We start from the raw sequence: 144179 nt of genomic DNA, 5'->3' as shown, positions 1-144179 counted from the left end.
ATGATGATTTTTCCTGTGGTTAAATCATAATGTCTGCTGCCTGAGGAAGAGGTATTGGCATTGTGGTCCCACAGTGATGCATGTGAATAGTCAATCAAAAATGAAATGTAAGGAAATGGGGCCTCTCTAGTCCTGGTTAATTTGACTAGTGCAGTGAACTAAGTGATTAAATGATTAGGTGCCAAAATCTTTAATGAATTAAGAATTAGTCACAAGTTACTAAATGTTGAAACACTGGATAGGCAGCCTGATTTGCATAAATGGCTTGTATCCTGATTAAAACCACTTTTGTGTATCTACTATCCTTAGTTCTGTAGGTAAGACTTCATGCAAAGTGCTAACGTGGGGTTAGCTGTGAACAAATTTTTGCTTGACCCTGACTTGCACAGTCACTCACCACTGGCTAAACCCTGCCCGTGTCCATTAGACGACCTGAGAGAGCGTGCGAGATGGGGCAGAAGGGATAACAAGCCTTCAGACAGCCATGGGGGACATACCAAGCACAGATTTGGAGGCTTGCATTGCTGTCATTTGCAGCTTTGGTAAAGGAGGTTCATGTTTGATGTGTCACCTGGGACCACCTGCTGCTTGAGGGGGGAAAGCATCCCACTGCCTCGAGCCTCTGGTCTGTGGCAGCAGGGCCCAGAGGCAGTGTGGGCAAGACAACTGGTGCTGTTTAAGCATCCTTGTTTTGGCAATCCTTGGAGCTTTTCAAGACCAGTTGGATTAAGTCCTCAGCAACCAGGTCTGACCTCAGAGCTGTGAGCAGGAGGTTGGGCTGAGACCTCCTGAGCTCCCTTCCAGCCTGAACGGTCCTGCGAGGCAGTGACCAAGTGCTGTGCTGCTCTGCAAGTACCTTCAGACCACCCAGATCACATAGTTTCTTTACCTTATCTTCCTTTTTCCTGTTGTTTCCATTTTCGTTTCTTGATCATCTTTTTAGCTGGGCTTTTTTATCCCTTTCTCTACCTCCCCCTATCTCCACCCAGATAAACAGCTTGCCCCTAACACTTTTCCCTCATTGCTCCCAGTTTTGCAGCATCCCACCTCATCACCTTTGTGATGCCTTCAGCCTTGGAGGGCATTACTGAAGCGGATCCCCAGGCCTTGTTGGTCTTGCAAGGTGCAATGCACCCAAAAGTCCCTGGCACAGCCTTCAGCTGTCACGTTTGGCCCTTGCTCACACACCTTCCCCTTAGCCCCCTGTGAAATCCAGCCATCTGCCCAGGCACTCCCCCTAACTTTTGCCAGTTTCTCCCACTGTCACCTGTAACCTCTAGCAATTTCTCATGTCACCTCCAGCAGTTTCTCCATGTCCTGCTGAGACAGATAGTGTCAGTGCGGGCCAGGGACCTGCTCTCTACCTGCAGCCACGGTACATCATCTTGTTTCTTCTTTCCAGTTTGTTCCTTCAGTGATCTGCCACTCCTTCAGTCCCCATCTCTCTCCCCACACATTATTCTCTTATTATTTAATGTGGTTTTATCCACAGAATACTGAGCATGTGCAAAAAGACAGGTTAACAAGTATTTAAAGAGCTTCCACTTATTTTATGTATTTTAAAAAGCCGCATTTTCTGCAAACTCAGTAAGGGGAAGTGGGAGAAGGAGGCACATTATGGTTGCCAGATACTGTGCCCATCCTGTGCACTGTGGTCGTTACAATTTGGAAAAAAACTCACCACCAATTTTAAATTTCAGTCTCAGTGGTCATGAGATATTTATGCAAACACATAACGCTCACAGCAAAAACATCTCCCAAAGCTGGAAGGGTGCAGAATCTGAAAAATAATCAGCATCACTTTAGGAAGACCTGAAAACCCTTAAATATTTAAACTAGTCTCTCTGAGGGTTTTAATTATATTTAAAGAGCAATTCTTCTTTTGCACATGACAAGAACGGTGTCTTCTGTGTCAGTAAATTTGCATCCAGACTGTATGTGAAGCCAATTATGCATATTTTAGAAATTAAAATAAATTATTTCTTTCTTTTAGAGTGGTTAGCGTCAAATACTGATGTAAAAAGACCCATCTGTAATTAGATATTTTTTGTCCCCTCTGGTGAGATCACATCTCCAAATGTTAATTTTGTATATACTACCATACAAAACTTAAGGGCACCTGATTTTTTTTCAGGAGCACATTAAGTGTGTATCTTCTGAGCTTTATTTGCAATAACAGGGGATTCTTGTGTAAAAACTTCCTAATGTAGGCAAGACCCATGAGCTAAGAGCTCACATCAAATTATTTTTCTCCTGCAGGTGCACTTGGGACCAGAATTAATGTTATTTACACTCAGGAAACCGGTCAAAAACTCTCAAGCCACTTCACAGTTTTCAGCGCAGTTTAAATAGCTTAACCAAGAGCAGGATACAATTGCTTCTGCTGGATGGAGCATGGAAACATTCTGTCCTGTGAGACCTTAACTAATGAAGATGAGGGAGGAAAAAAAAAAAGAAAAAAGCCCTAATCTGACAGCTGTCAGGCAGGCTTTGCAAGGCTATGTAAGAACAGTTTGACCTTGTTAACTCAGCAGATTCAGAATGCGTCTGAGAGACAGTGCAGGTACGCGGCCTCATTCCCACACTTGCTTAAAACCAGTCTGTTCAAAACAAACTTAGATCTTCAGGTATATATAAACCTTCATTGAAAAAAATGTATCAGAGGTTTTATTCGAGTAGATTTTGACCAAATTAATTTCATTTACTGAATTGTGTCCAAAATACTTACTGTGTGTTGGTACCTTTCTTTAACTGTGTCTATGTAATGCTGTATGATTTCAGTTTCTTTGAAGCAAGAATTATTCTCTTATAACGATTTTGACTTCAGGCATGCAGTCGCATTCCTTAAATCAGCAAAGTCAGACCAACTTCTAAGTGCATTACATTTTAGCAGTAAGATGCCAAAAGCAGCTTTGCTTGATGCATCGATAACTCCAGTGTCAGGGAACAAGAACAGATCACAAAAGCTTTAGATAAATACAAGGAAAAGAAAGCTGTTAAATGCGTTTCAGTGGATATTTACATGTGTCAGAGTACTATAAGGCAAAGTGTACAAAACTGTAAAAATAAGCAGCTCTCAGACATGAGTGGCATGTCCCTGCATATGTTTTGGAGAAGGGTGTAAAACACAACCGAGCTGAAATGTCCCAGAAGAATTAATCGTGATTTATTCAACTGAAGAATAGGATCCAAAATGGTCCTCATCTAAATTCATTCCTGATAAATAAGCTGAGAAACAGGACAGATTCCATTAGGCAAGCAGCTATCACTGTTGCCACTGCTGGCAAAAAAATGGGGCTATTAATTTTCTGCTAGTAACATACAAAGGAATAGTATGTTTCTATGCCCTGAACTATCAAATCAATCACGTATAAGAACAGGCCAGCAATTCTTTTTCCTTGGGATTTATTCTCCCGTTATTTGCAGGTAGCAGACTACCATCCTGGGCCCTGGGGGGAGCCAGGAGTGAACCAAAGCAGCCCGTCAGCTCCAAGGGACACAGCTGAGAAAAATGCTATCAAACTTTCTTTACAATATGGCAGTAGGTATGGCAGCAGTTCAGTCTCACAAGTGGCCCATCTATAAGCTGCTGATCAATATGAGTTAATGGCGATTTTGAGAAAGCATTTTCTCTCAAACCCGGAGGGAAAAAAGTCTGTACCTGCAGCTGAAAAATATATGAGGTAACAGCAATACAAATATATGGATTTTTCAGCCAGAATGATTTACCCTAAATTTTGGGACTTAATTTTCATAAATAAAAAGCTTTTTTTTTAAACATTTTTACTGCATCAGAAGTTGGCATCTTGCATGAAGTTAAGACAAGCAGAGTGAGCCTGCTGATGTTTGCACAAGGCAGATTCTGAGATGTCTGTTCCACACTGTGTATGTCCTAGAGAAGGTACCGAACAGCACAGTTGTTGTACAGTTCCCTGAGGGTTTCTGGGGGAATTCTCTCTTGTGGCCTTCAAAAGTGATTATTTTACAACATTGCTAGGGGCCTTTGTTATAGCAGTTGAGGATCTACTGATTAATTTTAAATTAGTAGCATTTTTAAGCTAGAAGTTCCCCTTTCCCTGTTCAACATGGCAGTTAACATTTTTCTGGAGGACCAAATTTAGTATAAAATCATGTAAAGCTTCTGTAGTATGAATGTTTATTCATTTCTAGAATTTTATCATTTGGAAAAAGAAATAATTATTTGATATGTTCCTTAAATACGTCATATTAGAGTTTGTATCTTGCTAGACCTGTGTTATTTTCTGTTAGGCAATTTTAATCTGGTCATGTTTCATTATGTCCTTTCTGTCATATTTGAAATCTAAAAGCTTAGACACCAGGTACCATTGGTCTATAGGCTCATTACTGTACATTTTTTAATTAAACAAAAGAAGGATGGAACAATCCAGGAAAGTGAAGGAGGAAGTTCTGGTGTTGTAGCTCCTTAGCAGTATAAACCCAGGGTTGGTACTAGGTGAGAGAGGGACTGACCACCCTCCAGTGCAGCACTGGGGCACCAGGTGAAGCTGCCTGGCACCACGCGCAAAGGACATGAATAAAGGCAGCTTTTGATGACCTAGCTGGTGAAGCATCACTGGAGATGAGATCCTGGCCTAGGTGGTTCCTCAGTTTGAATTAGTACAGCTTCTCCTGATCTTTTTCTCTTTCCCTTATTTGAAAGGGGAAGAAAATCCATTGTGGTACGAAGTGGATGAAGTGGATAAAACCCTACGCAACCTGGTCTGACCTCAGAGCTGGCCCTGCTGCGAGCAGGTTTGACTGAGGTGACTTGAGCTCCCATCCAGCTGGAATTATCCTGCGATCCCAAATGGCCTTTTTTTTTTTTTTTTTTAATGTGAAAATACTGTTCAGCCATTTATTCAAAGTTATGGTATGTGATGCAAAATTTTGTAAGGGCAATTTAGATGAAAGATAAATCACCAGTATTCAGTGGTTGTTTAAGCACTTTCTCACTGCTTATGAAAATTAATTTTTCTTTAAATTCTAATTAAATAACTTCTGGTGACCTTCTGCTGTATAAGGATCTTATAAGGATAAGCCTTTATCTGCCCTTGTTTGTTAGTTTCTTCAGGATCTAAGATGATCCTGGTTTACATACCTGGGAAGTCCCTAGCTGTTGTTGATAAACATGCTGCAGATATTTTGGTTACAACATACTTTCAATTTCATTTGCATTTAATTTATTTCCATTTGCCATGTGTTTGGATATTGGGAGTGCTGGCTGTGGATGTGGGATTGTTAGCTTCAGATTACTTTTACAAGAATAGTCTCTCTTCCATGACTTCTCAGACCCAAAAACACAGCTTACAATTTCAGGACACAGTTAAAGCTGAAACTGTGGGTGTGCACGCACTGGCTTTCTGCAACAAACGTTGTTGTGCAAGTACAGCAAAAGGTCTTTGGATTTTAAGTTCTTGGCAACTTGTGAAGGTAAATAGATGCTGAGAACAGCTGCTTGGAAGAGGCTGAGTAACTACCATGGCTGGTGCCTGCAAAGCAGAGGGGAAGCGTTAGTGAGGAGGCAGGGGCAAGGGCATCACTGTTACCTCCCTGTGGCACCAAGCAGTATAGGGTAACTTGATGTGTGCATGGGTAGGATGCATATGTTTCCAGATTTTGTTGTGGAGTGACGCATCCTGCTGAGTGCAAAGATGTGCTGGGTAGATCTGCATATATTGTTCTGAGACTGATTGCACTGACCTTGTGGTGTCCTATGGGTACTTTACCTACAATGGTGAGTTTAGCAAATAGAGGTCTAAGCATTAAGATCAAAAGCAGTAAGAACATCAGAGTCCAGCAGAAGCCTTCAATGAAACAGAGACAGGTTGTACCTGTGGGGGATCCAAATTGTGGACATGCAGGTTGTGTGGCCTGTGGCTTCAGAAAACACTGCTAGGTGTCCTCCCTGCCCCATACAAAAGTGACAGATCCCACCAGGGTCTGCATGGGCTTTGTGGCAAAGCTGCAGGGAAAGCTGTCGAGCATAGTTTCTGTGGGTACTGATGACTTCATTTTGATTTTACCTGAGCTTTTGTCTATACAGTACAAAGTGTTTGTGGGCTGAGAGAGTGTGATATCTGGTCTGAGCCACAGTATGTATCAACACTGGCATGGCATGTTGCTGACATGCTGCTTCAGCTGTCTCGGCTATTGCAGCTACCTCTCCAGTACTATGTTGTGCAGTGTAGACATACCCTTAGTTTGACATACTGCCACAATACTCCTGGAGGTATATGCCTATACATGCCCTGTGTTCTTTTTAACCCTATTTGGGTAAACAGAAGTGGGGCTGGCTGGTTTCGGTACTTGCTTGTTGCAACTTTCTGCATAAACGTGCTTCAGTGAAACACCGATTTAGATTTGCCAGACTGTACTGGGTCTAGCTGAGATGGGGTTAATTTTCCTCATAGCAGCCCTCACAGTGCTGTGCTTTGTACTGGTAGCTAGAAAGGTGGTGTTATCACAGCAATGTTTGGGCTACTGCTGAGCAGCGCTCCCATGGCATCAAGGCTGCCTCTCCAACCTGCCCCCCACCTCTCACCAGTAGGCTGGGGGTGGGCAGTATCTTGAGAGGGGACACAGCCTCCCAAGATAAAGTGACCAACTGGAAATTCCATACCATATGATGTCTTCTCAGATATAAAAGGTAAGAGCAAGGAGGAGGAAAGGGGGGCATTTGTTATTTACAACACTTGTCTTCCGGAGCAACTGCTAAGTGTACTGAATCCCTGCTTCTTGGGAAGTGGCTGAACATCACCTGCTGATGGGAAGTAGAGAATAATATCTTTTGTTTTCCTTTGATTCTGCATGCAGCCTTTGCTTTTGCTTTATTAAATTGCCTTTATCTTTACCCATGAGTATTTTTCATCTTATTTTCTCCTCTCCATCCTGCTGAGAAGGGGAATGATAGAGCAGCTTGGTAGGCACCCTGCATCCAGCCAAGGCCTAACCATCACAAAAACATTCCTCTCCCATGTTCTAGTATCAAAGCTAAGGAATTCTTGCAAGTATTTAATCATAAAGGGCTAGGGTATTCCCAGCTACTGCTTTTGGAAAATAGGCATAACACATCAGGTGCAATTGTAAATAATGCATTGAACCTTATGGTATAAAAGTAAAAAGATGCTTGTTCAGTAATTGGTAGCATAGAACTTTCATTTATTATGACAGCCAGGCAGGAGTTGGGGTGAAAATCTTAATGAGAGTGAGCCCCTTAGTAATGAACCCTCATTAAAAAACCACTTTTTCATATAAGGCTGCCATCTACTAACCTTCAATCTCTGTGTATTTATACAATGCCTATCCAAAGACTCAAGGGACAAGAGGAGTTTGAGTATTTTTCCTTTGTTCTTCTTTATGAAAGAGGGCAGAGCATGGAGCTGTACTCCCAGGTCTGGCCCACAGTGACCCCTGTGTCTGGGGCAGTGTGAACAGCAGCAGGAGACCCAGAGCTTCACCCGCCTGTGTGCAAACTCCCTCTTCTCTGAGCTGTGCAGATACACAGCGTCACAGATAATGGCAAGCGGCTGCTGCCAGTGTGGCTTCATTATGGAAAACAATAACACTAAAAGTTGCAGAATTGTGTGGTTGAAAATACTCTAGCTTTAATAAGGTATTTACTAGTTGAAGAAAATGGATAACTGCATTTAAGGAAATTTGAAGAGGACTGTAAAAGTGCTAAAAGCAACGGTGATTTCATTTCATAGTCAATTTTTTCTCTTTACTGACTAAGAATTGCATTAAGAAATATTGCATAGGTTGTATATTCAGTATACACTCAAACTAGTGTGCACTTTCTCTTAAACTTTGCCATGATATGCTAAAATATTTTACATCTACACTAGAAAAGAGGTACATGTTTTGAACTAATAGGCTACTTCTGCTTTGATAGAAGCACAATGGAGAAGGATTCAAAATTATTGTCTCTCAATATTTACTGGGGCTTCATGTGTATGTTCTTGATGGTTATTGTGTGATGCAACACATTTTGATTATGTTTGTAGTATGTAACATGTACTGCATAGCCAATGTAGCTATTTAAAATTCTTTCTTCCTGTGCTACTCAGGATCAGTGCCTGTAGGCTGACCTGCCAGGATGAATTCCAGGCAAGTCTGCAGTTAAATATCTGGGAAGATCCACCCAGTCAGAGGCAGTTCAGCTAAGTCAGTAGGAGTTATGCCATTGACTTACTGACTCTAAGGTGCTGCCCATCATCTCTGAAAGACATTTCTTTAGTTCTCAGAAATGGTTAGGCGTATTCAACTCAACAGCTCATTCCTTTGCCTGCTGTGGCCCCTTCGTAGCTATGCTAATCTCAGTTATAACAGGATTTGTGCTGAATGCGTTTCCTGTTCACACACAAAAACTTTCTTTAGACAGAGTTAATATTATCCTCTTAGGGGTTATGTGACTTTGGTATGAGTCATAGTTTGTTGACATACAGCACGGAAAGAAAAATGCTAAAGGTCTACCCAAGTCTGCTGGTCATCAGGAAAAGTTTGTAAAATTGTCAGCCTTGTTTGGAAGCTGTTTTCCTTTTTTATAGTATGTAACTGTAGCTATGTAAAAAGTGATGCATGATGTAGAAAAAGCACTGTGAAATCCTATACCTGTTTTTTGTAAAGATCAGCTGAACAAGTTAGGTTATGAACAGAGAAAAAATATTGGTCTTGTTCAGAAAAAAACAAACAAACTACACTTCCAGCTACCTTTCATCTGTTTTTTGTTCAGGCTAAAATGCCTGTCATTGCAACACTGCTATGTAGTGTGAAGCATCAGACAACCACAAAACAGTTTCGAGCAAAGGCACAATTCACAGGTCTGATTTTTATGTGGTGATGAATCCTCCAGAAAAATAGAGCATCAGCAGATCTGAGGCAGCAGACATCACCATGTAGAGTCAGTGGATGTGAACCCTCCTTCTGACAATAAACTTCAAGCCTTCTACATGTCATTAATTTTGAAGAAACCACCAAAGTAAAGAGATTTTTCCATTTCTAGAGAAGAAATTAACTTAGAAATTTTCTGTACTTCTGTAAGAATGGAGCAGCCTAGCTCTACTTCTTTAGGAATTGCCATGTGATTTTCATTGCTCTGTGCAGTCCCGAAGACACCCACGTTCCGTGGCCCACACATCTGATTAAGCATCTTATTGGAACCAAAACAATGAAGATTAGAAATTATACTTTCAGTTGTAAATAATCCTCATCTTGTACCAAGTGTTCTTACATCAAAAGGAAAGACTTAAAGTATTTGATCTACTTTTCCTACTTTATTCTCTTGTCTACTTGAATTTGATTAAAATTGGGTAATAAAAATTAACATTTTTTTCCTTTTGCTTGTAGACTTTTACTTGCAATGCTACTAGACTTGCAGTGCTACTCCTATTCTGAAGAGAGGTGCAGAAATCTTCTCTTTCTGGAGTTAAGTGATTTATCCAAGATATTCAGTTTACAAATTTGTAGGCTCCATGACTGTGATGAAAATTGGAGCATATTAAAATCTAATTCAAAGCCTAGGGAGATAAATAAGAAATAAGAATAGAAAATGTTTTTGAAGAGGTTTAATTCATGACTTGTGAATAGGCAGTGTTTGGTTGTGCCAAATCAAAACAATCACTTCATAAAAGCTAAGGTTGATAAAATTCCATTTTCTGAAAAACGTAGTTTTTTCAAAATCATGATCTCTGGGCTTGCAAAACCTATAAATGTCCATTAAAACATAACATTTGTTCCTTATGGAGAATCTTCTTTTTCAGACTTTCAGTGAAATGACTGAAAACAAGAAGAGTCTTTATGTGGATCATAAGGAACTTAAAGAGACATCAGGGCCCCAAATAAGATGGAATGACCTACAGAGACACACGGATTTTTGGAACAGATGAGGCTGGACCTGAGAATTCTACTGGTACTTTCAGAGTCTGAGGATAGCAGATAATGAGAGATCCTGAAACCATTTACTTTTTCAATCAGGCTGCTGAATTACTGGTCTTCCAGAGTAGGTAGACAGTAGTGAAGTTCAGAAGTGTTACGTCTCATATCTCTTCACTAAGCTCTGGAGTGCTAGAGATAACAACTGTAAAAATAACAATGTAATGATTAATAATTTTAATAACTGTTAGGAATATTATTTATAGAAGTCTGAAAATAAGTTGTCATAGGCCACAGGAGTTCAGGTATAGCAGGCAGGCAGACAGTTATACCGCTGAAATCATTAATGAGCACACATGTGGTTTCATCAGGTGCTGAATATTGCCATCGACTATGCAGGTGGGGAAATTGGGCTCCTTCCAGTTCTGCATCCAAGTGGTAACAGGGCAAGTTGGAGCAGAAGACAGAAAAGTAGGAAAACCAGTTTCTCAGGGTGTGTGGTAGCATATTTCGAATTTACAGAGAAAAATGTTCTCTGTTTTCAGCATTGGTGGGAGAAGGAATCAGTAATAGACACAGCATATAACTGCTGCTGCTCATGAGGGATAAATGCTGAGTATGGCTGGACCTGTTTCCAGTAAAGCAATTAACTGTAATTTTTGTTCATTGCTCAGTTGCAGACTTGGCACCAGGAGGACCAAAAAGACATAGAGCTTGACAGAATATGACACGTGGGATAAAAAATCTCCTTTACTCTTCAGTAACTCCTCTCTAATATCTGTACTTGTGCATCTCACTGCTGCTGGCTCCTCTCTGGTGGATGTAATTTCCTGATGCTTGCTTTAGAGCTGTTCAGCACTTTTATTGCTCTACCATCTGTTCTAAATAGTTAAAGACATTTCTATTCTCAATTTTTCTTCAGGGATGTAGAAGAGGCATCTGTCTCCAAAAGCTTAAAATCTCCAATATACATTCACAAATTATTTATGCAAAATAACTCAGACACATTTTCAGTAGGATTTACAGATGTCTGACAAAAATATAATTTCCTTACCCCTTTAAATAAAATGTTGAAATGTGGCATACATGCCACCATAAAAAATTGCTCATTTTGTGTAAGAAATTAATAAAGTTAATTAGTGAAATTAGTGGCGTTCTTCACCCAGATCCTTAGCTTTAAACATGCTCTTAAGTATTTTGCTGAATAAGGACCCTTAAATAACTTTATATTGCAATTTTTTGGATCTGTGGTCTGAACAGGGCTAAACCTGAAGAACATATTTTACCAAGGCTTTCCATCACAAAGCTTTGTGTAACCGATTAATCCCACATTGGGAAATCTGCAGTAGAAAAAGACACTTGTTAAAGTTTGAGCTGGGCTTAGAATTAAGGAGTTTCAGTCATTAGGCCACGGAAGTAAATCCTCTCCTGACCAAAGTATATCAAGGGAAGAGATGATGGAGCCCAGTGAGTCTTCACTGCTGTCTGGCAGCCTCCTCCCCAGCATACCCACGGAGCACAATTTGTACGGGTTAAACTGTTTATACAGGTGACCTAAGACAGTTTGGTCATTTTTTCAAATTTTTCAATTGCTAAGAGTGCATGGTTGTTTGCAAACATTTGATAACACCCGTTGCTAAATACCTTGGGAAAAACATCCTCTTCCATTGCTACAGACCTGTGCTCCAGCCTCTGTTTATTACCTTTCCTATGGCAATAGGAAAAACCTAAGGGTTTAGGGACATGACTGAGTGTGACTGAGACATTGTGGCTGAGGAAGCCACCTGTCCCCAGGGTGAGGTGGGATGTGTTAATTAAGCCAGATCTGCCAGTCCCTGCCCCTGCCAGGGATGTCTGCTGGCACTGCTACAATTATGGAGAATCAGTGGCTGATGCTTTAAATGTGTACAAGAGGATAAAAAAGAATAAAACCATGTCAGAAACTTTCTAAAATAAGTTTTTTTAGTTATTGATATTCTTCTCTATAGCAGAATCTCACAGCTCTGCTTTAATAAGAAGTCATCCCTTGGATGCCCAGGTAGAGGTCCCTGACAGCTGCATTGGGTCTGCCGAATGGATTGGGCAGCCGTACAGCTCTGATTCAGAGGCGAGCTGCTCTGCTGGCTTCACCTTCCTGAGCATGAAAGATGCAAGGATTTGTCAGCATACAGGAAAGTTTCAGTCAAGAATAAGTAAGATGTTACCTTTTAAAAATATGATGAAGTTTTTCAAGAAAGCTATTCCCTGCTGCTTGCCATAAATCCTGTAGGAAAGAGTGAGATCCTGGGAAAAGGTGGTTTGCGAGGCTTTGGGGAATTTCCTGCTGCCCAGTGGGATCTCTGCATGGATACGACCCAGCAGCCATGGCAAGGTGGGATATGGTCACACCGGGATGCCAGGGCCTGGGTGCCCCAAGGCATTTGATGGTGCCATGACCCAGGGAGAGCTGCCCGGTCCCGGTTACTGAGGGGTGACCACAGGCAGAGGGCATTGGCCTTGGTCTGTGGGAAGCAGGGAAGTGTAACTATCACTTTTTTGTGTGTTGGCAAAGCTTGCCTGGATTTTCATGGGAATAAAAGGCCTCATTTCTGCCCCAGAAGCTGTCTGCAGGCAAATCTGAAATCCCTGCTTCAAATTGGAAGCTATTGGATCTGCCAGAAGAGGGTCTTAGTATCTTGCATCAGGTAGAGGAGAAATGGAGACATGTTTTTTGTTCAGCCTTGGCCCCAGAAACAGGCAAACTTTTTTTGGCTGAAGCTTCTGGTAAAGTGTGAAGGAAAATTGACTGATACCAGATGCTCATTGAGTAAAATTTAATTCCAAGAACTGTAAGCAGGACTTTTCTAGCTTTTATAGTTGGTGCTTCACTTTGTATTCATCAAACAATAATTGCTAATACTGTGTGCCTTCTGTTCTCTCTGTATGCCCTTCGTTCTCTTCAAGTTTCTAACAACACAGCAATGCCATCAAATTTGAAGTGCAGCAGCAGCTGCAGACAAGGAGAGCATCCTTAACGGCACCATTTTCATGCAAATACCATGCTCCAGGAGATAATTGCGAAGTTGCTTACCTGAAAGATGGAAAACAGCTTGGCAAACAAAGGTCTTCACCAGGCCAGTACATTCAAAGTAGAAATATCTTACAACACGTTTACTTATTAGTCATTCATGAGGGAAGATGGATTACAGTGAGGAAAAGCATTAAATCAAAGTGGTTGAGTCTGTAACTCTGGCTTGTGGGCAGCCCACAGACTCTTCTCCAGGCCCCTCTTTCACAGGACCCAAAAGTCCCCCGGTGCTGCTTTCCCCTTGGTGTGGACAGCCAGGCCATGGCCTCTGCTGCTGTCAGCAGTGCCAGGGGTGATGGAAAGGAAGATGGAGAATCTCCACCAGCCTGGTACAGGAGCCCGCTCAGCAGGCTGCGCTTTCTGGGACCTTGGCTATTGATGGGCCAGAGATGTAAAGGGCTTGCTCTATCCAGTGTTAAAACACCTCTGAGATACCTGCTGGCTCATCTGCAGGGTAATGTTTTACAAAGGGAAGTCAGAGCCTGCCCAAATCCATTTAATGAACTGGGGATGTAAACATTATGACTGGAAAATGCCATGAAGCTTGAGTCCTACCCATGGCTTTCCTAACTGTCCCACACTGTAGCTGGTCTGGATCTGATACTGAGGAATATGAAATGGGCTTTAGAGGTAACGGTTGGTGTCTGAGAAGGGCTAGAGAGCCAAGAGAAGTACAGACACCTAAAAATAGTTTCCTTGCTAAGTAATCTGTTTAAACTGCACACATCTGTATGAAACCCAGTAATTTCTGCAAGTGTAAATGTCATATAGTGTTGAAGGAATTCTCTGATATAATACATTTTCTATGCAAACTCCAGGTGCAATTAAAGTTAAATTCAAATTTTAACAGAAGCATCAAAAATTTGTGCCATATGAGCATGCAGATTGGTTTATGCAGTTGCCTCTATTGAGTAGCAATGTCTATGGAAATATTTATATGCTCCATTCATTGGGACAAGAAAATAATAAATATCTGTTTAACATCGCACACTATCATGACATTGTTCAAACAGTAATGCATTTGGTGTTGCCTTCTCAGCAACACACTGCAAGTGCCATCCAAACTGTCCTGGTTTCAGCTGGGATTGAGTTAATTGTCTTCTTAGTGGCTGCTGCAGCGCTGTGTTTTGGATTTGGTGTGAGAACAAGGTTGATAGGACACGGATGATTTTAGTTGTTGCTGGGTGATGTTTATACTAAGCCAAGGACTTCTCAGTATACTTCTCATATACTTCTCAGTATCTCCAGCCCTGCTAGCAAGAGGGCTGGGGGGGGGGGGGGGGGGGGGGTGGCGGGAGGGAAGCGGAGCACAGGAAATTGTGAGGGGACACAACCAGGAGAGGTGACCCAAACTAGCCAAACGGATATTCCATACCATATGACATCATGCTGAGGATGTAAACTGGGGGAAGAAGAAGGAGGAGAGAGACATCTGGCATTATGGCATTTGTCTTCCCAAGTAACTGTTATGTGTGATGGAGCCCTGCTCTCCTGGAGATGGCTGAACACCTGAAGTGGTGGATGAATTCCATGTTTTGCTTTGCTCGCATGTGCAGCTTCTGCTTTGCCTATGAAACTGTCTTTATCTCAACCCACAAGTTTTCTCACTTTTACCCTTCTGATTCTCTCCCCCATCCTGCTGTGGGGGGGAGCAAGTGAGTGGCTGCGTGGGACTTAGTTGCCAGCTGGGGTTAAACCACGACACAAACAAACAAATTAAAGATGTGAATTGAAAAGGCTTTACACAGTATTATGTGGACATTCTTAGCCAGAATTACACTGTCCGTAATCCAATCTGCTTTATTACTCCTTGGAATAAATAAAAAAAAAAATTAAGCCACTTCACATTTTTTAATTCTGAATATCCACACAAAAGTGTAAAGAAATTAAACTAATCCACCTTAAAAGACTCATTCACATGCATTTTCTTGAGGCTGCCTTCAGAAACCATACCTGATTCACATGTGGAGTTCAGGGAGGATTTTAAAGGCTGACACCTACAGCTCTTCTCATTTATCATCTTCTCTCTGTGTTGTTGCCCAGAGTCAGCAGACATAAGCACGTGTCCATTCCTTAGCTCACTGCCATAACTAAAACCACTGCCAGGTTGCCACTGGGGATCTGATCTTGGAAAATTATGTGATAGAAGGGTGGAGACCTAGCAAGGGAAATGTGATAGTTGCCTAATACGCAATATCACTTTTTTTCTCTTCCCCCAAAGAGACAAAATGAGGGGTTGCTTTATAATCACAGCAAGATTACACTTGAGTAATTGTATAGGCAAAGAAATTAAGACACAAAATGACTGAGAGGTTTGCCCCACATTAAAAGTGTTTTCTAGGTGGAGAATAATTTTACAACCAGAGAGGGAAGCAAAGGTTTAAGTGGGGATGCAGCTTCAGCATCCAACATGGCAGTGAGTGGCTTAGCCACTGAGCTGTCCTGAAACACAGGCAGGACGGCCACAACTTGTCACTCATAATTTTGCGACCACCTCTTGGGGAGTACCTCCTGTGAGTCTCTGATACAGCGCTCTGATGGAAAGCACCAAGCCAAGCAAAAGTACACAGACCTCTTGATTTATTTTTTTTTTGAGCTATAAGTATGTGAGACTTTTGTAAAACAGGTCACGTCATGGTGGGTATATGCAGTTTCTGGGTCACAAGATAAGCAGCTCAGCCTAGAAGGAGGTTTTAAAGAGGGTGACTGTAAGATAATTTTGCGATTAAGCTTATTCTTGGTTAGGTGATCCTGGACATGCCCCATGCAAGTAAGGGCATGCTGGGGAACATGCAGAAGGGGAAAACTGAAGAATGCATGAAAAGAAAAAAAATATCTGTGTGCTTCACTTGAATTTTCTTTGAGGTATGGACTTGTCTTTGGTGCCAAGGCAGGTCAGCTACCCCTACATCTGTCACCTTTACTGCTTTTCTTATCATCTCCTTGGATTATGGAAGAAAGTATTTATATTGTGGACTATGAAGCTACCAGCTACCATTCCCAGTTCTTTTTTTTTTTCAAGGAATCATTGAAACTCTGCCCTTTATGGTTATTTATAATGAAGTGCAGAAAGCAGGTAGAAACTCGTTGCCTAGAATGTTAAGCAAATATACTATGTTCAGATCAGGCACCCACATGCTCCTTTTTAACACTAAAATCTCCTATATCCAGCATAAACTGCAGTTTACATTAGAAACTTCTGTTGTCATGGCTTGGAAACACAAGCGGCCCTGAAACCGTGACGGTGCAGGTCCACAGCTATCAATAATGCTGCCATAACTGAAGTGCTACAGGGAACACTACTCTGTGGGATAGTTTCTAAAAAAATGATGAGCTCTTAAAATTGCTGAGGATGGAGAACTCTGTCTCATTATTAAAAATGTCTAGTCATGAAAACAATGAGAAATACCACTCTTCTTTGCACTTTCTTTTTTGTATGAAGGCTTCAAGCCAAAAGATCTGGCAGTGAGAAGCTGCCATCCTTGGGTGTCTAGGAAGGTGGTGCTCAACTAGAAATTATAGCAAAAGCCGAGGGAGCATGCGCTCTACGCAGAGAAAGGACCTACTGATCGTAGTTATGTTTCCTGAAATCTGGAAAGACTGTAGAAGGAATGTTGCAGGGACTTGAAAAGGAAGGTGAATGTGCTTAGGGTAATATTATGTATCTTCTCCTAATAAAGTTCCTAGTTCAATGTTAGGAAAGCTCAGGCCTTTCTGCAGCATCTGTTACTTTTGTTGTGTGCAAAGAATCCAGACCTGCTTTCAGCTTTGTGGCTTTTAGTCAGGCAGCCCATTATATTGTGTGGCAACATGTGTGCTCCCACTCATGGTACGCAATGCTGTGGCTCCAGTTTGCACCAGAAAAAAGCTGCATCCAGCTCAGAGAAATGTATTTTATTCTTTATATGCATAAAGAGGTTCATACTGTCCTTGAGTGACAGGTTTCAGATATGTGTAAAACTCTTTGGTTTCCTGTTTTTTAATCTGAATTTAAAAGTGATCTTTTGCTTCTTGTCACAGTCTTTTTCAAATCTGAAGAGCTTTTCACTAGAACCAGAGATCAACTGCAGTGTAGGTATGTGGGATGTCCAGCAATACCAGGTTTAAGCTACTAGATACTTTGGCCCTTCATTATCAGTGCTAATATTATTAGTTTCCCATGAAACTTCCTGTATAATCATGGATTTCTTGAGGTATGGCCTAAGAAAAAAGTTGATAACGTGGGGTTTTTTTGAATGTCATGACTTATCATATAGTAATTTCTTTACTCATCACTTTAATACACAGAAGTGATGGCAGCTTCCTCCTGGAAAAATGCTTTTGAGTAACTCACTTGAAATGTGTTTAAGAAATGTGCTCTAGAGTTTCTGCAAACCCATCCCTCTGGGTTTCTCAAACTCGTTGCTGTGCTCTGAGGGCTCCTGCCTACCCGCCCAGGCTTTCTGCAGCTGCAGTTCCTTACCCGATTCTTGCAACCCCCATTTGGAACAGGTGATTGTTAACAGCAGAGAGAAAGACTGAAACACTCACTCCAGGCCCACAGAAGGGATAAGTGAGAGAGTCTGGTTTAGAATCAGTATTTCCTGAGTCCCAGCCCAGCACTCATTACTGGTTTATGTGATGCAGAAAATACCTGTATCGTTACTGACAAGTGCTTATTTCTGCTAAGTAAATTACTTTAGTGTGAAAGTGTGCTTCTCGTGTAACCCTGCATGTTGCAGCAGTGATGTATAGGCAGTTCCAAAAATATCCACATTATTTCTTGAGTTTAAAATCCCAGTGAGATCTGCACAGAGTCACTGCAGAAAGCATGGCCTGAGGAACGTGCATGGTACACAGCGGTCTGAAAGACCAGCTTGCAGCTGGCCTCCAGCAAACCACTTCTTATTCCCAGGGAAGAGACGAATGACCCTTGAATTAGAGAGAGGAACCTTCCCCGGGGCTCCAAGACTGAACAGCATCTAATTTTTAGAAAGCCATCAAATGTCTGCCATTTTAAAGGTGGAGACTCCCACAAGTATGACACCGGTGGGCACAGTAGCAAACCCCTTTATAAGTCATCACAGTGGCCTCAACATGGACGCCTATGTGCCAGTTGCTCCTGAAGTCTATTGCAAGGTACAGCAATGTAACCACATCAGACTGGGCCCACTGCAAAAGTATTTAATGCTCTCACACAGCAAGTTTGATTATAGCCTTGCCTGACAATATTCAGAGAGCTGTGTTAATTCTAAGAACACAGACTTCACTCCATGGAATAAATACTCTTTTTCCTGACATAATGACGGTTTCAAAGTTTTAGAGTGTTTTTCTTTGATCTTGAGTGTGTATGTGTTGATATTTATGTTGTGGTAGATAATTATTTTGGAGACATCATGTAGGAACTCTTTGCTTAGGAAGTGCAGGGCCATGAAAAGGAGTCACTATGTCACATCCCTCTTGTGGGTGGTATGGCACAATGGCCAGCCTGTGGGCAAATGATGATGACTGTGACATCAGCAGTTGGTTTAGAATTAATAGTTTCAAGATGAAAAGCACATGATTTTACAAAACCACAACACCCAGATCCATATACTTTCATTTTGGTATTCCTTCCCAAAGGCTGACAACCACCGGTGAATGCAGCACTGTTTTCCTGGCCTTTATCAGATGCAGGATGGAATGAAGGATTATCAAGGAGAAACTGCCATCATGTTTCACTCAGTGCAGGAGAGAAGATTAAAGTTGACTGGCTCTAATCTTAGCATAAGTCACATCCTCGTGCTTATCTGATTTCTTCTTTTTGATTCCCCTTTGCAGTATTTGCCACTAAGAGATGTCTGGAGCTTTTGTAGATGTCAACCATTGAAGGTTTGGATGAGTTGCTGGCCATTACTTAAAAAATTGAACAGATCAATCTGAGCCACCATCCAGAATTCACCACTTGTGAGTTCCATGTGGCTTACAGACATCACAGGGATCTCAGAAACATCACTGGAGACCTGCTCTCTCATATGACTTGGTCAGTAATGGTAGGTGTCTGGTTTTGAATGGTCTCAGAAGCTGCTTTACTTTTAGGTTACATGAAAAGCTTACCAAGGTGAGGTCAAGAACATATGTATACCTATATATATATATATATATATGTAGGTAGGTAGCTATTTCTATTATGTATACATAATATACATTATATAACATCTACACTCTACATTATATATTTATGTATGTTTTTATGCATATACATATATGCATATTTATGTAGAGGCATTTGCCATATCAAAGTACAAATAGTTGCAGAATGTGGCAGAGGGCTGGTTTGGATGACATTGTGCTTTGTGATTAAATGTTCTGCTGCGGGCATTCTGGGCGAGCGGGAGTCAGATTCAAATACTCATAGAGTTCAAGATCTGATTCGTTTATTGTACAAACCAAGTAACTTTTATAAGGCACTCTATAAGCGTGTGATAATATGATTGGCTATTTTACAGGCGTATAATAATATGATTGGTTAACAATTGTTTATTGGCAAGATTTCTGTTTCTACTTTTTCAGGCACGTAGGCTCTTTTCTGTTGTTTCCCAGCTCCTCTTATCGCGTCCTGCTGGCCCTGTTTTTGTGCAAGCACCTGCAGTTTGTTCCCCCCTCTTCATTCCACTGTTCTGATCGTGCCCTCGTCTTATTTCTTCAGTATTTTTCCACTTGCTTCAAAGTTCAGTATAATCATTCAATACAGCAAAAGGCCCCAACACCTCCCCCTTTCTTTTTAAATACAGCATTAATACTGCGTTCCATACAGCTTTGGAAACATTGTAAAAGACAAGGCACTAAAAGTAACAAAAGAATAACAAACAACAATATACTATGCAAAGCAGAAGCAAAAGCAATATTCATTAGGCCTATTCCTAAAAATAATGCCATCGTTCACATTTACAATGATGTTGTATTATATGATATTCAAAACTTTTTCTGATAATGCGAACCCAGAAGATGAGTTCGTTTCGATGTTCTGCTAAAAATATCTGTCCGAAGGCTTCATAAGATTGTAAGGCCTCATTTATACCTGAAAAGTAGGGGCATGTGTCCCAGTAAGAAGGGAAAAACCGCCGGAACTGAAACGTAGGAAAACCTTCCGCCTATATGCTCCAACCCTTTTACAATATCCACAATATAGAGTAACTGTTGAATTACAAGAAGTAGCACATATAGGACAAGAATTTTCTGTTTCTATCGGTCCTTGCCCAAAAAGATCCTGCAACGCACGCACGATACGGTCACAGTGTAACAAAGACAATTCACCGGAGGGTAATTGACATTGTATCTCCCGAGGTAACTGCTGCAAGATGGGCAGAATAATGTATGTTAACTTATCTACAAGCCGCTTTTCTTCATTTGGTCGTGGCGGTCGGAATAACCTTTCTCGATGCTGTGCCCACTGAGCCCACTGATCCCTCCTATTCATTTAGGAGTCAATCCTGTCGTAGTCACCCTGCTTTTTCTTTTCAGTGGGTTGGTTTTCAATCCATGGGCGAACCCATTTTGCCGGAATCCACTTGGTCACTGCCCCTGTGGAGATACATGCATAACCCCGACCCCACGTTAATAAATTATGAGGTCCTGACCAACAATTTGAGACAGGGTCAAATACCTGGACAGCTATGTCACGATTCGAAAAATCGTTGGGATTGTTAGAAAAGTGATAGAAAATCGGCTGTTCAGTACATTCCGTTCTGGGATTCAACCAGTTCAGTACATAGCATGCTTTTGCCACTATTACATGAGGACTCCTCTCCCCCTCTTTTCGAAAAACAGACAGGTAATGTTTCAATGATTGATGGGCACGTTCAATAATTGCCTGACCACCAGAATTATTCGGAATTCCGGTAACGTGCTTCACCTGCCATTGCAGCAAAAAGGTCTTTGTTCTGGCACTAAGATATGCAGGGGCATTATCTGTTTTTACCATATCTGGGCGGCCCAGCACAGCCATGGCTGACGTCCAATGCTGAATACAGGCAACAGCATTGGTAGATTTATGAGCAGTCGCCCAAATAGCTTTCGAGCAGGTATCAATTGTGACATGGACATATTTAAGTACTCCAAATGGGGTGAATTCTGTAACATCAGTTTGCCAGATTTGTCGAGGTTGTAAGCCTCTAGGATTTGTACCTTCCTGTTGAAGAGGTGTTAACCTGGCACAATCAGGACAGGCCGCTATGACAGTCCTAGCGTCTTGACGAGACAGACCAAACTGTTTTTGGAGAGACCGGGCAGATTGGTGAAAAAAGGCATGTGACTCTGTTGCTTGTTTTAGAGGAGAATTTTGTAATACTGGGGATGCCACCTGAGTGTCTATATAAGCATTACCTTCTGATAAGACACCAGGTAAATCCAGATGACTTCTGATATGCGTAATCCACCAAGGGAATTGTCTAAAATTTATTTCATTCCACATCTGAATAACTAGGGCCATAAGTCTGTCATTCGTAAAAGACCCTAAAAGGGAACGCGAAAGACGCGAAACTATTCCAACAACATATTTAGAATCACTTACAACATTAAGGGGGACATTGCGAAATTCCTGAAACACCATTAACACTGCTCTTAATTCCAAAACTTGAACTGAACCTTCCATTTGTTCTATATGAGAAATCCAATTGTTCCTGTCATCCCTATAGGCATAGCCACACTTTTGAGTTTTGCTACTAGCGTCGGTAAAAACCGTAAGTGCATTTTTTATAGGATTTTGTTGCTGTAAAGATTTTTCCTCCAATACTAAGGAAGTTAATGCCAATAAAGGAGCCAAATCCATATTGGTAATTCCACAGAAAGTTCTTAACCATTGAATGTCTCCGACTAGTTTCTGGACATCGTTGATGTTTTTTATATTTGGGACACTAATAATTTTTTGTGGCTGGATTCTTGTTTCTGAGATGCGCAGACCAAGATAATTCCAGGGCGCTAGTTTTTGTACCTTTTCTTTTGCTATAACCAATCCAAAGGTATGCAGACTCTGTATAAGTTCCTGTTCTTTTTCAGGGGCTAGTGTGTGAGGGCTGGCTATTAAGAGATCATCCATATAATGATAGGTAATAAGGTTAGGATTATTCTCTCTCCAAGATTGTAGAGCTAAATCCACAAACCACTGACATATTGTTGGGGAGTTTTTCATACCCTGAGGTAGTACAACCCACTCATACCTTTTTGCTGGAGCGGCACGGTTTATAGCTGGTACTGTAAATGCAAATTTTTCACAATCATCCTCATGCAGAGGAATAGTGAAAAAAAAATCTTTTAAATCAATAATTAATAGGTCCCAATTTTGTGGTAACATAGTGGGAGAAGGCAGTCCAGGCTGAAGGGCACCCATGTCAACCATTTTTTCATTTATTGCTCTTAAATCATGTAATAATCTCCATTTTCCTGATTTCTTTTGAATTGTAAAAATGGGTGTATTCCATGGGCTAACAGAAGGTCTGATGTGGCCTAAATCCAATTGTTCTTGGACTAATTCTTGAATGTGTTGCAGCTTCTCTTGAGGTAAGGGCCATTGATCAACCCATACGGGAGTTTCTGATTTCCATTTTAATTTTAAGGTTGGGCGAGAGCTGCTATCAATGGCCCCAATCAAAAAACTGTAGAGATTCTCATTCCCCATTGGGAAAGTACATCTCTACCTAACAAGGACAAGGATGTGTGTAGGACATAAGGTTTTACCCATGCTTGATGTCCTTCTTGATCCGTGAAAAGGATGAAGTTTTTACTGACCTGTGTCAGACGACTTCCCCAATGCCTGAAATGGTTGAACCCGCACTATCTAATTCCCACATGGTAGGCCAAACTGAAAAAGGAAGAACAGTAACATCAGCACCAGTATCAATCATCATTGAAACATTAGGAAGATTTACACCTTGTGGACCAGATATCTTAACATTACATTTTGGCCGCTCGGCACCAATAAGTTGACAAAAGGCAATGTTAGGCATACCCGTTGAGCCAAATGCACCTTGACCCCTGTCCTTTTCTCCTTTTTGAGGGACAGTAGCTTGGAATGGAATGAGCTGTGCAATAGTGCTTCCTGCTGGAATATAAACAGGTGGAGAAAAAACTTTTACCATAATTCCAATAGGTCCGGTATAATCGGCATCAATACAACCAGGAAGAACAAAAATCCCCTTTTTTGACGCAGAAGAGCGTCCTATAAGGAGTGCAGATAAACCATAACCCAAAGGACCACTAACTGTAGAAGGAAGTACATGTACCTTTTCATCAGTGATATTTACAGGTTCTGCCACGGCCAAATCGACTCCTGCGCTTCCTCTGGTGGCTGAATACAGCTCGCCGAGGCAGCCATGAATTTTGTTGGGTTCTGGGGATATTTCTTGGCCGCGTCCCTCAGAACGCGGCTGTTCCCGTTTCCCGGAACAAAGAGGGGTGTACCATCTTTTCTAAATTTTGAGCGACAATCGGCCGCTTTATGACCAAATTTTTGACAACGCAAACAATTTCCCTTCAACAGAGACTTTCCTCCTAGATTCTTTTTGCAGTCACGTTTAAAGTGACCTTCCTGTCCACATTGATAACATTTTGGCTTAGGACCCTGGTCCCCTCGGCCTTGTACCTTGTTGTTGTTTAGAGCTACTGCTAGAGCATTGGCATGTATTTTTGCCTTTTCCTCTTCCTCAGAAACAACATTAATTGCAGGAGAGTGTTATGAAACCCAAGGGCGATATTTCACAGGGCTTACTCCTTCCATTTCCCATTTTACAATTTTAATTACTTTTTCTCCGGTCGCCTTAGCCACCCAAGGTCGGAAACACGGATAGAGCTCCTTGCTCATATTGCACTCAAACACATGTCTCAAGCACTCTTGCACTCACACTCAGTCAAAATAATTAAGCTATACACTGAAAATCAAAATGCGCATCTCAATCACACCATTCACACTCTCCGGGCAGCCCTCAGTCACACAAGCAGTATGTTATACGGTACCGTGCACTTATGTACAACTTTTAGGAACACTGACAGTTCACAAAGCATGCATTTCAATGAACAATTGCCAAAAAACAAACAACAAACAAAAAAACCCACATTTTTCCTGGTCTTAAGCAGAGTGTTAAGTTTTCCGCTATTTGCTACGAATTACCAGAATATTATTATTTTTCAACATACATCTCATAACTCCAAGTTTTGAACATGTAACAAGACAACACATAGAACAAACAAGACACAGAGCGCTATTTCAGTTGTTACATTCTAGGAATTCCCCAATTCTTAAGACAACCTAAAGGAAGTTTTTAGCTTCCCCTTTTTTTTTTTTTTTTTTTTTTTTTTTTTTCTCTTGGGGACTGAGCTGCGCGCCGGACGTCTCCGTGCGTCTCACCAGCCGCCCCGTTACTAAACATACCATTTTATCCGCGGATCCAGGGGTTTCTCTTCTGCTCCCGGGTGAACAGCTGAGAAGAGGAGGCTCCTCCGAGAAAATCTCCCGGGGCGCGCCTAGGAGCGTCCGCTCCGCAGCTGGTCCCTCAGCCGAGCAGAAATCCTCCTGCCTGGCTTGTCAAAACTGACGTGCGGAATTTGACTCTATAACTCGAAAGTTATAAAGTAGGTATGTTTATTGCGCGCAGATGCACGGGGGATCGCTCCTCCACAAGCGTGCATACCCAAAGTGACGAACCATCCCACATTTATACAATGAAACAAATGAATATTCAATTAACGCCTATACATATTCGTTACCTAAACCCCGCTTCCTATGTTAATTAGCTTATCAGTCCGTTTCCTGGAATGTGGTGGTCTTGCAGGTTTGTACAACTTGATTTCAGCATTGCTCCTACCAGGTTTTGTCCAAAGTCACACAATCATCTTAAAGTAGCCAGAGGCCATGGTGCATTTTAACACTGGTCAGGAAGTCAGATCTCAACTTTCACCTTTGCAAAGACAAACATGCTTCAAAAAAAAATGCAGTCTGTTATTTAGGAGCTGGTGGAGCTGTGCCGTTCCCACCCCAGCAGTTTTACATCCAGTACTCGCAATTGCCGGTATTAATGTCTGTCTGCCGCTTGCCGTTTGTTCCTTATCAGGACACCAGGGTGGTAATTCATCATCTAATCCCCACGCTATTCGTTCAGCAGTAGTCATTACTGGATAAGCTTTAGATGTATAATCGGGGGGGGGGTTTGCACGGAGGCTGCCCCTCTGGCTCTTCCTCCGACTGAGCGGTAGGATCGCCGGGAGGCCGCACTGCAGCTTTAACAGCTGCAGCGACTTGCGCCTCGCCGTGTAACTGCGCGACCATACCCCGTACAGCCCGATACGTGCGAGCCAAATCTTTACCCCCTTAGTCCCGACTTGCACAGATTCCCACAAGTCCTCTCCCACTTTCTTCCATGTTTCATTATTATATACATCTTGCGTAGAAGCAAGGAAACCACGGCGGCGACTCCAACATAGCAGATCAATTACTGCCTGCCGTGAGACTGACGTTTCAGTTTTCTCTGCCAGTTTCATTAAACTGTCTACGATTTCTTTCTCCACCGCTGATGCAGTGATCCCCATCCTGCTTAAGTTTCCTGACTCACCGGTCAGCCGTGCACGTTCCGCCTTTCTTCGGGCGCCCAGCTCTCTCTCCGCTGGCAGCAGGATCCTCGCCGGCTCCGCAGCTTGTAACACGATCCTTAACGAATCCTCCTGACTTTTCTGACCGATCCACACGTCGGGGTCACCAGATGCTGCGGGCATTCTGGGCGAGCGGGAGTCAGATTCAAATACTCATAGAGTTCAAGATCTGATTCGTTTATTGTACAAACCAAGTAACTTTTATAAGGCACTCTATAAGCGTGTGATAATATGATTGGCTATTTTACAGGCGTATAATAATATGATTGGTTAACAATTGTTTATTGGCAAGATTTCTGTTTCTACTTTTTCAGGCACGTAGGCTCTTTTCTGTTGTTTCCCAGCTCCTCTTATCGCGTCCTGCTGGCCCTGTTTTTGTGCAAGCACCTGCAGTTTGTTCCCCCCTCTTCATTCCACTGTTCTGATCGTGCCCTCGTCTTATTTCTTCAGTATTTTTCCACTTGCTTCAAAGTTCAGTATAATCATTCAATACAGCAAAAGGCCCCAACAATGTTCAGTTTTCAATGGGGCAGGGATGAATTCTTTGACTTTTATTTTGGATATAAACCATAGTGTATCATATGGTATATTGATATAATCCAGATTTTCATAGGCAATACATTGAATGTTATAGCGACACTGTTTCATGTAGAAATCAGACACACAGTAAGATTAAAATGATTTCTCTGAAATCATTTCACTTTATTTACTTTAACATATGCTGAAATATTTGGTAGCTATAAGATTACTTAGCATTCAGATGATGCTGAATTACAAGCTGTAGACATTGACTTCATACCACCTTTTAAGTGAGTCAGCATGATGGAGAAATTGGAAAAAGCCACAGGAGAAAAGCTACCAGCTGTAGAAACTTGGGAGACTGAAGGTGTAATATTGCTTTCTCAGCTTTCATTCTGCTGAATTAAATATAAGTAAAAAGAAATACAGACACGGAAGTTAAGAATAATATTTTGAAGGAAAAGAGAAATATATGTAGAGGCTGGCAGGACTCCCCAAAAAGTGTTAAAAATTGAAAATCAGGGAAAAGAAGTGGGAAGAACACAAAAAATTAGTAAAGTAGAACATCTTTCACATGTTTTCAGGGAAAAATAGTTGTGGCTTCTTATGAGGCTTTTATGTTCAAGATAGTTGATAGAAAGCTACTTGCTCTTTTAAATCTTGGGATTTCTCAGCTGTTTTTCTCCACCACTTTTATACTTACCAGTGTCATATACTTGAATATGGTGGCTTTGTGGCCACATGGAGGAGGAGGGGGCACTTGGACCTTGCCAGGTATAACACCAAAACCCAACTGGTGGCATTCTGCAAATCTGCACTCTGCCATTGGGATTTGGCTTCATGTTATTAAACACAGGGTAATGCACGGCCCCAGACAGAATGCAAAAAAGCAATTCACTTCCAGCTCCTCTATGGATGTTGTAGCGCTAATGAAGCAAATCATACATCAGGGAATATAGCCATGTATTTAGTCTGTGTATAAAACAGCTGTAATAAGATATTGTTATGGCTGAGATTGTTATGCTTTTAGTGGAAAAAAAGAATTAGGATTGAAATTGCAAAACAACCCCATTCCTATAAAAAGTGAAAACGTGCTTGGATAAATGAAGGTTAATAGAGTTAATTGCGGGAGTAATACAAGGTGGCAACTTATGCTAGAGAACATAATTGTGATTCAGATAAAGGGGAATTATAATTAAATGGAGGCTGGATAAACATGGTTATCCTGGAAAGATTTCCCAGCACAGTACCAGGAAGTTTTAAGATGGGGAGGGAGATGTGTGCATGTGATCTGGAAGCCGAGATGCCACTGCCATCAGCCCCACTGGGTGCTCCACCACTGCGGCAGATTGCCCATGCTGCCACACTGTGTGGCAACAATGGCAATAACAGGGAATAAATCGAGTTAATTTTGAAGTCTGTTTTGCCTGTGACTGTAATTGGCAAGGGATCTCCCTGTCTTCATCCCAAGCCCCAAGATCTCTCGATTTTGCTGTTTCCCAGTCTCACCCCCATCCTGCTGTGGGAGGAGCAGCCAGGTGGGAGTCTGGGCTGGCCAAGGCTAACCTGCTGCAGGATGGGGCTGGGATGGAGAAGGCAAGGGCACCACATCCCCAGCCAGAGGGACAGGGGTGCATCTGCTCTCCCCATGCCACCACCTCAGGCAAAAAGCCTGTACCAAAGCAAACTTTTACACAGGCAAGTGAATATTTGTACTTGCCATATATGACAACTAAAATGGGCATTTTCTGTTAGTTTAAAATTCCTGATACTTTCTTTTAGATATACTGTGTCATCTCCTTTATGTAGATAACTATAAGTTTACTTGCAACATTTTTTCCGTAACTGGTATTATTTTTTATGTAGACATTTTAAACAAAATGCAATAGTTAGATACTCAACACTGAAAAGCAGACAGAGGCTTTCCAGACTGAACTGCTTTACCGAAACAGGTACTTGTACTTATTTCTTTTATTTGTGAAGTTACAAATATTCCTGATGACCTATACGAGATGAAGGGAATCGCACGTATTCCACCTAAGACTACCACAAGACTTCCAAACAAGCTTGGTTTTAAATTTTTTTTCTTTTTCTTTCCTTTTATTTGCAAAATATTACTGTGACATTTTCAACTTTTAAATATACTGAATTTGAATACGGGATGGTATTAATTCACATTCTTCTATAATTTCTATAGATTATTTTACATAAGACATACAGAATAAAGAAACCCTGACAACTTCCTAAGAAAAACTATCAAATACTTCTGCTGTTCAGTAATTTACAGTGCGGTTTGGAATCATTGTTTCATAATTCTCGGTATATTATAATGATATACATTCCCAGCTGCCTAAAGAGAATTTGCACTATTATTCTTTATTCTGAGCAAGTGATCATCTCCCTAGGGACTAAGCCTTTTTTTTTCCCAAAAAAAAGAGGTGGGGGCAGATCTTTTCGCTTTCAAATTTCTCTGTATTTCCAGTGCCACACGTATTCTAGCCCTTCAAGAAGACTTCATAACCCCATATACAGAGGCTAGTTATGAGCCCTTACTGTCATCTTTAAGCTTGCTCCTTGAAAATGTTTATCCTTTATTATTTTTTCTACTTTTAAAAAATCCTTGTGCTTTCCTTATGTATTTCCATCAGCTTACAGGCTGCAATGAATCCTTAAAGTGGGCTTTGACTCAAAATGTGCCCCTAATGTTTTTTGGACCTAATCTTTAACAGATTAGGTTGCTGATAATTTACACATTGGAATAATCCCATGAGTATTAGGATGGATGGCATCCCTTGTGATAGTGAGATGAGGCTGAGAATAAAAAGTTAATTTAAATTAATTGTGAAAACCCCTAGCACATCTTCTTTACCTTTTTATTTCTGCAGTTGGCATGTGATACAATAATTGTCTTATTCACATTCCTGTCTTCTCTGCTTTTTCAGTGACTTTGTATCAGACATGCATTTATTTGCAGCCATTCCTAAGATCATAACTCCATTGCCTAAATCGGTTGTTCAAACTTGATTTCCATGCTGGAATTATTTATGTATCAAGGTCATTTTTATACTCAATCAGTCATGCACAACATTTTTCCTTCCCAGTTTAAAATTCCATTTTCTTTGCAAGACCTTCTGTTTACTGAAGCTTAGTAAAAAAGTGATATTTTTTTTGCTATTTTAAAGCTTTCATAAAATTAATTTCCTGAAGATGTATTTCTTTTTGTCATGATACAGCAAGTATACACAGGACCTAGATTCAAATAGAGGTCACACAGATGACAGAGTAACATTATTATTCCTGCAAACCAGCTCTAAGGATATTGGCTGCCTATACTGTATACACAACTTTTGGCATACACAAAAATGAAGGCAGAGATGGGAAAGTAAAGACCAAGTTGCTCACCTACCTCAAATACATTTTGAGTTGTCTGCCACACAAGGTTTCTGGAAAAACAGCACTTCACTGGTGACTGATGTATTTTCATTTCCTGAAGGAGAAGGGGGTTTTGTATTTTCATTAATTCTGCAACAATCAAAACTTATCTCTGGAAAATGTGTTTAGTTTCCATGAAAATGTCATTGTTTTGGCTCTGACTGCCTGGAAGTGATTTTTTCATACAGCTTTTCTAATAACATGACAGTTTTACATTAGAAAGTAACTGGCATGTGCTGTATTTTTGTGCTTTCCCAAAGAAAAAGAGGAAAGAGCTTTAAAAAAGGAAACACTGAAATGTTTACTGATTGTGTTTACCAAAAAGCGAAGCTGACCCTTCCAGCTACTTTGCTTTCTCCCCAGTCAAGCATCATCCAGTGAGAGGATGGAGCACTCTGAGCAGCTTGCCATGCAGAAGGAGCTCTGCATGGCTTACTGGTAGCACAACAATCCAGTGAAGCAGGGACAGCTTTTTAAGGAACAACCTAGGCTAACAATCTTCAAAATTACCACAGGGGTGTTCTAAAACATTATGTTTAAACTCAGTGAATGCTGCTGTTCTCCTCCAGTGCAAAACTACCACCAGGTAAAGTGATACTACAGGAGATGTGCTTTATACCATATGTCTTGCTGGACTAATCTTGCTCACCAAATGAAGGTGTCCCCATATATTTGCTTATATTAAACAGGATTTGAAAAAATAATTTTTTTAAACATGGATCCCAGCTTGGTCCATAGGGACCAACAAAACATCAGCCTTGCAAGGAATACGGGAAGAAGTATTATACGTTAGAAAGAGTCTAAGTTATTTTTCTGCAGCCAAACTACATACATATAAAACTAGTACCCTTGAAATCTCATATGGTTTAAATAATCTCACTGGTGATAGGTATCTAACCAGGAGGAGGATGACGAATCAAGCTGTGAAGTTCCTTTTTTCCCCTTCACTGAAGAGATTTTACTAGAAAAAGGATTCACAAAAGCTTTCCTCCAGAGATTTGAAAGCATGTGACCCTTGCATTTGTCATTTGTCCAGATTAGGAACGCTAATGTACCTAAGCCCACGTAAAGGTTGATTTCTTCTGCTACATTTTATTTTGCCTTCATTTTTTCAAGTATATTGTCAGCTTTTTCATAAAGCAGGCAAAGTGATTTGCTTTACAGTTGTGTCTCCCTGTTCGAGAAATATGAAGAAAAATATCCTTGTATAACTGTTTAGCTAGCAAGGTGATGTAGGCTGTAAAAAAAATCATGAGGACCACTTTAGGGACTAAGGGCACATCCTGATAAACACTGCTTCTAGACATTGTGTTTGTCAGAACATTTTGAAGGCAATGATACTTAAGGCTAGATAGTTTTCTTAAAGAGACATCAGTGAAGAGATCACTACCATTTAGCACATAAACATTTTGTATGTGTATGCCCATCTCTCTTACTGTTGCATTCAGCTAGGATTTTGGTATTGGGGCTTGAAAACAAAGTATACTGATGGAGTACACTACTTCCTGGGCATTTTAGTTATTCCACAGAAAAGTCAGCTTTAAAGGAAATACCTAATGTTCTCGTGAAATTACAGAACTTTTCTAGAATTAACCCCCCCCTCCATTTATGTGGCCTTTTGCCAATGGACAGTATCTAGCACTGCATGGTAAAGAGACCACACACTTCAGCCAAGGGCACAGCCCATGTCACCGATACAAATACGTGAATGTCAGAAGCTAATTACAGATACTGAGCTCTTCCTTCCTTTTCCCCGTGGGGGTGATGTGGTTGAGGGAGGTGGCCAAGAGGAAAGGAGATTGTCAGATATAGGGCTGCAAGTATTATAGCCATGATATATAGATAGATAGATAGATAGATAGATAGATAGATAGATAGATAGATATATAGATAACCATGATAGGATGTGCAATGCAACTTCAGCAGAGGGTTGACTGCAGGCACCCTGAAAGGGCTCTGTACCCCCTCCCACCAGGCGGAAGACTGACTCACTTGCTATGTTCCTTGGACTCTAACAAAGGAAAAGTGGGTGAAACTTTAGTTAGAAAAGCGCAGTTTGCAGTTCCTGGAGAGAACTATTTTTCATTTATAATGGCAATTTTATTTTCCCAATTTTTAGAAGCAAAATATTATCCTGTGCCTCTAGTATTCTGCTATTTAAAAAGCAGGATGCTATACAAAGATTATTTACATATGATACACTCCACTGCAGCTTCTTCCCAGCCTGTGAGATGGGCTGTTAAAAGCATATGGAGGATGCCAGGATGGCTGCTACCCTGCTGCTTTGAGCAAGTGCGCTCACCCACCTGCTTTCTTACAACTCCCCAGGAGAAAGATGAGTTTTGAAAATGACTAACAGTGCATCCCATGTAAGTACAGAATGAGAAACATTTTATTTATAACCCTGTCATATTTGGGGCTACCCTGACAAAATACAAGCTTGAAAGTAACTCCCTGAGTTGTTTCTCTGGATTCTCTGGTTTCTTGAAATGCAATGCATAAACCAGAGGTTTGTACTTTGCTTTTAGACAGTCATGGCATCATGGAGAAATTGTGAAGGCCAGTTGCATTGTGGACAACCACATCCATCTGTGCTTTTCAAATTGTACTCGTGTCTCTTCCTTATTGCCAGTTTTGGTCTGTCTCCATTTTTCTCATATGGGTCTGGACTGGTTGCCAAAGGGCCAGACAGACTCATTATGTTGACTTTGCTAAGACTTCTTCTGACACCTGTAATTGTACCATTTATTTCCAGCTAGGGGGCACGACAGTGATGCTTGACAAAAATGCCAAAGTTTGACATGGGCACTTAGTGCAAGAACTTGCAGTACTGACAGCTTTACAAACAGTGTTCTACTCTGGTGTCTCAAAGGGACTGACCAACCAGGAATCCAGCTTCCAAAGAGGCAGTTCTTCCACACAACCCTTGAAATACATAATATTTCTGTGTATGTTAGGGAAGTCCTTGCTACTGAAAAAAATCTGTGAATAAATTTGGTTGCAAGTAATCAAATTCTTTGCCTTCTTAAACTGGAGCCAAACATACACATAAACCCCAATGGCCAATTCTTGCTGTTTTACCACAAGCCTGACGTAGAATTTCATGTACCTGCACTGCTGGAAAAACATCATTGTGAGGTCATCTTCTCCTTCCCATAAAGTTTCTAGTCCTGACAGTTTCTTCCTTCAGTGCAAACAAGACAAAAGTAGATCTAACAGCTGGCCTACATAATTTACTGCTGTGTCTATAATACCATTTACTACTGTACCTATACCATTTAAATAAACATATGTTTTTTACATCTTGCTTTAGGAAGTAGTCCTTTCTCCAGCAGTGAAGCCCACTGAAAACAAGGCACAGCTGGATTAAGAAAGCAGATGGGATGCAGAGTTACAGGAAAAAACCTAGCCTGTCAGTTCTGTTGTTGACATGGAGGTTTACAATGGTTTTCAGGCAGCTTGATATGGTAGAAATTCCTAAAGGAAGGGCAAAACCAGTATTACTATTTTCTAGTTTAAACTGTGTATTTTTATATATTCTTGCTTTATAAAAGGTGAAGAATGATTACATTTGTTATCAAGGTATAGTGTGGGCTCAAGGCTGGTAATGTTAGTATTATAAACTTACAGAGCTTGCCGTGTTTATGATGTGCTCTGACAAACATGATCCCTCCTGCACTCATGACAGAACTCTTGCAGGGGTGGTTTTCAGTAACCACTACGGTATGGCACATACTAGTGGTGGACTTGGCGGTGCTAGGTGAATGGTTGGACTTTATCGTCTTGAAGGTCTTTTCCAAACTAAATGACTCTATGATCCTATTCTTACAGCAACTGGACATAAGCGGTGGCAGGTAAATGTGGTATGTAATGCTACCAGTCAGTACTGCAGCAGGTTGCAATGAAACAATGAGGGCCTCAGATACTTTCTTCTTTTATTTTACTGAGGTAAAAATCCATTAGGTTGGTTTGAAAAGTTATTCTGAAACAAAAGTTTTGGCAAGTGTAACACTAGGAATTGGGAAAAGTCATAAGCATTAAGTCAAAAGGTGTTATTTCCTACTGCTTTCAAGAAAACAATATGAACAATGGGAGTCAATTGCTTTCATTATTTAAAGACACCTTTTCAGATGGACATTGATGATGTCAGTAACTGTAGGTAAAAGTTGATCAGTTACTTAATGGTACTATCACGTATTACAACAATTTCTCATACTTACAATAGGGAGCCACTAACACAGACCTCCACTGCTTCTGACTACGTGTAAAACTGTGGCCTTGTTAGTCTTAACAAGCCTCCATTCAGGGATGAAAGCGAGCAGACAAATTTATATCACTGCTGAAATTAATGGATATAATACCACTTTGGTCAATCACAACTGATGTTCGAAGTTTGTAAAAATCCCTTTGGCCTACGCAGTAGAAGTTGGGTTTATTGTAATGCTTTGCAGTTTGACACAGATTGTCATTGGTGGGTCCTCTGCTCACAGAACTGGGATGTTATGTGGGATTCCTCTTCATTAAATACTTTCAAACAATGGAAGAATCTGACTGAAGTCAAGGTTGTAGTGGTTAACACAGAGCAAAGTTATCCAGGCCTAACAAAACACTATGTGTAGTTGTTACGATTATGCAAATGAGATTACTGGTATACAGAAAAGGATGGCGGAAGTCCAGTAAGATGTTACTAAAGGTCTTACATATGGCATTTGTGGTATTTTATGAGGGAATATTGTATGAGTTTTAGAACAGTCCAAATGTACCTTTAAATGAACTCATAATTAAGGCTTGATAACTGAACATCAGTGTATGCTTAAAGTAGGGATAATTCACTAGTAAACTAATATAAAAAGCTCATAATATATGATAGGTAACTACAGAAAAATGCATTAGTTGGTTTTTAAGAAAATGGTTAAGTGTAAGAAGCTAAAGCTTGAGATTTTTTGACTGGTGCTGCTCGACAGATCAGCATGGCTGAGCCTGATTATTATTAATACACAGGCTTATGCTTGCTATCTGCCCTGTTGCACTAAGGAAGAAACCCAGGTGAGAAATCTGGTCAGGAGTTGAGCTTTTGAGTTTGGGTAAATCTACATGAATGTGATTCCCAGAAGATTTACATTAGTTAATGGAAATTCTGTGGGCAGTGCCAAGCAGCTACACCACTGCAGAGCAGCATTGCTCGCAGGAGTAGACAGTATTGCTGTTAATTTATTTAAAGAAAACAATAATGAAGTCCTTCTCTTCAGCCATCTGTCATGGATGTGTGTCTCCCCAATTCCTATCCTTACATGCCTTTGGGCTAGATCTCCTCTGCATCACTACCATACATTCTTATTTTACCTTCTTATCTACAAAGGCATCCAGAATAAAAACAGTGAGTTTGGCTACACTTAAAATACCATTTTCTTTATTGCAGGGCTAGTGGGAAATCCAAAGGAAGACAAAAAAATTCCCACCCAAACATAACATCTTGGAAGACTGAGTTTTTAGGTGTGCAGAAGTACCATCCAGCATTAAACTGTTTTTAATGAGCCATTATTTTCCTGTGTCGAAAGTATTTGCCCAAAGTGATGGCTCTAATACATTTCATTTGCTTAACTTCAGATCCTGTATCTGTAATTATGAAAGACCTTATCAGAGGCCCTGAGAGGCTACTTCCTGCAACACAACCCCAAAGTTGCAAGATACAGTTGAGAACACCAAACAATTCATGTGTAGACTGGCTACACCAGTATCATCCAATACTCAATGAGATCAGGCAGCAACTTTGATCACTGGCTATCTGTTGTCTTCTATGACAATGGTTCTTCTAGGATAGGTGTCAACATCCACAAATATGTAGCGGACCTCAAATTTTCCTCTCTCAGGATTCTGTAAGGAAAACAATTTCAAGCTGTTTTTTTCTTTTCGGTAGTTTAAATTCAAGACTAATCTTGTCAGCTATATCAAGCAATTGTAAATACCTCTTTGACTTCCACATGGACTGTTCCCTGCTTCCCTGATTCAGAGCCCTCAATATAGAACTTCAAACGCATGTGTTTCAGTCCATCCTTTACGTATTCAATGTGACTAAAAACAGCAAAACGAAATAAAAACACAATTCACCCAGACAGGATACATATTACATGCTAGTTAAACTTCAAATTCAAACTTCTTATTTAGAGGAGCTGCTTAACTATTTTTGTGAGAAAGTGTGTTCTAGTGCAGCCCTTATGTGTTCCTTCTTCTACTGCTGTTCCCAAGCTTTACTGTGACTGTAGAAGGACTAGTGGAGTTAAACTAATTAGCAGTTGAGGATTAATAGATGAAGTGCTTAAACATCCTCATCCCAGTTCTCCCCTCAAAACTCAATAACCATCCCATGGCTGAGGATTCTGGAATTTCCTTGTATTTATTCTAAAGAACTGCCAGATTCAGAACCTGACATCTAGAAAGGAATGCCCGCATCACCAAGAATGCCAGGGGTTTTTTTTAAGGCACTTAAAGTAAGTTACCAAGCCAAAACACACGAAGAATGTTTTGTCGACTTAATTGTCAGGTTGATTAAATCATATGAAAGCAAACAGTCTACTATATACTTTATCTGTTTTGGCAGTAATTTTGTTTCTACTGAAGTTGTGTAACTTTGGCACTGATGGCAGATCTCCAACCTAAATGCTGATATTTAGACTGCAGTTAGGTTATGCTCAAGGATTAAATAAATAGAAAGGTCATGTCACTTTCAAGGTGACCAGTTCCAGAAACTAGTGGTCAAGCTAGAGTTCTGGTGCCAGTTCATGTTTCTGACTGAAATTACTAAATGCTGCATACTACCAAGCTCTTATTTCCATCAGTTATGCCCAGATACAAACTATGAATTAAACTTCCAATACAATTTAAGGTGACATGATGGGTTACAGAAAACAAAGATAAATGAAGAGCCTTACTGCAGTAAATTCACATTCAAGGTGTTCATACACACACACACAGAGGAAAATGTACATTTTTGAGACATTTAAGGTCATCCTTATACTGCAGACACAAACTCTACAATCTTACAAAGTCCTCAGCTCAAAAATTTATTTAAAATACTAGACTTTCAAAATTATGGAAATTAAATACTAGGAAAGCTGATAGTACATTTACTTATTCAGATAGTTTGTTTTACAGACAGATGCTTAAAATATTTTTGCAGAACCTCTTCTTTTGGCAGCTCCACTTTAAATACTTTTTCAGAGTCTGGTGAAAAGATAAACTACTACCAGTAAATATCAACTTCCTCCAGAAAAAAAAAATAATTCTCAGATTTCATGGTTCAAGTTGTGCATCTGGGCTTGTGCCCCATTCTGTATGAAACCTCCTTGAATAAATTCATGTCCAAGAACCCAGTAAAGACAAAGCCCCTATTAGGTTATAGTGCAGGGAAGATTGTATTTTGTGGGAATTAGTTCTGTTGCTTCTCTCAAGAGAAGAATAATAAGTAGACACACTCACGAAAGGTTTAGGTGAACAGATGTTCTGTTAACGCAGTGAAGATGTGGCCTCAAGTACCCAAAAGGCAATATAAGAAATGGACAGTCAATACTGCCTACCAGCTCAGGGCAAAATTGTCACTGCAGTACATGCAACCTGTACAGTCAGACCCAGCCAAGCTTTAAATAGAGCAAGCTGTATTCTTGAAAGCCTGAAAGTTAGTACCTGCTGCTCTTTCTGACCTGATAAAAAAAATCCTCAATCAGAGAAAAAACTCCCAAAGAACTATTTTTCAAAGAACAATTTTACTCTATTTGAGAGTTTCAGACTGTAAACTTCAGTCAGATGCCTGCTCCCCAGAGGCATGCCCAGGCCTCTGCACTACTCTCTTCACACTCATTCTATTTTTTAGAGACCACTTTTATGTTTACTGTGCCAACCACTGCTTGTTTTGAGGCACTGAGAATTGGCATTTTATATTGTATGTTCACTGTATTTAGTGGTATGTGCCACACAAGAGGTACTGCAAAAACCTGCCTTCATTTTCACTCAGAAGTGACAGGCTACGTCACATACAGTTCATTAATCTAGATCTAACTTCCTATGATGTGACCGAAAATGTCTTTTGCTGTGCAATAATTAGCGTCTGTATGGGGCAAACACCAAAGGGCACCTGACAAGCTGTCGTCTTCCTCTTCTTGTTGCCTCCCCATAGCCTTTAATAGATTCACCAAAAACACCAATTATCTAAAAGAGAAAGAGTTTTGAGTTGTTAGAAGGTATCACATTCAGATATTCCAGTATCAGCTCATGACCCTGCTGTGAATGCATTTTCTTTCAACAAAATGCCTCTTTTGAGTCTGATGTGTCAAGACTAGAAAAGCTTATGAAAGAAAAGCGTAAGGAAGATTCCTCTGTATTTCAGTGCTTTTCTTTACATCACATAATAAATGTCTAAAATAAATCCTACTAATATCTTCCATTTGGATTGTCTTCTGAGATTATGACATTTTAATCCCTCTTCTTACTATTTTATACTTTACTGACATTTTGTGTAAAAAGGAAAAAAAACAGCATAAAGGATTTGCTCATGTCTCCTCCAAGAGAGTATGCTTCAAAGCTTAAAATGCAAATGCACTCCCCTTCACATTATCTAACAAACACTACTGTTTAAGAAATTGAATTTTTCTTTTTTTCCAGATCTATAAAGCCAAACCAAATTAACCTAGTTTTAAACTTAAAAGGTGGTTACAAAGGAAAGGTGATTTTCATTGTGTAAGTACTGGATATGAGTTTTAATTCTACAAACGTGTTCCAAAGCAGTCTTCATTTTTTTTTCTAGTGACAACTTGTTACTTCATTGTTAGTTTATATTCAGTGGCACCTGTGGCAACCTTGTTTGAAAGCTGTTCCATGTACTTTTTGTTTTGCCTGAAGCAGTGGTTTTCAGAATCTAGTTTTAGATTGATTTTTGTTTGTATCTAGCTATCTTATGTGACTGTGTGATCATATGACTGTTCTTTGTCTCTTTTCCTGTTAGCCACAGGAATGCCAACTGGGTTTCAAATGGAGAGTTTAAATTCCTGGATACATACGCAGTGCTTTACAGAATGACAGAACCCTAGTGAACTGTCACAACAGAAACTGTGGTGAGGAAAGGCAGCTGGCTAGATCTACAAAACTTAAGTGGGACAACTTGCGTCCCTGACCCACAGAACTGCTTAAGTACTACATTTAGTAGATACTCAGGTACAAGACTTTCTGTATGGGGACACAAGCACATGCTCTGAAGGGCAGATACTGTATGTGCATGAGTTGTTGTGCTGTGGTACATTCACTAAACTTGGCTTTTAGCAGGCTAATTCACTCAGGCTCAGTGCTTGAATTAACTTCTTCCTAATGTAGGCTCCAATTTGGAGCTGACCTATCTCTGGCCAGCTAAGAGCACAGACAGATCTGCTGGTGTTCACGTCGTAAGCACCACATGGGTCTTCCTGTAGCTTAGTTTGTAAGATTCCTTGTGGAAACTTTTGACTCCAAGAGAGACAGTAACTACTGAGAAACGTAAACTTATGACTAAGTTTCACAACCAACCTCAGGGTGAGATCTGCATTTCTCCAAGGCATCTCCGTAGATCTTACTTGGACTAGAAGAAGAGAAGAGCTCTTTAAAAATCACATAGAACAAACCACCTGTAATAGAAACAGCAGCAAAAGGAATTAAAACTAATCAAACCAGATGGAATTAATGAAAAGCATATTCTGATAAAGAATATGATTTTTAAAAATAACCTGTAACACCAATTCCAACAAGAACCACAATGAAATAGGTAAAGTCTCTTCCGGCTTCTTTCACTAAAATAGAAAACAACACAGGAGTTACAATCTTGGACAGCAAGACTTGCATAGCTTTCTTATAATAGATGCTCTTCTATTAAGTCTGCAGCTCAAATAACATTTTGGCAGAAGAAAAAAATCCAATAACAGGTTCCATAATGCCTCATCACTAAAAGGGACAGAACATGGAATGTATCTTATGCTGTACGGGGCATGTTTGTATCTCTGTATTAAGCCTTATTATTTTCTGTTTTCCTACTAGATGTTTTCAAGACTCAGATTAGAACTTACTGCTACTTTTTGTGTACGAGACTTAGTTTTTTTAAGAACTAATGAGGTATTTAGTACTGCAGTAATTCAAGCTACCATGTAAACCCACAATCACTGCGGTCCTTACACAGAGAAAGGGACAAGTAAAAATAAAAAGCATAAGCTTATAAATTGCACACAGACTGAAAATAACTGATTTTATGAATTTTCAATCAAGTGAACAATAAAAATGAGGGTTATTAGACCAAAATAGGTGTTTTATTTATTGAGATTGGTAACTGCAGCTTATCTGATTAGTTTTTATCTGTTTTGAACAAAAGCGCTAGTAAAAGTGTCAGTATACACTCCCAAAAAAATATACTCGAAAGATTGTCTGTTACAACATATTTTTTGATAAGCTGGAGAGACTACTGATCTGTTTAAGCGATAAGGTGTGCCTTTCGGTGAAGTAAACTTTAATAACCATTTTTCCTGCAATCTTTTAATCCGTTGAAGGTGTTTTTCAGAAACCTTTTCAAAAGCACTTAGCATTTCTGAGGCTAATGATGTAGTAGCCACTTTTAACCGATGTGAATGAGACCAACCAAAGTGACTAGCGTCCTATGAAGAAACTAGTACTACATGTTAAGCTTTGACAGTTTTGCTGGAGATAGCCTTGTTTTGACAGGATTAAGGCAGGTCGCATGTGACAGGTTTTTCTTTTGAAACATGAGGGGCTACTACATCTTATCCCTGATGTGCCTTAAACACTAAACAAGCTGTTAGGAAGGAGCCGCCTAATTTCTGTTCAGCTTGTGCAATACATACACGAAACGTTATCAACCGCTGCAAACGGTACGATGCGCAAGGGAAAGGGCTTGCTGGTTTTTCAGTTCCTGAGTTTCGGGACTCTAAAATCTCCGCTGCAGCGGTAGCTTTCTCCGCGGCGGCCTCTCTGGGCAGCCCGGCGCTCCCGCTGCGGGGCCCCTGCGGCCCGCCTTACCTCTCTGCGCGGCGGACAGCAGCGGTTCCTCCCTCCGAGCCCTCTGCACGGACACCTGTTTGGCGCTACCGCCGGGTTTCTCAGCTCTGAGCCCCCCCGCCTGCGCCCCGATGCTCCGCCGGGCGGCCCGCAGCAGCAGGGCGGGCTCGCTGCGGGGGGCCTGGTGCCGCCACCTCAGGCAGGGGCAGGGCCCCGGCCCCAGCGGCGCCCAGCCGGGGGGAGCCCGCAGCCACCCGCCCAGGCAGCCCCGCAGCCCCGCCCGCACCAGGGAGGCGGGCAGCATGCCGCCGCACAGCGCCCGCGCTCCCTCGCAGAGACGCGGCGGAGGCAGCCGAGCTAAACGGAAAGTTCGTCCCGCTCTCCACCGCTCTCCCGGGGGACCCCTCGGGAAAGACTCAGGGCCGCCGCCCGCCCTCAGCGCGGCTCTGCGGCCGGCGCTCCAGGACAGCGGCCCCCGCTACCCTTTACCCGCCGACCGCCATTGCCCCGGCGGAAACGTTGGCGGCGGAGGGAAGGAGAGCGGCAGCCGGCCCTGGGAGCGGTAGTTTGGGCGGGCTCCCTCTTGCGCCCGCCGCTAGCAGCGGCTCCCCGAAAGGCCACTACAGCGCCCGCCATGCCGAGCGCCGCCGCAGCCCGCCCTCAGGGGGCAGGACCCGCCGGCCGTTGAGCGGGGCGGGGCGGGCGGCCCCCGTCACCCTTTTTAAAGCTGTTTTTTGATCTGGCACATACAGGTGCGCAAGAGCGAGGCAGGTGACGCTTCCGGGAGTGGAGGCCAGAACACCTGAGAAGACCCTGCCCCGGCTTCCCGGGGACGGCGCACCAGCGCGGAGCTCGCCGTGGGGCGAGGAGGGGCGGAAGCTGACGGGGCTCCTGGCGGGAGCCGCTGCGGTGCCCCCGTGTAGTAACGCTTTCCGTGTGCCCCGCACCGGGGCTGCTGCGGAGCGCAACGCCGCGGCGGCGGGCAGGGCCGGGGCGGTGCTCGCCCCCTGAGGGCTGCCCTGCCCCGCCCCGCGCCCGCCCCGCTGGCAGCTCTCAGGGGAGGCGCTGTCCTTTCACCTACAAATAAACTTCCCCGGGGCGAACGCAGAGCCCGGCAGGTTGCTCTTCCGTCGGGCGGCGACGCAGCTACGAGGAAGGGGGTGGGGGTGGGGGCGGCGGCTCCCCCGCGCCGCCCTTCCCGGGCCGGGTACCCCCCGCGCGGCACGAAGCCGCCGTCCCGCGGTAGGGCCGGCCATGGCGGCGGGCGGCGGCGGGGCTTTCCCTGGCGCCGCCGAGGTCGGGCCGTGGCGGCGTTTTGCCCCTGCTGCTGTCGCCGCCGCCCCTCGGCCCGGCCGTGCTGCCGAGCCCAGGTAATGGTCTCCCTGCCTGGCTTGAGGAGAGGCCGACGGCGGGCATCGAGCGCGTAGCTGGGCTCTGCCCCCCGCAGCTGCCTGCCTGGCCTTTCTCGCCCTGTCCGTGGTGGGTGGTTTATTGTTTGTCCTTCTCCCGAGGTTCCTTTGGGAGACCTCTTCCACCCGCCCCGACGGCTCCGTTTTCCAGCTGTAACCTTGCCGCAGCTGTGGCCCAGGCCCTCCTGGCCCTGGCCCTGTGGCGGGGGGATGCCTGTAGCGGTGACAGGCCTGGTGACGGGGACCGCGGGCCTTTCCTGCTGTGGGGAAGGTTAAATGCCCTGTTTCCTGTCTGGGTAGTGGGGCTTAAACTTGGGTAGGTGCTTGAGCTTAGAGGAGCTAGTGTAATAAGCAGTAGCCTGTCTACAAATCACTAGCTAGCTTAGTGGCTAATGTATATGTATGTTCAGGGTAGTTAGGCCTTTGTAATGAATGGGAGGATTTCATTGTGGAAGGTGTGATTAGCTTAGTTCCTAGAGTACAGGTTCAGTTTCCAAAAATGTGAAGCACCAGTCTTGGAAGCAAAATTGAGGAAGTATTTTTTTTTTTTCTTCCTGCTAACCCATTTGTACAACCTTGAGTTTCATAGCTGTTTCATTCCCCCTGTTTTTTTAGCTTGTAAATGGAATGGATAATACCCACCTTTTAAAAAGACTTTGGAATTGTTAGCAGAGGGAAAGAAAAACAGACTTCAAAATGTTACTGTCATTTCTGTTTATCTCCCAGCTGTGCTTTCACTTTTGGAGGAGTAGACATGTTTTGTTACTACTTAAAACTTTCTCTATATTCTTTGAAATTGATTTGTTCCCTGACCAGCAAAAAAACAGTAGTCACGTTGTGAGTGCTACAGGGTATGAAGGTGAAAATACTGGTACAAAACTCAGTCCAGCAAGTTGAAAGCTAATGAAATAGCAATTGAGGTTGCGTTTCTAAGCAAGAGCATCTCAGTTCTTACTAGAAGCCTAAAAAGGGGAGTAAATGCCATCATTGATTTTTAACTCAGCCAGGCAAGGTTTGTCAAGGTGGTGTAAAAGCATATTGTCAATACTAATTTCAAGTCTTAGTACACACAATACCTGAAAAATAGTTTATGCAATGGGTTTGCTGCTTGAGAATATTTCTGTTTTGGAAGATGCAAAAACTTAGTACTTTTTTTGAATTGAAGCTTATATAGGTTACAATAGATACTAAGTCAAAGTTTTCAAGGGGTGTGTAGGCAACATGTCACTTCAGAAATTCCTTCCCGGGATGAAGAGGGCAAGGAGCAGTTAAAAAACAGAGCAAGGAATGAATACAGGCAATGCAAGTTATGCTTGGACCAGGTGAAGTGTGTTGTAAAACTCCAGGATCCAGCTCCTGATCTGAATTATTCCTGTACCTGGAATCTGTGTAGTCATGACACTATAGGGTATGGCCAAACTAGGTATCTTTTGTGCTTTCAGCATAGGTACAGAACAGAATAGCCTGGGACGTGCTGCCCAGAAAGATACAGAAGGGGTAGTTCTGCTGCTGTTGAACATGATTTGTGCCTCTAAATCCCTTTAATAGCTTCTAGAAAATGCAGTTTGTTACAGCCTCATCTAATCATCTAAGTGTGCTTCTTAATAAGAGTAAAACATTTGCTTGACCTCCAGGACGTATTTGATATACAGTTACTTTTTTTGTGATTGTTAATTTTATTAGTCTTTCAGTGACTGGTACCCAAGCTGAAACGTGCATGTCTTTTTGTGTTATGTTTATAACAATTCCCAGTAAAACTTTAGGGATTTTTTTTTTTTTTTTTTACATAGCACAGTTGATAATGTATGGCAGAGTTGTTATTTTCTTCTGATTTTTATTTTTGAGTATAAATCAATGTTAAATCAAGAGCAGTGTGTGTTAAATGTGCATGGTACCGGTGTACTTAAATATCAGATTATTATTATTTTTTCCCTCAGCAGGGTTGGTTCGTTGATTAGAAACCCAGAGTTGGATTGGCCAGGTGTTGGAAAGTCAGCTGGCAATACAAACTCTCACTAATAGAGTATATGGGGAGCTCTGCCTGTTTGGTGGTATCAGTGGATGTGAAGTATAAGGATTTGATTAAGACTGAAACTCCATGTGAATATTTCTATGTGGTTTAATGATAGTATTTGTAATTACATCTTACAAAGTTCTTACTATCAGAAAACTTGGAAAAAATGTGTGGCCAGTTGGATTGCAAGATTTTGTGTTAGAAATATGCAAAGTTGCTTTCTTTAGTAAAAGTAATTTTGGTCCAAATTGTTATGTGTTAATGAGCAATAAAAACATTGATGCCCATCTTGCCTGTTGAACTAACACTTGTGGATTTATGAGTAAATTTAGCAGGGGAAAATCTGAAATGATACTATACATTTGTTTCAAATATGATGCTGTTGTGTAGTTAAGGGAATTCTTTTTGAGCCTTGTCAGTTTTGAGGAAGTTTCAAGGTATTGTTTTATTTGATATCTTTTAATAGCTTAGCAAAGTTGGATGGATCAAAAATGTCTCTGGAGTGATGCTGCAAAACAGGAGATTAATCAGTGAGTTTGACTTACTGCAGGGGCCTATCTGGAGCTTGATTATGGTGGCTGCAGTGGTGCAGCTGTCTAATGTTGATAGATCTCTGTTGGATTCAAGCTGATGTGGTGATGCAACACTATTCCCCTGTGACTACTGCAAGAGATTAATTATAGGAGAGACACCTGTGAGTTTAAATCTGATAACTTCCTGATGTCAGGTATTTTAACTTGGAGATAATTGTTCAAATTTGTGAACTGATAATAGTAAGTTACCATATGATGTGTTCCTTGAATCTTGGCTCAGTTGAGACATGGCGTCTCGGTGTGCCGAATATGCATATTTATTCATTTTGTGATGATATGACTCCTAACAGCTTTTTATTTTTAGAAGTAGGTCAAGGAGCTTTTCTGCCAGACCTGGGGAATGTTCTGGAACAGTAAATTCTGGAATTAAAAGTCTGTATTTGACACCTTCCATAAAACCAAGACCTAATACGTGTATTGAGAGGTGAGTATGTCTTTAGTTTAGGAATAAGAGTGGAAGACCCGTTGAAGACTATAAGCCATCTTTTGGCTGCTTACAATTACTGTGTTCGTACCTTGGAGGTTTCAATTTCAGATGTTCTGTGTTGAAAAATTTGCTTTCCTGGCCTACTTGGTGACTCTGTGTTGACCTAATGTTTTCTGGCATGGTTCTCCCTTGCCTCCTTTCCTAAGTTCACATGAAGTATGTAGGTTTTACAAGTCATATGAAGCCTTCAACAATTGCTTTGCAAATCATGAGCTGGGTTGAGAATAACAATTTTTATTCTATTACTTCAATAAAAATCAGTTTGGAATTAAGCTTTGGATGTTTCTCTTCATGCTTGTTGCTTTGTATAGAGAGGCTTAGGATGGTGGAGTGGAATGAGGGGGTTGGAATAAAGTGGCTGCTGCATATTTGCTGTGAGGTAAATGTTTCCATTTGGTAGTGAAAGGGTACTTTTGATATAATCATGAGTTGGTTTTTTGTTGAAAATTAGTTAATGCTTCTACAAGAAAATCTAAGAATACGTTACATGAAAGATTAACTTATTTTGTTTTCAACATTTTGTGGCTTCCTGTGTAATCGTTTCTCTGTTCTCCATTGGAAGGCCAGTTCAATACCTAATACTGTTAGTTTATTGTGAAAGACAAGAGAAAAAAGAAAAAACAACTCCTTTCAGCTTCATTCAAGGAAAATTAATATGGTCTGTTGAGAATTCTGAATCAAGCATATAATTTTAGCTAATATGCAGATTATAAAGGGATCATTTCCAAATTCTTGCTGGAATAAATGTACTAACTGCTTCGGGCTTACTGTGTTTCAGTTATTTTACATAATAACCATACAAGTTTTTGCATGGTTGCTTCTATGTTAGTGCAACTAAATTTCTGCATTTTAATACAAACCTGGGAGTGTTGGCATTGTTACAATTCTATGCTTGAAAGCTATATGCTTCTGGAATAAAGTATTGTAAATCAGCAAGTGTTGTAAATGACACAGTAGTAAATGGACAAGAGGCACAGTTGAGGTATTGACTTTCACAGCACCATATATTTTCAGTGGTGATTTTGATGTTACCATACTCTCATGCTCCAAAATGTTAGTGCATAAAAAGCATGTTTCTTAATTTCTGTGCACTTACCAGATCCTACTTGAAGGGTATGAGGTTTCTGTCTGTTAATACAAAAATCACGGTGGCCTATCTCCAGGTTATGTTGTGCTTGTTGTACTTAGGCTAGCACCTGTATTTCAGGCAGCCTTACAGATGCACAGAAACATTAATGTTCTCAAGATGCCACTTAGCCCTTATTTTGAAATTCACTACATCTTTCTGTTGTAAATGAAAACCATATGACACCCCTAAACACACATAGTTTGAAGATTTTGATGAGGTAGGGTGTGATCTCAATGTTTTACCAGGACATTTCTGTCCTGGTGCATCCTGAGACCTGACACTACACTCAGGAGAGTGACTATACATGGTTTTGGCGAATGCTGGTGGTTATGAACTAAAAGTTAAAGTCATGGTACAAGCAGTGAGAAACTGAAGTTGAATGAGGTAGTTTCATGTCAAACTGGGTTAAAGTTAACAAAGTTTAATGAAAATGCAAATCTGTAACTTTTCATGTAATTGTGCTGTGCCACTTGAATAGCTTGGTTTGAATTGCTTTAATTAATGTCTTCTATCGGAGACACAAATCAGAAACCAAACTGCGTATTTACAAGCTGAGAGAAGTTTTGTTTTGCTCTGGTTTGGAATAAAAATTCTTTGCCATTGTCATTTCTGGAGTTTTCAGGCAAGTCTAACAGTATTTCTTTCTCTTGTTTTCCAGCATGCCATCAGAAATGCTGACGAAGATATTTTCCTATTTGGATGCTGTGTCCCTGTTGTCTGTTGGTTGTGTGAATAAGCACTTCTATCATCTAGCCAATGACAAGTAAGGAAGAGGGAAGCACGGGTACTAGTCTTAATCATGCAGCAGTTCAGTGTACCTGAGTTATGAGTCTTTCTAATTTAGTTTCACTGATGCCAGAGCAGTGATGCATGCACCTACTGGCAGTTACTGTGTTGGAAGCATACTGCGTAGCTCCCAGTGCAACGTGTTGTATGAATTCTAACTGTGCAAGCCCTGTTAAGTTTAATGGGGGTTACAAGGTGAAAACTCAATAGTGTGTTTTGAAATGTTGCTATTAACATTTATTTTGTTGTAAAATTTGCATATATTCGTTTGTATTCACATGCACCTGCACAAGCTTTTTTGATTTGGGCAATCCTTAGTGGTGTGTAGCTGATAGCTTTGTAGAATTGTTGTAGCTTTCATAATTTTGAAGTCCTGCTTGCTTAGCTCTTTCATCAGGTTTTTGCAGTGGGCTTGATTTAGTCAAGGAGTTTAATAATGGGTTTTATTTGCTGCTCTTTCTGTTGGATTTTGGTGGCTTCTAAATGGAAACAAAAGGGGCAAAGATAAATACTGACGTGGTTTTTTATAAGTGATTGCTTATACAGAGTTCACAAATTGCTCCTACCAGTATCATGACAATTTTGTGGAAGGATCAAGAGGAGAGACCTTGGTTGGTATGCAATAACTAGGATGTCTGTGTACCCTTTTATCCTAGGATTCTACTGCATTAGTGTTTTTTAAATGAGAAAATGTCTTCCTATGTAGGAAGTAGCTGCATCTGGTATTCATCCATTTCTTATTTATTTGACAGAGCTTGTACACTGAATCAATTAACACTGGCATTGACACCTTTAGAACTGATGAATTTAAAGGGAAGGCCACAATGAAAATTTTATTTTTTGAGGCTGTCAGCAAGTGCATGTAAATAAAAACTGTGTAGTTGACACAAATTATGTATCTTAATATGTGTTTTCCACTTAAGGATAGTAATGTAGGATAAAATTGTGGCTGTTCAAGGGAAGCTGATTTGTCTGTCCCAGTCTCAACAATGTCTGTTTTTATTTTCTAATCTCAACAGAGATTACTGTATGTGCACAAATGGGATTTGAAGAAGAGATACTATCCCTTATCTAGGAGATTGACTGGTTCAGTGGGACCAGGTCAGTGCTCCCTGCTGGATTTCCATGGACCTTTTCGAGACTCTGAATCTTGCAGTGAATTAATAGAAGTTTTTAAGTGAAGTCCCTGCGTATCTCTGACAAATCTGATCTTTGTTTGTTAGGCGGAGTGTCTTTTTGGGGATATTTCTGTTGTTCTGGATTTACAGGATGCTATCCTTGATGCAACAGGGCTATCAGCCTTTCATTGTGATATATCTGTGCTGTCTAATGCAGTGCTTTGTTTTTGGACTCTTCACAGAATGTCTGCACTTTAGCAATTCCTTGGCACTGATGTCTTCAATGTAACTGTTGAAGGCAGGGAAATTTTTCTGACCCACCTTTTTGCACCCTCCTTGCCCCAGTGTGTATTACTCCAGCCTTCCTGTCATGCAGTAGGGGAAGCTCGCATAGGTGGTCTGTCTGAAAGCATGAGTATTTTGATCACCAGCAGAAAATGCCTGTATAGGAGGAAATGAGAAGCCAGAACACAGGGGAAGATCTTTTTGCCTGGCCCAGATGTTTTTGCTGTTGTGGTGAAGTGATGATTGACAGTGGTGCTTGTGTGATTCTGGCATTTGAGTTAGCAGTAAAAGCTTGGGTTGGCTTCTTGTAACAACATCTAATAGGCCTTGAGATTAACATTATACTTAACGCTTTGAAGCATGAATGGTGCATATTCTATGGAAGGGGCAAATGGTTCCCTGTTGGATGCCTTTTTGATTTGTCTGCCCTGAATTTTTTGAAAGTTTAGGGTGAAGGGGCAGTGATACCTCCCTAAATATTTGTTATTCCAAGTCACCCTAGTTTTTCTCGTCTGTCTCCCTGCCCTGACTGAATTTTTGAGCTTCTGGAACTGATTTCTCATCTGGTTGCCTAATGTTGTTTTGGGAGAGGAAGAAGCAATATGTAACAGAATGAGGAAAAGGGTGGTGGATATTGGTGGCAAGTCTGTCTTCATTCAGCTTACATTGCCTGAGACTGTACCTTCAACACGCAGGAAATGCCTACTACTAACCCCTGTCTTTTCAGCGTCTTGCAGCCAGACACTGAGTACCTGCCCTTGAAAGAAAGGATGTCTGTCTTGGGAAGGGATTTCTAGTTAACAGGAGAGGGTTATAGGAGGACATCTTACTGGACTTTTTAGGCTGAATAGGACCAGTTGGATGATGTGCAACTCAGTTTCCCCTAAAGATGGTGTATCAAGGACATCTCTGCTTTTATCATCCTGCAATTCTTAGCTGCTTTGGAGTTAAATGAGAAATTCTTCCCTCCATCAGAAATGTTCTATACTATCTGATAACTGGGTTGTCTTTTCTGGTCTCAAAATTCAAGTGTCGTAAGTCTTTGTTTTACTTGTGGGATTGTTCTTCATGTTTCCCCCACCTCAGTTTTGGTGGAAGGAAAGTCAGGAGCTCATGTTGACTATGAATCCCCCTTTACTAGTCATAGAGGCATATGGGTCTGTGTGTTTTTAAACAGCTTTGACTCGGAAAATATCAGTGGGAGATTGTATATATATCTGCAGAGCAGCGGGCTAGAAGGTTTTTGCAGAATTCCTGAGTATGTTTCTATCGGTAACAAAGAGCTTGGCTCTCAGTATGTGGGGATTTATTCTCAGCAGCTGATGAAGTAAGAGTATTTTTCATGGCTAGGAGGCAGTGTGGGATGGATTCAGTCCTTGAATGCTTTAATGCTTTAAGGGGGAGAAAAATGCATTACAAAGCATGTTAGCGTAAGTTTGCCTGGAGATGAGTGAGGACTGGTAAAGGTAGTCTTGCTGATAAATGGTAGAGAATTTCTTTTGAGAATTTGTTTCTGTTGCTATTAATTTTCTTCAGCACAGTTACGTAGACTGTGGTTAGCACTTTAAAATTGGTAAACGTACTGGAAACCTTTATTTACAGATTGTTGTTTGAATTCTTGTAACCTCTTGTACTCAGTATTCCGTGAACTGTCCTAGAGGTACTGGAGTGTGGGAGGCAGAAAGGTGACCTCATATTTTTCCTAACAGGAAAGAGTTGAACCTATCATTCCTGTTGTGTGTTTCTTTGATGTCTTCAAAAAGACATGTCGTCTTCAAGCTCTTCAAAAGAGAGTGCAGAAGAGATTGATATGGCAGTGGTACTACCACTAAACGTAGGTAGTTGTCCTCCACCCTGCTTTGAGCTGCATCTGTGTGAGAAACTTGGAGTCCAGTTTGTCTCTGTTGAGTAAGAGGTATTAAAGAACTTTCCACTAGCTGATTTAGTGTGAGGAGAATGCATCATTGTTTTGGGGTGGAATTTTCAAAACTCACTGCTTAGCCTTAAGCAGTTTTCACTTAAGTCACTGAGTATGGCTGTGCTGGCTCAGAGCTTCAACCTGGATCCTGTATTTTCAGGAAGACAGGCAAGAACCTTTTCTTTGTTTCCTCACAATAGCTTTCTCTCAGATATCTACTGTTTTGTTTTGTTGTGTTTTAATCTGCTTCAGTGAGTGTCTGTGAAGGAAGTAATACCATATGGGGAAGGAGAGCTTTTTGAAAAGTGCATACTCTAGGCTGCTGTTGAGAGGTGTAAAACGGCGGGAAGTTCCCGATATCTGATGATCTTACCTTTTGGAGCACTAGTCGAACATCTTGTGTATATGTAATTGAGATGCTTATCAACCTTACTAGCATATTGTAAAAACTGACTGAATAACTTTTTCCCCCTCCTGTAGTAAAGCAGGAAGTCATTAAGTGGATCTTATTTGGTATGTATAATCCAGAACAAGAAATGTGTTCAGAGATTCCATATTCTTTGAGATAACCTAGTAAGCCCATGAGAAATGCTGGCATCTAGCATCTGTTGGTTCCTGAGCCTTCATGTTTGCACCAGGGAAACTGACCTCATACGACTTGTTGGAAGGTCAAAATGGGGAAAGTGTACAACTGCACCTTAGCATTTTTTGGACTAGTACCTAGGTGGCTATAATTTCTGGTCTTCTATAAACTTAGATTTAGATCGAGCCCAGTTTGCAGATAATCTAGGACTTTTTATTTTTCTGCTAACATGCTCAGGTAGCTGAGACATGCATATAATTAATATTTATTTATAATAAATATTTATATTTAATATAATTAATATTAACATGCATATAGTTAAGTAACTATTCTTGCAATTTATATGATTTTCCTCTTTAAATTTATTTTCAGTGGAATCTGGCTGAAAATCTATTCAAGTTGTTTTCAACCAAAAAGGACAATTCGGGAAATGAAGTCTGAACAGACAGAAACTGTTTCCTTGGGCTGTACTGTTCTACATGATAGAAAACCTGGGTACTGGAAGAAAGAATACATCTTCAAACAAGTAGCTGCTGTCAAAACTAGAGTAATGCAACTTGTTAAACCTGTAGATTCTTATACAGGTGTTCCATGTAAAGCCAAAGAAGCTATAAAGTAAGAAATACCTTGTCACAGATTATGTTTACTTGAGAACAATGTACAGAGTATGAACAGCTTTGGAAATGCTGGGAGGGATATGGAAATGTGTATCATAATGAGAAGAAACAATGATAGTTTATAATAACCTAGCCTGAGAAACATAAATAGCAGGTAATAGAAATTTAAAAATTCTGTTGGAAGCATGTAAGTTTTGTCACTTGGAGAATTTTTTTTTTAAACATTTCTCTCCCCTCTCAATTTCTAAATAACAGAGCTTCTGGCTTGAGTTGGATAATTGTTCTAAAGGACAAAAATGGAAAGGAACATGTAATGGAGAAGGCAGACCTATCATTTAAAGACACATCTGTTGCTATACTTTGGTATGGTACAAATTGGCCATGCTTAGACATCCTGTCAACCCTAAAACTATTCGGACTTATGCCATTGCTTCCTGACCAAAGCAGAGCTCCCAGGAAGAATGGGTGAGTTTTTTACAGAGGATTTTTGAGGGTTTTTTGGTGTAACTGGTTGATTATGTGGCTGTAGGAGCTATCTAACCTTGGTTTGACTTAACAAGTTTCTCCATTCTTAGAAAGCCTCTCTGTAGTGTTTCTTCCAAAGTATATGTCCTTCTCTTCATTGGTAGAATTTTTAAGCAAGAAATAGTTATAATCCAGCAAGCTATGATGTTAATTCATAAGTTAATGTCACTTCTAGCATGCAAGACACAGACTGATAGGTCCTGCTTTGGAAAGTTGAATCTGAGGCATAGATACAAATAAACAAAACAAACATGTAAATCTAGCAGAATTTAATGTGAGACATTTAGATTGGAACAGTTAATCAATGTTTAGATGGCTGCAATTGGGTAATCTATGTTACTAATGTTTATTTTTTCCTGTCTGATAGGTGTGTATGTGAATTTAGGGAACTTGGTGTTTGTGTGAACAATAGAAGTATGTGCATATAAAAAAAAAAAAATTAGTCCACAGCACAATGTGTGATAGCTGTTGTTCTGTAAATTAAGTACATACAATATTTTTCTGGCATTATATTCTGAGAAAAGATGTTTAATTTAGAAGTGTGTATTTGAGGTGTGTATGTATTTTGTTGCTGTCAAGGGATTTTCCATATGCCTGTGTCCTATGAGTCATTTTAGTATATGCAGTATCACCTACATGCTTCTTACACAAAACCCCTTGCAGCAGAGCTCTGAAAAGAGAGAATTGTTTTTCACTTACAAAATGGTGGTTCCTCAAGCAGAAGTGAATTATTTGCCTAAAAAACCCCCAACAAACCAAAACCGAAATCAAGAGAAGCCTTTTGTGTAAAGTCAGCTGAACAAGTCTTGCAGTTAAATTATGTGGGAAATGTAGTTGTTTTACCAAGATAATGATTCATATATAGAAAATAGTAAAAGAAAACTTGCAGGCAGTTAGTGTATTTGTTTCACAGAATTGTTAGTTGTTAGAGCTTGTGAATACACATGAATGTAATGATTTCACTAATACCAGAATGTTAAGACTATAAGGAGCTAGTGGAGGGACTTTGGGAAAGTCCCTTGGTTTGTACCAGCTTGATTTACTTAAAGATGGAAAGGGTTGATGTCCCATCCCTGCCCCAAATCTTACAGTTCAAGGTAATGCATCAGTTGCTGTCTTACTAGTAGTGTATAATGGTAGGTGATACTACTGTGATACTATTGGGGTATCTAGGAACAGTTTTGAATACAGTAAGAGCTTAAAGTCTGCAAAGGGTTTTAGAAAGCATTATTTCTCCATTCTGAAAAGGTAACGCAGACACTGCTTTCTGCTCTTCTTTATGCATCATTAGCCAGTAAGAACACCTGTGAACTATGCACTTCTTGTTAAAGGGTATTATGTAGCTAAATTGTTTTAATTACAGGCAAAATCTAGAAATAATTTTCTAAAAGCTTCTGTTGGAGGAAGCTTTCTGGTTTTAATTTATTATATGTACAGTTTGACCCTTTCCTTGGAATTTTGCTTCTGTGGAGGAAGAATTTACCTTCTTAATAGCTTGCTTCATACTGAAAACTGTTCAGTGATCCAATCTAGTACCAACATAGTATTAAAAGAAAAAATGAAATGCTTGCCCAATATTTCCAAAATAGCCACAGAATTGCTTTATAATTTGCTTTTAAGTGGTATATCAAGCCACCCTGTGGTGGCTTTTGTTTCTTTTCTTGTTAGGTGTTGAGATCCTGCTAGTATGCCGTATTTGGAAGTAAAGTTTACGACTGTGTGTGCTGTGCTGAATGCTTTCAAAGCAGTTTTCATCATGTGTTGTTGGTCAGACTAAAGAGTTAAAGATGAAATTAGGCTGAACTTTCACAAAAATAAGGAGACATAGTCTTGTTGCTGTATTTCGTATGTTCTTTTCAAAGACCTCGTCGACGTTCCTTCATTGCTGAGTACCATCTTGCTAACCTGACTGAAAGTAGTGTAGCAATTGGTGCTGATAAACTTGTCCAGCTCTTCAGCCTGAATCCAGGACTCCTAGTAGGAGTTTGGAAGGTAAGATAACATTTTCTTTCAGTACTTTAGTATGACTTGAAGAATCAGATTCTTTTGCCTTGTAGTTTGGAGTTTTTGGAGTGTTTGGGGCTTTGGGGATTTTTTTTTCATCTTAATTTAGTCTTTGGATTTTGAAAGAACTTGTTCACATTAACAACAGAAAAATCCAGGTGGGGACAGCTAGTTGATGAATGATTATATTCTCAAGAGCTGTGGCAGGAGTGTCTGTAATTTTCAAAAAATCCACTTAAAAGAACAGTTATGTGACAGATACCGTACTGATCTTTTTTGTTTGTTCTGTTGTATTTATTTTACAGTCTTCACATGCCAAAGTTTGATATCCTAAAGACGTTTTAAATAGAACAGTTTGAGGAGAGGTGTGCTTCTTCCCCCAACTCATGCCTTGCCCGGTTGCCATTGCTCGAAGTGATGAATTCCCACAAGGCAGCTTTGCTAGTAGTTTCCTTTAATTTACACCACTAGATAGTCATATCCTGCTGCAGCTGTAGGAATGCTGTAAATGGGGCCCTTTCAGGGATATTCAGTTCTTGGTATTAAGTGTCTAAGTGAAGTGGCTAGCTTCTGTATGCTGTGTGTAGCGATGAATGTCTTTCAAGAGCAGTGTGGAACACTGGAAGTAGGCTTCCAGAGCACCTAACCATATGCAACTTCAGACAGACACCAAGGTCGCAGTGTGTATTGAAGTACAAGGATCTAGATTCCTTTAGAGCAGAAGTCTACTTCAGATGTTCTGCTTTTGGGCTGAATTCAGAGGTGGCAGCCCTTTCTTCCTCCCCCAGCTATGTTAATGACATAGACCTACATTGGCACTGGCAAGGGACTTCCCTCAGGGACTCTGGGAACAGTTGCTCTAAGCTGCATCTCATTTTCAGCTGGAAACTTTGGCTACCCCAGTGTGCACAATCACCAGAATTGTTTAAACGACAGAAGGGATATATGTTTCACCCTTTAGTTAAAAGGGTCCATTTTCTAGAAATCTTGAGACTGGCAGACCTACATGAGCCTATTGGTTGTCTCAATCTATGAAAAGCTCCAATAAGTGAGTAGCCATTTCATTTTTATCTTCAGAAGTTCAGTAGATTGGTGTTCCAGTGTTGTTGTATCTGGTCTTGCTAGCACATTACCCCTTACCATGCTTGGAAGGAAAACTCTTTCAGCACCTGGAAATGGTTCAATTGTAACTACGTTTCACAGAGTTTTGAAGCATAGTGTGCCTCAGTCTACTGTATTTTTCCTGCTTAATTTTTTCTGAACAGCTGTTCTTATTGTCTCTGTGGGCAGAGTAATGTTAGGCAGTTATCCGTAGATGGGTGTAATATTGCAGATGCTACACACCTTGTTTTTTCACACATAGCTCAGCTGTGTAACAGAAATTGTTGATGCTAGTAGTTTTGACAACCAAGGACAGATTATGTGGGCCTTCTGGTATTTGAATAGAGAAAGACTGTATGTGATTCGTAAATTTTTGTCATTGTATTTTTTATAGCTGTAATTTTGCACTACAAAAGTACAGGCATAGCTAAAAGAAAAATATTAAATATCAAGTAGAAGTTACAACTTTGTTTGGTAACCCAGAGAGATGAAAACAATAGTTGCCTGCTTTTAAGGACAGTAATAAACTGCTGGCAGTGAGTAATGTTGCTATTGACTTCCATGTTTGCAAATGTAGGACTTAAATGCATTTTTCTTGGGGAGGTGAGGAGCTCAAATCCTAGCAGTTTGTCTTCTTGAAGTAAATAGATACCGTTACCTCTGTCTAATTCTCACACTGAGCTCTGAAATTTTCTTTGAGCTATATAGGCCTATAGAAAGAGTGGCTTATCAGTACGTGATCTGGTGAAGACATATGGCGTTTTACTTTGAAATTCAGTGTTTCTTTTGAATAGCTCTGTATTCCTCACTGATGTTAGTCCTCTTTGCTGGTAGTTCCTTAAATATGAGCGTAAGCTTGCTGTTTAGGTGTTTAGTTGCTGGGAGTAAGCTGACCCTTTGTAGATGTCCATTTTAAAGTGGTAGGTAGAAGCTAGAGAAGCATGGATTGCGGCGGATAACTTTTGCCCTGGCATAGCTATTTTCCTTTCCCTTTCCCCATAATATAGAGATGCTGTGATCTTTTACAAACGTTCTGTACTCTTGTGAAAAGACAGTGGCAGTTATAGGAGTCTTAAGTGTTAAAGTAAACCATTATTAACATTATTACGGTAACTGCCAGAGTAATAAGCACCAGCATTTGTCTATCAGTTTTAATGCTCAGGAAGACCTTGTGGGGAAAAAATATTCTAGATGAAAACACATCTACTTTAATTAAATTTTCAGGACAAAAATGAAATTGCTTTTGTTCTGGTGAGTCTTCATTATCATCAACTTCTTGAGAGAAGCACTTTGGGTTCTGCTACTGTGTAAGTGTTGGTTTCTCCTTTGTGGTTAATAAAGGTAACCTTTTGAATAAAGTCTGTGAGTTTTATAGTTAAAATTGGCTTCTGGTTAGAAGTTTATATTTAGGCAGTAATTATTTTTGTTTAATATAAACAATAGTAACTTTATACAAAGTTGTAGAAGTTTTTTCATACTAAAATGTTGCCATTGTTATGATATTAAGGAGACAATTTAGTCACAAGTGTACTAGTGCTTGATGTATTGAGCAAGTTCAAAGTGTAGTGCCCATATGTTCTTCCTTTTCACAAGTACTTTTTAATTCCTTCTTCCTATCTGAAAGACCTAGAAAAGAGGGAGACATTTGAGGCAGTAGGAAAATAATCTTCAGCTGTGTAAGAGGGGAGAGAAAAATTCTAGTCAACTGGTAAGGTGCCTGCATTTATCTTTCAGTCCTATTGAAAAACTAGGTGAATTTCCTGTGAAGTGTCTGTGTATATTGCAGTGTATAATATAATATCTGTTTATACACTGTAAATTGTTTTAATTTTAGCTTTAGAGGATGATTCTGGGGATTTATTTTCCCTCCAGCTTACCTCCTCAGCTTTCTGCTCAGATACTGTTGTATCTACTGCTAGTCTTATGTGCCTTCTATAACTCGGTATAGCTCTTTTCACACAGAAGGTGAAGCTTAACACTGTCTCTCTTGCTACCAAATAGGATGCTACGTAGAAGCTGCTCAGTTGCCTCAGGGGTTTGGGCTCTTATGCTCATTTGTGTGTGGTAGTTTATCTTCTACGTTAAACACAGACACAATTATTCATTAACTGCTATTCCAGATAAGTCCGTAGCTAGTTGGCTTTTAGATTTATTTTTTTGTATGTATATGTGTGTATGTGTAAACAAGTCCTTATTTTTGAGTTTAACAGATGTACCTTTTAAAGTTGACTGCCATATTCTCTGCGTTTGGCTAGGCTGGCTAGCTGATTAGAGGTATTAGACAGCTGAAAAGAAATATGATGAACTAGAGATGTTTGATTTTCAAAAACATTAGTAAACAAGAGAAGTTGTGTCTTCTAATAATTTTTTTCCCCTTCTTACAACCTCTCCTAAGATGATAGTCTCAGTGTAAGGCTATTGAGCATATCTCTTTCTATTAAGTAATTCCCACTTGCTTAATTCTGTTGTTGTTTTTTTTTAAGTCAATATGACCCTCCACCTAGTGAACCTGTATTGGATGATGTGGATCCAGAATATGGACTGCATGGCTACAATATGCATCTAGATATCCATGGTGGAAGCTGCACCTACCTGTGTGAAACATTCAGGAGCCTCTTCTGCAGAAGAGGTAGAATTGACAGAACAGTAACGTCTGTTTTTAAAATGATCCCTGCTGTTATGTTTTCTCTATTATATCCAATATCTCTGTTTTAAAAATCCATTTCAATTTCTCTCCTTAAGAGTAAGCTATCTTTTTGTTCGTTGTGTGGTTTTTTAATATCTGCATGGTGTGTTGTACGGTGTCATAAGCTTGCTCTATATGAAAGTCTATCTGCTGTTACATTGACACAGTGTCAGGCCTGAGATAGTAAATTCTGCAGATTGTCAGGATATTTTTGTTTAGCTCAGTGCTGAGTTAGTAATGCAGTGGCACAGTTCTTGGTGCAGGTTGATACTCATTCCACTTGTATACTATAAGAGAGAGTGATTTTGTCCTCATAAAGTTTGGAGATCTTTTCCAGTAAAATTCTTCTCAAATATACTTTAGGTGCATTGGCATATTAATTATTTAAATATACTTGTAAAAGATACTGTGAAGTTTAAGATTTATAGCTTATGTTTAGGCTAACTTAAGGTTGCCTATTCTGACATTCTTTCATTGTGTAATAAAAAAATTTGGTGACTGTTTTTAACTGCTAGTTTTTTTCAGTTCTTAGCATTTCTTTTAATGAGACATGATTGACTGTCCTTGCTGTTCATGTACAGCCCGATTTCATAATTGTAGTAGAGTTTTGCAAAATATATGGGCAATCTCTCTTGACTTAACTTCACGCAACCTGGCCTACAGCTACACAGCTGTCTTTCTGTCAGCAGAGACAGATTTAAAACATTAAACTTCAAATTAAACAATTAAAATCAAACACTGCAGTATTTTTCTGGTAACAGTACTGATGAGCTTTCTGTTGATTTCAGAAAATACTGTTTTTGAAGACAGTAGAGGGCACTGTTATCAGGCTTCAGTGCTTTTACAGTGTTAGAACAAATTCCCCTAGGACAATTTTTTTTCTTTTAATTTGTCTTTGATGACTTCAGGAACTGTCATTTGGACTGTAGCCTTGTGCACAGTGTAGAGTGTTTTAGTCCTCTGAATTAGGAACATGCATGTTTCCAGATTCCCAAAAAGCTCCAAGTTTAAAATAGAGTAATAGGGTAAAACTTCCGTGAAATTCTATCCGTGTAGAAACTCTCCTGAGGTATTTGTTCAATACAGAAGTCCTCTTTATATCATCTTTTTTTTTTTCCCGCTGCAAATTGGCCAGAGGGTTGGGGTTTTGGGTGTTTCGTTTTTTGAATTTTTTTTTTTCAGTTGGATGTCCTGCTTTGTGTTCTAAAATGGTAATTGTATGCTCCTAGCAATACACTTGTACAAGAGAAAGCAGTATGTGGCACACTTTCTTTGTTGATACCCCTTTTTTGCCACTTAGAAGCTACTTCTGTTAAAGATTAAGCTGATGTTTATGCAAATTGTAGCAAACGTCCAGGAGCTACAGTCACGATGCCATCTCCCTTTGCTAGTTAGAGAATCTGTTTTATGGTCACGAGTGTTTTCTGAAATGTTTTGTTTTTATGTCCTTTAGCAGTATGACAGCAGCTAGATTCTGCTCTCACAGGACATCAGCCAGCTGAAGCCATGGTTGTGCAGGCAATAAGCTCATTTGTCATCTAGTCTCTTCCATGTACTTGAACAATAATTCCTTCCTGAAAATGCTTGATTTCTTCTATAATTGGTGTTCAAAAATGATGTAGTGAGACAGCTTATGGCTGTCTGCTGTCACACATCTTTGCGGTAATTTGTTGTTCACTCTGCTTTTGCTGCTAAACATGATGTTTCTGAATGTGGCCAAAAGTGTAGTTTTATCCAAGCTGGTTGTATTTAATGGTTTGCACTTTGGTTTTAGGCTCTGTTCTAATGATACTGTTTGTCCCATTTTTCTGGGAGGGCTCTGAAGCATCAGACATAGTAAGAAGTCTTGCTATTTGTTAAAATTCTCTACTGATCCAAATTTATTTTAAATTATGGATGTGACATGACAATGACGCTTTTCACGACCTGAGACACAGATCAGTTGTCTGCTGTTATCCTGGGGTTTTATATATTTGTTTCTATTAGGAAGCTGTAGACACTGCTAGGTTAACAATGCCCATTTGTTAATCTGCAGAATAACCAAATTATTTGTTCACATTTATTTTTATTTTTGTCTCCTTTTATTAGTGTTTATTAATGTTGTCTTTCATTTTGCTGCTTTATTTTTAATTCTTTCTGCAAAATTCTTAACATTAGATTACAGATGTTACATTGCAGTTCATTGAACCAAGTGGATGGACTATATATGGCTTCAGATCTTTTTTTTTTTCCCTGTTAATACTTGCACTGCAGTAACTAACTGTTTTGCCACTCTGTTTTGGTTGCTTTTTAGCATTTTATTTTATACTTCCTTCCATTTAAACAGAATTGGTAATATGGTCTTGTTGACAGATACTGTAGGGTGAATACGCTAAATACTTTCAAATTTAATTTGAAAGTATTAGAAAACTTTTCTTGTTTTCAGGAAGTTGTGACAGGCTTTTCATATGACTCATAGAAGCCATGAATAGTACATCTAGCTTTTTAATAAACATTCTTGAAATATGTTTACCTAAGTTATCAATTTTTTAAAGCATAGCTTTGTAGCCATGTGGTGGTCTAAGCTTTGACTTCTCAGCGTTACTCCTTGCTGATGTGTTGGCCTGGCAAAATATTAAGGGTCATTTTTGTGTGTTTAGAACTTTTTCAAGATTTGTTTGTAAACATGGCATCATGTATTTGACATGGTTTTGCTTGACCTTGATGATGAATTTGTGAGTTTAAATGACTGTTTCGGCATGGTAAGGGTAGTTGTTGCCACCAGAATTAGTGTTAAGCACAGTCTTCCCTGTCAAAATAACAATCAAATTACAACTTGCAACAAAGGCTTGGTTAGCAAGGCAGACTTGCTTGGCTTTTAGCTAAAACAAGTGCCTTTGAACTATTAAGCTATTTGTTTGTTTCCTCTGAGATCTGTCTAAATGATATATGTTCTCTATGTTGGTACTCCCTTTATTTGGAAATACTTGTTCCCTGTAACCTATACTGATTAAAAGGCTGCTTTGCTGCTATACGTGTTGTGCATAAACTCTGGGCTAGATACTATAAGGGAATAATGAAAAAATTCTAGATGAGACTGTAGAAAGCCCTGTCCAGTTTGCTCCCTCTGTGGTTCCCTTGGTATGTTTAACATAGCTTGCTCTGCCCTTTAATTTTCTTTTGTCATGTGATTGGGATGAGGAAGATGAGATTTCAGTACTTAGCACTTTGTGCTTCTTGGTAATTTCTAGGCATACTTCTTTCTTCTGGATATGAGGACTGCAACAGAGCTTTTATATTTAAAAAAAAAATATAAAGACTGGATTAACTAACCCATGAATAATAAACTTTGAGATTACTGATCTGTGTCACTTATTTCCATTCTGGTTTAAAGTTAAGAAATAACTGCAATAGGGGATTTATAACTTCTACCTTAGCTAGGTGACCCATCTGGTAGTGCACCAGTTCATGTTATTAATGCCATGCAATACCAGTGGTGTCCTGGGCTTCAGTAATTTATTACCAGTATGCTTTTTTCAGTCTGTTTTTATTCCATTTCTTTTGAATGAGTGAAAGGAATAACTCCTTCCATTCAAATCTGAATTGCAGGTAACTGAGTGGTCCTTTGGAAAAAATACTTGTTGACTGATGTTGTTTAAAGTAAAGCTTGACTGTTTATCTGAAATACTTCTGTTTTGAATGAAATCTTGTAATTGGCTTTGATTTACTGAGGTTTGTAACTGAACTGTTCGGGTAGGTATCAACTTAATAGCCTTTTTTTGCAGTTTGAGCTGGATCCTGAAATTGAATTCTGCTTACATTTTCCTCTGTGAGTTCTCTGGGACTTCACTGGAAGGACAGTGGGTGTCACTGTCTGGAGTGATGCATTTTCTTTCAACCATATAAAGTATTTCCTGGGCATAGTTGTGTTGGTTTCTCTGTATTCGCACTTCTGTTCCAGATTGTGTCTGTACTGAAAAAACCTGCTGCTTCTGTCCTCTGTCATGTGTTGGGCTGCTTCCTCCACACAGTAAGCGTTCTTTCACTCCCTGCTTGTGAGTGATGTCTTTCCAGCATTGATTTATGGCCAGGCATCTCTTGAGAGTTGCTTGGCCCCATGGTACCAATTTGGAGGTTTCTGGCTTCTCTGGTAGACTGTGGGCTCTCTTTCTGTCACTTTGCCTCCAGCTGTCTGCTTTCAGCAGCCACCAGGCAAAGGCTTTTGCTTCTCCTGCACACAAGCTTTAGCTTTTTAACCTAAAGCTAGCCTTTCTCATGTTGCTTTTTCTGTCTGCAGTCTCATGCTGCTGCTACTTGGGATTGATTGAAGAACCACAGGCAAAACACTTCTCTTCTTTCACTTTTGCCATTTGCATCTTAAACCTTTACAAGCCCCTTCAGTTATCAGCTTACCACCCAGGCCCTGCTACTGGATTGGGACAGTATTTTCCAGGGAATTCTTTCTCTCCCTTCCGGTCTGTCTCTTCAAAGTGCTAGGTACTTAATTCTGTTCTGGGTGTTTTTGTTTGTTTGCCGTTTTTGTTTTGGTTTCTTTTCTTCTTTTGAGGTCTCTAGCGCTTCTGTTTGGTTATTTTTTCTTTTTTAAGAGAGTATCCCTTGTTCAAGGGTATTTGTTTAAGGGAAGTCCTAGTAAGAAATCTGCTTGTGTCACAATGTGGTGCACTTCTTTACTTCTTTTTTTTTTGTGTGTGTGTAGTCAGAGATCCTGTTTGTTATAATATCCCCCAATTATAATTAGACTTCTGGGCTCCCTGGTTAACTTTAGCCTTCTGATAGTAAGGGAAAAAGGAACAACTAAAGGGAACAATTAAAATATGTTTATCTTTTCTGGGGGGAGAGGAAGACATACCAAAGATATAGGGTTGTGTGTAATAATAAGATAACACCCACTCCCCCACCCCCCAACAAACAAACAACCCCAAACCTCCCCCACACCCCCCCCCCCCCCCCCCCCCCCCCCAAACCCCAAACCAAAACACCCCACCCCCCCACTCCCCACCTTAATAATTCTGTCAAAAAAATGAAAGTGAGCTTTGGTAAACTAGTTATAAAATTAACAAATCCATAACGTAAAAACTTGATTCAAATCAAGGAATAATGCTTGTCAGTTTAAATGCTGCGATATCCTTTTCGGGGAGGACTGACAGTTATCCCTGTACCCTGTTGTGTAAGATTGAGTTACCTCAATGTGGGTGTGTGTGTGGGTATCTCATAATTTATTTCATGTGTTATGTGCTGAGCTTGACTTTTGGGGAGTGGGCAGTGATGGAGGCACTGGTGGCATGAAACAAATATTGAACGTGAAATTTAGTCCTGCATCCTTGCTTAAGTCTTTTAGGTGCAATTCAGATTTTTATACTCAAATATACCAAATTTTTTTTAGCTGCTGCTTCTACTGTGGATCACAGAATCAAAGTCCTGCACTACAACTTAAATTCTCTATAATGTGCTTGATACCTAGCTTTTGTCAAGGTTCCTTATTGGAGAGTGGAAGGAAACTAAAGACATGGAGAGAAGCAGGGAGCATCTTTACAGTGTACTTGGGCTTAGTTTCATTTGTAGTAATGTTATATATTATTAATATCTTCAGGTGACGTTGCAAATGGATATTTGAGGCTCACAGTCATAAGTTTCAAGGATAATACGAAGCACTTGCCTCTTATTGGGATACTTGGCTTATCCTGGGAAACAGATGTATTTAAAGGCAATGTAAAGGTCAGTCAAAATATTGTTTCCAGAAATGCTTATCTCAAAATAGGATTATATTTATACATCCTAAATATACTAATTTAAATGTTTTTGTTGCAAATATGATGTGAATTATGAGAAAAAAAAGTTTTGTCCTTTCTGTCTTAGAGTCTAGATTGCATGATAGAGCCATTATGCATGTGTGATGACTCTAGTGCTTTCTACTTAGCAAAGATGCTGTGACAAACCAGCAGTGTTTGGAAATGCTGGGCAAAAAATTTGGTGCAGATGTGCTGTTTGTGGGGGCTTTTGATTTTGTATTTTCTACAGACAATAAGTCTTGAACTCCTGGGGAAATACTGTGCAGTTTTGTTGTAGCATATGTGTGCAATGAAAGTTAGAAACTCTTGGAGAATATTAAAATGTCAATGGGCACAGGCAGTAATTACAGTCTGCATTCATGCAATCAGCACCTAGCTCGAGTCATGTACATGGGTCAGCTGGATTAACTGTGTTTTAGAGGAATTCTCACTTGTTCTCTTACGTAAAACTCCTAAAATAATTATTTTAAAGTTTGAGAGTGGTTCTGTAGATTTTGCAATAGGGTGAAGGCACATATTTTTAAATGTACATCAGCTACATGAATATTTGAGAGGTACCAAAAATTCTGATAAATGTAACTTAAGCACTACTGAAAAATGATCTGGTTCAACACTTGATTTCAATTTTGGCACTTACTTTGGAAAAAATAAATAATGAAACTAGTTTTTTCTGCTAATCCTGCATAAGTGTGGAGTGGAATACAGAGTGGTAACATACTGTTTTGCTCATAGACATTCATGTACTTGTTGTATAGTTTGCACTGTCAGTCAGCTTTCCTATGCAATGAGAAATATAAAATATATCTTAAAACTTAGTAATCTACTAGTTTCTTTTGGGAACATCAACTACGCTTGAGCTTGGATTATAGTTTCCTTTCATAGCAATTTTTTTTCTTCAAATTCCTTGTTTGCATAGTGACAAGTTTGCTCATTGCCTTTTTTTTCTGTACGAAGCTTTTTTGAGTTGGGTGTTTGTTTTCAAAAGAACAACAAATCCTTCCCTTATGTCTTTTATTAAAAGTATTATATGTTGGGTAATAAGGAATACAAGCTAACAAGAAAATGTTATTGAGGCAGTTGTTTGGTGTCTTTATTAATTGCCATGAATGTTCATTGAGAACCACAATGACTAATAGTTGCTTTTTTGAGGCTTCTGAAAAGTTTTAGACTTATATTGTGTATCCCATTAATTTTGTTAGAACTGTTTGCATGCTTAAAGTTAGTGGGATCTTAGCACATCATTACAGAATATGCTTCATTTGTGTGAAAAGCATACAATAGGAGGTAGGAAATCTTGCTGTTGAGTTAGGCAGCTATCAGAAAATTAAGACTCCAGGGAGACCTTATTGCAGCCTTTCCATATATAAAGGGGGTTTATAAGAAAGACTGAGGGATACTTTTTACCAAGGCCTGTAGTGACAAGACAAGGCACAACAGTTTCAAACTGAAAGAGGGTACATTTAAATTGGACATGAGGAAGAATTTTGGTTTTTTACCATGAGGGTGGTGAGGCACTGGAACATGTTGCCCAGAGAAGTTGTGGATGCCCCACCACTGGAAATGTTCAAGGTCAGGTTGGATGAAGCTGTGAGCAACCTAATCTAGTGGAAGGTAGGGATGGACTAGATGATCTTTAAAGGTCCCTTCCAGTCCAAACCAATCCATGATTCTATATGATTTATGGCTGCTTGGCAGGATTTTTCTTCCATGAAAATAATCATGAGTAACAAATAAAAAATCCGGGAAATTAACTGTCAGAGGGAAGAGAGCTATGGCTGTAGTCTTTAGTTTAGCTCTGTCCTATGTGCTTACAGCATAAGTTATAGTGAATATTTGTTTCTAGGAAAAAATAAATAATGTCAATTATTTATTTATTTATTTTAAACCCTTGTTTTGTGGTGAGAGATTGCACGTGTCAACACATAGCTCTGGGTAGAATTCAATTTGGCTTTTAACATAAATCTCTCAAACTCTTAAAGCAAGTGAAGGCCAAATAAAATCAGCCACAGCAGCAGAACATGCCACTGCCTTGATTTTATTTGAATTTTGTCCAATACTCTAAGGAAAAAAAAAACCAAAACAACCCAAAACTTTTTTTGGCACTTCTGGGTATTTTTTTTTTAAAAATTAATTGCTGAAGTACAGATAGTTAGAAGTACATGGGAACTGCACCCCAACGCTCTAGGCCACCCTGCTTTACTTTTCATAATTGGCCTTTGATATGCAAAACGTCAAACCAGAAAATGGCAATTCTTTCTTGTTTCAAGTAAATTTATAGCTCATATGTTACTAAATGATAATCAGATTTGGTTTGAATTTTGTGTTTTCATCACAGACTACAGTAACAAACTTAGGAAAACTCTATGTATCACATTACCTCATGTTTGTGCCATCTGTTCTGCATTGTTTGGCAGAAGTACAGTAATAGTGAAAGAAATGTTAAAACAACAGAAGTACAACTATGTAGTGCAGTGAAATAAAGCATTTCAAATTATTTTTTTGGCATGAAATATGTGATGTTGGTTTGTTTATGCTTTTGGAGCATAGTGTACTCCTGGAAGTAATGCACATATACAGCATAATTAAGATAATATGATTCATTTAGTGATTCAGAACTCATGAGCATAGGTAACAGCTGATATTAATGACAGCAAACAGCCCATATGCTTTTAAGGCTTGTATGAAACCACCAGTTTGCAAGTGCCCAAGAATTGGCATCCTGACTTTAGCATTATAAAATGATGTAATTGTGTAGTGTTCTAAAGAAATATTTTCAAGAATTTTTAAAAGGAAGACTTATTTGGAAGGTAGAAAGATCTATTAATATTACCTTTTTGGAAACTGAAGCTCGCAGCCATTCAAAAAGTGCTGTACAACTTTCATTCACAGCTGGCATATAAGGGTAACTGTTGTGTGTGCACACTGCCTTGAGGGTGGTCTTTTTGAATATCTTTGCAAACATTGCTGCTTTCATACAAGTTTAGCACTGGAGTTTAAACTTAACTTTCTCTCATATTGAAAGGACTATCATAATTTGAATGGTAAGGTCAGTAATAATAGAGAAACACAGCTGTTAAAGGCTTAAAAAACTGAAGAAACAATGCCTGATTTAGATTGGTAGTGCTATGTTCTGTAGAACAGTTTTTGATGTCTGTAGGAAACCAGCTGTATTTGTTGTAGTAAGTATTTGTTGCTTTGTAGTAATCAGTGGAGCACTACCAATTGAATTTTGAGTTTTTAACCTTCATACCAAAAATGGCTCTCTGAACCCTTGATATTTCTCCTAAAATTAGGGACAGATCTATTTACTGTGCCATAGCATACAGAAGGAATCTGTTCTGCTTGTGTTTGTAGGACTGCTGTGTGATGGATGTTACTCTCTTGGATGAAATTGGAAGGCCCTTCTGGTGTTTCAGTGCCGCAGTCTGCATGGAACTGTCTTCCAAGGCATCCAGCCTTTTTGACTACATGGGTCATATCTATACCATAGACTATGCAGATTCAGAGGGTAAAGTCTGTGTTGAATTGGTGTGGTTGGAAGAAACCAAGGAGTATTTTATAGTCAATTTGGTGCTTTATATAAGCACCAAAAAGGTAAATAACTGGTATGGAACAAATTACTGACTGACTTGGGTCGCTGATTTCCTTGCTCTAAAAAAACCCCACCAACCAACACCTAAACCCCACACTAAACTTTTTGTGCTTAAATTTGATGCCAATGGGCAAGACTGTTTCTGCAAGTTTTTCAGTAACAAGTGCAATTGTATAATTATTTGGCATTGGAGAGATTGAAGAGATGTTTTGATATAAATGAGAGTTTTTTTCTTCTGTTGAACATCACATGGTTAGTCTGTTTCTGGTACTGGTATATTAAAATTATTTTTAGGAATCTCTTTCTTTATAGATACTACTTTACTGTGGTTAACAAATAGCCTCTTGTGGGAGCCATACTGTGAAGACACCTTACCTTATGCAAGCTACGTTGTTTTTGAGAACATTGACTTTTATGCCTAGTATTAAAACAGCATGTGTGCCGTTTCCTTCTGATTTGTTAATGTTATTGGTAAATAAAAGGTTTTGACAGGTTTTGTTAAATGCATAAATACTTCACTTAAATATATGCTAGTAGAGGATTTAAAAGGTAGATGGGGAAGTCGCAGACCTGAACAATATGGTAATTAAGGCATTTGCTGGAAAATATCATCATTTCTATTATGAAATTTCTTTAAACTCCTGTTTGTTCTGTTTTCCCATGTTCTAACCTTCTGTCTGATAGACCTATGAATAAGTGTCCCAATTACCAGCACAGCTGAGCTGGTGTCTTTCTGTTGTTTTGGAAACAATACATATCTGAGACTGTATATTTAACAATAAGCGTTCATATAAAAATTGAGTGTATGTCTCTGGTCTTCCAGGTTCCTTGAAGTAACTTTAGGACCAAATCTTTTACTCTCTCTATAAAAAAATATAATAAAATGACATGATGTTGGGACACCGGTGTCATCACATAGCAATGTTACAAACTACAGCAAATTTGTGTAGTTTCACATTACTCTTAAGAAAAAAGCACAACTATATTGTTGACCTCTGTGACTTTATTATGATAGTGATTTCCTTAAAAATAACTGCTCTCTGTTCTTTAAGTACATTAATTGATTAATGCAAGCAATGTTTATATGTAAGCACTTGCGGTATAGTAAATACAGTAGGAGATCTGTACTACAGCGATAGGGTTGTTTCTTAATGTAACTTTCAAAGATAATAAAGTCAAGGCTGATTCAGTTCTAGTTTAACTTGTATAACCTTACCTAATGAAGGAATGGAAACATTTCTGGGTTTGGTGGTTAGCCACTGTAACAAGCATGATCGGCTGCATTTTGTCTCCTTTTATATTCACTGCTGATGGTGACTGGGATCCCTTGAAGTAATATAAATGTTTTATCAAGTGGACTGGGTGTGATGAGTGCCAGAACAACAAGCGCTGACATTCTTGCCGCACAGAAAAGCGGCCAGGCAAGATTATATTTTGCTTGAAGTTAGACGTAAGTGGTGGCTCAGTCCCAAAGTTCTCTTAGTTGCCCTCACTGCTAAGCCTGTAAATGAAGATGTAGAATTATTCTGGCTGCCTTGATCCTTTGAGATGTGCAAGTATGTTCTTTGATCTGCTTTGAATCTGCCAGTCAGTGGGCACTCAGCAGCCATAAAATTGTAGAAGTTCTGTCCCTGCTCATTCTAGCTGAATTTTTGCTGCATTTCCAATGTTGGTTGGTTGTACTTCCTTTTCTTTAAAAAGAAATTTCAATTTCTAAAGCATTTGACTGTTTTATACAATTGAATGTTTTATAGAAAGTTCTGGTGTCGCCATTAGAAATGAAACAAGAGAACATGCTGTCCCTACCCCCAGTACACAAATCTAGTAGCCTGGAAGTTTACTAACTCAGTGAGGGAGAAGGTAAGTCTTTAGCAGCACTGTCAACCTAAGAAGTGATACAGTTTCCTCAGGTTGTTGCTAACTTATTTCTGCTGTTCATGAAACAAGAATGTGTAAATGCAGCAGACTCAAACACACAGCGGTTCTGAGATCTTCAGAAGGGTCATAACTGTTGTAGAGCTGTTCTCGCACATCTTTGCTGAAGTAACAGGACCATAGTCTTGTCCTTTCAGAAGATACAAAGACTAAGGATTCATTTTTACCTCTTTAGATAGGCCTAAACCTGCTGTAGTATTATGCCATGTGTATACTGCTTTAATTTCAGTTTACAGTTGCTTTTGACTTGCACAGCAGAAGCAAATTCAGTAGTTACCACTTCTGTGATCAAACCTGGAAAGTTCTATGTGGCTTCACTCGGAACTTCCATTTCTTCAACTCCCATCTTCTTTTCTTTGTGGAGTTTCAGTGTATATCCTCACTTATACAAAGAAAAAGGCTGACAATAGGTACCTGCACTGGCCCTTTTCATGAAAGAAAATGTCATCTGTTCCAAAAAACTATGTGCTTTGATAGAATCTTCAGCTAATCCCTTTTCATATACCTGGTGCAAAAGGTGGTAGGATGAGTTGCATGTCCCAATCTGTGATAAAAAATTCTTGCTCTATAGAAGACAATTGTGAAAACAAACAGGAAAAATGGAGTCACCAGCTGAAATCTGATAACCAAAATACACAACTAGTTGTGACACTAAGCCTTACATCACATTTTTCTTTTAGTGCCTCAGGATTTCTTACAGCTGCTTTTAATGATTTTGTTAGTGTTCCGTACTGAAGACAGGTCAATGTCTTTGTTGTAATTGCATCATTTATCCAAGCAGTAGGAAAATTTATCTGAGAGAGAGTATTAGCATTTATAAGTGGAAAAAAATACAGAAGTTAAACATTGTACTTTTATTTGTGTGTGCTTCAGGGACCGACTTATACATTTAGAAGTTAAGAGTTGGTTACTCTCTTTACTTGGATAAGTACTCTGTAACAGATAGAACTCCAATATTTTTGAAAGGGTGATTAACCTGGTAGGCAAGCATAAAAACACTATTTATGTTTATCTTATTGCAAATAAGAGTGCTCATTTAACATAATGAGTTTAAATTGCATTAAAAAGGAATCAGCATGAAAGTGATTTAATGAAAGGGTTTTTATAAGATTATTGCAACAGTGGAGGAATCATCTTTTTAATGGAACTTCATCTAAATTTAATCTTGTCATTTGTCATCATTTTAACAGATGTTTGCTGTGTTCCTGAATGCTTCCCTAGTCTGTTACTGATTTTTTTTTTTTTTGAAAGAGGTACTTGTAAATGGAAAATGTCTTCAATGAACAACTCATTAAGTGCCCAAGAATATTAATGTAATCTTCCATTGATACAAGCTTCTGTGTTTTATCATCTGAACAATTGTCTTTAACACGGCTACTCTGGAATCATTCCTCTTTACTGCGGTTGGCTTACTTCAGTGGGAAACTAATAGCAGCTATGTATTTCTGAAGTCTTTGTGGTGTAAGCTAGTAATCACAGTTGGTTGCTTTTTTTCAAACTGGCCTTTTAGTTGTTTTGGCTTTTCTTCCCATTTTCTTGTAATTGCTATTAAAGAACCAGTTCTGCTTTCCTAAAGCACTTCTGTTCCATTGTGCTTTTGACACGTGACTGAATACAGAATGCAGTTGTGTGATGGATAGCCTCATCAAAATTTTATTTTATTTTTCCCCTGCCTGGTGCCTCTCTCCCTGTTTAGCGGTCATGTTTTGATTTGCATTCATCCATTAGATATTTAGGTATGGTCTTGATTTCATTGAAACTGTTCTCATTGTCATATACTTGCTTCTTGAGAATAGGACGGCTCCCCCCCCCCCCCCCCCCCCCCCCCAGCTATATGTCTAACTGATGCTTGTGATTGAGTACTTGAGAACAATATATGTATAGTAATAAGGATACCGTGAGCTGAAATGGATTAATACTGTTTCAGATTAAGAATCTAGACAAGTGATCAAGTTGTATATCTTAGTGAGTGACTGTCTAGCAACAAAAAATGTTTGTTTTTATTTAAACAAAATAACTTTTGTTTAAATAAAACAAAAACTTGTATTTACGAGGTGTTCCAACACATTCAAACAGTTGGAAGGAAGTTTAGGTAAAAGCATTTGTTCTTCTGCCTATCTGGCATACTACTACATGCACTTACTCACTAAGGTGTGATAACCGAATCTCAGTGTAAATGTAAGTGCATTAGAACTGTACAGATGAAACAGTGTTTTGAGAAATTAAAATAAGAAGTAGTTGATGGGTTTCAATTTCTGTTTGTAGTGGCTTGGAAGGACATTAATGTAAAAAGTTAAATCCTGTCACTGTTTCCTGTCTCATGCTTCCACTATAAATCAGAATGGGAAGCAGTGGCAACAAGGGTAACTAGTTAGTTGTGTGTGGTGAGGAAAGATTTAGTGTACTTAATGTCAAAACTTTGCTTATTCTGTTCTTAGTTCGAATTTTAAACCATTTAGGAGTCTTTCTCATGCTGTGCCTCTTTTGAAGTATTTGTGAAAAAGGAGTAATACTACTTTGTATTAATGCTATTACATTGTAAAAATATAATAAAGTTGAATACTGTAAGGCTTTTAAACACACTGAAGAAGAGTAAAATGGGAGTTATTCTTTCTAGGTTTAAGCTGTTTATCTCCTTTTGAAGGGAAATTAACCTTTTGAAGGAAAACGTACTTACAAGTCAGATACTGATCATGTATTAGTAGGTAGAATTACTTTTGTTCTGCATACAGGCAACTTGTAATGCACGTTACATTTTTTTTTTAATCTCCTGAATCAGACGTGCACAAAGTTAAAATCAGCTGTCTTGATGAAATCTTATCCAAAAAATGCAAGGTAGGGAAAAATGTGTAATAGCTAGGTAATGTCCTGTTTATTCACTGAAAAACCGTAGATCAGTTTATTCTGCAGGGATTGGAAAGTATTTTAACTATTAAACACAAAACCACCACCACTAAACCCCTCAAGCTAAGGTAAATGCTTTAGCTTATCAGAGTTCAGTATCATCCATACTTCTTCTGCGCCAAAGATAAACCCCACATTTTTACAAATATGCTGGAATAGACCTCTTGATGTTCAGAAAAATCTGGAAATGAGTAAAGATAAATACATATTTTGAAATATACTGAAAACTCAATGTTTGGAAAAATCTGAAAATAATGAATAAAGTCAGTATTCTTATTTGTGATTATTAGCAGTTCTTTTTCATTATTATCTCATTTGTTTTATAACTTTGATTTATAACTTCCCTTTATATATTTTTCTGTTATAATGTGCAAAGAGAGGTGTCTGTGTATATGTAGGGAAAACATTTAACAAAAACCTTGAGAGAGGTAAGGTACTCTGAAACTAAATAATTCTATTCCGAATTTGCTACCTGTATGATATGGTAAGTAAAAGGATGTTTTTGAAGGAAAAAAGCCCCCATCATAGTAATTATACTACATGTTCACCATGTTTTGCTCTAATTTTTACACACATATAAGGATCTTAAAATTTCAGTTTTCATTCTGTTGTAGATATGCAAGACTGAAATATTTGTGCATGAGGAAAGACAGAACTTTGTAATGTTAATGTTACTCTATTGTAACTGTCTGAAAAGACATTTAATGAATAAGTAATGGCATATTACAATTAGTTCTTTATTTCAAGTTTTGCATCTGCTTTTACATATTGTAGGACTTACGGTAAATGCTGAATTCGAAATACACTTTTTAGGAAGTAGTAGAAATAACTGACATCCTGCTTCTTTTTTTAATCTCAGCATTTCAGTTTTACAGCTTATATACATTCTTAAAAATCCTGTCACAAATGTACTTGTGTGGACAAGCCATCAAGTTACTGAACATGATCTGTGTTTTGCTCTGGGACCACCAGAGTTATGTTTGAATCCTACCTCCTGTTGTGTCTTAAACAGGTGATATTCTAGTGTTAACAATCCATTTTCTGCTTCACTTCTCCCTCCATGGTATCTTGAAGAAATAAATTATATACATATTTTTAAAGTCCCAAGCCAAATTAAAGATTTGCAACACTTTGCAGATTCATCTGATATGAAATGATTGGTTCAGCTAATTGGAAATTAGGCATGCGAGCAGTCTGAGACTGCTGGAAGTGAAGCTTGAGTTTGGAATAGTGTAACAAATCTCGCAAGGTTGTGGGACTCGGGGGGTGGGGATGGGGGGGAGTGACAAAGTCATAGTTTCTGACAAATAAATTTATGTAAACAGACTTTCATATGTACAGAGCATGAGGAGAAGGCAGTTATTTTGGCCTTCAATTTTCACTAGGTTTTGTATCTATGTAGGAATTTGTGGAGCACAAGTATTCATGCCCAGTTTCCTCAGTATTCTGGAAGGATCAAAGCTCAAATACTGGATTCCAGGTTTATGCAGCTGGAAACCTCTACATGTTGGTTGCTTTAGGATACTCTTCAGAACTGAAGTGCTAGTTAACCTGTCTGTTGTTGAACTGTATATGAAAAGCTTTGGGTTGCTTCATGCAGCTCTGTTCCATTAAAAACCAGCCTACAACAGAAGGTTCTTTCTCAAAAACAAGAATTGAGAAATTTATCCATTACTCGTGAGTGCCTTCATACGTTACCTCATTCTCAATAGCCAGCAAACAAAACTGGAAAACCCTCAGTGCCACAAAGTTTATTGCGTTTGAGAGAGGCTTTTTTTCCTTGCAGCTCCCCACAATGACTGCAAGTACAGCATGATCTTTACTGTACTAGGGGCCTTCCATTTAAGTTGTGAAATACACTTACATGTGGAATTTTAATGTGCTGTCACTGAGCACTTTGAGATGCTTCTGCAGTGCCTTGTTCCCTCATTCTGCACCTGCAGTGATTTTGTGGAAATTGTGTATAGTAATGTTTCAGTGCAAAGAGAAAGATTCTGCAAATGTTGAAGTCCAGAGAGAGGCCCATCTGCAAGTCAGACCGCACATCCATATTTGTGTTCCATGGGGCATTTATTCCAGGATTTATTAAAATTGGAGTTTCAGTCAGTGCTTTAGCTCAGTTCTTTGTTTATTCCTAGTAATTCAGTAAGGATTTCCAGTGTATATGTCCTTTATAAAGTCATATCTCTCTGAGAGCTGAAATACATTATTTAGCAGTGAAACTGGGCAGAATTACATTCACTAAGAGGAAGAAGACTTAAGTTTTCTGATTTGTGTTGACAGTTTTGCCTATTAAAAGTCTGATTTAAGCAAATGACCTTTTTCCAACTAATACTTGGGTCTTAGCACAAAACCAGTCTTGATTGTTGCCGTTTTGTTTTGTTTTGTTTTGCCAGAATTTATGTAGAAACTAATTCTGGGACATTAGCAGACTGCCCCAAACATATGACTGCCTGATCCAACTGAAAATAATGCACACGATTTGACTATTGTAGTAGCTGCTTGTTTCTCTGAGATTCTTCTCTGAAAAAATAATTTCTTCCCTTTCAGAGATAAGAATAATGCAAGTTGATTTACCCTTTTAGTCCTTCGTTAATAATTTTCCCAAGCTCTCATGAAATTATGTTCTCATAGTGTAGACATACTTACATAGGTAGAGAGTACATGCATGTCTGTGTGTGAAAACTTACTTACTCCAAATAATCATAATACACTTTCTAGCTGTGAATAATTTGTTGCCTCCTCTAAGTCAGCAATTTAAATAATTTTTCAAGGACTGAGGTTTTGGAAAGTTGTATTTCAAGACCCAGAGATGATTTTAAGACACTGGATGTTTCCGTCTCTCTTCAATCTCCCCATCTTCCTTTAATCTCTCCTCCCAGTTCTCTCTGGCACTCTCATTCTTGTGTTCTCTCTGTCTCTCACTCCCTCTGTATCCCCTGTGTGTGCTCTCCTGGTCTCCCCTGTGCACCTGCATGCTCTCTTGTGCTGCCTCTTGAGTGCATTTGCTCTCTTGGTTGGTCGTGTTTGTGTCTGTCTCTCGGCATATGCAACTTGTATCTTGAGCACTCTCGCGGGCTTTTCTCCCTTGCGTGCTTGTCTCCCTCATGCTCTTTTCCTGTGATTTCTGTCTTGTGCACTTCTGTGCTCTTGCTTGTTTGCAAATTTCAGACAGGGCACTTTCTCATTTTACTCCACTTACTGATATTTTTTTTTCCTAGCCCTATAGAAGCACTCACCACCTTTTACTAACCTTGCTGTGCATTTGGTATTCCAGGCAGCTTCTGTGTGGAGCAATCTCATTTCTTTTCCTCACTCCAAAGTGATATTTCTGAAGTAACACACACTAACTTGTGCACAGTCTTGTTCATAGAGAATGGCCTATGACAATTCACTTGGATTTTCACAACGGCAGCAGCTGATATCTGTGCAAGATCACCTGTTTGCATTCATTTTTTTTCCTACTTTTAGGGCTCTGCTTCTCAAAGCACCAAAATAGTTGGTAGTCTGACTGTCTTTGTTACCTGTTCTCATTGAATGATTCTGTGTTGCATATGCTTACCTGCTGTCTCCTTTCCTCTACTGCTCTATGTATTTCTTGTAAAGACGTTCATATGAGGAAGCAAAGAACTTCTTTACTACTAAGGGGTATAGAGGCGGCAACAACAACTGATAACTTACAGGCACTGGTCACTACTGCTGTTTGCCATGTAGCAGCTTAAGACTTGAACTGGAAAGCAGCACAGAATTCTGCTGTATTAAAGAAAAATGAATGCTCCCCTCTCTTGGTTTCCCCAATGTATGTCTGCCTTTCCCATGAAGGTAACCTAAGACTGTAGTAACAGGATTTCAACCCTATGTAACTTGCCAAGTTGCATAGAGGCAGGTGAGATAAATCTAAGCCCCTCGAGTCCATGAAATTTCTTGCAACAAGGCAGAACAAAGAGCTTGTCAAAGAGCCTCTCATGAGACAAGTCCCAAAAGAGAAGCAGAGTTTGGGTGGAAGCAGAAAGTCTATGTGGGTGGCCCATGGAACCCATTGGTTTGTTGTGGTCCTTATGGAGAGGTGAATTTCTTTTATTTGCAAGATGTTTCTCAGAATGCAAAATGTACCCATGAGCAATTTACTGAGCAGCAATTTACTGAGTTTTGGACTAGACCTGTGATTTAATTGTTACTGATGATACCAGTCTCCTGTGCTGTGGACCACTGTTGAGGGCTCAGGAGATGCAACGTAAGGCTGATACAACTGTAGCCAACAAATAGTGATCTTTGCTGTTTGTCCTTGGAAACTGCAGCAGGAGACTGCAAGAAAAGGTCACTGTATATGATGGCACATGCAAGGGTTGCAGCTGAAGGTTGAAAAAGGTTCTGTACTTTAGGCTTCAGACCTCTACCTCTTTTTTCTTATTTTTTGTCCTGTTGCTTTTGTGTGTTACCTGTTTCTTCTCACACTACTTTACAACAGATAACTATCTCTGTCTTATCTTAATCCAAGTGATATCCAGAGGGGATCAGGGGAATGTCCTTTGTTCATTTATCTGCTGATGGTGTGCTCATGTGGTGACAACAATAAATCTTGATCTCTTCTTGCAGGTATGGAACAGAGTATCTTACAAAAGTGTGAGGCAATTCCTTATGTCCTTGATGAAAACAACAGTAGCTGTCAAGTGGTGTAAAGCAACCGAGAGACAGAAGATTTCAGTATAATATAACTTTGTAAAACAGCAAAGTTTATACAGAATATGTCACACTGCTAGCATCTGATAACTGCTGACAGAATTGGACAGGTTATAGAACAGGTTTCAGGCATTTGTAAGGAAAATGTGAACCGAAGCATGAATTTATGCTTGGTATGGTAGCTGCAATCTGGCAACAGGGACTTGCTGAACTTTCTAGCCACCTATTCTGTAAAGGACATAAATCATAAACCAGCACTTTTCCCTGCCACTTTCACTAATGCTTATTTTTGCATTACACTCCCATAACTTTGTGATAGGCAATGAGAAAAGTCACACAGGCATGTGAGATTTGTCTCTGCTAGTAGAATTTTCACGGTGTAAAACAGGGAGTGAGGGAAAAGAGAGGGTCCTTTTGTGAAAACATTTAGCTTAAATTCTGTGGCGGCTTACTGATTCAGTAGAAGAAATCACATACTAATTGTTTAACCTTGAGGACGTTAGCATGTAAGGGCGTTTAATGAGTTAGTTTCAACTGAAAGGAATTCTGTAATTTGCACTGAAATTGGTTAATCTTGTTCATTAGGTTTTAAAAAAAACTCCTGTTGATATTACAGGCAATGCTTTTCCTAGTTTGCATTTAAAGTGAATTTGAGGCTGTAGAAAGTGCTTCCTTTAGGCAGAGGTATTCTAAGTAGATCAAGAATGGTGTAGCGTGGATGGCGCCTAAGGTTTATCAGCAACTTCACCCTAGGAATGTCACCTCTGGACATACACAAGTAGCTCAGCAGTCATGTCCTTTCAGCTTTGCTGCCTCTAGAGATATTACAGATGATGTAGCAAGTTAAGCATCATCATTATACAGAAATTACATCTTGCAGTAGCATAAGCCTGCAGTTTCACTGCAATCTTCAGTTAACTGTGGGAAGAAATAGGTTTTGACATGCAAGCAGTTTGTATCTGTTACCCTTTTCAGTTAGTTATGTGGCCGATCTTATCCTGCTACTTAGAAATAACTATAAGGGAGCATATCTTACCTGAGGATGAAAGAAGGCTATGTTGAATTTCTTTGGTCAAATTTTAACCAGTGACTTGAAAATTACTTTCTACTATAAACTCTCACTTTGAGTATCTATGTGTACATCTAGTTTGGTGCTTTGGGAATAAAATCACCACCTGTTTCTCCCATAGTCCCAGATTTTTTTCAGTGAGAATATTGGTAGAAGCAGATCTGCGGGAAAGGGTTTGATCTCAGCAGGATTTATGTGATAAGCATAGTTTTAAACATGTGAGCATACATTTCAAAAGTCTAAAGTTCTCTTAATGTATAATTTGCCTTTTGTATTCACATTTCCCTCATTGCCTTTATGAGAATGTGTATTCCTGTGCTCATCTGAAATTTTGTCTTTCCAGCATTACAGAAGCACTGTTCTTGTGTCGAAGCACCTGCAGTCATGTAATGTAATGGTAAAACACTTCTCCTTGTAGTGGTTCCTAATCAGGTTACTGCGAGAAAGATACTTTTATAAGGTCTCTCTCAAAATCCCCAACTTCTTTCTGAGAAGTGAAGGTTGATGATTGGAAATAGGTGCTGAAAAGAACTCTAAAAGTTGCTGAACTGCTGGGCCAGTTTTTTTGGGTTATCTGAGCAAAGTGAAGTTCATGTCCTTTCCCTTTTCCCTCTTCCAGCCAATGTGTCTTGAAACTGCAGCAGTAGATCGGGGGGTAGTCATGCAATTATCCTTTCGAAGTAACTGCTCTCCCTATGTGGTTATACTGATTAGCAATCTTTAGTTTGTAAGTCAGGGTTCATTTGATTATATGTGCTTCTTTATCACTGCCCTAGAGTCACTCATTTAAGAAGTAGTTACAGAGTGTGCAGTTCTAGTTCATACTCATTGTTGACCTTTGGGCTTCTGCACATTTTGTCTTGGATAATGTTTTTCCAGTAGCAGTCTAGCTGCCATCTAGCAGTTCCTGTCTCCTTGGTGAATTCTGTTGCAGGCCTCTTGTTTTCATTGTGCCTGGATCAATCTCAGTGTTTCTATAGCCTGCTGCATTCATTTCTGTAGTATATATAAAGTCACTTTGGGTGGAAGAGTCAGTGTGGTTTCAGCGTGAAATGTGCAAGTGGGGTCAGCATTGGACTTTGCTGCTAAGGCTTGCGTAGAAAATGGGTTATATTTCACTTCCTCTTAGTTAATTTGTGTGGTTAAAACAAGAGATTGCTTTGAAATGTGTCTTACGCCAGCAGACCTTTGATCAATGAACCAAGAATCAACAGCTTGTATAAATTTTAAAGCTGTTTACTGTCCATGCTCTGGCAAAGGACTTATGTATTTGTCTTTGCTATGATAACAACATTTTTGTCTAGTGCTCCCTTAGAGCTGCTCAGTTTTCCGCACATAGATTCAGAAAATGTTCGCTTCACCTAAAAACCTCAAAAAGCAAAGTTTTTAGGGAGTAACCCGAAGTATTATTTTTATTATAGCATTTGGAGGATCTGGTAGTTGGTATTATGCCTTTGGCAGTGCAGCCTTTGATAATGTGGTTCCTTAGTGTAGATTTGTACATCTGCATGCAGGTTCAAAGAATAGTATAGCTATGGCAACACAGGGTTAATGTGTTCATATAGGACTGTGTGGATACATTTCTGGAACTGGAAAGCATAGTGTTAGCTTGGATATCCTTCTGAGTTCTTCTGCATAACACACAAGAAAATGGTAAATGATATGATCTTTTTTTTTTTAAAAAAAAAAGCAGCCCTAAGGCTGAAAAACTGTTAAGCATTCTGAGTTATTAGAAAGTCCTCCTCTTGATTATAAAAAAATAAACAATCTACAGACTACACTGCTGCTGGAATTGATGTGCACATGTGAAGGTAGCCAAGAGCCAGTCTATGTGATGAGGTTAAATGAGACACAACTGTAATGTGACACAACTGTACAGTATTTCTTATACCTGATGGACAAGGGTAGTTCAGCTTGTGTTGAAGCCCAGTAATATGGCTGTTGTGGATGTTGTTTGCAGTAAGTAGATTCACTATAAGTAGTATGCAATGCCAGATTGCAATGTCACTGTGACAGCTGTCAATGTCACAGTGACAGCTGAAAGAGAATTCTAGCAGGTAACAAGGAATAAATACTTTTCTGAGAGGGGAAACAAGATAGGTAATTGTAAACAGCAAACTTCTAATAAGACGGAAACCGAGGATAATTATGGTGCTATGGAAAATGCTGTGGTTGCTGCACAGCTTATAAACTTTGTTGTTGTTGTTATTCTAATAATAAAACTATGGTAACTGTTTGGCTGCAGTGCTTCCAAAAAAAGGGCATATTCGATGTTCTAGTGTTAGGGACTTGTTGCATGCTGTATATTACACTTAGTGTCGGAGGTTTTAATTGGGTGTTTGCATGACATGATTTGTTTCAAAAGTTTTCTGTCCTGTGTGTGAGAGTAATTTGTTTTAGCAGCTGCAAAGTGCACTTGAGTCTGCGGTGTACATTGATATGTAATTTTCTGTTTTCTTGCATGCTGATGGCATTTAAAGGCTTTGAATTTTTCAGAGCAATAGATGTTCCTTCTAGGGAAGATAATACAACGTTCTTCTTGTAGACTCAGTTGGATCTCTTTCGTGCACCCTACTGGTTTTGGTATTATTTGAATAAATGGATAGATAGAAGCAATGCAGACTTCTGCAAACTCATAATTATCTGTACTACCTGAGACATTGTAAACAATATTGTCTCAGAACCCACTGTCAGACACATGGGAATAAAGATAAACAAAGCCAACTGCCTTTGACCCACACGGAAAAGATGTATTTTCAGAGAACAAAAAATTGCATCAGAGATAGGGGGATGACTTGGTGGAAATACAATCATCTGTCCATCAAAATGACTGCTATAAAGGGGGTAATCTAATAATGTAATTCTCTTATGCAGTCTTTGTATTTCTTTAGTATGTGAATGCATAGTGTGTCTTCCCCAGTGTCCTTTTCTCCACCTGGCAAAAACTAGGGAGAGGAAGAGGAACAGCCTTCTTATTTTAGACTAGTAATATATACCATTTCCACTTTTTGGAAGGCTTGATGTCTGTAAGTAGCCATGTTTAGTAATGTTTACTTCCAAGAGAATAGTGGACGTGCTGTTATCTCACACATTTGATACAGGTAATACTTCATTTTGCCCCTTGCCTGTGAACTATCTCTGTTCTGGGACCCATGGGAGGAAAGTATTGCCTGGAGAGGAATGATGAAACCAGAGGTGAACGGAAGCTGATCTGCAGTAAATTCTTAAGAAGGCAGTAATGCGTGGTTATGGAAAGCAGGTGGTTCAAGGTGCTGATAGCTGCAGTGTTTAAATCTGATCACTGTATCAAGTGGCCAGGCTCTGTTGTAGGCAAACTCTTCCTGAGTTACAGTGCTTCTGATACTGATGCCTTCAAGATATTCTGGTGTCCTCACATAAAAGACTGAGTTACTGTAAAACTTTAAAATAGGTAGCTTTGTGAAGAGTAGTTGGTGGTAGTGGTTGCCACTTTTCAAAATTTACCGTTTCCTGAAATGTCAAGACAGAAGTTTATTTTTCAGAATTCATTTTAATGTATTTCAACGCTTCCTTTTTGTTTTTGCAAAGTGTTTTACAATAAAATGACTAAAACAATTGCTCCCTCACCCATCCAAAAAAAGAAAGCTTTTGTCAAGCGGGTACTTTTGAATACTTTCTGGCCATCCATATTTGATGGCTTTATATGCTACAGAATAGAAAAATACTTTGATATAAGTAGATCAGCTTAATTAAAGTTTTCAGATATTTCAGCTATTAAAAACTGCCCCAGTAAAATGAATTGGTTCTAAGGAGTCTGACTTGGAGGGGAAAAAAATAATCTGTGATATAATCCATGTCTAGTACAACGTACATGACATCAACACGATCAATCTTTTCTTACAGTTTGTATTTGTTACCTTCTATTTGCATTGCCAATATTTCTCTCCAATTAAAATGAGTATTTTAGCAGAGTCAGGGAGTGAAGTCTTTAAATTGAGATAGATTCTCTTAGTGATGAATACCTTTTGGGGTATAATTGCAAGAGTGGTACACTGATAGAGGCCAGCAGCAGATGTATTCTGTTTGTTATTCTCATGTCATAATAGTTGAGATGAAAGAGTGAACTTGTGGAAATGCTCACGGATAGGAGTTTTATGTTTCAGTCCAGTTTTTTGTGTGAAGCCTTTTAGAATGCAAATGTATTAAAGTAACCGCAAGGATTAAAGTTTGTACAAATTCTCTTCCTCTTTATGGCAATTACCTTTTCAGAATGACTTTCATTACTTTCACCTCAGCATTAATACTTTAGCTGAGGGATGTTTTATACTACATTTCCCAGAACACTTATGTAGCTGACATCTGAATATTCTCAAAATAAATCACAATCTGTCATTTTGATGCCAGATTGATGGCTTGTGGCTTTCTCATGTAGCAGGATTGATTATGACAATACAAAGTACCTTATTGTACAAAACTGCATAATAAGGTATAAAACTGTGTATTATTTATTATTTCCATCTTGAGGCCTTATTTCATTAACTCTCTGACCTTTTCTGTCAGATGTTATTGTTTCAGTAGAATCTTTCTGTAGAATTGGAAGTTTGTTCTCAATATTAAATGTGTCCCTGGATTTTCTTATTATATGCAAATGGAGTAGTCTTCAGTATTTTCAGTAAGGATTGGGGTTTTTTTTTTGCAGTTCTTTCAATTTCTGGTGACATTACTCTGCTCGCTTATCCCACCAAGACCTACAGAAACTTGGGTGTTTTAACAAAACTCCTTGCTAAGAATCAGCAAGAAGTGAAGGTCTGCTTGAAGTTACCCCTTTAAAAGGGCAAACAAATTAAAATGAAATTATTATAGTTTAGGAATCAATTCCTTCTAGTGCAAAACACAGTTTTAGTGTTAAAAACTGCTGTTCTAATTGTAGAAGTTATGCTTTCTGTAGCAGGTTCATTATTTATGCGACATGACTTTTCCCATCAATAATTCTTAGATTATGCTAATCAACAATATATAATTTACATGCAAAAGATGTAAGGTGGCACTGATAGATCATTACTTAGGGCGACGTAGATTATACTGATGAAGAGTACAAAAGAGTTTTCTGTCTCAGTGCATCAGGAAAATAAAATGCTAATCACTCTATTCTTGAGTTCATATACTGCACAAAGGTATTGATGTTACATGTGCTAAATTATCCTTCTGATTTAAATTATAGCAATGATCTGCTCCATTCATTGAATGAGTGCTTCAAATAGCTGCTTGTCTATGTTGTATTCTTCTCTTTGCAGCCACTTCTGGATGTGTTTGAAAGCCTTAAGCTGGACTTGAAGTTCATGGTTTGTGAAAAGTGACACGTGTTTATTGTGAACCTACAGAATGAAGAAAAATGCTATGTGGTCCTTGTGTTGTGCTGCTCTTCTCCCTGCTTGATTTCCCTCTCTTTTTTCATCCTTCTGTATGTCTCCCTCCTGATAGTACTGTTTCCCAGTCTCATATCTCTTGGTATAACAGCTTGTCCCATCTTTCTTGGTTACTTTCTTGGATGCTAACAGGGATTTGCATCAGGACTGTTACAATTTCAGTTAAGAAATGTGAGAGCTAAAGGAAGGCTTTATTGTGTTTTTTGTTCCTTTTAGTTTAGTGTCAAATTTTCTGTCCCTTGTTTGGTGATTCTCCCATTGTTCTTCCCAATTCCCTTCTCTGTTGTTATTCCAGCCCTGAAAGGGTGTTGATTTCCCATGACTTCATGAGGACTGTTTTTTTTTTTTCTGGTTTCAGACCTTTCACAGCCACTGGTTTTGCTGAACATTTGGAGTTAGTTTTTTCCTCATCTGTGTCCTCCCTCCACAATGTCCTCTCTTCCTCAAATTTTTCCGTGCTCTTGCTGCTTCAAAATTCAAATGTTTATAAATAACTGGACAAAATTTGACAAAACTGGAACATATCCCAGTCACGTATAGCTGTTCTGGGTTTTTTTTGGGTTAAGAAGTCGTGCATTTTACTCCTTTCCAGCCCTGCGTGTTTTAGAGCCACTTCGCTTTTTTTTTTCTGTTTAAAGGCCTATCTGTGCTTGTGAATAGTCAGCTCTAAGGTCTTACCTGAGAAACATCTGATACATCTATTTGTAAGTGAAACAGTGTTGCAGGTGAGACCAGAGTTTCATCCGTCCTTTTTTCTGCCTGAGACTGTTATAGCAGATGCCTAGGTAAGATTTTTAAATCTAAGGCCAAATACATGAGGATACTTCTTGCCAGGCAGTCTTCTAAGAGGTCTTCTACTAAGAAGTGCCAGGTCCTGCCCTTGGGTCACAATAACCCCACACAGCACTACAGGCTTGGGGCAGAGTGGCTGGAAAGCTGCCTGGGGGGAAAGGACCTGGGGGGGGGTGGGTGGACAGCCAGATGAACATGAGCCAGCAGTGTGCCCAGGTGGCCAAGAAGGCCAACAGCATCCTGGCTTGTATCCCCCACAGTGTGGCCAGCAGGACAAGGGCAGTGATTGTCCTCCTGTGCTGGGCACTGGTGAGGCCCCACCTCGAATCCTGTGTTCAGTTCTGGACCCCTCACTGCAAGAGGGACACTGAGGTGCCGGAGCGTGTCCAGAGAAGGGCAGCGAAGCTGGTGAAGGGTCTGGAGCACAAGTCTTGTGAGGAGCAGCTGAGGGAACTGGGGTTGTTCAGTCTGAAGAGGAAGTGACTCAGGGTGGGGACCATATTGCTCTCTACAGCTACCTGAATGGAGGTTGTGGAGGGGTGGGGGTGAGTCTCTTCTCCCAGATAACAAGTGACAGCACAAGAGGAAAGGGCCTCAAGTTACACCACGGGAGGTTTAGACTGGATATTAGGAAAGATTTCACTGGAATGGTGGTGAAGCATTGGAGCAAGCTGCCCAAGGAGGTGGTGGAATCGCCGTCCCTGGACGTGTTTAAAAAACATGTATATTTGGAGCTTAGGGACATGAGGATGGACTCGGGAGTCCTGGGTTAACAGCTGGACTTGGTGATGTCAAAGGTCTTTTCCAACCTAAGTGATTCTATTATGTTGTTTTCTGTATCAGGTGAGGACATGTTTTAGAAGAGATTATTTGAAACTTCTAAAGCTTAGAAATATTCTACATGCTCAGCAATATGCTGGCTGCTTAGACATGCATGTGTTTTTCTTCTGTGAACTTGACCAGTTGAGTTTCTCTTGGCTTTGCTTGGTTTGGTTTTTTTTTTTCCCCAGAGTAAAATAAATTACAAGTGAAAGTGTTCTGAGTGACAATTAACTTGGGCTTGCCAGGATGCTGGAGATGTAGAGGTGATGGAAATGTACTATTTATATCCTTTGTTTATTCCAAAGTCTCAAAATGCAAATTTGTCACGAGCTCTCATGAGAGGTCAGTCGTGGAATCTCTTAGGGAGATATTTTCGAAATTATCAAAGCTGAATTTAAAGAATGAAAGTCAAAATAATAGCCTGCAGGATATGTGTGTGTGGGTTGGTAAAAAACCTTTTTGTCTATATTGATCTACTAAGGTTTTAATCATAGGAATGTAGTATAACACTTCTTATAAGTTAAAAGAACTTAGAAAAAATCCTGGCCTTCTGAAATGAACCTCTACTGAACTGCAAAGAGCAGACTGGACTTAGACTTACAAAAAAGGGTGAAGTTTTTTCATAGCACAAAGTATTTGTCTTGCAAATCTATTTAAGTATTAGGAAATAGGAGAGCAGGCATTAAGTTGGAATGGAAAGAATGTATATAGGATGGTTTGTGTGCTGTAGCTGTACTAGTGAGTTTGTAATTCCTGTCAAATTCTCACAGTTGGAAGTAGTTTGTGAAAGAAGAAACAATTTTCTGCAGGATGTTTTTTTTCTTTTAAAACACTATTAAAAAAAAGGCATGGCTGTTTTGGAAGTACAGGAGCATTCAGTTAAGAAAGTGTTTGCTTGGAAAGTGCCATGGCTCAGCATGTAGCTACGATTGCCTACTGGAGCTAAATGTAAAATAATCAATTAATGGTCTTGTGTATCCTGAATAATTACTTCCTGTAGCCCTTGTACTCACTGTGATGGCAGCATTTCTGCTGCGTTTAGGGTCCTCAAGCACTGTTCCAATGCAAGAGAACCACCAGAGTGAAAGGGATATGTAGGCGGACAGACAGATAGCTCTGAAGGTTGTTTGACGGTGTGGTAGGACTTCCTTCAGAAGTTGAAAAGGACTGCAGAAATGCCTTTATAAAGTTGTAGGTGAGACTGTCAGTGGCTTTCACCAATAAAATCTGGCTTTGGAAGTGCAGATCTTGGCTGCAAAACCTTACTTGGGGCTGCATTTTAGTCTGCATCTGACCTGATCTTAGAGTCTATAAATAATTATTTTCTGCTGGTTTCTCAGACCTGCATAAACTGCATTGCTGCTTCTTGATTTTATTCCATTCCTGTTCAGTTTGGTTTTTTTCCATCAACTTGTGTAAACTTGAACTAAAGAGTCATGTGTGAGATTTGTGTTTTTTAAATAGTTTAAGGCAAAAATCCTTTATCCAGTATCTAGAATTTCTGATCTTGCAATTGTGATGCATGAACAAGATGTGAATGTTGTATTTTGTAGTACCTGTGTACCCTGTGCTAGGGTAACTTGTTTATTCAGCTTTTCTGTGACACCTGTTAAATTGCAGTAGCAAACTCTTTGAGGTAACTTAGCATTCTCTCTTTCAATAAACTTGTGCCATGATATTTAAGGCCTGAGTCTAATGTCTTAGAAGGTGGCAGCAAAAGGCAGAATTTTTATTCCTGCACAGTATTTATTACAGAAAAAGACATAATTTCTGATACTAAGAAAATGAAAATAATTAATGTGACATTTAAAGATATTAGGGTGGTGGTCGTGGGGGGAATTGTTTGAGTACAGTCCAAGTCTTTTTCAGCAGGCTGTCTTTAAGAAGTCTTTTTCTTTTCTCTTCCCTGCCCAACAGTGGCTGAAAGAGTGAGCTCTGGGGAGAGCAAAAGGCTAGAGCAACCCTGTAATGATTATTTGACAGAATATTCTCCCACTTGCTAACCATTTTCACTGTAGTACTTATGCAGCTGAATTTGGTTTCTATTCATTTAATAGATCATCTTGTTGTCAGAGAAGTGTCTGTGAAGCAGAAGACTGCTGTAACCGTGCCTTCTGTTGCAGATTTCTTTGAGTCTTTTGCTGCAGCACAACCTGAGAGTAATTGCTCAAGCAGTGCTTCCCACCACCTCTGGTTTCAGGGTGTCCCTGAGGAAAAAGGCACTGAACTGATTTCCTCTGGTATTTAAAGCCTCTCTTGTAAGTCCTCTGATATCAGTACATACACCAATGAATGGATGAAAAGAAAGAGATAACAATAAACATGCTCAAAAACATCTTTCCGGTGAATGAACAGTGAAACAATAAATTATGCAGTGTGTGCAGCACGGTAGAGTATTCTTGCTCGTGTTCTGTTGTTTTTTATTGTAGTAGTTAATTGTCTGCATGTGCAAGTACAGCAAGGTTGAAATAACTGGTATACCTTATTGCGTGCATTTGCAAGGAGAATCCTGTGTTGAGTTACTGAACTTATGTCTGTTTCTGGAGGAAAAAGAATGACAAAAATGCTTTAATTTAGGAAGATGAACAGGTACATGAATTTCTTTGGTCCTGAAGTCTACCATTTTTTCTAAGTAATAAGTGCCACAAATATGTTCACTGATGCAGTGGGTTGGGTTGTTTGTTTTTTTTTTTTTTTTCTTTCCCTTGTGAGGATGCTTATAAACTTTTAAATGATAGTAGTAAACTAGTGATCTGATTTTTTCAACATGTGCATACCCATGTCTAAGCACACAGGTTGCCTGTTAAAGTTAAGGGTGCTACTCATTTTCTTCAGTTACATGGGTGCTCTTTGCTGGATGTTTGGATGGTAGCCTATATCCTTCTGCTCAGTGGAACGAGGGAGGTGTTGTGGTGGGGTGAGAGGGACAGCCACAGTCTGGCTTTGCGTAGCACCATAGGCAGGCCTTATCATTAGGGTTAAACAACAAAATGGAAATCTTTCTTGTAAAAAGCTTAAAGTAGAAAAAGAGATAACTTAAAAAGTACTTAGCATCTTTTGAAAGCAGTTGTAGATAACCTCACTTGGAAGTTAGCAATAATTTACAATTTTCCTGTCTTCTCTGAGCACCGGATTTTCCGAGCCTTAAGAATCAAGCTGTGAGAGAGAGAGGAAAGAAGCATGAGAAATATCGGTACATTGTTTTAAAGACAGTGTTGTATTTTTAAATTTAGTTAAACTCAGAATTTCATGTTGCTGTTCTGCTAGAAACAATGTAAGAACAACTAATATGTGTACCAGGTTAATGGGATTTCCTTTAAAAACTATTTTGTGTGAGCTCAAGGCAACCGTGGGTTTTGCCGGTCAAGAAATAAATGAACTGTCTTTCACTCGAATTCATTATCCTTCAGATCACTGCAATTGGTAGGGAAGATACAAGGCACCAATGCACTTTCTAACTGACCAAAAAAACCTCTGAATCAATTTTTTTAGACTAGGCTTTGGTGAATTTCTCTTTATCAGTGGCATGCTAGGATGCTGTGTTTATTTAAGTTAACACACAAATGTTACTTAAAGTAGTTTGAGTTCAAATAGCTCAAAGAACAACATCCATTGTAGTGAACTCTAGCTAGTCTTTGTTCAGGCCCTTCCATAAAGAAAACAGCATGCACCCCTGTGTGCTGACACGTTTTATTTGAGAGGAATTAATGGTTACTAGATCTTCTTTGTTTGAAAAAAGTAAAACCCCTTTCCCAAAGGCTACACAGCTGCTTACTTGCTTACTGATTTGGGGGAAGAAATGTCAATGGAATGGGTATTAAAATATTTATTAAAACTCTTGTTGTTGTTTACCGAAGTATTTTTGGACTATTTTTTCTCTTTAGAACACAGTTGGTTTAAATGTTTCAAACAAGTGTTTTAGTTCAGAAAGATCTGATATTGGCCTCAACTGTTTCTTTCCTTGATTGCCACTAAGAGGATCACACAGCTGTTTTCTTTGCAAATTAACTGTTGAGTAAATATAAATAAATAGGATTGCTACTTTGCTGTTTGTGTGGTGTTTTTTTTTTTTTTTTTTTTTTTTAACCTGGATATGCTTTTTATCAGAACTTAGATTGCTAACTTGCACCTACTATTTTTCTTGCCTTCTAAAGAAAAAGTATTTGGTAGTCCTAGAAGCTGAATTAACCAATTAATCCTGGAAACTAATTAACAAAGCACAAACATTCGTGGCAGTGGCAGTTGTATATTTCTCCACAACAGCCCACCTCTGCCTTTAGCCTTACCACTGTTTGGAGGAGAAGGTAGTTGTCCCTTTGGCCTTCTCATTTGTGGCTTCTTTAGCAAATTTATCAGCTGATTTGTCAATTATTTCCAAGTTTGATGATGATACTTGGTGATGATTCTTTTGATGTTGGCACTTGTACATGAGGATTAATTGTAGCGATTTCAGAAATCCTGTTAGAAATAGCAGGAGAGCTTGAAAACCTGACCCGTACAGATGCTTGGGAACCTGTGGCATGGGCTCAGTTTAAACTATCCATTTATATATCCCCCACGGGTTGAAAGAAAGCAACAAGGGTACCTCTCAAAGGAATCAAACATGGAACCAGCAGACTGCGTATGGTTGCACTGCTGTTTCGAGAATAGCTAGGCACTGCAAACAGCCTTTTCCACTGAGCACGGTGTTGGCTGAAACACAGGTTAGGGAACTGAACAGGCAATTTGCAATAAATGGAAAAAAAGTAGGATACTAAGCTTCAGTGAGCACTGGGTGATTATGGATCAATTGTGCAGAGAAAATTTGAGGAAACTTAAAACTGCTTTTAGTACGTGGACTGTTTACACAGAGTTTAATGCAGTGGATAAGCTGTTGATGACTTTTGCAGATTGCATTAGGCCTTGTATCCATCCAAATCTTCTTTGCATTACTGGAAGGATCAACAGAGATGTTTGTGTCTTCTGTAGCACTAATCTTAAAACTGGCAGGGTGTGTGTAATGAAGGGAGTGGGTGGGCTGCTGCCCTCATACAGGATGGGGCAAGCCTTAGCTGGCAGGTCTGTTGCAAATGGGTGTGGCCAGAGCAGTGCTGTGAATACATACCCTTTGCGCTACCCAGTAGATGCTGGTTCTTTGAGAGATGGGGAGGGAAGGTAAGTGCTACTACTGTTGTAATTGGGTTTGTTTTTTTTCTTCAGCCTTTGATTTAAGACGTCAGTGACCTGAGCCTTGTATTAGAAATATCTGATCTATTGCAGTAAGGCTTAATTTACACCTTATAATTTTATTAGCGTGTGACTATAAACTCACTTAAATCAGGAGTTTATTTCTTCACAAAATGTATGAGAAACCACAACCCCTTCCTGGAACCTTATGGAGGATTAATTTCCTAAATTGCATAATCTTACTAATGCTTTTCAGTGAAGACCCTCTACTACCAACAGCAACATAGTGTTTCTTCTGAAAATATGCATGATGTTACAGACTGGAAGGGGTGTTGGTTGGTTGGTTGGTTGGTTTTTAGCTGCTGTTGTGTTACTGTTCATTGCTTTTCTCAGTGTTCTTGTGCTGTGACAGCTTTGTTTGGATAAGTCACAATTGTGGGGTTGTGTGGGATTTTTTTGTGTGAAGTAGCAGGATTTTTTTTGGTCAAAATGCTAACGTGCCAGAATACATCCATACTTCTGCTTGCAGGGCTTTTGGCCTATCATGAACCCTCAACTCTGTGTTATTGGGAATGACAGTGCACATAACTGGCAGTTAAAACCTTCTGAAAAAGGAGAGACAAAACATCCCCCAAACACTCTTTGTATTAAACATCATTCTCATAGGAAACACATTATTTTTTGTTGCCTTTTTAATATGCGTAGACTTAGTCTAGAATTTGGACTTTTTCTGCTGAGCTGGACTATAAAGGTTTACTTTTGTATGATCAGTAACAGCATATAGCTTCGTGTTGGTGATCACAGTGATGATGGTCAGGGAGGTTTTTTTTGAAGAGACATTTTGTCCTGCTGTGGATTTAGTAGCCTATGCGACACAAATGGCTAATATGTTCACCTGCTCTTCTTCCTGGCAGAGTGTCCCCACAGCCCAGCCAGTTTTTCCTACCATTGAAAAGTTCCTGCCTGCATTTGATTTCTGTTACAATTATGTTGTAAAACAACATCAGCGAGCCTAGAGAACAGTGAAATATATTAATTGTGGGGAAACTCTTACTCAGTACCCCAGGATTTAAACTGTGAAATCAGTTTAAACTTTCAATATTATTTTTTACTGTCGAATTCTGATTGTCTTCTTACTGGCACTGAAGAGTGATGGTCACTGTTCATTTGAGGCTGTTAAATTTCCAAATGTACTTCAGGCTTGTTTTTAATATTGTTTGTAACATCTAAGAGTGAGGATCTAAATAACCCCTTCTGCCTGGATTACAATAGCTAGCAATGTGGACAAAATACATTTGTACATATATACAGATACACACACACATATTTAAGTAGTTGCACACATATATATAAGTAGTTGATGATTTCCAGTGAATCTTATGTGCCTGGATTATATTGTGAAGTTTTTTTTAGTTCATGGAAGTTTATGAATAGTACTGTTCTTCATGTGAGCAAATATCCCATGGATTCACTCTGTTTTAAGACATAGTACTTGCTTCTCGACTGCCTTGCACTTTACATTTTTTTATACTTGCATAGGATGGGTGTCAAATGGTATCAGTGCAAAACAGTATAAGCAATGGCAGAAGAATGGACAAAAGCAATATTCAAGACGAGCATGTCCCTAATTGTTTCTTGCAATATTATCATGGTCATAAATAAATGTAATAAATCTATGCCATCTGCTAAACGAGCAGAGGGATTCATTTATTTCTTGGGATGTAGATGTGATGGAACACATCTTGAGGCTTCTGATGCTGCAACAAGCTAGTGATTTATAGTTTATAATCTATAATTAAGAGTTGCAAGTTAGAGGTGTTTATTGCTCTCACATAGCACCATGGCAGGTAAAGGAATACCTGTACAAAGTGGTTGCGCAAATATATGACTGAGATTCCAAGTTAGCACAAATGAATTGAAAATCTAGCTGATAACTCTTGACATTTTTATTGCCATCAGATTGAGCTTGTTTTCTTTGACTGTAGCATGCAAAGATCAAGTTAGTGCCCTTATCTTGCTTGGTTCTAAAAGTATTGACACAAACCCACTTTTCTTGTTTGTATTTTGTTGTTTTTTTTTTTTTTTTAATATTGATTGTATTGGAAAACCTTCTAGTAAATTGTGGAAATGCTTTAGAAATTCAGGTTTCTGTAAGATCGAGTTTTCATAACTCTAAAGGTACAGACTAAAGATATGTCTGTGATTTTCTTACTTGACTGCCTTTCCACAAGTACCTAGGTGAACTAGGTAAAGTTGATTTGTATTGGTACACTGCTCTCTGCAGCTACAAATCCAACTTAAGCGAATGAATTTAAAAATCAGAGTATTTTATTGTTTTTATTTGTTTGGCATTTTTTTATAAATACCTTAAATCTTGCAATGTTTTTTTTTTTAATCAAGTATCAGCCTTCTTAAATCCTATGTGACTAATTATAATAATAATGTAAAAAGATAGTTAGCAGCTAGAAAATTACATCCTTGTCTGTTGATCCTTCAATTAAAAGCCTTCAGGTACCTCACTAAACAGTTTGTAGGTTTTCATGGCGTTCTTGATTTTCTTTTTTTTTGGTCTTGTATTCTTTTGTTTCTTAAGATCACACAAAAAAGAATTTGACTTAAAGTAGGAAAATACTGGGGTCAGGAAGGAAAAAGGTATGAGGAAAATGCTAAGTAATGGAAGTGTTTTAAATGAGTGATGGTGTTGTTTGGGAGTGAAACTAATTTCCAGATTAGTAAAATAGCATACTGTTACTCTGATTTAATTATGTCTTCACAGCTTGCTACTATTCTTTATTCAGAGTAAATATTTTAAACTCCACTGTTTCAAAATGTTCACATTTGCCCTTGCATTCAGCATAAAATTAAATAAATGCTTTTCATGCCTAACAAAATGGATTGATCTTTTCCTTTGATTGTATAAGTATTTGTCAGTGGAATTAAGTATAAATATGAATTTATGACTAAGGAAAGATCTAATGTGATTTCTGGAAATACTAAATTTTCACTTTCTAGGAAGAATCAATTATTAATCTCTCATTAATAATTGCTCATCAGTGGTAAATGGATTTGTTTGGACTGTATGTGGCATTCACCCATGATTGTTCAGATTGGTTTCCACTCCTAGCTTGTTTTCTGCTCTTAGAGAGCAGACAGAATTGAGGATTTAAGAACAGAATTAAGTAATACTTTTAAGGGAGAATTCCTACATTATTCCTACTACATGTTTACATTTTTTGAAATACTATTGTCATACAAAATACCCAAGACTTCACCCTGAGACTTTGTAAAAGATTTCTTATTTTTCCTGTGCCATCAGTAACTAATATTATTGTGCAGCACAGGAGAGATCACTTACGCCGTCTTGCTGGAGAGGTAAAAGCCAATGTTTTTTTCTCTTTTTAAAGTGGGGTGGTAGGGTGGGAGTGTAGAGCTTATGCAGACCATGAGATTAAAAAAGCTTAGTTTTGCTTCTGTTGTTTTAAGTAATGCAATGTTGTAGACAAAATGGCAAAATTAGCTTGCAAACACTGACTCTGCTCTTCATTTATATATAGTGCAAAGTGGGTATGTTTTTTGTTGGGTTTTTTTGTGTATGAGTGTGTGTGTGTTCTCCTTTCACCCCCTAGACTCCTCTTCATTGTACCTACTGGACTAGAATTGTAAATGTTAACATCATACAAGTGCAGAATGACAGAATGGTAGAGGCTAGAAAGCACTCTGGAGATGCTCTGGAGGTCATCTGGCCCAGGTCTCTCCTGTGCAAGCAGGGCCACCTAGAGCCAGTTGCCTAGAACCGTGTCCAGACAGCTTTTGAATGTCTTCAAGGGTGGAGACTCCACAATTTCTCTGGGTGACCTCTGCCAGTGCTTGGTCACCCTCACAGCAAAGTAGTGCTTCCTCATCTTCAGATGGAGCCACCTGTGCTTCAGTTTATGCCCATTGCCTTTTGTCCTGTCACTGGGCACCACTGAGAAGAGCTTGGCTCCATCCTCCTTGTACTCGCCCTTCAGGTATTTTTGCACATGAGGTTCCCTCAGAGCCTGCTCTTGTCTAGGCTGAACAGTCCGAGCTCCCTCAGCCTTTCCTCATAGGAGAGATGCTTCTGTTCCTGCATCTCCGTGGCCCTTTGCTGGACTCTCTCCAGTATGTCCACATCTCTCTTTTACTGGGGAGCCCAGAACTGGACCCAACACTCTAGGTGTGGCCTTGCCAGTGCTGAGAGGAAGGATTGCCTCCCTTGACCTGCTGGCAGGACTTTTCCAATGCCTTTTAATAATCTGCTCCCTTACCTGCAGAAGGCCCCTGTCTCGTCTTAAGCCACATAAAGCAAAGTTCTCTGATTCACAAATAATTTTGATTAATTCAATCTAGCCTTGAAGACCCCTCTAGGTTCTGATTTCACATCAAAGCCATATAAACTACCTTGGCATTCTCAAGCAGGAAAACTCAAGGAGGAATTCAAGCGTGCAGGTCCCTGTGATGACACTTACTGGACCCCAGCCTGACTTTCCAGCTTCCCAGGAATACAGAGGGCACCTCTCAGAGAGAGCTTCTACTTTGCATCATGGAGAGACTCCTCAACAAGTTTTATCAACCAAAGGATTTACCTGGCAAATAAACTCCTTCGGAGTATGGCCGGAGCTTGGTTCCGTTTGCATTGACAACTCCAAAATGCAAACAGTTTTTATTTTACGCCCAGTGCTGTTATTTTGAATGGTCTTTGGTAGGGCTTGTGGAAGGTGCAGGAGCAAGAATAGCCAAAATGTCTACAAGTGAGCTGAGCAAAGTCAGGGAGCAGAGAACATCAGGATTGTTGTGAGAGAAATTGAAGTCAGAGTGCTTTTAATGTCTCAGAACACTTTTCTGTGGAGAAGTGCTTATTCAAGTTCAGCTTGAAATATTTTGGTAGCTAACAGTCATTGCATTAGCATTGATATATAATAACAGTTTGTGTCTAAAATACATATACCAGAAAGTGACTGTTGGATTCAATATATTAAAAAGGCCTTTCACTAGGATTTGGGACAGAACCAAGTGTCAGCATTTTGCAGTGATTAAAAGTGCATTTATATATTTGCTGTCTCTTGGGGGCTGTTACAACTCTCAGCACTGACTGTTACCACATAAACTGAAATTTTTCACTCCCAAAGAAGTCTATTTTTTGCTTGGTACTCTTGAATAATTTTATGTACTAGTTACTCTCAGTGGCTAAGACAAATGCAGCTGTTGTATGCCTCTGCCCTGTTCATATGTCTCTGCTCATTGTGCTGTTCTGAGACTCCTGCAAGTTTTTTGGGCTTCCATTTTTATTAGTTATTATTAGACTGAAAAGCTATAAAATGATAGAGGCCTGTGTTATGGCCAGGTGCAGAATACAAACTGGATAGTGACAGTTTCTTGAAAAGGCAACATTATAAAGGGTCAGGACCATCCTAATTTATTTACTAGCCTTTCTATAACCAAAATGACACTTGAGGATTGCTGTGTTGGATCAGGATGGACCCTGGCTATTCCAGGGGCTGTTTCTATGAGGAGACAGGTATTGGTCGTTTTTGGAGGAAAACTCTGCGTTAAGGAAACTGTGTAAATTTTTAAGCAGTTAGAGACTGGCCAAACTGCTGAAGATGGTGCAGGTCTGCTCAGTGGCTGCCACTGTGTGGTGCTGCCCTGCAGGGCAGGGTCTCTGTCCCAGCAGCTCCCCTGAGAGAGTGTGAGCCTTCAGCAGAGCCCTGGAACTTGGGGTGGGGCTGGGGAAATCCGTGTAGCACTAGGAAAGGTGGAAAATAGATTGATGTGTCTGTGTAGACACCCAGCTAGAGCTGGTGTTGTAGACAGAAAGCTGGCTTTTACAGCTGCAGGACCTTCTTTGAAGATCAAGGATTGCCAGAGAGAGGAGGGTCTACCTGACTAAATGGGGTGAGAGCATCTTTGCTAACAGGCTGGCCAGCCTGATGAGGAGAGCTTAAATAAGGTACAACATGGAAAGTAAGGATACTGTAGGTGAGGATGCAGTGACAGGTAAAAGAGAAACATCAGGAATGATAAAACGGGAAAAGACACCTGTAAAAAATGTATATACATGAATGCATGCAGCTTGAGGGAAAAAGAAACAATAGGGAGAGACAGCTGTGCTTGTGGTCACAAGACCTACAGTTAAGCTGCATTAACTACGGAACAAGGGGAGTTATCCCCTTTACTTGTCGCTTAGGCCATATCTAGACTAGTACCTGCAGCTTTGGACAGCCCCCCTCTCCAATGCAAGAAAGACATTCAGCAGAGCCCCCCCAGGATGGCAGGGCGGGAGCCATTGTCCTGTGGGAAGCTGCTGAGGGACCAGGGCTGGTTCAGCCTGGAGCAGGGACAGCTTGGGGGGCACCTAGGAGCAGCCCTGCATGCTTGCAGGGGTATTACCAAGGCGAAGGACCAGCCATGTGTGATCAGGAGGCAAAAGTTGTGATCAACTTGCAAAAGTTGAAATGAGAGGTTCAGACTGCATGTGAAGAACAAATTTTTCCCCATGAGGGCAGCCCAGCAGTGGGACAGGCTGCTCTGGCTTTGGTATATTTGACTGCAAAAATTGGAGTAGCAGCGATTTATCACAGTTCTACCTTGGTAATCTAAAGGAGAGCAAGGAAAGACTGCAGTGTACCTAGCCGCTCCTATCTTCATGTGCAGTGTCTTCTTATAGGCTTTGAGGGATAATGTCACAAATGCTTTATGCTTGCTGTTTACTTTCTTATTCATGTGCAGAATTTCCATGGAACATGATGCTGGTCTTTCTGAGGCCACGTCATTTCCATTCACAAATCCAGTGGATGTGCTGGCCTCTGTTAATTCTTTAGAAGTATTCCAGTTTTCTGTTTTAGAAGGAGGACTATAAGTGTCCATAGGCTAGTAGAAGTCCATGGAAGCTGGTTCAGCATAGGGCTCCCTGCAATTAAAATTTGGTTACTAAAGCTGGTCTTTCTTATTTGTTAACTGTAACAAACCATAGAATCTAGAAATTCATTTGGCTCAAATAATAGCTGAAATAAAGCATATGCAGAGACTTTACCTTTCAAAATAAAATATTTTGATTTTTCAGTAAGTGACACCTATATTCCTGTTCTGGAAACAGTACCTTGATCACGTACTTCACACATTTAGCATGTTGTAAATTATTTAAATAATTCCATTTTAATATTAGAGATGTGACAGTTCTAACCAGAACAAAACTTCAATACAGACAGACCCTGTCAGCCTCTCTTGAGGCCTCTGCCTAAAGCTGCAGTTTAAGAGCTTATGATGTTTCAGCCCAATTTATAGAAGCTATGTAAGGCATTCAAAATAAGAGATTATAGAATGGTAATTGCAGGCTGCTCCAACCATATCCAGTGTTTCCACAGTACTTTTTGCTTTTCTCAAGTAGAAATCCAAATTAATTTTCTCCTTTCAGAGAAATAGACTTCAGAAACAGATTCTACCTAGCTTATAAATAACAAATAAAATTTACTGCTGCTGTGCACGTGCTGATGAATCCACCTGAGATGTTTTGAGTTACACCAGCCAGTGAGCCAGGGGTTGCAATCAAGGTTCATCTGTTTCTTTGTAGGAAAGTTAGTGTAACAAAATGCTGATTCAATTCATCTCCAAAAGATGGTATGTTGTTTTGCTGTTGAATAATTTTCTACATAGTCTAATGTATTTCCCTGCAGCACAACATCAGTTGTTGCAGTGTCACAGATGGAGTGATGCACTTCACTCATAGGAGAGAAGTGGCAATATGTTTAGTGATATAAAACAGCAATTTAACAAAGTTTGATAGTAAATGCGACAGTGGTTTAACAAGACTCGATGGCAAGGTACACTTGATTATTTACTACATAGAGCATAGGGTCAGACAAAACTGTCAGGGAGACCCTCCTGTGCGAGTCATGAGGTTCAGAAAGGACCCCCTTGAGTTCTCAACTCCTTCTCAGAGGAGAGTTTAGAGGTGGCTGGGTCCAGACATAGTCTCAGACTCGGTCAGTGTTTTATAGCTAAAGGATTATATGTGCCCAATCAATCCTTTGTATTACTTCACTAAGGTTTCAGCATGTTATTAATCACTTACCAAGAATCTGTTGCAGCAAGGGATCCCTCAGCGGTGAGCAGTAACCTTGAAAGGCATCCCTACTGGAGGGGAGATCCTGGCATGCAGCCTGCTGCTGTGCAGGAGAGCTCAGTGGGCCCTGGGCTGTCCAGTATTTATGGAGTAAGACAATTCATAGTCATATTTGTGTACTGAATACTTAAGTTATTCTTCCAAACATGGCTTGAGTCAGACAGACCTTGACCACCTCTGTGTTTAGATGGATGTGTTGCTTAAATTAGCCCTTGGCTATCGTGTTGTGTGTTTACTTGCCTCCCCCAAATCCACTTTGAGTTGGATGCAGCCATCATGAGCAGACACCTATGCCTTGAAGTCCTTGCTAGTCTGAATTGGCCTTGGGATGTTTTCTTGGCCTGTGTTACTTTTCCTTGATCACTTCTTCCAGAGATTTACTTGCTAATTGCCTGCTTGACAATAGAGTTAAGTATTTTATACTGCAAAAAAATCTGAGGCAGACTTACAGAATACTTCAGCCCTCTTATTATATAGCTTGCACTTGACTGTATGCTTTTCCCCATTTGTTGGAAGAATTTGTTCTGCGTTTTTTTTTCATCCCCTGTGGTTGTCTTTAAGTCACATCTTATATATGGTAACTGTTGCTGTACTCTGTCTAGAGTTGCATATAGGTGAGTACTGTTTTAATTTAAAGGATTCACACAGTGGTTCACACACCATTTCTTTTATAAATCCATTTGGGGTTTAGACTGGGTTTGTATTTTTCATTTTGGTATGAAAGCTGCCTGTCCATGCATAGGCAGTTTATTTACATATATGCTTTACTTAGTTTAGCAAAAAGGGCCCTGGTTACCAGCTTATGATAGTCAGCTTTCTACTGTACTGGAACGTAGGAAATGTCACACGCAGTAAGGTCACTGATTTACCTGTGAGATGGTCTCTCCATTAACCTGCGACACATGGCTAAGGAATTAAAAACTGGAGCACAGAGAGGCTTAAGAGCTGAAGCTCCAGTGAACATGCTGGGCAAAATGCTGAAGAGCTGTTTTGGCCTCCTTTCACCCTGCACAGAACCCCCGGCAACCAAAAAGTTTTGTCAGATCTTCAATAATTCTGGCTTTAATGTTTCAGCCTTGTATGTGTTAAATGTAACTTACAGGCTTTGGAGGACAAAAAGAGCTGGTGATGTAATGAGAATGTTAGAAGACTCAATGAAAAGTAAACCCAACCTTTCTGCAATCAAAGTGCTATAAAAACTTTATTCCCCAAAACAATTTGAAACTCTTTGAGCGTATTTTGGCTTCATGTGTTTAAACATGTATGCTGTTCTGATTTGAATGGGCAATTGCCTAAGACTGTTTTGCGTAATAGATTTTGGTTGGGTTTTTTTCTATGTAAAGCTTGATGCATATTTAGTTTAAATGTTTGAATCAATATCTAATCAGTCTTTTGCAGGAGTTTGCCATCTCATTTTGATTGTTCAGCCATCTTGGTATTTTAATTAGTGGGCTGAAGATGTTTTCAATCTGAACATAATTATGGGTATGTACCTTGCTGAACTGGGTGGGCATATGGGTGTCTTCATTTTGTTAGGACTTCTGACAGGTTAAACGCATTCTTGAATAACTTCTGCAATTGTCACAAAATGTGGACCAACTTTTGGTCCTTGATCAATTTTTTTTTTTTTTTTTTTTTTTACCTGCACAGTTAGACAGAGCAAAGATCATCTTCAGTTTCTAAGGCTATAGCAGCTTGCCTGCTAAAGAAAGTGAGGAAAATGAAATCTGTCATATTGGGGCATATAGAGACCTCTAGATAACCAGCTTTGGATGGTAAAATGCAGTATTTATTACGTGGGAATAGCCTGATGGCTTTGGCATAGGTCACCAAACACTTTGCTTTTCAGATTTGCAGATGGAGCCCTGAGAGCGTGAGCACTGCTCAGACTGTGGCCAGACAAGGTAAATCTAGTGCTGTGTTTTAAGTCATCTGGAATATTCGTGTATGAAGTGAGAATAGCTGGGTTAGTTGTACTGATGTGTGGCTGAGTTATTTAGCTATTGATATAATATGTTGTTGGCAAGTAGCACACCTTGCATTGCAGAATTATATGCCTGTTGATTAGCTCTGTTCGACACTACTGACTGATTAATTTTTTCCTTTCCAATGGAAACTAAATCCCTAGCTGGCAATGGCTGAAAAAATATTTCTGTTGCTACCTCTAAGTTTCTGTTAATGCTGATGTGATGCTTGCCACTGGCCTGGTTCTTGCTGTGCAGCTGCACACCAGGAGGCAGCACAGTTGCCACAAGTTTCACTTGGCTGGCAAAGTTTAGAATAGTTTAGAAACTTCAGAATCTTCTTCTGAGTGAAAGGTTGCCCTTCAGACTAGCTGTGTGCTACACAGCTGCTCCATCCACCTGGCCCTCATCTGGTGAAGTGCGATGCTTTCGGATAGACAAGGAGGCAGAGCACGTGCCCCAGGGCTGCCTGCAGGTTGCCTGTCTCTGGGTAGATGCTTCAGGGATGCTCCCTCTGCAGCTGGGCTGGAGTGTGTGGCAGCTTTTTTCCTGACCTATATGGTTGGATAATAAAATGCATGCAAAAGACAGAACAGATGTATTATCTTAAAGCAGCGTTGTGCTATATTTGCTCAGCTACTCCCATAGGACTTCTTTTATACTTTGTTTTTAAGCAGGAAGCTAAAGGGGCAGCCTCCCGCTGAGTCTGTGTGAGTGGCATGGAAGAGAACAGGGATCTCAGCCACAAGGCAGGGATAAAACTTTCCTGTAGTGCTTTTCTAGGTCACTTTGTCTTAAATTTCTGGTCCCTCTTAATGAACTTTTTGTTGTTTTGGTTTTTTATGCTGGTACTTTTTTCATGTTTTGCAATAATTTAGCTGTTATAAAAATAGCTCAGTGTTCTGTACTATTGTGTTCAAAGGCTGACTTAGAGAAGCTGTGAGACACCTCACTTCTGGTTCCTGTACCAGGGCTTTACTGAAACTTTTTCAGCATTCAGAAAAGTTTTCTCTGCGGGAAGGAACTTGCCCTCAATCACTGTTTGGCTTTCCCAAAGGCTATTAAGCTGCTAATGCCACATTGAGAGATCAGGGGACAAATCACAGTACGTTACCGCAGGCATGTTGCTCTCCTTTTGAATATAGGAAAGCTGCTGCGTCAGGAAAGTACTAAAGTCTTTTAAATAAAATGCTGTATTAGGGGTGCAATACTAACCTTGAGCTTGTTTGAGTCTCGGTGGTTCTGTACTGAGTTACAGTTTTAACAATTGCCCTTGTGTGTTTCAAGTTACCACAAAGTGGACATAAAATAAGGCATTTTTAAAAATTATAAACCCAGTTACCTATTTTTAAGGAAGCAAGATGTGTTTAGGAAACTATAGAGTTTGGAACTGGAGGCATTTTGGTTCAGTGAAGGCCTTGTAAAACATGGGTGTGTTTTTTGAAGGACAAGGTTGGCTTTTTCTTCCCTGTTTTAGAAACTTAAGATGGATATTTGATTCAAATAGCAGGACTTCTAGACATGAGGCAAAGAGGATTTTTATTATAAACATAATTTTAAAAATGCAATGTTGTCCTATTTTGAGAATATATGTAAGTATGGAATGGTTCAAAGATCTAAGTTTAGTTCAAGGTACATGTTCTAACTAAAATTAAGTTGAATTAGTAACTGGTGGGTATGCAATTGCAATCTGAAGCGGGTTTTGACTGTTTCATGTAAATATTTAATTCTGAATTAGTTCTCCTCCAGCTGTGACAAAAATGTGAATTGCTGAGCAGCAATTACTGCAGTTGACATAAAATTAATCATTAATATAGGATGGGCAAAGTGCAAATTGCACTTTCAGCACTTTCTCTCTAGATACCCTTCAATTTCTGCTGCTGTCAGTTAACTATGTTCCCCTTTGCCGCGCTGGATTTTCCAGTGGCTTGAAACAACAGGCACAAGCTATAGAGCTGCTGATCATTGGTGAGGGATGCAGAGCTCATGAAGGATTCAGCTTGGCTTTTAGAGCAGGACTGGGTGGTTAACCTTTTTTTTGCCTCTGGCAGAGAGGCAAGAAGAATGAGTGCAGATCTCTACTACTGAAAATAAAACATATATAGCTATTCTTTGTAATAATAACTATCCAGGGCAGTTGGTTCTGACCTTATTGATTTATAGAACTAGGAAGAATGAAATTCTCCAGTGAGACCATTTCAAAAATTTCATTTATGTTGGTGGTTGAGCACACACACACACACACACACATAACTTGCCTCTGGGGGAACCCTTACTGCCTGTGTATATGTTGGGAAGTAGTGGAGCTGATTTTCAGCAGATCTTGAAGGCTAAACATTTCATGTGGAGGATCTACTGCCCATGCTGCACGTGTACTGAGTTTATCTGAGACTACTGTAGTCTTACCCTGTGGACTGAGCATCCGTAAGCAGTTGTTGCACCTGTGGTTTGACTCTCCTGCAAGGAATCCAGTTCATGTACTCTATGACCACTTCAGGAACTGAACCAAAGCATAGAAAGTGGGCATGACTGGGCTACCCTGTTCAAAAGTGAATTTCTAGTATGCACTCAGTGGCGACATTGACTCGCTGTAGTGCAGTGTTGTCTAGCACTATGTATGTAGACTGCTGTCTGAAAACTTCATCTGGAGAGAGAGATGGAAAGCAAGCAGGTATTTCTATGAGTGCTTTGTTTTCACAGAGTCTTTCCTGGGACATTGCATGAGTTTAACCCACTCACCCTCCTTATTTTTATACTTTTATTTGAGCATTTCTTAAAAATTGGGTTGGTGTACATGGAATGGTCAGGGGTTTCCAGAGGTCATTTAGGGCTTCTTGCAATGGGATAGCACTGAAGCCTCTGAGGTTGAATGGTCTGGAAAGATCTGCTCTGGTGAATAATTTTTTTAAACTTGAACAATCTCAGCACAACTTGAAAGCATTTGTTTTTTGAATCCATGTTTTTGCATTGCAGCATTTTTATGTAGAGTCATTTTCAATTGAAGCCAAGTGCGGACTTCAGAATGAAAAAAGTTACAGTAGAGCTGACTTGGTGGGAGGAATAACTGAAAAAATTAAATCTTTGCATGAAAATGAAAATTCTGTCAAATAGCTGACTGGTTGTTTTGGTTACAGTTTTTTGGGAAAAAGTGGCTGGGAAGGGGTAGTGACCAGAGAGAAGTTTCTGCTAATCCTGCATTTGAAAGTCCCTAACTCCTTCTGCAAAAGGAAGAAAGCTGCTGCGCTGGATGTTCTAAGGTTTGCCTGACAGGAGGTGAGAAGTCTTTGATGATCAGAGAGTTGCTTTTGAAGTGCAAGAATCTGACTGATGAATAGCTAGGAGCATTTTTGGTGATGTGTAACTTCACTGAGGTGTAACAAGGATAAGTATTTCGTAACTGGGTGATGTCTCAAATCTGTATTTCTTGGTTTTAAAACTGCTATCCCATCCACCAAGCAATCATTTTAACTGATGTTCTTTAAGAACTGCTTGCTGAGAAATCTTTGTGCAAGTGTTTACTTTTAATCTGTTTTACCTGAAGCAGCCTGGAGGAAGTTGGCAGATACTAATAGAGTGACTGTGTTCCTTTCCGTTTTGCTTGGTGCTGGGAAAAGAGCAGGCTTAGGTGTAGTGTTTCCTAAATGAAACAGTTTATATAAATTCATGAGAGCTGGAGAAGAGATATGTGATGAAAACAAAAGTGAAAATAAAGGGCAATGGTAAACTGTGGAACTAGAATTATTAATATGCTTATTTATTTTAGCTAATCTTAGACGAATGCACTGTTATCTTGTATACTTTATACTTTTGTGATGATGTTGCTTAAGGTTAGTGATGGCCTTTCACACTACAAAAGGAACTGACAAGTTAACTGCAAGTCTTGACTATTTCTGAGCTGACTATCTCCACATCTGATGGATGAAAGCATAAAGCATGTGTCCAATTAGCTAATATTGTGGGGTTTGTTTGGGGGATTATTTTTTTTTAAATAATTTTATTTTACAGGATGCTGCTTATCACATTGCATGACAGAATTGTCTGCTTCAGATGTCTGGAAGATACAGATGCAGTCATGCAGTGAGTCAGGATCATTTTCCCTGTCCTTGGTTATGCCTTCAAAGAGCATTTGGCAGTTGACAATGTCTACTGATTATTCAGAATAGTTTTGAGAAAAAAAAAATCATAAAATATACATCTTTGCAATCAGTAATTACAACCTATTTAAGATGTAACAGAACTGGGAAAATAGCACTTTTTTTTTTATTTTCAGTCTTGCACTTTAGAAGGGTACAGTACTGGATTAAATGACGTTCACCATCCCACATAATGCACTTGATTAAAAGCTTCCTGTGTAATTCTGCTTGTTTATGAATTAGGAACCACCAAGAGGATGACCCAATACACCGATGACCTTGAAGTTTGATTGTTAGCCAGAACGCTCCTATGCAGTGAAATCAAATTCTTAAGTGCCAAAATTTTAGCTATTTCTCCGTAGTTTTAGAGATAGTCTTGCTCTGTACACCAGTGCTTTCAGAGGTTTTCAAGAATGTTTCTTTATTTCCCTGTTGTATGGGATATTTGGAGAAAAGATGTTGATTTTTTTCTTTGTGAGGGCAGGTTGTGGATTATATGGGTCTACTTGGAACAGCGTTTAGCTAGGGAGAGAGGAGCAGCCACAGCAAATAGCAGGAAAACTGTTTTTCTCTCTGCTTTGTCACCTGGGCTACACTGGCTGACTATACAGTTCCTCGCTTCATGCTGATGTTTGGGTAGAGGTTTCTGAGAGATGGGAGAGATAAGGATAAAAATAGAATAGAGCAAACAGAAACTGAAACCACTGCATGCACGTATGTCTAAGTAGAAACAACCTTGCCTTTTTTTTTTTTTAAAAAAAAGTGGAAGGTATATACTGGGGAAGCCTCCCATATCTCTTTACTCTTATTGGCCAAGTAGTGATGTTTAAGTCTCTGAAACAGCTGCTTCCTGGCACAGGAGTTGCAATACTGTATGTATCTTGGAAGCAGTAATTTTATTTAGCATTACCTTATAAAAGCCAAATACATAGCAATATTTTGTCAGTTTTCTTACTTTATAAGTTATAGCCTCTTGCAAAGCTTTAAAAACCAAAATTGATGCTTTTAATCAGGTTGGCAGATTAATTGTTTTTATTGCTCTTCAGGAGATTGGTTTTTTTACCCCTCTCCACACCCTGAGTGTGTCATTTGGAAACAAAATAAGAAAATCTTCAGGTCATTGATTGTTTCTTTTCCTTTGAATCTTGGCTGCTCAGCCTGCAGAAGCTGTTCTGCATCAGTGAACTTGGGGGGGGGGGGGGGGGGGAGGGGTGTGTGTGTGTATGTGTGTGGGTAAAATAGTTCCAAAATCCCAAAAAACTGATTTAGCAGTGATTAAAAACAATTTGCAGACTTAGTACTGGTCCCTTGGCAGCACCCACTGCCATTGCACCGTGCCGGGTTGCGTCTGCTTTACGTGGGAGAGCTTGCTGCCCGTGTCTTATCTGACCTTTCAGTTTTGCTTATGTAAAGTCTAAGAGCGACTAACTTAATTGTTCTATTCAGATCTCACCCTTTATTAACAATATTTATATAGCAATTTATTTCATATTCAAACTGTATTTTCCTTTTCTTCACCAGCAGGTTTCTCAGTTTTTGTTCAATTTGTGACCTGGCTGAATACGTGAGAGTGTGAGCTTTGGTAGAATGCATAACATCAGTAAATCCTTGCATTGCAAATGCTTTTGCAAGATCTGCAGGTGCACTTCTGGATTTCTTCTCTCCCTCCTTAACTTCTGGGAAGTGTGGGAATCAACTTCTTTCCTGCCTGCTTCATATGGAAGATGGGGTTGTGTGATTTTGTTAACTGTAAGATGAATGAGAGGTTTGGGCTGTCTTTTGATCCATCATTCTTTAGAATTGTTTTGTCATTTATTAGATCAAGCTCCATGTTATTCTTTTCATTGTGTAATATAAAGGGATGGAGGGAAGAGGAAACCTTCTAAGTAGTTTACGATTTTAAAAATTCCACAAGAATTTATAGATTGCTTGAAGTCAGTGGCTCAAGCTTTTTGGCTTTCAGCCCATCGGTCCTGCATCTTTCTAACTGCAGAAGTTAAACATGAAACAATTATACATTCCTTGAAATCATAGCGCTCTTAGGGGGAAAAAACCCCAACTGTGTGTGTTTTTGGTGGTATATTTAAACTGAATTAAACATGTTTGAATCACAACATTGTTTTTCCTGTTGGGAGGAATAATTCATACATGAGCCTCTATACTGTTTTCATTTTAAGATATGAGGTTCTAAACAATTAGATATGCAAAGATCTGTTTGTTTTATTCAGCTCAGCAGCATGCTGGTCTGCAGGCAGCTCTGCTGATTTAAATGGAGTTGTTACTGAATAATATTAGTAGAGTTAGAGCATATTTAGAAGGTCATATTTGATTCTGATGAGGCTACAGCTGCAGGAAGGTGTTCAAAACATACAAGTTGCAGAACATGGACTTATTACAAATGGACAGTTATGCAAATTTGAATGTGGTCTTCCATGTCTGGAGATGTCTTCCTTCAGTAGTGAAACTATACATTTCAGTGTATAGCACCTTAGATCAAGGTGTTGTGCAGAGCATTTCACCACCTATTGTCTGTCTGAGCAGTGTACTGTTCCTGCATTTATTTAAAAATTCTATTCTATCGGTTTGTACATAAAATTCCAGTAGAAGTGAGATTGTTTTTCTTGGTTATCTTTTATGGACCTTTTACAAGTAGCTCATAAGTATTACCCCAGAGCACAAAATGAGCGGCCTAGGGTATAAAACACTCATTGCTTGTCACTGATGTAAAAGTACCTCTGGAGAGGAAGTTGATGGGTTTGTGCTGAACTGGACACCAACACCATTGTTGTAGTTTTTTTTAGGAGTAAAGTTGTCTTAGCCAATTGAACGTGCTAGTAGGATGTTAAAGGTGCAGAGTCAAATTGATCATATTCATTGACTGAATAATATCACTGAAGTTAGTGTATCTTTTGTAAAATCAAAAACTTGATGAAGTCTCTGATGACAAGAACTTGGGAAGCCTGCATCTTTCCCAGAGGCCTTTGTTTTTGTGTGTGGTTAAACCATGTAGCAGGGTCACTGGCCCAACCATGCTTTTGGCCTAATCCAGACAGATACCTGTGCATGTTATTAATGTTAAGCACAAAAAAGTTTTTGTTACCATGTATAGAAGCATGGAACCTCTGCAAAAAATAAGTGACAGCTATTGAATATGTACTACTCTTTCCCCAAAAGGAAAGATCCCCTGAATGTTTTCTTCTGAAATCTCATTGTTCATTGGTGTGGAGACACTAGGAAGTCTGTCTTGGGAAATTATATCATATCAAATGTAGGGGAGTCTATAGATGATGACGCTGAACACAGACTCTGCAATGTGACTACTTTAAATATGCTGGATAACCATGGTGTGATACAATGCTTGGGAGGTCATAGTAAATTTCTATTTGCTTTACATTGTGTCTGTGTCCCTTTGTGGAGTAAGATGAAGGCATACATATTTTTGGACTAGACTTGATCAGTGCCTGCAATACTGAGTTTGGTCCACTGACTAAATGGTCAGACTGTGTGGTTCATGGTCTTCAATAAAACTGTGGCAGAAGATGTCAGTACTGTGCTGTTTTGCATGGTATCACCATCACTTGGTTCAGTCAACAGTTGTGAAAAAAAGCTGTAAGAACTAAAACTGGTGTAGTTCTGTCTACTGTATGTGACTACAGAAGTTGTAAAGGAACACCAAATAATTATTTAATCCAAAATATCAAATTATATAGAAGAAAAACTTGTCAAGACTTACTTGCTGTAGCATCCTTGCTAAGCTGAATTACAATATCAGAATAATCACTGCATTTACTTGGTAATTCTGAATGTGAGGATATGTGGCTACATGTGGTACTCCTTTGTACTCACCCCGTTTAATTTTAATCACCATTTAAAAACCACATTAAAGGGGATTTTTTGAAATAGAAAAGTAGATTCTATAAAATAGGCAAAAATCACATTTGAAGCATTGCATCCAAAGGACACAACAAAGAATATTATGCATCTGAAAAGTAGAATTCTTCCAGTATAAAAATACATATGGGTAGAAAAACTTACATTAGCCACAAGTATTTAATTAAATCCATGAATCTGATGAAGCTGTGCTTGGCCCTTTTGCATGGGCACTTCTGTGAAGTTCCTATTCCAAAATGCAGCATATGGTTGAGGGTTCTTTTGAAAATGGCTCCTGTATGAGGAAAGATATCCAAGCACCCTTGTACTTCATGATATGCAACCTTTTAACAATTATATTTATGTACACACAACGTATTTGTTACCAAATTATGATAGGAGAAGGCTTAGATATTCATTTTTTTGCAGCTGTTTGATTCCTATGAAAATAGGATGAATTTTGCTTATGACTGTAACAGCTGGTATTGCATGGTGTCTGATTAGTGAGGATATGACTTCAGTTCCTCTCTCTTTAAGCAGATGTGGCAGGGAAGAGCCTGCAGAGGAAGTGAGAACAATAAACAAGATTCTGTAGTATACCAAAGAGTATCCCTGAGCGCAGCCATAATACAGCTATATAGGAAATAACACTTGCCTTGCCTTGCTGCTAAGGGAAAAGTATTGGGAATAACAACTAATTACTACTTAGATCTTACACACACACACCCCCTCAAATCCAAAAATCAAACAAACAAACAAACAAAAAAAAAACACCCAAAAAAAGAGAGTTATGCATGTCTCTTCTAAGGCAAACTGGGCAAGCTCTCTATTTCAGTGTTTGTTGTTTGATTGAAGAATGCTTTGCTTGATTAAGAGGATGAACGTTAATGAATTGTAGAGAAACCTGGAAGTGCAGCATTTGGTATATATGTGTGTGTTTGGAAATGAGGATTAGAAGTCATTAGGAAGAATGCCTCTGTCTGTTCACTGCCCTGTTACTGGCCAATGAAGTGTTTGCTGAACGACAGCAGTGAGCACCTGATGGCCACCAGCAGCTGATTTTCCATGAAGATGATGACACTTTCACAAAAGTAAGTATTGATTTCATTTTCCTTCTGCCTTGGGGAATCATATGGTGCTGCTTATCCCTTTGGCTAACGTGAGTTGGTGGTGGAAGCACTGACACAGACATTCTCGAGTCTGTCTGGAGCCTGATGAGATGCTGTTGGATGAGCCTTCCCAAGACTGACAGCCTCTGAGTGTGGGAAGCAGTGCTCTGGCAGTTGGGTTTTGGGGGTGTTTTTCCTCTCTGTGGAGAAACATTGCAAACCTGAATGATGAACTCTCTTAATCCTGACTGGACAAGGAACATTGGTCCTACTGCAGTAAACTTTCTTTTGAGGAGTCTTTGGCTACTGTGAAATGGTCAGATTGGTCTGTAATATTATTGGTTCTGCAGCTATATATGAAAAAGAGATCAGGATCCAAATTACATGGCTTTTTGATACTTAAATAAGAACAAGACAATCCTTTCCTTTCCCATCTCTCCAGTATTCAGCCCAAACCATTCTGAGCCAGTTGCTTTTCTCTGCATCTTGACTTTGTGACCTGAACTCCATAAATTTACTTTTGTTTTATAGCTCTCCATGGCAGCATCTGCCCTAAGGTGAAGATCTTGCCTCCCTCTGGTTCCTCTGGGAGCTCAACAGTAGGTCCTGTGCATAGCAGGTTATTTCTACAAAAGTTCGGTCTTATATTATACCTGTTGTACCTGGACAGATTTGGATTTGTATGTCAAAAATATTTGGAAAAATATGGTTTGTAATACCATTTTTTGTTTACCTCACACAGGAGAAGGCATGCTTCCTGTCAGCTGCAGAGGGTGTTGAACAGTCTTCATCTCTCTAGATGAATAAATAATGAATTATTGCATAGAGTTGAGGGACAATATTTTCTTCTTCATTTGGACCTTTAGCATGTTGCTGTGATTGTGGGCGCAGAGCAAGATGAATGTCAGCTGATTTTTGGTGAGCTGTTGGACATGCAGCAAGGGGCAGGGAGCGGGGGTGGTGTGTAACAACCGAAACAAGGACATCTGGAGAGCACAGACTGGGGCTCTGGCTTCCCTTTTAGAGGTCACTTGATCTTGAGACTGCAGAACTGGTCTGCTAGTTCATTATTTCCAGATGATTTGTGTACCAAGGGCTGGTGTTTTGTTTTTCTCCTGGTAGAGTTCTGTCAGAACATTTCCTTAATCAGGTGAAGGACAGGAAGAAAACTGTGAGGCAGCCCCAGGGGTTCTTGGGGGAGAAGTTGCTGTGACTGCTCGGTATGCATTACCTCCTAATGAGACAAGAAATACATTGAAAGGCGTAGGTTTTCACAAGAAGTAAATTGATCTAGTGGGCAGGAAGAGAGGCAGTTATATTTCCATAAATAATTTTCTAACAGTAAATGTGTTTTTCTTCATAGGAGTGAAGAGGAAGTATGAGCCAATGCCATGTTAAACAGGGTAAATGTTAGCTGGGTGCAAACACAAACTTAAGTTGGTGGGTTCTTTTTTTAATACTCCATAGAAACACTGGATTAATGTTTAATCCTGATGACTAAATCCGTTAATACATATATTTATTACTATCTTAGATAAATGAGTCTTTCAGGCAATTTTGTTACTCCCTCGGGGCATGATTTCCACTTGCCTGAGTATTGCTTTAATTAGTTGATGACACAGTATCCCAACAGCGATTTTTTTAAGATATGGTACCCCTGTCACTAGACAGTAAGTTTAGTTTGGCTTCTTTGGTTTTAATTAATGAAAAGGGAGGCTTTTGTTTGAAAGAATCAGATGATGCTCCTTGGGGATGTGAAGTATTTATATCATACAAGGCAGGGTAGAACAGATAGACTGAATTTAGAAGGTATGGAAGATCTTTGCTGCAAAAGGCAGTTCCCCCAAGTTCTTCTATGTCCTCCATTTTCTTGGCTCTTGAAATGATTAAATTGTTGTTTTGCCGAAATAGGAACCACCATATTCTCTAATTGGCTTTCCAACAAAAGTTACTGTTTGAAGTTATGTCACAGAAATCAAGTGGCACGGGGAAGATCAGCTTCTCTGTTAAAAGACTTTGGAATGTGCAGGTAATTGAAAAATACAGGATGGCCGAGTTGATGGTGCAGTCTGTTTCTGTGTGATAAGTCATGATGGCAATGTGTACTACTAATGCACGGCTGACATTGGAGGACACAGTCTGGCTGTAGATAACAAATCTGAAACAAACAAAAATATTCTTTTTAATTCGGCTACAAAGCTGCGGCTACAATGACTGAATGTGATTTCCAATAACTGTTTACGTAAAGCTTTTTTTGCCTGGCATGAGACATTGCTCTGTTTCTTCCTTTTTTGTGTGACAGTTATCATTACTATCATCTATATCACTCTAGTTCATGAGCACACCAGAGTGTGAGTCCTTGGGTGGGAAGTACCTTAATGTCCTTCATACCTGCTGGATGCTTGACTTGTGTAGAATCATTCTTAGCACCTGACAACATGAAAGAGTAACTTGGCTAGTTTTGTCTAGAGTATAATACTGGGCAACCATATTTAAAAACGAAGGCTGGAAATCCTGGAATTATACAACCTTATCAGGTTGGAAGGAACCAATGAAGATCATCTAGCCCTAGCTGAAAGCCAGACTGAACTAGCTTCAAAGTTAAGCCAGGGTAATTATGGCCTTGTCCTGCTGAATTTTAAGTAGCTTCAAGAAGGTAGAACCCCAGACCTCTCAGAGCAATCTGTTCCAGTGCTTGTCCGTGAACCTTTTTTCCCTTTTACATCTACCAGTAATTTGAGATTTTTTTAGCTAGTGACTGTTACTCTTGTCCTTTCACTATGGTCACCTGAGAAAATTGTGGCTCCATCTCCTTTGTAATCACCGTGAGGTAGAAGACAGTAATTTGCTCCCATTAGCCGCCTTGTCTTCAGGCTAAAGACACCCATCTCCCTCAGCCTCTCCTTGTACATGCCTGTGCTCCATTCCCCAGCCGTGGTACTGTCCCTCCACTAACCACCTCCAGTTTGTCAGTGTCTGTCTTACAATGAGAAGCCCCAAAGTTGACACTGTTCCAGGCGAGTGTTTTAGGTGCTGCACAGAGGGAAGTAGTCGCTCACTACTAACCCACTGTTAGGTGGGTCACTGTTAGCCCTTGTCATGCACGGCCTTGTGTTCAGCTGGTCTGCTGGTCCTTTTCTGCAAGAAGAAATATAAAGAGATTTTTCTTTTCCTCCTGCTTCAGATACCATTAACGTGGTTCTCAGATGCTTGGGATTTTTCTTCTAAGTCTTTGCTCGTTCATTCCCTCATCATTAAGGAGGGAGCTATTGGTGACAATTCCCTATGACCAGCTGTGAAGAGCCTGCCTTGGGCTGAGATTTAGCTCTCACGTTTGTTCTTTCATTCACTAAGATATAATAAATAAGATGCTAATACAATTAAAAATATGCTATTTTTTTCATGCATATGCTTCAGTTACTGTTTAATTGGAGATGGAGGATAAACAAACCTTACTTCTCTCCTTGTTACCAAGTTCATCTTGACTAATACCAGTTTAATATGCAGGTGGCTGGTGCTCAGCTGTGTTCTCAGTTTTCAATAAGCCACTTCATCAAAGTGCAAGGTTTGCAGTGCTTCTCAACCTGCATCCGTTTCTTTCATTCTTCATTCTTTTTATTTCTGTCAGTCACCACTTTCTTTTGAAACCAGTGAGATGGTGTTGATGGTCATGAGTTCAGCTGTGAGCAGTATGAACATCTGAATGTATTTTGCTTTTCAGTATAACAGTTTGCAGATGTTCAGAAGAAATAAAGAATGGCTAAAATAGCTAAAAACATCAGAGGTGTAAACCTCATTGTTTTCATTGAAGGCAATAGAAAAATATTAATGCTTTTAACTGTGTTGGAAAAGAGAGTGTGCCTTGAGGTTTCTTTAAAACGTTTATCTGATATGCAGTGTCTTCATTAAGAAACAGACAGCATAGTCCATCTTCAATAAAAGTTGATATTCTAACAAATGCAGACATACACTGATTAGAGGAAATAAAGATACTTTGTTCCTTAACTACTTAATAGATTTTATTGCAACTCCATACTAAGTTGCTTCTTGGCACAAATCAGTGTTGCATTAGAAGAAATTCTCATAGTTTTCCTACGGTGGGAAACCATAGTTTCCTAAAGCACAGGAAACCAAGTTTAGGAAACTGTAGGAGTTGGTGGGGGAAATGTTTAAGTGTTGGATTAACTGTAGGAAAGATTGAAAGCTTACATAAAATTTTTCTTCTTTCTGTATGAGTTTATCCCTTTCAAAACTTCACCTCCAAAGTAGATATCCTGTATTTTAAAAACCGAAACACATTTAAAATACAATTTGTTTCCAACAAAGAGTTTTCACTACATCTTGAATTTTAGGTAGTGCTTCTGTTTCCCAAAGACCACTGTGTTAACAGATTGGAAAAATACTATGCAATTGGAACTATAGTGATGTGCCAGAACTATATGACCATTATCCTCAGCAGGCTGATACCAGGGAGAATCATGCTGAAAAATTTTTGTGTGCTTTGTGGGCTGACTGTAGTTAGGGCCTGATGAAAGAACATGGGGTTTCACAGTTATGGGTGGCTGCTGATTAGACAGAAATTAAGTGCTATGCTCTCAGAAAGGCTCTTCAGCAGTATTTGTTTTGTTTACATCAGGATTTGATGTTCTAGTTCTCAGTTTAGGTCCCTGCTCATGACATTTAGTGTCACATTTTGGGATTTTCCTTCTGTGTCTAGCATACTCCCACGTGCTTATATACAGTTACTTTTATGCACAGTTCTGTTAAAGGAGTGTTGTGTAAAACAGATGCTAAGAAATTATATTTACCTTGAGATCTTGAAGTTAGGCTTGATCTGAGTAGAATTATAGTAGTTACTATTGGGAAGACATGAAGAGTAGACATCTCGATAAATAGAGATGGAAACAGAAGTCTGGTGGTTGGATATTGTGATTTGTGATACACAGGCTCAGGCTCTTCCTCAGGTTGAGTCATGGGGTTTTAGTGTAGATTTTTCTGCCTCTGGCAAAGAGATGTTGTTTGAACTTGAGTTTCTCATAGACCAGGGCAGGATTTCAGCACTCATGCAAGTTTACAAAATCTCTCCAGTGCCAGTATAGGACAAAACCCGACTTTAAGGACTGCCATGAAACCAAATGACTTTTAATCAGTTTTCGTGAGCAATGGTAGTAAGCATGATATTAATAACTACTTACTTCCATGAAATGCATGACTGACAGGAATGTTGATATGAGGTTTGACTTATCAAAATCATATGTGAAAATCATAACCCAAGAAGTTTAAAAGCAGAGAAATAGTCTTGACATTTTGAGAATCAGCTCCTTTTCCATCTTCTTTTTCTTCAGTCAGTCAAAATAATTTTTGTTTTAATTCCATTTTCCCTAAATGAAACAACCCTTTTTCATTCTCATTTTGAAAGAATACAAATGAAGTCCAGCAAATGAGTTGTATAAATGTGTGAATTGGACACAAAATGTCAATACACAATTGGCCTTTTTTGCATTTCAGTTGTCATTGCCAAGGAGGTAAGTGATATTCACCCTTGGCTTCAATGTTATATCATAGCCTGCCCCTATGGCAGTATCCCAATGAGGCAGACAGTTTCAGAGTGAGAAGTGCAGAAGCAAATATCTCTTTTTCTCCCCCCCCCCTTTTTTTTTTAAAATGAGTGGTGTCATGATGTTTTCCTTTTGAAGATAACACTTTGAAACAGCGTGATCTAAGGCAAGTAAATTAACTGCTAATGAAAGACTTTCTTCTAGGGCTAAAGTTTTCAGCAGAGAGGAATATAGAGAGGGAAGATGCCTCAGTGGCTAGAGTGGTGGCGTGAGTCTTGGAGACTGAGATTCATTCAGCATCTTTCTCTGAGAGATTTCTTATTAAATTGGTCTTTCCTCTCTACCCCTGCTATTTGAAGGGCATTGAAAAAAGAAAGCTGAAAGGCCTGTGAAGAGCTCAGATGGTTTGCTATTGAAAGCTGTGTTGACACTTTTACAATTGAAATTCTGATTTCTAGTCCTAGCATTCTGGTGGAGTTCAGAATGTGGTGTAGCAACCCTCCCAGTGTTCAGTGGTGGGGTGTTTTGGGCAAAATAGCCTTTACACAAAGGAATGGTGCCACCTATCACTGTCTAGATACAGAAGTACCTTGAAAGCAGGCTAAAGCAGGAAAGGTCATACAGTCTTGGACAAATGTGATTCCAAGGTGTGTTTCTTTGAGCAGTGAGTAGGATCATGCAATCCCACCAGTCTTTCAAAATCAGTAGTAGGTGCTAAAGTGAAATGCTCCTGAGCAGTGCTGAATTCTGACAAACCTGTGAATGCCATGTTGTGTTCAGACTTATACCGGACCAAGATATACTGTGCTGCCTTACCTTGAACTTCACTTCAAAACACTAAAGCAAAAATGAGGTTGTTTTCTGAAAGTGGATCTGTGGTTTAAAAAAAAAAAAAAAAAAAAAAAGAATGGTTGGGAAGGCTGGTTTTTATGCTTTTGAGCAGGAGAATTTGTTTTTGCTGTATCTCAATTGTAAGACTGATGCGTCTCCTACAAGAAACTGCTTTTCTGGCAGAGCTGGTGTGCTGTCACCTTTTTTGTCTGGAATACCTGTGATTCCACCTGAGGTACCTATGGAATACATGTGCTCTTTATTTCCTGGCAAGCAAGGGAGGTGTGCTTCATATTAGCTATGTTGATGAATCGACTGGAGGCCATTGGAAGAATATGAAATTTACTTTAAAGAACAGTTAGGTGGTGTACAGCCTTTGACCTTGGGGTTTCCCAAGTGTTGGTTGCATCTGTCATCCATTTTATGACCCTAGAATCTGTTTTGCTGAATACATTTGTCAATTAATTCTTACTTTAAGGAAGAATAACCTGTCACTTGACTGCAACAGAATTATTCTTGAATACAGCTCAGCTCAACTACAGATTGTCTCTACAGCTCAGCTTTCTCATTTAGGATATATATATTTAATGGAATCAGCCCTCCTCTTCAGTGAGGTTTTTTGTCAGGTGTGTTTTTGATGCATAATAGTGAATGAACGTTACAGAGGAAGCAAGAGGGTTGACCTACAGCACACTGGGGCATGCTGTCATATGTTGTGTCATCCAGTCTCTACCATGAGTAAATGCATAGTTAGAGTGACTTAACATTACCCCCTTTTGTCTAGTACATAATAAAGATATTTGGCTGTTTAGGAAAGAGTATCTTATTTGTATGCCGAGAACATCTTTGATTATTATTTTTCTTTTTAAAGCTCAAAAATCTACTTTTTTATTGACTTGTATCTGACCTTACTATATTACAGTGGTTTTGTTTATTTGAATGTAAAACTATCTGCTTTTGCGCCTAAGTTTATGCCTTATCTACTTTTGTGTATTTTCAGTCCTTTTACGAGCATAGATTGAAACTTCTGTACACCTTTAGCCTGGATTTCAATAAATTTTATGTATTGATTTGCAGCAAGGAAGGTATTTATTTTTGCCAGCTAGTCCTTTCTTAAGATTTTTCTTAAAAAAAAAGATAATAGAAGTTTTATGCAGTGTTAGCCTCTCATGAAAGAAAGAGAACAACATAACTGGAATTAACTGAGTTCAGGAGAACATTTTGGTTGCTACTTTTGGTTTATTCTGACTGCTCAGAGAGCAGAGATCTGACAACACATCTTTGATTAGGTGTCCTACACTTGATAAATTTTTCCAATACGTCTATTTCCATTACAGAAAATTTTATCAGCCCTGGAATGGTAAGATCTCTTGCAGAACTTGTTCTTCCCCCTAGTATGCAGTCGCACCTCTTGATGTCTTGAAGTGGACGTGCTTCAGGGGAGAGCTTAGTCTTTTATTAACATTTGTAGATTATTTCATCTATTAATCCTGACTTGTAGTAATCTGTTTTTGATATATATTTTTTTTTTACAGTGTCATGTTCACTGAGTTCTTTTTCATTGTTTCTTCTTGTAGGTCCAGTTTTCAAATGTCAGAAGTCCTTGGCTAAATATCTAAATATACTCACAAGCTTTGAATTATACACAGATGCGCTGAAACTTGACCTTATCTGACTTGCTCAAAGCCATATGGGAGACTTTTGAAGTGTTAAACCACTGCATTTGTGATACTTCTATGGGGAAAGAAAGGAACTGTATCTAATTTAGAGCAAAGAACTGAGAAGACTTGAATGTAGCCATGTTCTAGACAGGTAAGGTTAAATTAGACCTTTAGAGGGCGGCTAGTACAGTAAGCACATGCCTTACTTTGCTGACTTTCATAGCTACATGTGAGCATTAGAGATAGCAGGGCTCTCCCAGTGTCAGAGAGGATGGTGCTACTCAGTGGACCTATCTCTTCTTGGTTTTTCTGTATCTCCCCACAGATGGAATGAATTGAATATGGTAAATACCAATTAGTATGGCTTCTTGATGCAGATAATTTGTTGGCTAAGACTTGGGAGATGCCTGGCCCATCTCTTGCTGAAATTTGGGAATGAGCCTGGTGCTATTTCTTGAAGCAGAACTGGACAGATTCCTTTCTGACTCACTCAAACCCATTTAAACAGCAAGGTTCACATCCTGCTGAGTGAACATGGGGTGAATCTGGCAGCTGTTTAAGAGAGCCTTTGCATTCACTATGCAGGAAAAGTGTGCTATTAAGCACTTGCTGCACTGGTGACTGCTTCAGCCAAAGATTCCCTTGCCTCTTCCAGACAGATGGGTCCCACCCCTCCCTAACAGGCTATAATCAAAGAATGTCCCATTGTCATAGAAGCCAAACCCCTCACAACAGCACCAGCTGTGAAGCCAGAAGTTGATGTGCATTATACATCTATTTCTGGCTGCACCCTTTCCTCTTACTGGTAACATGGAAGGAAAATAACTAGGGCACCAAATTTTTTCACTTGTGCTCCCAGGGCTTGTTAGGCTTCCTTGATTCTGCCCAGATTCTGGCTTGCGGTGCCATTTGTGCCCATGTGAAAGAGTAGCAGAGGATTGTAGTCCACGCACTTGACAAATTGTGGCACCCTCTCAGAAATATCTTGGATCTTGGCTCCAGGAAGGCAGCATACCTCATGTGCTTCCCTGTCAGGTTGGCAGGTGGACACCTCAGTGCCTCTTAACAGGGAGTCACCCACTACAAGCACCCAACATTTCTGTCTGCAGTAACCATGGTGTGCTGCTTAGGTACAGTTTCTCCACGCAGTCCTTGTTTGTGGATGTCTAGAGCTGTGAAAGCTTCATATCTGTTTCTGTTTGTAAAGCAGAGTCCCACTTTTGTCACTAGGGTCCAGGGTGCATCGTTCTCTGTGGTGTCCGCTACAGGAGCATGATTCAGAAACCACCTATCTACCTCTGTCTCAAGACCCTCTAATACTATGCAGCCTTTTAACAGTTTCCTGCAATTCTGTAACCTGTTGTAACGGATCATCAACCAGCATGTACCATAAGTGGGTACTTTTATCCAGGAGAAGAGTCTGGGCACTCGTGGCCACTACTGCCTGTACCAAAGTCTCCTTTACCCATTCCGTCTGGGTGGAGGCATCAGACATCACAGGGGCTTTCTCTGTAGAAACACTGGCTTTAAGTCTGGGGCGAGCATCCACCATTATGGCAGAGACAGGACAGTTACTTCTTGCAGACAGAATACTTCAACCTCAAAGGAAAACCACTAAATAAGCTTCTCAGCCTGTAATGTGAATTCTTGAGAGACTTAAAATTACTACTAACCGCTGCTCCAGCCTCGTTTTACAGGCTGGATAGGGATCACTTGTGTTACAACATTTGTGGATCATAAGTAAAATGAGTTACTGCTTTATTCCTCTGGATTTAAAATAGGCTAAGATGGCAGAGAGCAAGCAGGCTTAGGGATGGGAGGATGAGGACATGAGACTACATGTTAGAAGTGTCAGTGCTTGCAGTTCACGTGATTAATTCTGTTTCTGCTGTAAAATCACTTAACAGGGCACAGGAGACTTTTTTTTTTCTTTGGAGATATTTGAGCTCAAGGTTGAGCTGGTTATCACTGAAAACATGTATCAGTTATGGCTGTTTGAAATTTCTGTACGAACTAAAAATTGAAGGAGCTGTTTTTATAATAGTCCCACTGGAAAGTGCTTCTCTGCTAGTGTGTTTACTAATTGAAGAGTATGGTAGAAATATATGGACAGCTCTGCATATGATAGGAGCAATGTTAAATTAGATTGCTGACTTTAAAACTTGTATAGAAGTTTTTTATTATTTTACTATCCACTTGTTTAAAAAACTAGCTGGCTACTGGGATATCTGTAGGTGGTAAATAACGTCGAGTCTTCTTTGAAGTGCTCACAATAAATGGATCCTTACACCTATACAGGATAATACAAACACACACAGAGATATGTATTCAAACAAAATTGAAGCTGAATACAAATGGCAATCGAGTAGAGTTCCACACCCCAACCCCCATTGGTATGCCTTGTTTAAGTTAATTTCTGTTTTACTTCAGTAGGGAGAGGAAAGACAGTCAGGTGTGAAGTTTTCAAAACTTAAGTACTAGCTTAAATAACTATAAAGTTAAGGATTTTATTTTGTGAACAGGCTCCAGTTTTGTGAAGTAGGCCCTACAGTTTAGGAAACATCTAAAGTAAAGCTGTCTCTGCAGCCTTTAGTGCTTTCATATGCTCTGTTTGTGCAACTCTTTCCAGTTGGAACTTTGCCTTGGTTAGATGGACTGGCGAGTGATGGAGGCAGCTGTTCATGTTTATTTTCATCCTTGTCCTTAAACAAATGGACTTTCTAATTCTCAGTATGCTTGTTTCACAGCCTGTGGTCCATTTGACTACTGAAGGCCCAAACTACTTTCAAACTAGTAAAAATCTGTATCATGTTCATTAACTTTACTGGATTTATTCCAGATTTACATGGCTGTTACAGTTAGGGTTGGGGTCAAAATAAAGTACAGATGCTGAATAGGACAAAGAAGTGTATGGGAATCATACAGTTGGCAGGGCTGTGTTAATCTCCCTGAACATCAGCTCATTTTGATATACACCAAATAATTATTCCGCACCATGAAATAAGAGTTCTTAAAATGCTTTTTAGTATTGTGAAATAACAGTTCTGGGCAGTCTCGTTTCCGTATACTTGTTAGAACGTGCTTGATCTAAATGATAGCCGTGGGTTTGAATTCAGAAAACTAAATTGGTGGGTGAAGAAGTTGCTTTTTATGCCCTTGAATTCGCAGCTAACTTTTGCTTTTAGATCCTTATACCATGTGATCCTCCACTTGTCAATGAGATAAATATTGGGTAGGTGTTGTTTAAACAGGCTTTTGTTCAAATTTCTTGGACATCAGGAAGTCAAATATCAGTTCAAAACCCAAAGAACTCCTTTATTCCCCCTCTTGATATGTTTAAAATGCTTTGATGTATTTGTCAGACTGTGCTGGCATTGTATACAAAGCACATGCATTCACGAGTTTGTTCGATTGCACAGTACTTGCCTCCTGGGTCCTCTCATTTGGAAACTCCTTAGTTGAGCTGGGAAGTATCTAAAGCAGCTGCAAATACCTCTGCTCACCTTCATCAACTATAAATCCCATTTTAACAAATAGAAAATAGTTGTGCCTAATAGACTGGAAGTACATCACTTTGCTTTCACAAAGTATTTTTTGATACTGCTATTATGACAGATAGGTGAAGTATTTAAAAAAAACAACAGTAAAAATGACTAATGTCAAGGAATTTTTTATAAGCCCACTAGAAGAAGTGTTTCCCTTTGAAGTGTCTTTCACTTGTCCTTTGTGTTTCTGGATTCAGTATAGATGGTATTATTTAAATACAAATTGATGTTAAGTATTCTGGAACATACAATATTTCTTGCTCTATATATGTGTAAATGTGAATTTTAAGAAAAAAGATACCTTCCTTATGCTCTTCCTGTACTGTAGAATGGAGATTGCATCACTCTGCTTGATGTTGGTGAGGGTCAAGGCAGTTTTGGGGATGTCTTTCCAGAATTTGCGAAGGCAGCTAGCCCTGCAAAAATAGCTGTCTGGCTGCTGTCCTATAGCTTTGCAGCTTGGTCAGAGCAGAAGGTATCAGTAAGATCATAGGATAGAGAAGAAACTGGTGACTAATCACAACAGACCGTCACTAATTGTTATGCCTTGATTATTTTGATAGCTAAGGAAGAAAAGAGAGTCCTGCAACTGAGGTTGAAATAAGGTGTCCTTATTTTTCCACATATTCCAGTGATGAGCACAAGCTATTCATTCCAGAAGAGGCAAACAGATAGTTGTGTGACAGATGTTCCTTTCTTGTAGGAGAATTGAAAAGAGTTTGAGTAAACAACAGCTGGCACGTATATCTGAGTAAAGAGACAAGGCTAACCAAGGCACTTGTACTGAGAAAGGAAAAGTAGAACCTCAGAAAACAAACAAACAAAAACTATAAGCTTTGGTTGTGGTCATGGCATCATGCCAATGCAGTGAGTACCTATTATCATGGCCCAGAGAGCACTAGGAGCCTTAATTGGTTGATGGCCTTAACTGCCCTGCCCAGCCTCACCTGGAACCTCCATCCATGGCAAGGAGCGATAGCCAGAGCTCAGGCCAGACAGGCAGCCCAGTCTCCAGCAGTCCTGACTTGCAGTTTGAGCATCCCAGAGTGCCCCTGGAGCTGACCCTGCCTCACCTTGTGTGATGGTCCCCAGCCCCTAGCACTGTCCCCACCCTGGCTCTGCTCAGATTCTGTGGGGCTGCTTCTGTTTGGTGGGATGATGTCCTGCCTAGCTCATGGCCGTAGCCTGGCTTCCCTTGTGGAGCAGCCGCTGCTCCCTGACAGCTATGTTCAGTCCTTGCTCTGGCTGCTGAGCTAACAAGAGCTTTCTAAGCCTGAGGAGAAAGACTTGGGGGTGTTAGTGGACAAGAAGCTCAACATGACCTGGCAATATGCGCTTGCAGCCCAGAAAGCCAACTGTATCCTGGGCTGCATCAAAAGAAGTGTGGCCAGCAGGCTGAGAGAGGTGATTCTGCCCCTCTACTCTGCTCTCGTGAGACCCCACCCGGAGCACTGCATTCAGCTCTGGGGGCCCCAACATAGGAAGGACCTGGACCTGTTACAGGAGAGAGTCCAGAGGAGGGCCACAAAGATGATCAGCAGGCTGGAGCACCTCTGCTGTGAAGACAGCCTGAGAGAGTTGGGGTTCTTCAGCCTGGAGAAGAGAAGGCTCTGGAGAGATCTTATAGCTGCCTTCCTGTACCTAAAGTGGGCCTGCAAGAAGGCTGGAGAGGTAGTATTTACAAGGGCATGTAGCGGTAGGGCAAGGGGCAATGGCTTCAAACTGAAAGAGGGTAGATTTAGAGATGAGCTATGAGAAAGAAATTCTTTACTGTGAGGTTGCTGAGACACTGGGGCAGGTTTCCCAGAGAAGCTGTGGATGCCCCATCCCTGGAAGTGCTCAAGGCCAGGCTGGATGTGGCTTTGAGCAACCTGGTGTAGTGGAAGGTGTCCCTGCCCACGGCAGGTGGTTGGAACTAGGTGATCTTTAAGGTCCTTTCCAATCCAAACCATTCTATGAATAACAAGTGGCTGCTAATGTATTAGTGTAACTTAAGTCCAGACAGGCCTACTATTTTTTTTTTATCTATAACTTTCCATATTTCTGGATTTTTAAGTGGAGGCAGATTAACTATCTGCTTCCTGAGACCAGTGGAGTTTAGATGAGACCATGCACATGTTAAGTGTCTCTTGTACTTGGCAATGAACTTTACAAAATGTTATCTTCTTTCAAGACCAGGAAAAAACACATTCTTCCAGTTCTTAATTTCCAAACATGTACAGAGTTGCATGTGGAACTAATTAAAAAAGTTAGAGGGTGTTATCTTTGTATAACAATATTGTGTCAGGGACCATTGAGATAAAAGCTCTTTCTTTCTGCTCAAGCCTAGCAAGCCAAGCCTCTGAATTTCTAGTGAAATCAGTCCTAACCTGTGGCATAACTGCATTGTGAAAAAGCTATTTTATTTTAACATTGTAGTGAGATACTCCTACATCACAGGAATTGCCATAAATATTTTTTCCTTCTCTTCTCCCATTCTATCTTTTATTCTATTTATCTTTTATTCTTAAATAATCTTTGATTATTTGCTAGCTGCACAATGTTTGCTGGGTGGTATATTTTGTTTAACAATCTTACTGCAGTATCAGTAATATGATTAACTTTTCTACAGTATTCAAGGTGTAGTACCAATAGAAAGAAGGATGAAAATCTTTTTAATTTGCATTTGTTTGTTTTCAAAATTCTGTGCAATTTCTTGAGAAGCAAAGAGGTGAATTATTTTTGTAATGTCGTTTTGCAGGTACTATAATCACCTGCTTTCCAAATGAGAATATTTGAACGTTTGCAGATGCCAGACAGAGAAAATTTCCACTTTCCGTAATCCTTGACTTCTGTTGATCATCTGATTTTTTTCACATTCAAGTTAGCTTTGATATGCTCTAGGCAGGTGTACTTTGTAGGGGCGTGAAGAGCTCTGGCAGTATGAAAGGCTGGAGATGCAGGAAGGCAGTTGAAGACCCCAGGTGAAAGAAAGACCAGTTGCTGTTGGTGCAGCTGTAGAGCTGACACCAGAAAGAGACTGGTACTGGAGCCTTTAAGATAATAGTTCCCAAGTCAGTACTGCTGAAGAGCTGAGTGTCTCTTCGCTCTGAAGGTTTGCTACTCCTTAAGAAGAGCCTTTGCAGGGTAGTAAGAGCTGCAAGGCTGTGACCAGGGTGGAACAGCCTCTTTGCTCCTAGTATGGATAACTTTGGAAAGTCTGGGAAAGGTGGGCAGAAGTTACAAAGCCAAATTTTGAGCTGCACTGCTGGGGCACCTGGAGTCATCTAATGGATGTGTGCTTGGTCACATAATTTCAAGAATCCTTAAAGACAGCATTACGTTTTGTGGGGGACAAATTACTGAGCTGTACAGATCGGAGGGAGGCACAGAAACACATAAAAAAATCGGTACATAGCACAAATACTATTCAGCCACTGAGTCTTTCAAACCAAAGGAGCATCAGAAATAATCTCTAACAGCAAGAATTAAAAATGGAGAGGTATGTGGCACTTCTTTTCCTTCTCTGCAGCGTTCTAAATTCATAAGACAGCATTTTTTTGACAATGATTCCTGCCTCTCTGCGGGTCAGCAGGGTGTTCTTCTGAAGTGATGGGAGGCTACAGGCTATACCCATGCTTATGTCTGCAATTATCTGCATTTTGAAACTGTCTTGAACAAAAGGTCATCACTTTACTTTCAACTAACAAATGGACAGTGAGTGTTTGCAAGCTGCTGAATTTGAATAAAAGTCATTTGGAGTAAATAGCATGGCTGATGTGGTGAGTCTGCTGCAGGTTTTGAACATTTTCTATTCTCTGGTGTATTGTTGCAAACTACCAGAAAGACGGGTAAAAGGGAGGAGATGGTTCTCCTAGAACATAATAGAACAGCAAAGTGTTCTAATATGGCTGACAGGTTTGCTTATCTAATAATATTTTAAGCTAATGAAATATGAAAGCAATATTTCATCTTTGGATCAAGGTTTATACGTATTCTTACAGTTGTAAGGATTATCAAAATAATTGATGTACTGCCAAAACTGCAGTGAGGATACAAATAGATTCTGTGGGCTGGAGTAGATCTCATGGTAAATTAGTGGCAACTGGTGTGTGTAGGAAGACTTTTTAGTCCCTTGTTCTGAGGTAAAAACAGTCCCTTGGTAATGTAGATCTTGAGGAACATAGATGTTGCCTTTCTGAATAGGGCCAGTAATTTATCAAACCTTATATTTTGCTTAAACAGTGGTCAAAACTTCAGAGGAAGATGCAACCATTTTTTAATTTGAGCTCTTACGGATAGGCTGGACTAGCTTCTCTTTACTTCTGCGTATGATGGTTATGTTTTGGCCCTTTAACATGAGCAAAGGTATGGTCCCTGTGATCAACTGCTGGTATGGACACTTTGTGGGAGAGTGAGGAAAGTATTCACAGTACCTAGCAAGGATGTGATGCAGCACACTGACCTTCAGAAGCCAGCATTGCTTTTATGTCGGCAAATGGCTGGGTAATTTTTCTGGGTGGGTGATTTAAGTTCTCCATTCTCCTCCCTGCACATCCCCGTGCTACAGTGTAGCTGCACGATGCCCTTGTCCCTGCGGTCTGCTCTGTCATCTCTGGTCCAGACTCCTCCAGATCAAGGGGTTGGCCAGAGCATGTGGTAGCTCTTATTCCTGCTTCTTGTGTTAAGAAAAATGAAGCTCAAAGGAGCAGTGAACCCCCCAGGTCTTGTTCTGTTCCAGACTTAGGCAGTTATGGTATGGATTTTTAGTGGAAGCTCAGAAGTGTTTCTAGGTCCCTCACTTTAGATACGGGAAAGTGGCTTTATGTACTTGATAGAGCCATTTTGTATGAATTTATACTGGCCAAAGGTGCTTCTTGTTAGGGAGTTAGTGAAGACTACCCAAGATGTTGAATATAACCATCCGTTTCACTGAATCAACAAATCCTTATGGTTCTTCTAATACCAGAAGAATTAATGTCTCATGACATTATTCAGTTGAACCACTACTTTTGCTTTCTTGAAATTAGAAAACAAACCCTTACATATGTGCAAGAGATGCTTGAGGGCTTTCTAATAATGTATCTTAAATTGTATGCTGAGTTGTTTTTATTTTGAGAAGCTTTACCTTATGTTTTCAAAGGAGTCCCTTTTGGATAAACGTCCCTTCCAAGTAGAAGTGATCACATCTTGAGATGTGTCAGAGAGGAACGGGCAGAGAACTGGTCCAGCGTTCTGTTTTCTTTCTAGTGAAGAATGGCAGGGGCACTGTAGGCAAGAGTAGGACAAGACTTTGAGCTCAGTAAAATATAGCCAAGGACAGAAGTGGGTGTAAATGACCTGATAAAAATGGAAGGAGAGGCTTACTGTGTTCAGTGACTGTTTCTGAAGATGAACTGTATATTTTTTGCTGTTCCTGTTGCTGTAATTTAAGACAGATCCAGTCTGCTTTACAGAACTTTTTAAAAAAGTTGCAAAGTAATGGGAAATAAATAACATTTTGTTTGGGGAAAGCCTACCAGTGATCTGTTACTGCTATGATACTGGTGTTAGTGATGTAATGTACGTACTGGTTGATGTTTATAGGGTAGGTGGTACACGGATGACTGGCTTATTTTCAGTTTGCCTGCTTTGGCATAAGTATGAGTCGTAAGCTTTTAATACATGAAAAAGTAAAAACAAGAATGGTAATACTTTTCTTGGATATCCCAGTTACCATGCACACCATGTTTTTTCATACAGTTCTCTTTCAGTGTTTAGTTACTCTGCTCCTTTTTTTTTTCTTTTTTTTGGGGGGGGGGTCTGTGCCATGTGTCCACCCAACATAGTACACTAACCACATCTATAGAGATATCTGTGGAGATATTTAGGTGTCTAATGGATCCTTTTATTTTTTTTTTATTTGTTCTGCTTTCTTTTTTTGGGGAAGTTGACGTGTGGCTAGGGATAAGAAGTGCTACTGTTTTAATATTTGAACTAAGAGTGATTTCAGTTTTCTTTGATTTAGGTACCCTTTATCCAGTTGAGATGAAAGCACACTAAAAGTTAATGTAAGTCTTAAAGTGAATTTGCATTTATTTTTGCCTTTTATAAGCTTCACAGAAATTGTCTGTGAAATTTCAGGGGTTGTTAGATGATTGAGAATCCCTGAAATATCAAAATTTGTGTGCAGAGGGAATCGTCTGAAAGCAGTTCTAAGACTCTGTCAGTAGATGGTGCAGTTAGTAAAAATATACTGTGGAGACCTTAGCACGCATGAACAAATTTTGGGATTTGTGACTTCTAACAAGGTCTTTGGCTCATGAGGCACATTAACTAGTTGGTTTGATTTAGTATTTTCTTCTGTTACAGCAAATGTTGCAACCTAGTAATTTCAATATAGATTTTAGAGGAAACTATAACAGCTACAGTACTCAAAGCGGTGAGTTTGGAAGTAATTTTGCAGTTATTCTGCTCAATAGTTGAATATGCTGTTAGGCAAAATCTTCTCTACCCTATGTAGTGCAGACTAATACTATGACAGACCTCGTCTTTCATGCTTGGACAAAACATTTTTGAGCTTTCTAAGGTCGCCTGCAGCTGGACCTTTTTGAGACAGCAATATGCTGCAGCTTGGTTGTCTCTTAAATTGGAGGTTCCCATATTGTAAAGATTTAATAGACTATGGTTAATTTGAATGTTTTCTGACAAATGTTATGTTCCTTGGAGATACTGGGAAAAATTGTTATAAAAATATTCTTCGGCATGGCCAAATTGATAAGCTACAAATTTTAAATGCAGCTTCTAGAGGCTATGCTTGGAAATGCTTGGTGTGAAGGATCAGTTTCTGCAATGTATTTCAAAAATATTAGGGGGCACTATGAAGAGCTAAAACTCTTTCAGTATTCCAGAATCTGAGCTTGTCATTAATGGTAATGAACATTATTAAATTGAAGTTGGAAGGATTCTCTTTAAAGTTTTAAGTTGAAAGAAGTAAAGGAAGAATGTATACCTCTGAGTCTGTATAAAACTGGCAGTGTAGTTCCTGGGTATGAATTGATCGTTTATTCAAACAGGTATGTACTTAGATTAATGACTTTGTGATAACACAATTAAAAAAAAAATCACAGTATTTCAGAAATTCAAAGAAATGTTTTATCATGACCTGCATCAGTTCTTTAGCTTGTGAAGCGTGCTATTGGCCATGGAGCAATCAAAGTAAAATCTATTTTTCGGTTCTTGAGCACAATCTAAAAATTATAGAGATGGGATCGATAGCTGTCCCACTACTGTGGTTTTGTTTGTTTGAATTCTCTGTGGGTAGTGTTGGCTATATATTTTGGAAGGGCTGCAGACCAGATGAGAAGAAATTGGGAATAGTAGGAGGTAAAATGAGGGGAATTTTTTTAAGTTTGGCTAAAAGAACATGTGCAATTGTCCTGATAGGTTGCTTATTTTGCTCAACACTGAGGCCAGTACTTTCAAAAGCAATTAGACCAGTTGCATGTGTAAGTTTTGTGCACCAAGGCACCTCTATTGCACTCTGCTCTCTAGAAATGCTCAGTTACTGCTTTGCCTTTCAAAAGCAATCTGTTCTTTTAAGATGCTGCTAACTGAACACCCAAAAATTAAGCCATTCAATATCACTAGTAGAATATGGTGAATTAGGCCAAGTTTGAGAAGTAAACTGGTATTCATAATTTTGTCACAAAGTGGATAGGAGTATAGTACTTATAAAACTGCTGATCCCTGTCTTATTTTTTAGAAAGTTGAGCTACTTTAGAAGAGTCATCCCACTTTTTGATCCACTTACACTGCTAGAAGTTCAAACCAGAAAACTTTTCACACTTCCTCTGCATGGCATTTTCGTACACAGCTCTCCAGTTAATAAATGCTGTGTTTAAAGTCCAAGCAGTGCACCAAGTTCTGCTGTCATTTTCTATTTGCGAACTAATCTTGCTGCTAGGTTTCTTGGCCTCTGCTGCCTGTTGAGAGCACTGCCTGCACCCCAAGCCTATCAGCAAATTAAGATATCCCAAGACTTCCCTGACAGTAGTTTACAAGCTGCTAAGTAAAGCTTGCATCTGTATGCTGACACTCTGAATCATGGCATGGAACATCTAAAATGACAGATGAATTGCCTGTTTCCCCATGAAATGTTAGCTCCTCTCATCTTACTCTGGGATTGTAAACTTTGCCTTTCACTGTAGGTGGCATTTGCTTGATGTTCTGAGGCTGCGGGTAATTCACGGGTGCTCTTTTTGTCAGCAGGTTGGGAACTTGATGTTGTTGGAGAACTTGGGACTTTTAAACAAAAACATGTGACTTTTGCTAATTTTGCTTCTGTCATTATTCCAAAGGTGGCAAGAGACCATACATTCTTAATCTTCAGTCTTCTCAGCTCTCCACAAGAAGTAGATGTGCTGTTAATATCACACAGCTCCTTTAATTAGATAATTAGCAGTGGAATGACAATGCTAAGAAATCAGGAGTGGAAAAAAAATAATAGACTTGCCAGGCCTTAACAGTCCATCAGTTACTACAGTAATCTTTGTCGCATTCCTTTATGATCTAAAATCCTCAGTGGTATTGTCATGTCTATAATTCTATTCCTATCAATGAAGCTGCACAGCCTAATAGATCTGTCCCAGGTAAGTAGTTTTCACTCTGCAGAACATAGATGCTTTGCCTACTCAATGGTCCATTGTCAGCTGTTAAGTACTGATGATGGTTTTCTCTGAACAGCCTTTTAGCAAACAGCTTATTTCAGTTAGCTTGCATAGTGCAACTGTAATGTCATAGGGTGAGGGGGTTTTTGGTTGCTGGTTGGAGTTCTTGATTATTTTTACTTTCAAAAAAATGCTTTTCAGTATTCAGTATCAGTTCAAGAAATAGTGGTATCTGTGCAAGTGTATTGGGTCAAAAAAATGTCTTTACTCAACATGGCTTTTAAAGGAATTTGTGCACAAACTGTGACTTGCCATTAGCAGTTAATCCTTCTATTTAACAAACACATTTATTGATCATCCAGTGTGTTTTGCCGGTTGGGAAAGGCTTTGAAGATGCATTGTTTCAGAGTTCCAGTTTGGTGTTTCTTTTTTGGTTTTTTTTTTTTTTTTTTTTTTTTTTTTTTTAAGCTTTTTTTTTTCTTCCTAAGGAGAGAAACAGTAAAATATAGGATTTGCTTTTATGAAGTGCATTCTTTGACTTTTTCCACAGTCTGCTGTTACTAAGATGATTAATTGCTCAGGCTAGAAGATAGGATTCTTCAGAGAGCCTTCTTTATCTGATAGAGGCTAAATTCACTGGGGGTGAGGAGAGGAAAAGATATTGGTTTTGGCTTACAAAATGTTTTGTATGTTTTAGAAGTAACATTTTAAAAAAAACCTCCCAACATTTCTGAGAGAAGAGAGGCATGAGAGAAAAAGAAAGGAAGCTCTGGTACTGGTACTGTGCAGTTTTGAAAAGACTCAGACTAATTTCAAATGAACTTTAAAAGTGCTCAGTTACAGGAGCAATGTGTTGTTTCCACAAACATGTGTAAAGTAGCTTGGCTAGTTTGTAGCTTCAAAGACAAGCTAAACCAAAAGGTGGAATTAATTCCTATTTCTTTAGGAGCTATTAGACTGAGCTGCCTGGCAATGGGAAGAGTTAATTCAATGTGTGTTTACAGGAGACCTAGTTACGCTTTTATAGCAGTGCATTCATCTGCAAACTAAACTTCTGGACCCCCTGCATGACACCTTGTGCAAATTCATTCACTGTTGTGTGAAGTAGCGTCTTCAGGAACATCATTTCCCAGGAAAGCCATTGGGGTTTGTCTTACTGGGGAAGCATACTCAATGTCACCTTTCTAGAGGAAAGGTTGGACTGTCGTCCTGTGGACCCAGCTGGCTCCTCAGAGTTCTCTGAGAATGGGGTCACCTCTGTGGGGATGTTCACTGGATACCTCAGGGGACTTGCTGAATGGTGGCCGGAGCCTAAAGGAGGAACCAAGGTTTAAGGCCGCTCGGGTCCCAGAGCTCTGAGTGGATTTCCACAGATAGTACTTAAAGTGAATGAAGGACCCTGCTGATCCTAGTGAGAGGTACGTATAGTCTTGGGAAAGCAAATGCAGACAAACCTGTTTGCACTTGCTGTGTTCTATTCCAAGCTTAGATGCTGTCGGGACCTCGGATAACAAGTGCCATTTGTTGAGGATTTGCTCTGTCTGGGGATGTGTGGACAGCAAAATCTCTCAAAGAACATAATGACCTGTATGACAGTAGTGATAAGTAAAGGATTAAAGTGAATTCTGACTTGCTTTATGGCTTAAAGACATACAAAAGTCTTTATCTTACCCTCTGTTCTTCAGGGATGACCTGCATGGATCCCCTGATTTTACCTCTCCATATTTCTGCAGTGAGTGTTGAACAGACAGGCTGGACTGGCATAGGCTGAGTTTCAGCAGGTGGTTCTTCTGTAACACAAAATGAGGAGGGATCCATCCTCTTTAGTAGTCAAGAGAATGCCTCTTTCACGGTGCTGACAAAATTGGGTTCATGTGCAGGACCCCATCTCTGTAGGAATGTTCCCGATGGTTTGATTCTTCTCCAAAACCAGCCCCGCTTTCCATTTGTGCTGCGATGAACGGTGTGACAGCTATATGCTACTGAAGAAAGCTATGGTGGCTTAATGTGTACTCTAAGCTCATGTGAACCAAGCCTCTTACATGGTTGCATGTAGCAGTGTTAGAACTGATCTCAATCCAGGTGGCTTTGCTGGCTGTAGAGTTTTTAACTGGGATGAGAAAAAATTAAGGAAAATCTTGTAAGGAGAGGAAACCTTTTCCTTCTGCCTCTTTTACTTGGTGCCTTTCCCTACCAGCTTTATGAGAGAAAACTTTTAGCTTTCAGGCCTGTATATGTTACAAAAATCTTTGCATTCTATATATAGTAGACTGTTTCTTATAAATGAAAAATGAAAAGACTTTGGGGTCTAGTGTAAATAGATTTTCTGGTTTTCCTTGAGAATTTTCATTTCTACAAAAATAAAGCAAGGTTTGTGCATAGATGTCTGTGTTTTAACAGAACTTTTAATATTTTTATACCCAGATAGCTACCCTGGTTGCCTTATTACCATCCCAAGCTGCTCCTCCCACTCTAGATAAAAGGCTAAGAGGAGACTGGAGTGAGTGAAGTGTCCTTAGGGGTCAGACTGCACCTCTTAATCATCTCATAAAGGCAAATTCTGTTTTTCAAGGACTAGGTAGAGGAAAAAAAAACAACCAAACTCCAAAAAAACCAAACCAGCACTGGAGGGGGAAAAAACTGGGGGCTATTTTGGAATGAAAAATACCTCTCATCTCTAGAAGCTCTCTTGTTCAGCCTTCAGAAATGCAAGCATCAGTCTTGTCCCAGAATTACAATATCAAGCCCCTGTTTCTGTTGGGGCTTTCCTGCCTCCTCTTGGTATCACTTACATGGTATAACTAAATTCTGAATTGTGTGAAATGATTACTCATAATAAGTAGGTTGAATAGCCATACATACTGTTTTAGGTATAAATAATCTGGCTTTGGGACAGAATAGATGATCTCTGGAAACATTTCTGGCACTTTGATTCTGTTATGGGCATGGTGAGACAGTGACAAGTTTTTGTTTACCCAATGTGGCTGACAAGTTTTCCCTTTGAAAAAAATGAAAGCTTGTTTTTGACAACAGTTACTTCTGCCCTAAACTTCCTTGCTCCTGCTATGTTACCTTGTCCGTGGAAGATGAAAGACACTTTTGCTGTGTGCTGTAACTGGCTGAGGGATGATTTGCAGAAAAAAATAAGAATTCAGTGGGAAAGATGGAGGTGAAAATAATGTAAGGGCAATGTATATCTTTATCTGAAAAGGTCTTAAATATATTTTTCTTATATGCAGTACTGGTGTGTTTACAATGATATCTATATAAAGATGCCATTTTTTGCCCCCATCTGACTACAATAAGGTAGGAGCTTTTGTAACTAAGCCACTTGTTAGTAATTACAGCACAGATTTATCAAACTAACAGTTATATCTAGGAGGAAAGAAACAGCGATAGCACAAAAGATGCTTCAATAACAAACTGTATAACAGAAAAGCTGAAATCCTCCATCAATTTTTTATTCAGGTTGAGCAGTTGGATCAAAGAAGTCAATGGCACGTTGTACACATGACAAAGTACAGGAGCATCACTGTCTGTGGAGCCCAGCTGAAGGTAACATGATGGCACATTTCTTCCTGCCAGCAGTGTCTCCTTGTCAGCAGAATTGTCAACATTAATCCTCTTCTTCCAGGTTGCAAAGCAGCTGTGAGACTAGATGGTTGGACCCATTGTCATGGTGGTACAATACTGCTCAACTGAAGTTTTCCAGCGGCGAAGGCTCTGCATATTGTGATGGTTCTGAAAATAAGATTGTGCAAATATGTTTTGTGACATGTTAGCACTTTTAAACAGTACAGCAGCTTTTGTCCTGCTTACTTATAAATGGTGTCCACCACAGCTCTAGGCGGTGGCTGGAAGGGTTCTTGTTGTTTGCGCTGTGAACAGTAATGCGGTGACATATACAGCAATGGCTCCTTCTAGGATGTTAGGAAAACTTGAGATTAGTCCATAAACAGTTTTATCAGATTTATTTTCATTATTTTCATTATAATTCATCACTGAGAGCATAATTGACTATGCTTAGAATTTGTCACATAATTTGGTATTGAGAGCAGCCCTGAGGAGAAAGACTTGAGGGTGTTGGTGGACAAGAAGATCAAAATGGCCCAACAATGTATGTGACAAGCAGGTCAAGGGGGGTGATTCTGCCCCTCTACTCTGCTCTCGTGAGACCCCACCCGGAGCACTGCATTCAGCTCTGGGGGTCCCAACATAGGAAGGACCTGGACCTGTTGGAGCGAGTCCAGAGGAGGACCACAAAGATGATCAGAGGGCTGGAGCACCTCTGCTGTGAAGACAGCCTGAGAGAGTTGGGGTTCTTCAGCCTGGAGAAGAGAAGGCTCTGGAGAGATCTTATAGCTGCCTCCCTGTACCTAAAGTGGGCCTGCAAGAAGGCTGGAGAGGTAGTATTTACAAGGGCATGTAGCGGTAGGGCAAGGGGCAATGGCTTCAAACTGAAAGAGGGTAGATTTAGAGATGAGCTATGAGAAAGAAATTCTTTACTGTGAGGTTGCTGAGACACTGGGGCAGGTTTCCCAGAGAAGCTGTGGATGCCCCATTCCTGGAAGTGTTCAGGGCCAGGCTGGATGGTGCTTTGAGCAAAGTGGGTCTAGTGGAAGGTGTCCCTGCCCACGGCAGGTGGTTGGAACTAGGTGATCTTTAAGGTCCCTTCCAACCCAAACCATTCTATGTTTTTACGATTTATTTAAATATCTAGTTCTTTAAGATGCACAAAGATGTGCATGTGGTGGATGTTTCATGCAAACAAACTACCTCAAGGCCTGTAAAATAGTGAGTTTCTGTTTTTGTTGTATTTTTTTTTCAGTGGGATTTTTTTGTTTGTTTTTTTTGTTGAGTCTTTGGCACTGGAAAAAGAACTGGAGTACTGCTCAGATATATCTGGGACTTTTTTCCATTACAAAAGATACTCACTTTTGCTGTTTTTTTGTTTTTGTGTTTTTTTTTTTTTTTTTTCTTAGTAATAGAGGACTTGATTTTCTTTCTTTCCCTCTCAGCAAATAATTTTAATTATTTATAAGAAATTTTAATATTTTTAATCTACAATCCCCACTAGATATTTCTTGAGCATCTTAAGCTGATGCTGAAAATAAATCATTTCATGATGGTAGAGACACAAGTTTTGGGGTCCTTTGCCTCCCGTCTAGAGCTGTTTGAGGAAAATCACCTTTTTATTTGCTGGATTAGAAGGATTCTGAACTTGTAGTCTCGTTGCACTTGGAGGATTCATTGGCACTGTTGTAAAAATGAGTTAGGTGGTGCCTAGAGTGTATTCAGGAGTTTAACTGCATAATATTTTAATCTGTACTGAAGGCAGGAAAAGAAGAAAAGTTGGACTATTAGGTTTATAATGGGGTTTAGAACGTGTTAAGTTTTAATGAGTTATCTGGAGCGTAAAAAGGAACAAGCACAGAATCAAAGTAAGGTTTGACAATTGTAGCAAAAAATAGGAGCACTACTGCCTAATTTTTGATCCTAAAGAAGGATGGCAGGATGTTGTTTTGATGTTATTGGAAGTTGAAACAACGCAGTCCTTGATGGAAGATGTAGTAATGTCTGAGGAGCTAAATGCTGATCTCAAAGATGCTTGTGTTGGGAGAGATGAGCATGCATAAGCAAACGTGATGAAGGATATACCTGATATTATACTTGCAAAATAGCATGATGAAGAAGGTATTAGCCTTGACTACTTTGTGCTTACAGCATGCCATTAAGTGTATCTTTAAGACTTACATATTTTGTCTGCTTCAGTGGTTGAGCAAGATTTGTAACAATTTATAGTTAAGTAGTATTCATTATTATTTGAAAAGCACTGGGGGGTGGGGAATGTGTGAGAAGAGAAGCTATGGACTTGGAATTGATAAAGCACTTGTCTAATCAGCAATGCAGTTACACTAACTTTTCTGAGAAGACCTGATTTTTGCAGCAAAGTTTACCTACTTCGCAGATTACTCTTCTCTTTCTCATACTAACAGGTCAAGAGAAAGGAGATAGTCAAGATACAGCATCAGGAATAAGAGAGTCGAGACATCTTGTCTAACTATTTTTCCATGATGTCCCTTGACTGTGGCACTTACTCCCCACATAACTTAAAGAAGGCCAAACTGTGTGCAGCAAAGTCTCTCTTGACAGGAAACTTAATGGAGGTGATACACTGACAGCTAATGAACGTTAGTTTTGGCTGCAGTGTGCTTGAATAAGAACATCTTGACTTCTCCCCCCCCCCCCCCCCCCTAATTTTGATCTTGTATGTGCTAATCTGTATGAGACACCTGTCAGAGTTCTGCCAGTCAGTTGACACAGTTAGACATTGTTCTGTCTCTGCTTGAGAAATGTCTTTTTTTCTCTGTGCCCTATGAGAGCTTGAAAAGGAAACACTGATGACAAAAAGACTGAACTTGATAACTCATAAAGAGGCCATGCAGATAGAAATGGGTGCCTTTATACAGCCTTTAAACTTGTGCTTTGTTTCGGAAAAAAAGTTACTGCTTGAACTTGTTTGTTTGTTTTGGTTTTTTTGGGGGGTTTTGTTTTTGCTGTTTGCTTTTGCTTTTTTTAAAAATAAATGCAGTACAAAAAGTCTTGGGATTAATGATGAGTACTTCCAATTCTGGCAGTTTTTAAAAGAGTTCAGTGTAGAATTTAGACCTTACCTGTGACTATGTAGGTGGCTTTTCTCCTCAGATGGACACATCTGATGAGGGGCCTGCGAGCAGCATCATAACAAGTTCTTGATTTGTCACTTCTATTAGACCTGTTCTTAAATCTTGCAGGGTCATTTAAGGGACCTGAGGGTGCACTTAGGTATCTTCCTGAAGGAGTTTGCTCTGAAACCAGGGCTAAAAACTTAAAAGAATATTTTTGGTTGGTTTTTTTTTTGGTATTTCCACCCCTCCCATCCCCCCACCCCCGCCTTCATCTGCTAACAGGCTGGTGAACCTTGATCTTTCCAAGCTTTATTCTCTAGAGTTTTGGCAAGCTTCCTTACTTCAAGCTTCATTGCGACTGCACATCCAATGAACAAAAAAGTGCTACTTGACCAGTCACGAATAAACAATATAGTCCACTTGGCCATGAATAAATATTTCACAGAAAGATCTGTGTGAATAAAGATATGAAAAGATAAAAAGATTAAACCATTGTTTAAATAGTTTCCAATGAGATGTGAAAAGAAATCATGAGCAGTGCTATCACTGAAGAGAGACTGAACCGGCTCTGTTCAATTATTGGTTAAAGATTGTTTTTGTTCATGTCCTGATATTTGTTTCAGTAATGTTCTGTCCCTGTGAATGTATTTGCTTGCCATCCTGTAGAAAGCAGCTTAAATCGTGTGCAGAGAGGTGCAGTCCAAGACTCCTGATGGAGCACTTAAGGATTGCAGAGATTTGTATTCTGAATAAGGAGATCCTCATTTGTATGTATAGACTAATATCACGGTACACTTGGCTACTGCAGAGATTATCAGTGTTGGTTGGGTTGTTTGTTTCGGGTTTTTTTGTGTTGTTGTTTTGTTTTGATGGGTCCAGTGATAGAAATAAAAGTTGTATTTAAGCAAGCATTGCAGTATTTGATTCAGGAATAGAAATGTGGTAGTTCATTGCTAGCCCTGGTGTGTAGCTGTGATTAGTAGTAGGTAGGGTGTTGATGCTGCCCATAGAAAATATGTTGTAATGAAGTTTGTGGTAATAGCAGAAAACCACACATCTCTTACACCAGGTTCAAGAACAGCTACAGTTTGTCCTCTTTTTTCTATTAGGATGTTGTCTTTGATGCAGACACTGCAGAATGAAAAGCTGCTTTGGACCCTTTCCAGAAAGTTATTGAAATCAGTCTTCAGTAACTGTATTGGCTTTTACTGTGTACCAAGGTCACTGAGCTGCATGAGCACACAGCCCTGTTAAAAACAGGATTTGAGTATTTTAAAAGGTGTCTTTTTACAGTTTGAATAAATAAGCAGAAGCCTTATAAAAATATGCTATAGGTATAGTATTTGCTACTTGTGTCCTGATCTACCTGTTTTTTTTTTCTCTCCAGCTGTGGTCCTGCTGATCAGTTTTGATATCAGTAGCAGCCTTCCAACATTTGTCACAACAAAGCTCTGAAGAGAAGGAAGACGGCAGTTGCCCCACAGTTTTTGGACTGATAATTAAAAATACAAGTGTCTATCTTTTGGGCGGGCTGGTGTTTTGCCTTTTTATTCAAAGGAGGTGGTAGTTTTGGATAAAGGTGGTTGTTACTTTCCTGGTGAAGTGTTATTCTTACCAGAAACAAAATCAGTATGTAAAAAATGGACTCCTCTCTGTCTAAAGCTTTGTGATAGCTGTGTGTTGTGCTGAGCTTTTTCAGCTCTTGAGTAAACTGGAATTTCTGGGTTAAAAAGGAGGTTCAGGTGCCAAAGTGGCTTTTACTATGCCCACTGCAGTATTCTCTCCACCATAGTGTTAGGCTTGGACTTAAGTTAATCTTCTACCTGCATCAGATCAGTCACCTGAACAAGGTGAGTGTTAGGACACTAATATAAGAAATGTTTGGAGGTAGATCTCTTTATTCTCTCAAAGCATTTTACTTCATGCTCACAGTGATGTGCACATTCAGTAACTGAGCCTGGGTGGAGGCAGGAATGAAGAAGCAGAATTAGTTGCCTCGTGGCTGGTTTTGTTTCATGTTTTAGGAGTAGGTCTTGGATGTCTAGAACAGTAGTGTCAGGATTGCTTGCTGAATCTCAAGCCTGTAGGAAAAGCAATTCTTGCAGAGTGCTTTAGGCTTTTCACTGGGATCAGGATATGTCTTTAATTTACTTACACTACATATGTGTAACAGAGAAGGACAAAGCTCTATAGGAAATGGCTTATAACTAAAATTGGCTAGGATTAAAAAAAAAATAAAAATCATTGTGTGAATGCCTGGAAGGGACTGCAGCCTATGGAGAATGTATGGCTTGCAACTGAATTTCTCATGACCAAAGGCCAAATATTTACTTTTTCAGTTGGCCTTTTGTTTTTTCATGCTTTTATTGAATATCGCTAAGGACAGATTAGCTGGCCAAAGCAGCTTCAAAGCTGTAGTTATCCCTTATCAAGGGTGAAGACATTCAGCCATTATTGTAGGATTTATGTGAACTATATCTGAGTATGTGCAGTTTGTTTTATGCCTAGAAATCCATAGAGCTGACCCCTGCCTTCCTCGCAGTATCTTTTTGTAAGGGAAATTTTTTCAGATGTACTCAGCTGACTGGGTGCCTTCAACACAACAGACTTATTAACCACTAAGCCAGCATAAAAATTGTAAGTGCAGCTGCTGCAGAAATGGACAGTGAGGAAACACGAAAACTGTGCCTGAAGACAGAAGAATAAATAACAATATGGTGGTAATTACCTCCTGTAGGTCTTGCATCGTGGTAGTCATCAGAAACTTATTTGCTCTGTCTGTCTTTCCCTCTGTCAGTGATGAGTTTCCTTCGTGCCTCCATACTGCCTGCAACCTTTTAGAGAAGTTCTGAGGATTGTAGCTGAAATGTTAAGAGTAATTTGATAAAACATTGCTGTAAATTCCTGTGGAAAGAAATACATTTATTAATTAGCTTAGTTGAGTTCTGGCCAAATATATCTTCTTCTGTATGTAAATAACTGGATGAACAGATAAACAGTTGGGCAATTTCTCTTTACCTTTCTCCAGATAGGACAAAAGGTAACAAGCTGAAATGGCTAAGGAATTGGAAAACTGTTGCTCCAGCATTTACTTTTTTTTACCATGGTCAAATACCTCACGCTCTGCGTAAACTGCTCAACACTTGCTTCTTGTGCCTGACCTTGTCAGGCTGAGCAGCCCTCCTAGAGAAAGGTCAGGCTTTTGAGGCAATGGTAGGTTGTTGCTGGCATGAGTCAGGGTGGGATGAAGTTCTAATGCCTGTACCTTCAGTGTCAGCTGGCATTCTCTGTAGATGTTCAAGGAGTGGGAGATCAGCAGTTCCAAATCAGACCGACGCGCACTGTGGCATATTGGCCTCTTGGGTTTGGCAAATGACATGCCTTGTGTCTGAAGTTTGGGTTCTGACAGGATTAGTGGAGTCTTGCAAAAATTCAGCCTAGAGAGTTGTATAAGACTTATACAACTGAATATATATTGTAAGCAAAAATAAGAAATCAGAAATCAAAGTTTTGGAATTGAGTGAATCATAGGAATTATGGTAAGCTCAAATGACTAAGCAAAGCTATTGAATTTGATGCTCCATCAAGATGTAAGAGTGTATTCGGTGTGATTGTGACTCAGCATTTGTGGGTGAGTCATGCCTCATCACTGGGACCTCAGTGCTGTTGGTTTTCTGGCTGAAGAAGAAAAGAGGAGGTGGGAAGAGATTTAAACCTACAGAGAAAGTTTAAACTTTGTGAATACGAAAGAGCGGGGGAAGTTTTATACCCACTTATATATTTTTCTTGACTCTTTATTTTTAACTTTTGAATATGGGATTTTCAGTGGAATAAGACAACTTTTCACAGAAACTTAATTTATAGTGGAGGTTTTTGTATTTTATTTTGCAGAAAATTAATTTGTGACTATATTTGAACTGTTAAAAGAAACCTTTAAAGCAATGCAGTTTTCTTTGTCTGTGGCTGTCTTTCACACACACGAGTTTAAAATACTTCCCACCAATAACTCGGTTGTGGGAAGACAATAATAATGGAGTGGGATTGAAATCAGTAAGTGCGAAGAGGAGAATAAAGGTCTGAGGATATACAAACATTTAATGAAATATGCGTAGTAGAAACTGCAAAACAAGAGGGTCTTGCCAGCAGTGACAATATTCTGGGAAGGTGAGGCAAGCAAGGGAAATGAGAGGTCAGAAGCAGTGTGAAATCCCACCTTAACTCCGATGTGTCTACGTGTTCATCATGGAACAGGGCAGTAATGGAATGAAGGTGTCATGGTATGGGTCCTAATGCTGTATCCAGCCAGAGTGAGGGTCCCTTGCCTTCAGGCATAGCGATGGTAGCGATGATAGTGTTAATCTTTTTGTGAAGCTTCAGGCTTCTTAGTAGAGATGGGTTTGCTTGGGAGGCTGACTGGTGTGTGTTGGTGTGTTAACCTGTTGTACCAGATCTGGGGATCAGAAGGGAAGGTCCTTTTTCCTTACCTGTTCTATTTGCCAAGTCTGGCAGAGTCCATGGGGAAGTTTGGTTTGTGTTGTAATGTACAGCATGGTTAGCTGCTTGGGAGCACCTGGGGAGCCCAAGTAATGAGTCCTTTGCAGTCCCGTGGGGCTTAGGTATTGGCAATGCTAAGGATTTTTCTTCTTCTTGCTGTGTCAAATTGCGGTTGTGTCTTTGGCCCTTGTATTGCAAGTTTCAAGTACATTGCAAGGTTTGAGAAAATTCTTTTGTGGCTGTTCTGTGCAAGGCTGCGTAGTGTAGGCAAGCAACCTGCTGGACTGTGTGGCTGTTGCACCTTATTATCTGAATAAAGTGGTTAGATGTCATAACCCGTTCCCATCCATGTATATGGTATTAGCTATATGTACAGATTCAGCCTAAAATAAAGAAATTCCAGAAGCAGCATCAGTTAAAAAAAATTGTGAAATCTGTGGGGTTTTTCTAAGTGCAGCTCTGTAGACCATTTACTGCTTGTCATGTGTTGTAAAATACCTGCAGTGTCAGTGTACACAGTCCTTTTTTTAAAATCACAGAACATGATAAAATCACTGAATGTGGCAAAGACACTGTCATATGTGCTCATTGCTTATTTTGATCTCGAGACTCTGAGTTTGGTTTTCAAATGTAAGTGCCTCCATAGGATTTGGGAATCTGTGATGGGAACGTGGTTTGGTACGTTAGGTACAAAGGCACTCAAGTGTCCCTACTGTAAGCTGTGGAGGAAGCTTTGACTGTCTGACAATGATACATTGAGGAACATAAAAAAGGAGGTGATTAGAGATAGACAAGGTCTGTGAAATAGGTCTGGAGGATTTAATAAATGAAGACAGTAATTTTAAAGGAATGTGTCATTCTTTTCTTACACTTTCAGTACTATGGGGACTTATTGCTGGCATTTGATTTTTGTTTAGAATTACATAATATTTCTAATGGTTGTGCATTTATTGCATATAGCTGATACTCTTGTAGATCATTAGGTAATGGTGTTTAAGTGGTGACTGAACTAATGTGGAGCTAGGCTTAGTCTGGTGAAATAGATACATGGCAAAGCCCCCAAAAACAGATTCAAAACCTTTTATTTCAAAAAGCCCATAATGAGTTTTATTCAAATTATAAAGGAGGATATCTTGGTAAAGCAGGAAGAAATTAATACTTCCTTTTATCCTTGTTTCGTCACAGCACATGAATCTGGTGATGCCTCTGGCATAAGAACATCTGTGTGCCCGTGTGAGCCCATCTCCTTCTACCTCTTTGGAACATGCTGGTGTCATACTTTCAGATGAGATCATGTAATGTAGGCCTGGAGGTTCTACTTCAAAATGTTATCTAAGGTTTTAGAATTTAAGAGCTATTGAAAGCAACTTTCAATTTCTATACTTGTAGTGAAAAATAAGTGGCAAAGTAATAATTTAGTAGGTTCCTTCATTTGACTCCCCACGAATCATGATTACAAGCAGCTCAATTTCATACACTACAGGGTGCTGAGTATCTGGAGTATTTTATGAGGTGACCAGAGAAAATAGTTCTGTGTCTCATTGGTGTTTGGAGGTTTCAGGCTTTGGCTTTTTTTCCACATTAGAACAAAACTGGACTGTTTTGATGATAATGCACAACAAAATTGCACAGAAGTTGTGCATTTTCAGTTCAGAAAGGCCAAGATTTTAATTTCAGCTACTTTAGCTGGAAACTGATCCCACTGCATCTTGGATATCTTCCCGGTGAAAACTTTGACCTGTTTCACTGGAAACATTGTAATTAGCTCTCATTCCAGCCTCAGAATCTTTTAAAATGAGAACAAAGCAGCAAACTGCTAGCAAATCTGAGCCAATAAAGACACAGTGTGCAAAGGATTAGACCCAAGGTCGCTAAGGAGCAAGACTGTAATCAGGGCTTTAAGACCAGAACCAGCTTAGACTAGAAGTCCTGTTGGTTTGACCAAGGCATTTGTCAGTTCTTCTCAGTTGCTTGTCTAGGAACACCCCCAAACTAAAACCACTGAGATATTAGTAACTGGATACTTTTCCATTTATACTATTCTGCATGACATTATACTATTTCTGCTGACCTGAAGCCAGTGTGAAAATATTTCCACAGCTGGTTTGCTTAATGTGGTTTTATTCAGGTTTCAATGGGATGGAAGCTATTGCAGTATTAGATACAAAGCATTACAAAATAAAAATGAAATGGTGAGTTTTCTTGTCAAATAATGGCTTTGTTCTTCCAAGAGGCACCAGCCTCAAAAATAACCTTTTCAATGTCTTTGTCTCTGTTTGCAAAACAATGACTGCTTCTTTAGTAAGGAGTTTCTGTTACTGTTTGGGAGGCAGATGTTAGGAGTAAGGTGAGGGTGTATTTGTCCCCTCAACCCCTTACCTTTAATCAAATATTTACTCTTTTATTAGTGTGAGCTTTCAAGTATTCTACATTTGAAAGAAATAGGAAGAGCATGGGTGATACTTGATAAAAGCACAGTTTGGGTTTTTTTTGTCTGCATTCTCCTGGTTTGTTGTCTTCACCTCTCTGCTGAGGTTGCCCTTGTAAGACTAAGATTGAAGGCAAGAGATGCCATTTAGACTGCAGACATTTCTGTTTGAAACTCTTTCCTCTAAGCAGGAGTAGATATGCTGGAAAAGAGGGACTATTTTTCCATATTTTTTTTTAGGATGGAGAAGCTTTTTGATTGGGAAGAGGCCATATAGGTGCTAATATTCCCTTTCCACCATTTACCAGCTGAACCAGTCTAGCTATGCACTTCTGCAATGCCTGAACTGGTGGTGTTTGGAGGCTCTAGGAATACCTCTGTTTTTTATTATATGCTGTTATATAAATTATACGCTGTGAATGAGCTTTCTTATGCCATTATTCATTTTTTCCTGGAGATCTTGCAGCATTATTTTTTGTGGTGTCCTCCCTCACATTACTGCAGCAATAAATGGATGTAAAAGACAAGTGTATGTTATTTGTCTATGTCCCATATATAGCATGTTAGGGTGCCACTGTTCTCTTTGCTTCTGAGAAGTGGTGACAATATAGTAAAGGTGGAAGTTGTTGCCATCAAATGCAATACAGTCCAGTTACGTGAAGATCTTTGTCACTTTAATTTTCTGTGTTCTTTGCTCATAAAGAGATACTGGAAACTTTTTCTTTGCTCTTGAAATATTAATGTCCATAGTTGTTACTTTATATTGTATATGTACCCAGGCAGTTAGTGTTGCTTTTCATTGTTACTAGCCACTAAAAGAAAGGGTCCAAAGTATTCATGGAAGCCTTTTGTACTCCTGACTTTGAAGAGTACTTTTGTTTGTGTCTGCAGTTAAACCTGTGCATATAATCAAGTAACCATGCTTTTAATTGATTCTCACTCCTTGCTTACCCCCCCCCCCCCCCCCCCCCCAGTTTGTAGTCAGCATAATTAATAGCTTTTTTGCATGGAAATTGAATTCACTTTATTGTTCATACATGTTGGATTTAGCATGGTATGCTACATACCAATAGTCAACAATAAAGTGCAATGCTATTCACAAGTATTTCTGTAGCTGTTCTACAGTCTTTGATAGGGACACATTAAATAGGTTTTGTTAATCTTGGTTTAGGCCTTGAGACATGAGGTATAAAGCAGGAAAACTGAGACAT

The 144179-nt window shown here is 39.6% G+C and overlaps 3 protein-coding genes across 7 annotated transcripts; 2 read left to right on the top strand and 1 right to left on the bottom strand.

Moving 5' to 3' along the window:
* Positions 1–34894: 34894 nt before the first annotated feature.
* Positions 34895–41047, bottom strand: TIMM21 (translocase of inner mitochondrial membrane 21). The gene is made up of 6 exons (XM_080379231.1): positions 40550–41047; positions 39253–39315; positions 39056–39153; positions 37635–37708; positions 35473–35578; positions 34895–35380 (listed from the first exon to the last, which is right to left on the bottom strand). Exons 1-6 carry the CDS (start codon positions 40830–40832, stop codon positions 35288–35290), a joined length of 717 nt encoding a protein of 238 aa, XP_080235357.1. The 5' UTR covers positions 40833–41047; the 3' UTR covers positions 34895–35287.
* A 140-nt stretch (positions 41048–41187) lies between these two features.
* FBXO15 (F-box protein 15) lies at positions 41188–104927 on the top strand. 5 transcript variants are annotated; one of them, XM_080379229.1, is made up of 10 exons: positions 41188–41280; positions 44849–44968; positions 46819–46923; positions 51223–51465; positions 51723–51932; positions 53855–53984; positions 56322–56404; positions 57581–57726; positions 63374–63498; positions 66927–104927. In XM_080379229.1, the coding sequence occupies exons 3-10, from the start codon at positions 46820–46822 to the stop codon at positions 67194–67196; spliced, it is 1311 nt and encodes a 436-aa protein (XP_080235355.1). In that variant the 5' UTR covers positions 41188–41280; positions 44849–44968; position 46819; the 3' UTR covers positions 67197–104927. The 5 variants fall into 5 exon arrangements, with proteins under 5 accessions (XP_080235355.1, XP_080235353.1, XP_080235352.1 ...); XM_080379227.1 differs by lacking the exon at positions 41188–41280 and adding an exon at positions 41290–41898 and having other exon boundaries at positions 51223–51345; XM_080379226.1 differs by lacking the exon at positions 41188–41280 and adding an exon at positions 41290–41898.
* LOC308060466 (uncharacterized protein) lies at positions 89552–116621 on the top strand (the record flags this gene model as incomplete). Its single annotated transcript, XM_080379232.1, has 4 exons — positions 89552–89925; positions 99938–99984; positions 104050–104121; positions 105699–116621. 4 exons carry the CDS (start codon positions 89552–89554, stop codon positions 105743–105745), a joined length of 540 nt encoding a protein of 179 aa, XP_080235358.1. The 3' UTR covers positions 105746–116621.
* Positions 116622–144179: the final 27558 nt, after the last annotated feature.

Source organism: Falco punctatus, assembly GCF_963210335.1.
Source record: "Falco punctatus genome assembly, chromosome: 3".
In the NCBI taxonomy this organism is placed as follows: Eukaryota; Metazoa; Chordata; class Aves; order Falconiformes; family Falconidae; genus Falco; species Falco punctatus.
Note: the sequence above shows the minus strand (reverse complement) of the source record. Positions and strands in the feature narration are given on the sequence as shown.

What these genes read in the sequence shown, in the direction of transcription:
- FBXO15 (XM_080379226.1), top strand. Translation starts at nt 41,783, where the DNA reads ATGGCGGCGGGCGGCGGCGGGGCTTTCCCTGGCGCCGCCGAGGTCGGG. An exon ending in CCTAATACGTGTATTGAGAG is followed by an intron (nt 44,969 to 46,818) that starts GTGAGTATGTCT and finishes CTTGTTTTCCAG; the next exon opens with CATGCCATCAGAAATGCTGA. An exon ending in AAAGCCAAAGAAGCTATAAA is followed by an intron (nt 51,466 to 51,722) that starts GTAAGAAATACC and finishes TCTAAATAACAG; the next exon opens with AGCTTCTGGCTTGAGTTGGA.
- TIMM21 (XM_080379231.1), bottom strand. Translation starts at nt 40,832, where the DNA reads ATGCTGCCCGCCTCCCTGGTGCGGGCGGGGCTGCGGGGCTGCCTGGGC. An exon ending in GCTGTCCGCCGCGCAGAGAG is followed by an intron (nt 39,316 to 40,549) that starts GTAAGGCGGGCC and finishes TTTCTATTTTAG; the next exon opens with TGAAAGAAGCCGGAAGAGAC. An exon ending in AATGCAGATCTCACCCTGAG is followed by an intron (nt 37,709 to 39,055) that starts GTTGGTTGTGAA and finishes TTTCTCTTTTAG; the next exon opens with ATAATTGGTGTTTTTGGTGA.